At 33.0% G+C, this 144,179-nt stretch overlaps 1 protein-coding gene across 1 annotated transcript; it reads left to right on the forward strand.

Annotated features, from left to right (window-relative positions):
* The first annotated feature begins 3,854 nt into the window (after positions 1-3,854).
* On the forward strand, positions 3,855-120,703 carry LOC136989542 (uncharacterized). Its single transcript, XM_067287754.1, has 4 exons — positions 3,855-4,070; positions 76,009-77,139; positions 112,216-112,358; positions 118,347-120,703. Exons 2-4 carry the CDS (start codon positions 76,021-76,023, stop codon positions 118,516-118,518), a joined length of 1,434 nt encoding a protein of 477 aa, XP_067143855.1. The 5' UTR covers positions 3,855-4,070; positions 76,009-76,020; the 3' UTR covers positions 118,519-120,703.
* Positions 120,704-144,179: the final 23,476 nt, after the last annotated feature.

Genomic DNA, 144,179 nt, shown 5'->3' on the forward strand with positions numbered 1-144,179 from the left:
TACATTTTTAAATGAAACAAAAACCGGTAAACTGACAGAAAAGACGCGCACCTAAGCGTTTTTCTTCCCTTTAGTATTACAGGATAGGGTAGAAGTATGTGTATAATTCGCACGCATCAGTAGAAAAGATATTAAACGAAGGCTATTTTGATTTAAAAAGAAAGTAAAAGAATATAAGATTTGGTATTAATATTGTAAAAGGTATCTTATATCTAAAAAAGGTAGATTTTCTTCCGCCCCAGAAATTCCTTGTTTGATACTAGAATTTTTAATATGACAACACAGGGGAGGAAAAAAAGAGGTTATCTTATACAACAATAGGAAATCTTCAGAATTTAATTAATATATAAATTAAGGAGTAAATATTAATGCCAAAAATGGGGCAAATGATGCATTTATTCGTTTCCAGCAGAGATATAATACGAAGTTAATATTGTATTTTAGCAGCAGGTTAACACGGATTGCACAGCAGATGGTAAACGTCACGCTTGTCACTTGGAAATAACCAATTATGTGTCTTCTGAGACAAGTTTTGTCGTGGATAAAGCATAAATAAGATTAGATAAAGTCACTTCCTCGTAAAATAAATTAATCTAAAGTACGTTTTAATAATATATTGATATATTGGAACTAGCATCAGATTTTTTTTCAAATAAGAGCTTGCAAAAATTTTTAAAGTAGAAAATAAATCTAATAAATTATCCAGGAGTAAATTTAACGAAAAAGTTTGTTCTGTATATAAATTCGAATTTTTGTGTTTTATTTTTAAAATTGTTTACTTTCCAAATTTTAAGCTTGTAACGCGCTGATTGCGGCATTGGATTGTCGAGCATGCTTCTGCCATATTTTTAATTAATTTAAATAAATAAATATGTATTAGGCATATATATTATTAGGCATATATATATATAAGAGATTTATCTAATCCAATTGGTATAATATGATTTCAAAGCAGCCAATTGGCAGAATGAGCCTATCTGTCATTTTCATTTTTCACCAATCCTCTCTAACGTTTGTTTCTGTTTATATCTTACTTGAATGGCAGAGAACCACCCATCTCTTCATTAAAAAAAATAAATTTACACTTAAATCTTTTACTACTTTTCAAAATTTTTTACTATTAAGCAGTACTTTATTCTACCTAAATCGTTAATTCTATTTTAAAAAATCAATTAATTTCAACTCTAAAGAGCATAAAAATTATTTTTGTGTGTATGCGTATAGCAACACCGTATAGCAGATATATGAATTAGATTATATCAGAAATGTTGAAGTCTTGCATATCCCAAATGTATAATAGTAGTAACAAATTCATCTATACATTTTGGGATATACCAGACGGGTTATATCTTCAAACACTTCTGATAAAATCTAATTCGTATATCTCCTACATAGTGTTCCTGTATAGGATGCACCATACATATATGTGTGTGTGTGTGTTGTACTGTATTGTGTTGTGGGGAGTGGCCAAAAGACAGTTAACCATGTTTTCGTGTATGCCAACTACGCTTGCGAATATAAATCGTAAACTGAGTTTAGAACAACGTATATTTTTTTACAAAATTAGCGAAAACATTTAAAAAGATATGATTAAGATGGAAATTTATTTTTCCAATAAATAATTGACTCTGGGGCTGCTCTTTATATATAATATAATAAAATATCAGGGCCCATATGTAATTCAACTCTTAAAACTATGCTTAGGAGATACAAGATGTGATTTTTTTTTTTTTTTTTACGTTTCCAGATGAGACTTAGAGCTTTTATTAAATTTCATTAAAAAAAACGTTGTAGTGTCATTACTTGCACATTTTTTAAAATAATAATGTAACAAATAAAATAAGAAAATGCGGCGTGTGTCGTTAATGTGTTAAATCAAGATTAAATAAGAAAATCTTTATAATTATTGGTTGCTTATGAAAGCACTCCATTAATTTTCCATGCAGCTCCTAACTCTTATTTAACACGAGCCTATTTAACAGCAATAATAAAATGCAAAAATAAAAAAAATGCACTATGTTAAATTTTAAAGTTTTTAATTGAATTTAAATTTTTTAATTGAATTTAAAGTTTTTAATCACTTGTTAAATTAATAATAAAAAATTTTTAGTCCTAAAAGTATAACGGACCCTTTTTTTTTGAAACTAATATGAATCGATATCAGTAATTTATAAGCCGCATAAACAAACAATCCTGTCATAAGGTTAGGTAATTGTTTCATATAATCAGTGACAAGGTGACATTGTTTTAGCTTCTACACCTCGTTACAACAGATTTATTGAAATTCTTGGCCCACTGCAACTCTCCTTCCTCAATCTCTAGATAATCACAGGCGGAGACTCTTACAGGTCGACAGAGACCTGGCAACGTAGCTTTGAGGCCACCAGCGACAAATAATACACAAGAAATACAATGGAATCAATAGTTTATATGGACAATAAACGTGAGGCCTGGTCCTATTTTGATTTTTCTATAGATTCGACCGCGAAGAAGAGAAAATGTCATTAGTCTGAACAGATTTTTTAGCGTTTGTTACGAGAGTTAATTGACGTCACCAAATAAGTTACTGACGTCAAGAAAGTTAATTTTATAGAAATTCAGATGTCCTCATCAACATCCGATCGAGTTGGATACAAATGTAAAATTATTAAACTTACTTTTTACGAATTAATAAGAAGAAACTGTAAAAATATATGTAAACCCGAATGGATAGCAAGAAAGAATTGACATTTGCGTGACATTTTCCATACAGGTATAAATATAAACACGGCTCAAACGTTGGTAACTTATTTCCATCAATCTATAATTGATCGATACTGAAAATGTCACGTCTACGACGGGAAAATATGGGGATTTTTTCAGTTTTCTACCCACAAAACTCGTGTACCACCGTCGGAGCCAGTGTAAAAAAACCCGGCATTACACAGTTTAAATCGGGCAGTTTAATATCATAGCTGCATGTGGAAATCAGGAAATTCCAATTCACATTTATTACCACTTAAAGCTTTACCAACTTCCTTGCGGGTGGAAAGATTTCCGGACTATTTTCCATCAAACCGGAAAATCACACCTCTCTTCTCATTCTACCGGAAGGGCTCACCCTCCTAAAGGGGTGGACATTGTTGCTGCAGGAATGTTCCAAACTCGAATCGACATCTACGAATGGAAGCCAAAGTTTCCCAAATCGATGACGTAATGGATGAAGATAAACCTTTTTTTTCCGACGTCATCAATATTATAGGCCTATACACTACATGGGGAAAAAATCGCATTATAAATCTCAGAATATAATTAAATTTCTATTAGAAATTAGTCACAAGATTGAGCGATAAACACGTGAGAAATGGTTAGTCACATGACTAATTCAAAAAAATCGTCATTTAAATCCAATTCGATAAATTTATCGTGACGTAAAAGCGTATTATACAGCTTATTGGTGGATTAAATTTTTATCCGTCTCCATTGGTCAAATTGCAATTTTTTAAATCCGATTTCAACGTTTCTCGTCGACGTAAGAAATTTATTGCGACTCTATTGGCCGGATTAAATTTTACTCGCCTTTTATTGGTTATTTATCAATTTTTAAAATAAGAGAGTTGAGCTTATCAAATTCGCGCACGTAAATAAACGTCACGTTGTTAGTTAAATATTAAAAAATGATTTAAAAACACAAAAAATAGAGAACAATCGAAATAATTTCACATTATAAACAAGATAATGTTTAATTAATAGACGAATGGGATAATTTCGTTTAATTAATTTACTATTTTTGTACACGAAAAACATACGAAAAGGTAATTGAAGATATGTGTCGTCACGTTTTGCCATTGGACGGGAACGGTTGACGTCACACACCCAGCAACAAGCAAAACGTGTGCTGTTCAGTCAGCAATTCTCAGTCTGTCGAATCGCTTGGTGACATTGTACATGATATCGCGTGTACTTCGTACTTTACTTCATCTTTCGCTGCGAGTGGTACTCATTGACGTTTACAGATAACGTAAAGGATGATAATGTAAATTATTAAGGGATAAACTAGTCACACGAATGTTATCTTGAAGGTTTATAAGGTAAGTGATCGTTTAAATAGCTTGTTGGCTCCATTGATCAATCTTGTGTTTAATCCACACACAAACACGTATAAGCTTATATCGTAGGTACGTATGTTTAGTAGTGTAAGACGTAAACATGCAACACTTCGCTTGACACCCGTAGAAATTACAAGAGCCATCCTCCCCCTTTCTAGATGCTAAACAAGAAAAACTTTTGTCTAGAAATATAGGAAAATAAATTTTAAAAGCATCTAAAAATCGATATAATCTCCAGTTTTTTTAAATATTAAATCATCTTGGAAGATTAAGAGCAATCTTTTCCTCGTTTGTGAACACACCCATTCAACAGAACCAGAATTTTTGCTTCGCTTTAAATATATTTTTCTTTGTTTTTTTAATTATTATATAATGAAAAATAAGGAGGAGAGATAATTAAAAATATCGGTGAGTTAATGGATGGATTCTTTAATAAATTTCTGTAATTAATAATTAAATATTCATAATATCGATTGTGTTTCTGGCAAAACGAATGCTTCGAATGTTTATTGCTCAACCTGTATTTGTTGATAGTGAATTGGAGAAGGTAAAAGTAATGAAATTTCGGTAAGAAAAACGTAAAATTTGTTTTCTGGACTTTATTAAATGCTCTAATTCTATGTGCTATAATGTTTAACACATAGAATTTCCCTTTAGTTAAAAGCACGTGTAAAGTTATTGACCACTGGCAAAATTAACTTGTTATAATGCTTCCCGGTATCCTTGGATATAAATTATCATTTAGAAAAATATTAATTTCCTGTTTAATGCTTCCAAAGCGAATTTCTTAGTAATTTTTATATGGAAAATCCTAATTAATTCCTTTAGAAATGGGGGCGAACAAAAGAGGTAAATGTATGGATATTGTTAAGTTTTTCTCAATTTTTCATAATAAAATATGGTGATTCGGTAAGAAGATTACATAAATAAGTTATTATCAATATAAACTTTAGAAAAAAAGAGAGGAAAAGAGGAATTTTATTAGGTCATAAAAACGTTCTGATATCCACCTTTCTGCACGACACACAGCAGAATTATGAGGGAGGTTGTAAATGGCTCGGTAACGAAGAATCATTTCGATTCAGCTCTTTCCAACCTCTCTAACACACACACACACACACACACACACACACACACACACCAAAAAAAATCATACGTTGTAGAAAATGTAAGGACCTTTTAAGGAATTTTATAAACGTAAACAGAAAGAGCCCAAAAGTCACTTAACAGGGATGCATAATCTTAAAATTTATCGCGGTTAATTCAATTTTGGGTCATTCTAGGAGCGAAGGATCTTTTCTAGGAAACGACAAGAAACTAAGCGGATTTAACCAAAAAGAAATTGATTCTTCCCCCGTTTTAACGTAAGATATTCTTAAATTGTAAAAGATTCTTTAATATCCGGAGCTTATCGGGTATTAAAACTCATCATAAAGTGAAAGTGAGCGAGTGTAGGAAGTGGAAGAATAAAAGATTCGTTGTGTGGACTGAAACAAAACGTTGGGAAGGGTCTTTATAATTCTGAAATTTATTAATAGATGGCGGCAAGGAGTTGTAGGCACTTCTAAATTAAAAACCGATACTTCCATTAACATATAGATAGCCTTTAAAATGCTCTTTATATTAAGATAGATAAGAATAAATTAAAGTTGCTTGGTGTTCTTTGTCGATTGTGTACTATCGAATATACAATTGTCTTTGCTTTGTTTAAATTCCTTACGTATTATTTTTATAAATTAAGGTCAATTAGTGGACCAACTAATGGAAAATGTCTATAAACTACGTATGTCTATGGCGATATTGATTAAGATGTCTTCCATTCCCTGCATATTATTCAAATAAATAAATAAAAATTCTAACTACCCCCGTATATTTTATTCCAAATTTTCTTAATTCCTATGAGGACGTACTGTACACTGTAAATATATTAAAGGAATATTTTGTCGATATAACTTAAATTAATACTAGAAATTCGGTACCTATTGTCTTCGATTTCACCGTAAAAGTTATATTCATACTAATTATATTTAAGTGTAATTGTAATTACAGTATCAGATAATGTAATTATGATTATAGCTTTTTTCAGATATATAATTTACTTGTCCGTGATACAAATTAATTTAATAATGGGGAAATTTTTGCTGTTTTTATAACTTAAAGTACATAATTAATTCGATTTACTTATAATAAAAATTATATTAATACAGAAACACCCTCAAGTTACATACACTTCTAAAGAGGATAGTCCAGTATAAAAGGATGTCTTCTTACAGGAATATCCTTTTATAGGGATATCTGGAACACCAGATAAAGGGAAATATCTAAGACAACACTGGATAAAAGAGATGAAGGGATATCTGGGATACCAAGTAGAAGGGATTATCTGAGATACCCCCTAGACAGAAGAATGGAGGGATATATGGGATCCAGGTAGAAGGGACTATCTGAGAGAGGAATATATGGAGCATCAGGTAGAAAGGACTATCAAAGATATTGCAAATGGGATTAGATCGATATCCAGGAGGTCAGATGAAGGGGGGTCTACATTGGACACAATTTTTATGAAAACGCTAATGTCAAACGTAGACAGGTTATATCAAAATCAAATTGAGAACAATAAAAGAATTATGAACGTATATATAATTGGTAGAGAATTTTATGCTGGTGTAAAATTAAAATAAATATTTAAAAAATTCAAACTTAAATTTTATAAAGGTCTAATTTTATGCTTTATATTAAAAAATAGCGTAAAACATATTTCATGGATATTATTTAAGAAAGATGGATTAAGTGAGAGGATTTAATATATGTAGAGACGAAATATGAAGGATGTAAGATAAAGTATTTCTACCATATTAAATATTTAATATGAATAGTGACAGTAAGATGCGCTAAGTAGATTAATATATATATAGATATTGCATAACAGTTGAGCAACAAGGGGGTTGCATAATATTGTATAGAATATTGTGCAACACTTAAAATTTAATAACTCAATTAAATATTTAATCTTTAATTTATATATAAATTAAATTTTTTCCAGTGATCTTAAAAATTTAATAATTGTCTCGAAGCGTGCAATGGACTGACCATAGGATTAAAATTGATTATAATTTAACTACCTTTCTCGTCTTACCATCCTTATCGGAAATTATGAATAATATATATTTTAATTTATAAGAATCTAGATAATAATATATTATAAAATAATTTATAAATGACTAGTTTAATATTAAAAAAATGTCAGCTTATTGAGTAGACATGTGACGTTGACGTAGAGAAATTATCGATTTTTTCTTTTTATGATACAAAAATTATATAAACCTTTGCTAAGTTAAATGAAGGAATATTTGTTAATTAAAGGATATTTTTATTTTAGAATATAAATTAAAATTTATTACTAAATCTCCGTTGTTTGCACGTTCTTTTTTTATCTTAAACATTAAAATACCCATTAAAATAAAGTAGAAAAATACTTTAGTATCGTTTGTAAATGTATACTTGTACGAGCCAAACTTATATATTATATAATATATATATAAATTAAATTGAAATAATATAGATTAATTTATATATAATTTATTTAAAAGAATAGTAAAAATATAAATTTATAAATAAATTATAGTTATAATAAAGCAATTTAATTGAAAAAATTTATATATTCATTACGTTATCATGCATCAGATTTGAAAGATTATAAAGTGTGAATTAAGTTATCGAATTAATTAACTTTTATGTTACATTAATTAATTACACGTCTATTTTATTTCGTTTATTATCTTTTATTATAATAAGAATAAATTAAGCAATAAATTTAGATATTAAATTATTTATTTATTTATAAAAAATAAGTTATCAAACACATAAATTAAATTATGCTTCATAAAAATGATTAATATAATTTTTATATTGATTTTAAAATGATAGTGTGATTTTTACAAGTGTTTGCGCAAAACTTTGTCCGGTTTAGAGAGTGTCCTGGACAGACAGTGTTAGATTTATATATATATATAAGCTAGATAAAAATTGACTTACAGGTCAAAAGTTTTCACCTTAAACGAGTTTTTTCTATACCCATAATAGTTTTTGAGGGTCCAGAATCTACACTGTGTCCACATTGGCGTAGCCAGGGTTTTGTTATAGGGGCCTAGTAGAAGCTGTAATTTATGGGGAGGGGCACCAGGTTAACTGGGGTGGGGGTCGTGCCCACTCATGCCCCTTCCTGGCTATGCCTATGTGTGTCCATCTATTCCACTTAAAAGGTCCAATTTCGTGGGTGCCCAGCTTGTGAGTACTTCACTGCATACATATCACTCAAATTCTTTCCTATTTTCGTAATAGTAAACCACTGGAATATGGATACTACTAGTAACTACAGACGTGGGGCGTTATCCTGTGGATAAAAAGCACAATTTCCTGGGGCATCCACCTGCAGGGGGCCCCAAATCGATTTTTTATAACTACTGTACAATACATGGGGCCCCCTAAATCAAATTCGTCTGGGCCCCATGAAGACATAACGCGACACAACGTGTCCCGTTAGAGAGGTGTCCTAAAGGCAGGCGACTGTACTACGTATTAGAGATGTTCGTCAGTATCAATTACAATTGTACTGTACAACTTAAAGGTGTGTGTGTGTTCAGTAGGAATGATGTTCAACTCGAGAGGCTTTCATAATCATAAAATCCATATTTATTTACAAAATACAGCGAAACCTTACTAAGGTGAGCACTAATGGTTCCACAACTTAGTGTAGTCCCCGTAACTGGAACACCTATGCCCTAGAGATGTTTTCAGGTTCCAATTAACAGGAGCATCCAACTTCAGAAGTTTTATTGTATATTATAAAGTAATAAAAATTCTTTCATACTTTACCAATTTATCTTCGTTTTTGAAAATTCCAATAAATTTCCACATTCTTTACTGTTTCTACATTAATTCAAATTCTTTAATATTAAAATAATATCCTTTTAAAAGATAATATCCAGAAGTTTTTCCTAATTTAAAAAATAACAAACTTAATTAATTTTTAAAACTAGAAATTAAGTTTACGAATATCGAACTTTAATTAAATTTGGTTTAAAATGTAGTGTTTTTTCTTTTTTTCCCCAATAAAATTAAAATTAATTTTTATCTCTTTGAAAGAAGAAGACAAATTAAATTTTAAATATATTTTTTTAATTTTGAAAACCAAACAAAATGGTTAATTTTAAATTGTGTTTTGTAAACTGATAAGCAGGATACAAGCAATGAAAATTAATACAGCTATTGTATATCCTTGATATTTATTACCTGTTGTTATTCTCTTAAAATAATCAAAAAAGCTCACATAAATTATGGAAAAAATCCTAAATTTCTGAAGATATTTCATTTAAAATTTCAGGTTTTTTAACGCAGGGTGGCCCGAAAGCTAGTTAAGCAAGATATAAAAACGTCGGTTGTTTTGATTAACTAAATTTTGGGCTACTCTTGTTTAATTGTTGAATATTTCTGTGTTTTAGTTCGAATAATCAAATACGTACGCGTGAACATAATATACGTTTAAACTTATTTTTAAAAATTAACTTGGGTTTCAGTAAAAATTGTTTTACTGTATAAAACGATTTAACAGTTCTACAAATCTTGTTGGAAAATACTTCAAAATTTGTATTTTGATTGGAATCTTGCTATTGACATAATCACAAGTATAATTTTTTCTTAAAATTACGTGAAATGCATTGCATTTACGTATAGTGTATGTAATGTAATGCTTTCCGTATAATATACATTATAAAAGAATAGAATATAAATTACAAACAGACATTCGGGTATTTGACTCGTTTAGCTAATCGATAAATGAGTTAAAATTTGAAAAAATGTTTTTAATAAGTTGTGCTGTACATGCATCTTAGCATTCCATACACACATAAGTGAGTGTCACAAACCACTTATGTGTCCCATCTATACAAGGGCGTCGCCAGGGGGAGGGGCAGAGGGACACTTGCCCTCCCCTAGAAATTCGAAAAAGTTATTTAAATGCTAAGTTTTAATTAAAATAATCTTCTTAGGCTTCTTGTAAGTTAAAGAAAATGTTTTATTTGAGATATTTCTTTTCCGGTACATAGTAAATGATTAAAACTTTATGAATCGTTTCTATTTTACCTACATACAATTCATATCTTCTATCAATTTACATCATCTTGCCCCCCTTACCCATTGGCTGGCGTCGTCCTTGCATCTATACACACACAAACACATACATACACCTACATACACGAGAACACAAAGGTGTAGGTAAACCCACCCATACCTTACACCCGTCTAAACAAACACCTACTCATACAGAGACTGGTCCATTATTAATATTAAATTTTTGTCTTATTCAAAACATAAACACATAAACATACTTTCTCTCTCGTTTTTAGCAATTCTGTTAAAGGGGGAAAAATAATACATTGATTCGTGTCACAAATGCATCTGGAACACGCAAAATATTCTTTAACTGGCTTCTGGGACATCCTGTATACGTGTAAGCCAATGAGACTTTTTGAACATAATTAAAATACCATAAATAATATTAAAAAATTAATTTCGTTTTATTTTTAATGTGATACATTAAAAAAATTCTTCCATAATTGATAAAGTAGGTATTGAAGGTAGGCAAGGTAAACGCATGGAATCGATTTTTTAATTCTTTCTTGAGTTATCAACAAATCGATACATATCAATATCACGTCTTGAGAGAGAAACGTGTTGAATTTTTGTTTTATACTAGGGAGAATATACCTAATTACCCTCCATTGATAACGAGATATAAAGGTATACAAACTGCAAGCAAGCATTAAGCCAACTCGAATTTATCATGTGTAGTAATATATAGAGAATAAGAAAAATATTGCAAACAGTAACGTGATTTTCTTTGCTTTTGATATGTTAAATAAATATTATAATTAGGAGCTTTCACGTAAAAATCCTTTCAATATTTAAATTTTTCTAATGGAAAAACATCTTGTTGTTTCGTGTAAATATGAGAGATGGAATATTGAATTTTATATAAGTAACTTTGTATCTTTATATTATGTATAATTTATATAGAAAAAATTATATACGAAATAATTGTCTACACATGTATTTTGTGTATTTACATAATTACATATACAAATAACTTGTTCAAAACGGAAACCTGTCAAACCGGAAAAATATAAGGTACCGCGCGAGTCCGGTTTACGCAGGTTTTACTGTATATTATATATATATATATATATATATGTATATTATATATATAAATATATATATAAATATATACAATAGAAACAATGTAATTTGTACTGAACATAATACAAATTAATAAAATTCTAAGTATGTATATAGTAAAACATCTCAACTTGAACACCACTGTAAATTACACTCGTGATTGAAACTAGAAAACATCTACACCTCTCTAAATAGGACAAATTTCAGAGGAACCACTAGTGTCCATCTTAGAGAGGTTTCACAGTCTACGAAAATACGTATACAATATTTTTATTTGTATGTTACAGCACACAAAATAAATTGTAGTGTCTTAAAGTATGCTAGCAACTTATACCTGAATACTGTAAAATAATATAAATAAGTTGTTTTTAATATTTTATATTTAATAAATTTATGATTTTATTGTATAAACAATTATTAAATAAATAAGTATATGTTTTTTCCGTAGTGTGACGTAAAAGAGATATTTCTTGAAAGTATTTCTTTTATAAATTCTTTTTCTAACGATCAATTTTATCTGAAAAAAGATGATAGATAACCCAGATGGGATCCCATTAGATAAGAGTGAATGATCCAATTTTATCAAGAATTTATTGTCTGCTGTCAGATTATCCACTAAATATCGAATTATCCAAAATTGAATATTATAGATCAAAAGGTAATTTCAAATCAAATCCCTCCAAATATCTTAACAGAATTTTTTAAAAATACCTTCTTTAATAGAAAATATAATTTTAATATAAAATGTTATTATTTTTGAAATACTTTATGATAAAATATACAAAATAATTTATGTATATTTATGACTCTCCACAAGAAATGATTGTTATTGCATTTGATATATTTGCTTTATTAGAAATTCTTCTCCTTTGAATATTTATTATAAATAATTTCGATGGAATATTTCTATTATTTATTATTTTTTCTTTGTAATCTTTACATTTTATTTATTTTATATTATATTTGCTTTGATTTAAAATGATAACTGAAAAATTTATTTTATATTCTTTCAGTAAAATTTCAGATTAAATTCCGTTCTAAATAAATATTCTCTGTTTAACCTTTTAAATTTAATAATTATATTATTATATTCTACTTAATATTTTATGCACGAAAGTAAAGAAAATATAAATTTAAAATACACGGTTTCCTCAAGATAGAACAACTTTAACATGTTAAAATTCATTTTAAAAAATCCTATCTTCGACTTTCTATTATTATAATTATAAATTACTGATATTAAACAGTTAGTTTTTTTAAATTTGTAAAAAAATATCCTTAACTGGATGCAATTTTGATAATTGGAGATTTAATTTTATATTATTCAAGTAAAATTTTCCTTTTTAAATCCTTACTTTACATAACTACTGCTTCTCCCCCTTTCAAGATTTATAATTATGTTAATAGAAAACATTATTTTATTTTCTTCAATTTTTTCCCCCCAAGTAAAATAAATGAAAAATACATTAAAATTTGTCTTATTTAAGTGCTTTTAAGCAAACACTACTTAAAGTTAATTGATTTTAATCTTACGTTCGACCTTATATAACTGCAAGTATAAATTATGAATACTAAATATAGTTATTTTGATAAGAATTTATAATAAAATTCATCATAAATCCCCTGCTGGATGCAAGTCTGATAGGACAGGATCTGTAGATCGATTCTGATCTCTCTTGCAATCATATTTTCTGGATTCCTTTGACAAAGTAAAAGTTGTACGATCAGAATCTGATATATATATATATAGAAACACAACTTACAGTCAAAATAACTTTACTTATCATGTATACAGAGTAGAGTTTCCAATACATGAAATTCAATTTCCCTCTTAAAGCTAAACTAATATATTTAAAACTTTAGTCTTATGTAACCGTACGATTCTATTTTTTTTATATTAAAAATATAATACATAATAAATTTTTATAAATTATTAATTTATTTCTATTATTTTTATTGAGTATGGCCGATGTTCTCGAGCAATTCGTTAAGGTTGGGATATAAACAAGTCTTGGTAACTAAACTGTGTATCTATTGACCCAATTATTTACCATAATTAAACTGAAAAACAGAAAAAATTGCTCGAGATTAAGTTAAGAATGGGCGAGCTTTAAAGGTGGTTGGGGGTGGATCTTCAAAGTACTTTTTTAGGATGTCGAAGAATATCTTGCCTACTTTGTCAGGGATAATTTAAACAGAATATAACTAATTTAACTAATAAAACAGAACATTTAACTAATAAACATACGTAAGTTAAAAGGGGTGTGGACCCCACAGTATTTTTTATACGATGTGGAAGAATATTCGTGCCAAATTTGATGCTGATACTTTGAATGAATGATATAGAACCCTTTACCTAACATACATACAAACATACATAAATATTTTGACTTATATATATATATAGATAGATAGATAAATTTATATTATTTATATTATATTATATTATATTTACTATTTTGATTAAGAAATGATATAAATTTTAGCGCATTTTATTTATTAATGTACTATAAATAGATTTCTATTATATTATCGATTATATAATTATAGTAAATTGTATAATTTGGTTATTAAATTACGTAAAATAATTCCCGTTTAATTTTTTTAAAGACTTATTCATTAAATTATGTAAAGATAATAATTTGATTTCATTCTCAATGAAATCTGATGAATGAATAACATATTGCGTCGCGCGCAGTTGCTATAGTGACACGCGCTATTTCCCGTTGTTTTCGTACGTATGAATAGTTAAAATTCATTCATTATTAAATTTGATATCGTAAAAATGTAGTAAAATAAAATATCAAAGAACGTGAAGTGTGTGACGTTCAAATTCGATTTGTGTGTGAATAGAGACGATACGGGCCTGTCGAATATTAATAATTAGCAATTAAAACAAAGGATTTTGTCGTTAACAGGAGGATAAAGTTGTAAAAATTTTACTAAAATATTACGTATTTTTGGTGGTAAAAAATAGAATATCGAGACTTTTCGACTAGATTTTAGCGCTTTACACCATCATATGTAAAGAATTTTTTGCCTGTTACACCCCCAACATGTAAGCAATTTTTAGCTTCCTATACTCCAACATGTAAACAGTTTGTAGCACCAATAAACAATTTTTTAATGCTTTAACTCCTTCCTTTGTGGATCTTAGTAAAAATTTGTAGTTTTTTTGCTTAATAATCTAGTCCCCGATGGTATGTCAACGAACTCAAAAGGTTATTAAATGCTGTAAATTCTCAGACGATCTGTAAATGCACAGACACGAGTAATGGAAAGATATTTCTCAAATCGAACATAACTTCAAAAATAAACAAATATATTATAATTTAATTTAAAAATATGAAAATAACGGGATCATCTATCTTTCTACGTCCACGTAATTAAATTTTGATTATAATTTGATAGTGGTTGATGTAATTAAGTTAAAATTCGAGTGAGATCGCTTAATATTAAACTATAATAAGGAAAAATCTGATATCCCTGTCATAACACATTGTGCGGTGATGCAAAATTTCTCTAGTTAAAGGAATATTGAATTATGTTTTAAACATTCAAACTTAAATATACATCGGGTAGCCCATAACCGTTGTAAAGCGTAAATTTTTTATATAATTTTTACTTTCCCGGATGTTATATATCAGGGGTGGCCAAAAAGTCGATCGCGATCGACCGGTCGATCGCCAAGCCAATTTTGGTCGATCGCTAGCGATGTCTTGACTTAATGTATTATATTTGTAACCGAACTCAACTATATGCATGCAGTTATGACTCGACTCATAAGCACTGAGTGCACTTCGTACTGAAACACAGTGTATAAACATAGTATGTATTTCACACTCCCCCTCCCACTTAGACTATGCCTATGACAACAAGTCGATCGCGACACATTTTTACGATAAAATGTAGATCTTATGTGCACAAAAGTTGGCCACCCCTGTTATATATAACAGAGGGAAGGTATGGCGATCAAAAAATGATCCCCGAAGAATTTTACATTTTTTGGAACCTTTAAACCTCGAGAAATGCAAAAAATTTCGGAAGTTTATTCTGTATGAATGGATGCTTTCGTGTGGGGGGATCAGGATTTTGATCTTCCTGTGTGAAGCTTAATAACTCCTGTGACTTTTGTCCAAAGTTTCTGAAACGTTTCAGGGAGGCTTGTGTATTAGGGGTGTTCATGCGATCAAATTTTCATGGTTAAAGGTCGAGGGAGTGGAGAGATAGAGGGGGTCACGAATCATATTTCGAGTTAATGAAGATATTACTCGTTATTAATATTTACAATTTTTTTCTATATAAAACGCGTCTCTATCCTTAAAATTAAGTTCTTTCTCCATTTTATAATAATAATAATAATAATAATAATAATATGAAAAGTTTTTTGATAAAATCTCGTAACAGATGGCGTCACACACAACGAGTTGCGTAACTTTCTCGGACAAACTTAAAAGTCTAGCGGGGGAAAGTTATGCAACTCGTTGCTGGATTTCTGAACAATGTTCTTCCAGTTTCGTAAAGGAAAGCGCACTGTTCTCAACTCAGTACGATTTAGTGTAAAATAGAATTCAAGACGGTTAACTGACTTTTAGACCACTCTAAATACATGAATGTTAAAATTTTAGCCAATTAATTTTTCATCCAAATTTAAAATTTAATTCAACACGAATGTCTACAATTTTTTCCAATTTTTTTAAAGATTAAATAAGAAGAAACTAGAATAAAAACTATATATTTGTTCAAAATCTGTTGATGATAATGCATTTTTCCATGTAGAGGATGGCCCAAAATTCAATTGGCCACTTTAAACACTAAATTTCAATTAATTTAACTGTATTTTAATCACGTTTTCATCAGTTTCGTAGAAGAAAATGAGTTGTTTTATAGTCAGTTTACGGTTCGTATTTACAAGACACGAATCGAAATACAGTTGAGTTTTGGGCCAGCCCTTAGTTCAACAGTAATGTATTAATTATTATTATCTAAACATTAAAATCAATATATAATAAGCCAATTTACTAAACTTTTAATTCTCAAAATCGATAATTCATTTGTTTAAAGAGAACTTATAAATTATAGCATGAATGTGGCCATGAAATGTAACGGCCGAGATGCATTAAGAGCGTAATTTTCAATTTGCAAAAGACATTTTCCCCTTTTCTAAATTATACAAATTTATACGTAATTCGAAAGCATAAACTGAAAATAATTCGAGCGAAATGATAAGTTAGCAAGGAGATCGCTGGACGGAATCCAGAAAATTTCATAAAACGTAAAGGTAAGTATAAAAATATTCTAAGGAAGCGTAAACATCTATGAACCATAAATTCTAAGTTTTAAAGACGAAATTCAAGTTTCAACATTGCAGTATTATAAAATGATTAATGGCAGCATAAAACTCGATTAAGTGCATTAAGTGCGGGTAAAATAGTACAGTACAGCATTGAGTGTATACAGTACAGAATTAAGTTTATACAGTGATACTTGGGAACTCGACTTTAATTCATTCCTAGAGGACGTTCGAGTTCCAAAGCAAATTTTATCGGAAAGAATAATGTAAAGTGAATTAATCCGTTTCCAAACCCCAAAAATGCCTGTTTAATTCTGAAAAACATCATAATTCAAGCTAAAATAACACAAATTAATGCATAAAACAATAATAATAATAATAGATTAAGAACAATGAAAAAAGTAAATATGGCAAAACTGTGCTCGGCTGAACTCTCTCAAAATTTGTCCCAAACTCGTGTTTAGAAAAGTAACCGATTTCCATTTCTTGGGGAAAAAAATGGAAATCGGTTTTTGCCCAAAAATTATGTTTAGGATCCCAAAATAAAAATCATCCCAATCTGGCAACACGCTGCATCACAGCCGTACAGTATGGCCGTCTTTGTTTGTGTTCGAGTTCCAAGGAAAGTTCGACTTTCGGGGCAAAATTTCCTAGAAGAAATTGTTCGTATTCCAAGTTGTTCGACTTCTGGGACGTTCGAGTTCAAAGGTACCACTGTACTGTACGAGTACAGTGTTAAGTGTACACATTAAAGCGTTAATTGTATACGTCTGCGTATTGTATTCAAATGTATAGTTTTTTAGCCTTAGACTTCGTTCGACTGTTAGTTATAAAAAAAAATGGAAAATTTTTATATAAATAACACCCGGGTCAATTATTTAAAATTGTTAAAATGGCAACATTCATTTGTCGTTTGCATTGTCTTAACCAATTTCAAACGAACAATGCAAAGTGATCGTTTTAAATTTCATTTATTCTAAAGAAACAAAGCGAAAATTCAATTTAAAAATTTCAGGAAATCGTCATTTTGCATCATCCAGATCATCATCACTTCTAGAATAAACCAATTTGTAAACGCAAACGAACCGTTTTCATCTACTGTTAAATCGATAACAATCGACTCGAATATACAAATTAAACGCTATCATCGTCATCATCATCGTATGACGTGAAAAATAATCGTAATTAAATATTGAAATCGTCATTAAAATTAATTAACGAATCTAGAATTTTAATGTAACGATTAAACCAACGATTATTCGTGCAATTGTAAAATATATTTACGCTCTTCCTGTTACGTAGATGATGCTTGACAGTCTCGATAGAGCGATAAAATTAACGTTTAATTCAATTTTATGATTAATTCGGGCGTAGATTTGTTGTTGAAGACGACGTTCCGGATCATATACATAGATATACATAAAGGTACCGTACATAGTCTATGTATATACTGTATTATAATGTAAAACAATACGTCTCTTCTATTTTTTTACGTAAAAAATAACAAATGAAAATGAAGATTTGCCCAAAAGTCTGTTATCCGAGATATTTCGGAAGGGCGTGTTTGGCACGAAGATACAGGATTAAGGTTAACCGAGCCTCCTATAACTTTATACAACTATTTTATAGAATAAATATAAAAATATGCCGTTTATCAATCAATAATCGAGCATGTCTATACATTGAATTATCTTTTAGGGGATGAATTTTATTAAATTTCAAACGGTTAGATGCAATTGATCCAATTACATACACCTCATAAAATTCCTATATGATATTTAAATCGAGATATGTAAATACAAAATAAATGTTGTAAATTTTCGTGAAGAAACCCACGTATCGAGAGTTGATTTATTTCCTTAAAGTAAACTCTCCCGTCCATACGAGGTTGCTTGCAAATTTACCTGTTAAACAATTGTTAAAAAATAATTTATACATTAATATTCTGTAAAAAATTGTTATTATTGGGTAGAAGCGTGTTATTTTTTATATCAGGTTGTAGGCCAACACCTCCTTTGATCAGATAATACGGACTTTAATGCAATAAAACTAGACTTTTTTCATATTTAAATACGCTAAAAATAGAATAATTTATAGAATATTTAAGTAAATAAGTTAATTAAAGTTGTTCCCGAAGAAAATTAGCGACTGTATGGTCAGCAGACATCCAAAACATGCTTAGTTATTGATCGTTTTCGATTGTTTTTCTCCTAAGTAGCGTGACTATAGAGATAGACATGTCGTCATTATATTAGTTTATTATCCTGTCATGTTTTCTGCAATTTATTATTGTATACTGCATCTAATGTTAAATATATTCGTAATTTCTTCAACAAATACAGGAATATTAAGTAGCTTCGACAGCGAAATATTGTTTCCAAGAATATACGAGACAGCAGACAATAGCATTCGAGTGATATATTTCAAACATTCTTTGCATTTTTCAATTAATTAGAAAATGTAAGTACTTAATGTATTCAATAAACAAATAAAAATTTAAAACAAACTGGTTAAATACGTCAGGAAATAAGTTTAAAAAATGAAATTCTTTGGCTTAAAACTGAGAAAAACGGCGAAATTGTGCTGGTAAAAATGCTAAAATTATATACTAAAAGTGAAAATTTGCTGGAAAAAAGTTCAAAAAATATAACTAAAGGTAAAAATGAACTGGTAAAATTTCCAAAAAATGAGCTAAATTTTTTTCAGCATACTTTTAATTTTTAGTACATTTTTTGAATTTCTATCATTTTTGCCAATTTTTTCATTTTTTACAACATATTTAAAAAAGAATTATATCAAAGAATGAATTTCCAGTGGAAAATCTTACGATAATAAAATGAAGAGTGTGTTTCCTAGCTTAAAAAAGTCGCAGAACATTTCATTTTTAACAGTTTATTTTTACAGATTTTACCAGTCTGCTCCTAACGAAGGAGCGTAAAACAAAGAACAATCGTAATTTATCAACAATTTGCTCTTTAACCTTTTAACTAAGTTATGTGGTTACGAGAAGTTTTTTGATTTCGGTTGGTAAGTAGTACGAAAAAATGAGGGGGAGACCTTATTTACTGAGGCATATCAAAATGGAAACGATTGCTGACGAGTACTCGAAATAAAATAGAAAACCAGATGTGCTCTATAAATTATTTTTTGGTCTTTTTGAAGTGGTTGAAGAAGAAGACAAGCACGTACTCACGTCACTAGACAGTTTTCAAACGTTCAGAGGATCGTGTTCTTTGACAACAGAATCAAAACAATCGATGAGAATAAGAAGGTCGACTTGTATATCACCGTACATACATATATACTGATACATACAGTACATATATATATATCCTTTAATTTAGATTTCAAACAAACATTCGAACAAAGTGAATGAGAAGAGAAAAACTAAGATTCTGGCAGAAAAAATCGAAATAAAAAGGAAATTTTCTAACATTGAAAACAAGTTTTACGCAGAAGGGCTATCAAAGAGTGGGTACATGGATGGAAAAACGAAATAGTATTTCTAGTCTTTTGTTTGGTGCAACACTGATAAAAAATCTGCTAAAGGGTAAGTTCGTCGACATAAAAGAATTCGTATAAGAGGTAGAAAAATATATCTTTTATAGAAATATCGCGCATATTTTGCAGATAAGCAAAGCGGATTTTAATATGAGTTTCTCTGACGATAAAATTATTACAGTAAAACCTCTCCAAGTGTCCTAGACAGAGAGGTCTACACTAGATTCTTGTGTTCTAATTTAAAAAAAAAGAATCAAATTTGCAGTGACGTTTAGGGTATAAAGAAGTCCAAGCTGAGTTTACAGTACATTTCCTCTTCAAAAGAAATCGTCGCATATAAAATAACAAAACCACGAAAGCAAAAACAAGAAAAAACTAAGCCAATTGCGCCATTGAAAAACCAAAAGCCTACTATCGTAGCTTGAAAAATATCAGGAATTTTATTCCAAAAGTGTCCTTCCAGATACATAACAGCTCATGCGTAAAGAAGGTTTAAATCATTGTAAAAAAATGTGAACTCTGTAACACGTTTGGCATTTCACACTTATGAAAAAATGACTTGGGGATAGAATGGAACAGGGATTTTAAGCAAGAAAATGTCAGGGAAATTTGACAAAGGAGGCGAAGAAAATCATTAATATCCATACAAGACAGATTCTACGACATGTCCGTAAGAGGTGGTAAAGAAAATCGTCATACAGCACGAGAATCCTTCCGTATCTCGTGCATGATCCACGTTATTTTCAAGTCTTCCGGTCCGTTTAGAAAAGGCTATCGATGACGTCGTTTGGATACTCCAAACCGTCTTCAAACAAGAATAATCCGAGTGGATCCGTCACATTCTCCTACAAAAGTAAAAGAAATCTCGTAAGAAATAAATAAAGACACAGAAAAAGGAATTTATTGGAAAAAATCCTTTGACTTTACCAGAATATTGTCTGTATTTATCATTATTCAACTTTATAGAGTAACAATGGTTTTTTTTTCAGAAGCGCCGATATTTTAATAGATTTAACACGCATATATTACGACACGTGAACAACTAGATGTTCGATAAACGGAATAAATCCTGGGAACTTGTCTAAGCCGGACACTAGCGATTCTATCCAGTTTATAGAAGTGCCTCAGATAGAGGAAGAGAGTAAAACAGCAAAACCTCTAATCACCCGTATAAATTGATCTCTTCATTAGAACTGGCCAACATCTGTTCACGATAAACCTGTCTAAGTCGGACACTAGTGATTCTAAAAGATGTTTTGAGTTTAGAAATGTTTTACAAATAACGGGAAGGGAAATATTACGTTAAAGCCCTTTAAGTCGAACACCTGTATATTACGGACGGTCCTCTGTATTGAACACTTAACATGTGTATAAATTAATTTTTTTCCTTTCTAGCTGAAACGCCTGTACATATTTTAGTGTTCAACGTATAGAGGTTTCGTTACATAACGTCCACCGGTTCCAATTGTCTCCTATATAAAGTCCAACTTCGAGGGATTTTATAATAGGAATAATGAATAGAATTGTTATAAGATCGAAAACTAATTAAATAATGTTGTGTATAGTTTGACGTATCGATCGCTTCCTATCACGTAATAAACTATGTAGTAATTAGTTATATATTGGGCTCTCATCTATATGGAATGTGTTATTATATATGCAATTTATTATTGAATTTACTACGTTTCTGAAATTTCTCGTTGATTAAGATTTATTATAAAGTTACAATGGTTTGATCAACTTGTAAATAAATTCCAGATAATAAAATGAATAAAAACTTCATCCGACACACAACTGCCTTTAAAAACACGAACGGCATCCATTTGTTTATCGAATTTAAACCGAAATTCGTATTTAATTAGTTGGACACCCCTTTAAATTTGAATTAATTGGAACCGGCAAACATTATAAAATGAAACCTCTACAAATTGGAAACCCCTCTTGATTGGACTCGATTGAAACTGGCAGACATTACACAATGAAACCTCTACGTGTTGGACACTAAAATGTGTACGGTTTAGACAGGTATTTCAGTTAGAGAGGAAGGAAAGTGCTAATTTATATGTATGTTCTTTATAGTGTTCAATATAGTGGGATAACCATAATATACAGGTGTCTAACTTAAGGGATTTTAACGAAATCTTTTTCTTCCCGCTGTTTAGAACACATTTCAAAATTCGAAACATTTCTGTAGAACCACTACTGTTCAGTTTAAAGAGGTTTATTGTGTATAGATGTTGGCCTGTTCCAATAAAGAGATCAATTTAGAGGGGTGTCCAGAACACGGTGATAACCAACTTAGTGGTTTTTACTGTTTTACTGTCACTCGAAATTTGTATTTTAACTTTAAAATTATTTAATTTAAAGGTTTTTATATAATTTTAAGCATTTATTTATAAGTAGAAGTACGTAATTCTCAATAGGAAATTCGCCTTCAATTCCTCTTAGAAGTAATCCTTTAGTGGTTCTCTTGCACAATCTCGATAGCGTGCTACCATCAATCTCTGCAGTCTGTTCGAATCTAGAAAAGTGTTAGAAGGACGGAGAGTGGCCAACCAATGTCGATAGTAGTGTCTTTATCAAATACTATCTTTAGATAAGTTCTACGTCACTTACCGTATTGAAACAGCTTCCAAATTCTCTCTTCTATATAGGAAAACCCATGTGTCATTTCTCGAATCTTTATAGACTTTTCTTATTTAACGCTCCGAACTTTCGTGTCAGCTGAGGCACGTGATATTTTTCGAATTTTGCATATTTCATTTTTAAAAAAATTCAATTTAGTTACTCAATTTGGTTTGGTTTCGTTCAGTTTGGTGTAATTTTATAATGTGTATCGATAGGAATTGCCACAGACACTTTTGAAAACAATTGACAATTGTTAGAATTATGGATTCCGGAACGGAGCTCGAACTCGGACGCCAATGTGTTTTTAATTACAGAACCTGTTATTGATCGATTTTTTTCAAAATATTAAATATGTAAAGCGACCCAAAAGTTAATAACCCGCCTTTTAATAACTTGCTTTTGCATAGGCCAGTTTCTTATGGGCATAGCCAGGAAGAGGCATGGGTGGGCACGGCTCCCCCCAGTTAACCTGGTGCCCCTCCCAGAAAATTACAGCCTCTACTAGGCCCCTCCCATAACAAAATTCTGGCTACGCCAATGCCATAGCTTAAGTAATTTAAATTTCAGGCTTTACAATGTTTAACTGTCTTTTAGACCATGTATGCTTATACTTCGTGTACGTACAGTACCTACGTACTTAAAAATAAATCATCGCTTAATAATTTGATAAAAATTGTTCGAAATGAATTCAAACTTGTTCAAAACACAAATTTAATGCTTCGACAATATAATTTTTATAACATATTTAGAAAAATGTTTAATGATTTATTGGAGAGATTCATGAAGTTAATTGAGTTTTGGGCCACCCTGTATTTAACGATTGAAATTTTTCAGTTCTGTCTTTATTATTTTTCCTGCTGTAATGTATAACACAGGGAAATTATGACCCCCTCTCCAAGATTTTTACATTTTTTTGGACTCAGGAGGACCTTAGAACGTCGATAAATGCAAAAATTTGGGTTCTTTTTCTATGTACGGATATGTACGGATGTTAGGGTTTGTGCACGTATGCACGCGCGGGTGTGTACACGCACACGTGTGTTTAGCATGGTTTTGTTCATACATTTTAAAGCTTAATAACTGCTGTACCTTTTGTCGAAAATTTCTGAAATTATATAGGTAGGTTTGTGTATTAGGGGCATCGATGCTATTAAACTTTGCTGGCTAAAGGTCAAGGGGGTGGGGAGATGGAGGAGGTGATGCGTCAAATCTCCAGTGAAATGGGACTTAAATTAAATACAGTAGAGCGTCGATAAGTGGAACCAATTGGGGACTGGGGTCCTTCCAGTTAATGATTTGTTCCAGTTTCCGACTTTGTACGAAAAAATACATTAACCTGTCCGATGTTCAAATTTTTCTCCGTTGCGTATCGCTTCCTGTTGAATTTTTCTCCGTTGCGTGTCGCTTCGTGTTGAATTTTCGTCGATTTTAAGCCTAACGAAAATTTTTATAATAATCATCGAGGCTATCGTATCGTTAAAAATTATTTCTGCATTTTGTACAAACAAAATAAATATATTAAAGAATATAAAAAACATGAAAATTATACTTTAGAAGTAAATTTAGTATCAAAAACATTCGATTCAGCACGACACAGTCCGACTGAAAATCGTTCCACTTTCCGGCCATTCCACTTACCGACGCTCTACTGTAAATTTAAAATATAAACATGAAAATTAAACTTTTTTTATTTATAATAATTAACAGTATAAAACAAGATTTTATATTAAAAAACTTAATAGACGGCGCCACCCACAATTTTAACTTTTTGTCGAAAAGTTACGCAACTCTTCGGTGGGTTTTTTTTTATATATGTAGTGTTTTCTGTTTTAAGAATGGGCATGTAATTTATTTTTGGTTTCTGATACCATTTCTGAGGTTAAATAACAATAAATCATAAGAAGTTTATTAGTTTTATGAACACTTCTAAATAATTTCGTTTGTGAAATTCAATATTTCAATGAAATCGCCATTAAAGTAATCCTGGAAAAATTTCATTTTCAGAAGAATATGCCAAACAAAACTTAATTTATATGTATCGAACGAAGTACATATTATATATTTTCGTACGAATACAAAGCAAAACCTGTCTACAACGGAACCCGAATGAAGCGGAGAAAAGTTCGATATCGTGCGATTCCGGTTTATACAGGTTTTACTGTATTTTAAATACGCGGTGAAAGCATTAGCTATTTTAATTCCAACAAAACTCGAAAGCTTCAGCAAACTAATATGAATTAAGTAAATAAAAATACAAAATAGAAAATTAATGATATATTCTGATTTTATTTAAAAATTAAAATAATTATGTAAACTTATGAAAGGGCTTTAAAAAATTTACCATTCAAATGAAAATGTGAATGTCGTTGGAAACTTGTTAACCTCGAGTAGAGAGCAAGGATGCAACTAGTAATTGTTAGGAAGGAAGTGCAAGAGTAGAATTGCAATTGAAAATTTCATCCTTGCAACAATAAAGTTTCGTTGGGCATTCATAATTTAATTTACGTATTAAATTATGAAAGCCCACGGAAACTCCATTGCTGCAGGAATGGAATTTGCAATGGAAATTCTACTCTTGCAGCGCCTTCCTTGAAACATTTATATTGCAACGCCATCCTTTGCAATTTTATTTTGCAGTTCCTTTCTAGTAATACATGCTTCGTATTTTACATGTTTCTGGTGTTTTTATAATATAGTATATGCCGAATATTGTTAAATTTACTTAACTTGAATACTGTTTGATTAACTTGTTGCAAGGAAGAAATTTGTAATCGCAGTTCCTTCCTAGCAATTATTGTTTACTTCAGCAAGAATTGTTCCTTATTGTTATGGGAAAAGCATTTATTTTCGAAGAGAAATCGCCATGTGTACTATACTATAAAACTGTGAAATATATAATAACAATAACGTTTAAAAGTATTAATTAAATAAGTTAAAAGAATAATTACTACTTTAAAAAAAGTTCGGGATGTTGTAATTGCTTTAATTAATAAAGAAAAGAGAAGAAAACACAAATATTTATTTTAAAAAAGTCAATAAAACTAATTTTTCCAAATTACGAATTGTTTCTCTTATAGGAAATCTATAAAACTCCCGAATGAAATATATTTTGTTTTATTCTAGAAAATAAACATGGTGTCTTAATCCTTAATCGTGGTATCTATAAATCACAACTTTATACAGTATTTCTTTTATTTTAGAAATACCAACTTTAGTTTTATTTTTATTTTTAATCAGGGTCAATATTATTGTTATTTTTTTCTATAATCCTCTTGGAATTCCAAGAAAACTTCCAGGAAATTTCATATAAACATCTGCGACGTATAAAGTACATTAAACAGTTTCAATCTATCTTAACTTCTAGACTTTACGAGACTCTTCCAAATAACAATTTTCATTCTCAAGTACCAAAACCATTTATAAAGATTAGACATTTTCTCTTCCTTACTTCTGTACTTTATATATTTTCCCCCTCCTATTTTATGGTGTATGAGTTATATATGTGGCCCTGCGTTTGCAGTAAACTCTAAATCTTCTAATTAAAATCTGATTGACTCAAAACTCGGTTGATCACTAAACTGATATCTGATGGGAGTGTGTACACGTTCTTGTCGGTTTGTATTTTAAATTTACACTTACCATCGAGCTTACTACGGTTAAATGATTTTCGGGTTTCTTGTATGACTTGTATGAGAGGAACGTGTTTACTTTTCCTTACTTCCTTCTTACTAAATATGCATTATTGTAAACATGTGTTTGTATTCTTGTATAACGGATCCCGAAAATCAATTAACCATTGTAAAGAGTGAATTTATTTGCGAAACGTGTACCAAAATTGGTACAAGTGTAAACCAAGAAAAATTACATGATAATATAAAGAAAATAATATAAATACAGAAATAAAAAATGGTACAGAATTGTAATAATTTTCGTACATTTTGTTTTATACTTTTATTTATATTTACAAGAAAAACAACATAAAACACGGTTAAACTTTTGGGCCACTTTTTCATTACTTTATTTTTAAATTAAGAATTTAGGCATTTTAAAAATAATTTTAGCCCGTTAAGTAGTATAAATACTAGTTAAAAATACAAAAATACCACGTTTAATACCAAGTGCTTGTTGTTTTCTTTCATTAATGATAAATAGTCTTTTATTGATTTAATCTGTCTTGCTTAACAAGTAATCTATACTACTGAATATTCATTTAATACTGTTCCTCCTCTAATCCAATAAACTCGAAAATTGATCGTTGCACTATCGCAACTTTAATCATACTTTCATAATTATCTGTCTTTAAACAAAGGTTATATTCGGTCCAGAAAAAATTCCTACTCTAATTTAATTCTTTTCTTATTTTTATTAAATTTTAAAACATTTTTTCATTGTTTCCGTAGATCTATTTACAACGTTCCCTTATTGCCAACTTTGGGAAGTGAAAATTGGTAGGGATGTTCCTAATCTTTTCTTATTTTCAAATGTTTTCGTCTCGTCTTCTAATCGCATTTCTAACCGATCTCGTTACTAAACTCGAATCTCTTTGAAATTTTCATCTTTTTTACTTATTTAATTTCGTATTTCTGCAAGTTTAATGGAGACTTAAAAACTGTTCGATTACTTTTTACTAAAGATTATCCAATTAAACAAATTTTATAAGTGGTATTAAACCTTCCTGACGCACTTATTTCTTTACAATTGAAGTAATGCAATTGGGGGCCTCTCGAAATTTAAGAGAGTGGGGAGAGAAATGAGAGAGAGGGCCTCTCGGATTTAAAGAGGACCCCAACCATTTATCGGTTTGGGGTCCCGGTATACTAGACACGTCTATATAATAAAGAGACTTAAAAATTAAACAGTCGTTAAGTTGTGTGTGAACTGCCATTTCTAAATTGTGAGAGTTAGAGAGGAGGGAGAGAGAGGGAGGGGGACCAGAGAGAAGAGAGAGAAGGCGGAGGAGTGATGTAGGAGAGAGGGGAGGGATAGAGAGGAGGAGGAGGAGGAGGAGGACAGAAAGAGGGGGGGGAGGAAAAGTGGGAGAAAAATGAAGAGACGGAGGAGATTTAAAAGAGACAAGGAAGAAAAAGAGATGTGAGAGAGTGGGAGAGAAATCAGAAAGAGGGGTTCTTACTGTATAAGTTTACAAAACATGAAAATTAAAAACTGATTCTTCGCGAAAAGGAAAAAAAATACATTTTTTTACAATTGCAAATAACAGTAAGTACTAATATTAAGCTTAGATATATTAAATTCGGACAAGTTTTTATAAAGCTAGAGTTATAAATTTTATTTTATATTTTTCTATAGGGCTACATACATATTACAAAGATCCGGTGCCATATTGCGCTTTCAAAAAATATCTTCTAGGAAAAACATATATAATATATCATTTGAGTTTATTTTACATGTACGAAGTCGGATAAAAATAAATATAAAGCTCTCCTTCGTAACTAATATATTAAATATTCTTATGAAAAATATTTTATTGGTTTATGTAAACAGCATATTTTTTTATTTTTGTTCCATTCTACGGACGTTGCGTGCAAATATCTATGGAAACATTATATTTATAACGCAGTTGCCTTGGATATTGCAAGGATTTAGATCCATAAAACACGTATTAAATCATAAACATATCAATTTGTTTGATAAATATGCGAATAATATCGTATTTTTAAGCAAAAATCAATATATAAACAGTTCACTCGTGTGAATTTTTACAAAGGATTATAGGAGAAAGAAAACAAAAACTGAGAAATTTCCGTTAATAAATTATAATTAAATATTAACGTTTTACAATATTTATATATAATTTATTAACGTAGTAAAACATCTGTACGCTGGACACTGGTAGCTACACCACAAAATGTGTCCGTTTTAGACAGGTAGCGTATGCATGTATCATCGTAAGAGCACAAATGTTTTTATTTTTTAATATTTTATTTATTAATGTTTAGTTAAGGGCAGGACCTACCGAACGGTATTGGCGCCAGGGACAAAACTCATACCAGGCTCTTCTAATTTAACGTTAATTACAAAAAAAAAAAAAAAAAAAAAATTACGACCTTTTAATTCTACGGCACGTGACCACCCCTTCTTCCCCACAGTTACGCCTCTGATTAGGAGGTCATCTATCCTGGCTTTCCTAAACACGCCTAAGTTATGTACAGTACTATAAGCGTTGACCTGTTCCAGTTAATTCAAATGGATGTCCTAGAAATAAAATGCCCCATTTAGACAGGTGTCCGCGATATACAGGTACCAAATTTGAAACGATTTAACAGTATATAACAATAACTACACGTTACTTAATACTATTCTCGACCGGAAGATATTTTAAAAAAGAAAAAAATTCTTATCAATATTAAAATGAGTTTCGACGTTAAAAAATAAATAAAAGTAGCATTTGAAGTGTCCTACCTACAATAAAAAATACTAGTTTTATTCCAGTTCAAGTATAAAGAAGCTGCATTTAATATTTTTTATATCAAGAAGATCAGGATCGAATTACAAATGGAAAATTCTAATGAAAATATACGACAATATAATAAATATACGTAATACATAAATATATATAGACAATAAGTAGAAGAAAACGATAAGATGTACAGTACTTCATTCAACTATCGAACACGAGGAAAATCCATTTAGGTAATATCGTTACCATTTATGAAAACATCAATTTTCAGATCGAAAAGCTCGGAATAATATAAAAATATTGGCTTGTAACTGAATGAAAATAGAGCAAACACGCGTGTGTGTGTCTGTGTGTAATAGTTTCTTAGATATCAAAGTAGAATGTCCAAAAAAAACCTCACCCTTTGCTCGCTTCATTTCCGTTCCATTACAGTAAATATAGAAAGAAGTCATTGTTAGGAAAAAAATAATATTTTTTTTAGAAATAAAAATCTTTTATCATAATAACAACGCTACCACTGAATACAAATAAGCTTTGTGCAACTGTTAAAACAAATTTCTTTCTTGTAATTCTTCCAAGTTAAAAGAAATTTTAATCAGTGTTTCCTCTGCTTAATAAAATGCAGTAATTTTACATTCACCGTAGGCCGAGCGTAAGAATTTTATAATTTCATCTTTTCGCAGAAAATTCAATGAATATTACAAAAGAAATTCTAATTTTACATTTAAAGTTTCTCTCTCTTTCGAAAAAACACGAATAGGTCCTATTAAATATCTGAAATTATATTTGTGTTAAGAAACGGAAGTGTAAGAAAGTTTAATAAACTTTTACAATAAAAAATCCCTGTGCCTTTTCATATAAAAAATTTAATTAAAAAATGTAAAATTTTAATTTATAGAACTTAAAGAAAATACAGTGCAAGATCGAAAAAAAGCGAAGAAATACAATTTAAAATAATAGAAACATAAGAGGTACTCTGAGATATACGTAAGATGTAAATATCTAAATGATTAACGTTGATTGGTTAGAAATAGAACCGACTTACCTGTAATACGTTAAAAAAGGGGGGGGCGGAGTTATGTCAGCCTATTTGTCAGCTGAACATTGTTACGTATTTTAAATTTTCAAATTGCATTTTTAATTTAAAAATTTGAATTTTAAATACGAGATGAATTAAATAACTGATACAAAAGTCAATTTTACGACCAAAAAAAAAAAATCGATAAGATTATAAATAAATGAAAAGTTTTACGCCTTTAACTTTCTTCTGTAAAATACTGATGAGTAAATAGTGAACCTGTAATACGCGAAGAGGACCATACGAAGAAGTGCGCAAGAATCGAAGATTTATTTTGATAATTTTTCATATTAAAGTAATTTAATCGCGATTATAATAAAATAAAATATACTAAAGATGTACTGTACAGCGCTGTATTATAGACACACGTTTATTAATGTGTGTAAATAGCTTAGAGTATAAAATATTCGAATAATAGTTCGTGGATTCCAGTTTGTAAGGCTCTCTGTTCCTTCCATCTTGGGGTCTGACAATCTTTTCAAGTTTGGAAGATTGGAAATTGTTGCTTCACAAAAATAATAAATTAAATTTAAACTTCCATTCCTGAATTTTTCATAAAGATTAATTATAAAGTCTGGGGAAAAAAATCGAAATTTCCATAATTTATCATTCGGCAAAGTTTCTAAACATAACCCAAAACTAAATTGTTATTTCAAAGGAAACTCTTGCAATTTCAATCTTTGCGTAAATTTTTGCGAAGGAAACTCCTGCAATCTCAATGTTTACGAAGGAAACTCTTGCAATTTCAATTTTTGGGAAGGAAACTTACGATTTTACTTTTTATTTTTTCGAAGGAAACTGTTGTAGCTTCAATATTCATGAAAAATATTCAAAACTTATTGCTGATTCCGACATTCAAGACATGCATAAGTCAAAGACTTTTGAAGTTATTCCCCGTCCTTAATTTGCATCTACACAAAGAAACAACATTGTGTTAATGCAAATAAAGTTACGTTCCAAGACTCCGGCCATCTTTTTCACACTTGGCAGCAGATTTTTGGAGTGGAAGAGCGCTTCATAAAGTTACAACGCATATTAAAATCGACTGTACCTTATCCATATTCTGTTCACGTAAGAGAAATATATTCAAAGTGTCTAGCCAAGGCGAATATGGCATCTATTTAGGTGAGTGACAAATCATCTTACAAGAGCAATTGCCACTTGACACTAGAGGAATAGAACTTGTTTGCACTCGTAAATTACGTCTTTGACTGTGTACTATATTACAATAAAATGTGACAAGTAGAGAAGGAAATTCACTAGAAAAGAGAATTTTCTGTGTTATCTTAGAAGAAGTTTCTTGAATTTTTCTACTTTATTTTTAATGCCAATATTTTCTTCCTCTCGTGACTATATTTTTATTTCTACGTACTTCTTTTTATATCTTTCTAGAGTTTTCATATACAAATATTCATTAAATTCTAATAAATTTTGTATAGTCTTTATAAAAAGTCTATACTCGTAACAGTTATGAAGACTATAAAAGTAGCTAGAAGACATAAATTGAAGTCTTGACAGTCACAGAATGGAGTCCATATTTTCATTATATTATAATTTTTTTATTAATTAACAGATGCTAGAGGAATTTTCTAGTAGATTTACGTGTTTAGGGAGTAAGAATCTAAATAGGAGGGGGAAAATCCAATAGGAGGATCCAATTCGTTTTACCTTTTCGTGACGTACGGAGAAGACTTCAACTTGCTTTTTTTCTTCTAATTACAAAAATATTTTAATGAATTTACCCGGTCAAACCTCAATAAAGCTCCTTTCTAAGTAGTGCCGCCCTAGTGAATACTTGTGGATGAATCTTCCCCATAAATTTATTAATTTTTAATACTTGATCCTGAATCACGAATTAAAAATGCTGTTTTTTGAGATACACTTCGGTTTAGCGCCACACTCGATTTAGTGTCAGTTTCAGAGGGAAACAAATAGTAAGTCTAAGCTAAATCAAAGTTCGATATACATTTAGCATATATATTATAATATTACTGTAGTTTTAGGTATCGAATTTAAAAAATATTTTTAATCGATCATGAACACGTTAACATGTTAATATCATATTTACACAGAAGTTACGCTCTTGAACACGCGAGATTCACGTTTAACTGTGAGACGGGAAGTGGTGTGGCACGTCAGACTTTAGAATGCTTATTGAGCAAGGAAATAGAGACAATTAGCGAATTAGGGAATCATACTTTTAGGGGCCTCAGACATTCGTAAATGAATACTCTATACAATAGTTACCCCGTACAATATCCGGTATGAAGCAAAACACGTTCAACACGCGATTTATATAAAAGAGCCTCACCAACAGCCTCGTGGGGCCTAAAACTGCCAATACGATTCTATAAATCTCTGCTTTCTCTACGTTAAGCTAATGATAGACTCGAGTACTGTTGGTCTGCGCATTAGTATATTAACGAGAAGTAGATTTATATAAGTGAATAGGACATAAATGGTTCAATGAACCTCCTGCTGTGTTGACGAGTGCACGACACGAACAGAATATTGTCACCAGTGACGTACAGGTGAAGGCTGGCCACTACTGAATTTCGCTACGAAATTAATGAAGTGAACTACCGAACGACTAGAAAAATAAAAAATTGGTGAAATTTCTGACAATTTTTCGAAATGTGGCGTTTACGTAATGCATATTTAATAAGAAGAGCTGCTTTAATTTTTTCCTGGGTGACACTGTGTCTACAAATATACAATATACGTCGGAATCAATTAGGTTAAGTTAGCCGCAAGTCAAGGGAGAAGTGACAGGAGTACCTGACACATTTTCAATTTGTCACGAGGACCCGAAGGATTTACACATAATCGATTATTATGCTACGTATCTCACTTGATATTCTGATTAAATTCGAAATACCACATTGTTTCTAAATCACGCATGATGAGAGAAGGGGAAAAATGCATTAAACTTTAACGTAGTTAACCCTCGTTCTTTTGACAGACATCTGTTTGATTTTCTGGCAGTTTTTATAATTAATCAGGTGTATTGGTGATAACAAACTGACAAAAACGTTCTACGCTCCGATAACCAGGATGAGAGGAGGAAGATGCTGCGAGATGTGGATTAGGGATCTTCACATGGCAATTTTTACTGTAAAAAAAGTCATTATAAAGGTTATTTGTCCATGAAATTCCGAAAAATTTTAAATATATAGTAAATTTTAAGATGGGTGTAATCAGTGGTGATATTCAGCGGGTTCGCACAGGTTCGGCCGAACCCGTTGTTAAAGTTTTCCGAACGGGTTCGCCCGAACTCGTTAAAATTTTCAGTTTCCCGAACCTTGTTAAACACACGGAACATTTCTGTTGGTTTTTTTTTTTTTTTAATATATTAAAATATACGTATTATACTCTGTAATACTAGTAAACTAGGGCCTTATACCCCGTTTGCACCGAGCATTTCAATCTAGATTGTGAGCAAGGTCGGGCACTATGTCTTGGTGCGATCTCTCTCAACCGTTTCAATCTCGATCGAAACGAGGTTTAATCGCGATCGATTCAAGAGAGTTCTTGAAAGTAGATCCAGTCATAAGAGAGATCCCAGAATGCCACGCGCGTGAGATAATACAAGATGGCTGTGCAACACGTGTTGGGCTATGGACAGCGAAAGAAAAAGGATAATGTATCTCGAGAGATGATAACATCTGTCTATAACGAGGAGTGCCATTCCGCGGCGAAGAATTTCTCTGTCTAAAAGAAAAAAAAAAAAGGTCGACAGCATTAAAATACCATTGTCACCTGGTCTTCACCCAGGGCTCGTTACGTTCCAAATACGCCACTGATTGTTAGATATATCGCAAGAAAAAGTATTGTATTTATTTCTAGCTAAAACTTCCATTTCGTTTGTCGGTGATTGTTAGGGAAAAATTTTCTGTCAGCGAACCCCTTGTTAAATATTTCGAATATCACCACTGGGTGTAATAAGAGCGTGGTCAGAACAAGTCCATAGTAAATTTTAGTATGTGCGCTATTCGGAAGTAAGATGAGGAGTAAATCCATTAATTTCAAAGTTTAACGGCTATTAGAATGTAAGTTTTCGAATAAAACTCGAAGGCAAATTTATGTTAAAATGCACAGATTCCATTTAATAGTTGTCATAAAGAGATTTATAACACTCAGATGCCTGTAGTTATATTTATGGTAAGAATCTTACTGATACGTCAACATAAGAATAGAGATCCTACCATTTAGAATTTATGCCATAATCGAGTGAAAAAAGCTGGCAACGTTGTTGCTGGACTTTCCCGGAATTCTTCGTTTGTTTTCATCCCTAATAATACTCATTACTTTTTATAATTCCTCAGACTGGTTCGAGAGATATTGAGGGGGTTGGGTCGTATTTCTCGAACCGATAGTCCTATTTTCCTGAAAATTTCTAGAAACATTTTCCCCTAATACACAACCCTCCGTGGATAATTTTAAAAATTTTCGACAAAAGCAAGGCAGTTATCAAGTTTCAAATTGGCCCTCACACACTAAAACGTCGAGAAATGCAAAACAATTTTTCTGTATACACAGATGTCAAAGTCCCCGAGTCCAAAAATGTAAAACTGTCTGGAGTGGGTAATTTTTTGACCAATGGCCATACTTTCCCTGTGTTACGCCGGAAAAGTAAAAATGCTTTTAAAAAACATCGGAGGACGTCCATTTTGACGTGTTTGAGAAAGGCCAACGTCATAACGCCCCACAACTTTTCCGAGCCCTCACAAATGTATATTTTTTATACAGAACAGGCTTATGTAGAAGCTTGTTTTCCTACACAGGATTCTATAAAGAAGCCAAGAAAAGGAAATATGCCTGCGATTTTCAGACGTACTGTACAGTACCTCATTCGTACATGGATGATATAATAGACGTCGTATAATAATCAAGAAACGTCTTTAATTTCCATTAAATTAAACGAGGTAACACAGGATAAGTATGAGAAAAAACTAGTTCCATAGAAAGGGATTAATCCTGTGGTTAGAGTATATCGTTTTCCATTACATGTTACTTCCAATCGCGTAATCGGATTATGCGATTACTAAAGTAATAATGCATTAGTGGGATTTCGTCTACCAACTTCGTTCCTTCCACTTTTACATCCATTGATTACCATTCCGTTCGTAATTACTTCCGTAACTTGAATTATAACGCAATTACCTTTGCACCTTTCTCCGTTTCAATGTAAGAACCCAAACCTCCAAAGCCATGCAGGGAAATTCTACAGTAAAACTTTGAATTAATCCTACCGTGACGCTAAGGTACAGTACATTGATTAATAAATTAGAAGGGCTCTGCTCTAACGTGAAAGACTTCAATGTACAGAAATTTGGTGTATTTACTTCTTAAATTTTACTTGCGGAGCAAATTTACCCGTCTTAAACTGTTGAGTTTCAATGAATTAACCGATTATTTTCTATGGCCGATGAAAATTTTGTGCTCTGTAATAGAATTTACATTGTATTACAAACAGTGTGATGATTCGGGTGCGCGTACTGCACGAGCTGCTCGAGAAACTGTAGTCAGAGAAATTCGAACTTACGTTTGAATCGAATGTCTCCGATGTGGTTCGAATGAATCGATTTGACACAATTAATGTCGACTATTCAACGGTTTAAAACACTTTAAAACCTTGTCTTACTTGTTTTGTCGAAACCGTGTCTTCTTATTCTTGTTTTGTCTGGTTCAATGTCATGACTTGATGAATTAATAGACACTTGGCAAATAATTCATCATCAACTTTTTAATACATATAGAGATGCGTTTCGGACTTTCGCCCCTCTTCAGTCTTCTAATCTTCGTGTGTACTTCGCATCGTCCATTTGCTTGCTTGCTAGTTTCCGCTCCGTCATGGTACAGTACGTCCTTTAGGTCTTTGTGATGTATTTGCCGTTTCCTTTTTTGCCACACGAAGATTAGAAGACTGAACAGGGGTGAAAGCCCGAAACGCGTCTCTATATGGATTAAAAAGTTGATGAATTATTTTCCAAGTGTCTATTAATTCACCAAGTCGTGTCGTTGAACCAGACAAAACTTTAAAACCTGTTAAAACTCTCCAAGAAACACTACGCTCACTTTTTCAAACTGGAAAAGCATGGATTCTACTTAAAAAATTTAAACTTGACTTTATATTCGGGAATGTAATACCAGGAACAGAACAATAGATTTCCTATTTAATACATTATTGAATATCAGAGTCTATGGTTCGGTCTTTCCATTGATTACTGTTTCGAGTTTATTCGATTTTTTTATTGTTTTGTTTACTGAATTTATATAAATTTATATACCCTAAAGGGTTATACAATAAAACCTGTGTAAACTGGAATCCGAAAGATTTTCTTGTTTAGACACTTTTCTGTAGTAATCAGGTTCCGTTTTGGTCAGGTTTTACTATATTTATAGACAGCGAAACCTGTGTAAACCGGAATCGCACGGTAAGGATTATTTTCATGGTTTGGCAGGTTTCCGTTTTGGATAGGTTTTACTTTATTGTATATAATAAATTTATAAATAAAACAAACGAAGAGAGAACGGTAGCATTGGCTTTTTGTTCTTAGTAAAACACGAGACTTCTGTAAAGATTTAACTGAGCATTGCCATATTGATTTAAGAGGAATTAGAGGGGTGCTTAAACGAATTACACGGCATTCGAGTGGAAAAATAAGAAAAAAAATCTTATTCAAATATAAACACAAATAAAATTTTCTTTATTTGCGCAACAGAGAAAAATAAAAGCGATTTTTTAAATGCAGCCTGATCTAAAAGTCAGTTAACTGCGTGTTCTTTTGTTCCATTTTACGTATATTTATAAGTGCCAATTGAAAATAGTTAGGAGCGTGCATTTATTTTTAAAACTTCCCACCAAACTGTACCAGTTTTTATACACCAAACCGTCGCAGTTGTGGTACTGGTACGTACTGTACATTCGGTACAACTGTATCGATTGCTGTCGCCTCCAGTTTTACACAAAGCTTAATTACTTATCAAAGCAATTAAAGAAAACAATTTATTCTTTACGGTGGTTAACCGACTTTTGGTCCAGCTCGCGTATTATGTTAATTAACCTAAATTCGAAAGTTTTCATTTCCAACCGATATTTAATAACTAGACAAGAAAATAAGTGGAACGAAAAGTGGAAAGTTAAACTTTGGTAGAGTAATTTCCTCGATATAACGCCCTCCTTAATAACGCCGCCCTCTTAAAATGCCAACGAGTACTTGTAAACTATACACTATTTCAGAATTTATTACGATTTTGCGTAACTCTCAAACTGAAATTTGTACGTAGACTACACCTCTTTACCGTACAGTATATAATTATTATTGTTTGACGCACTTCGGTTTAGCGCCACACTCGATTCAGCGCAAATTTCAGAAACGAGCTATAATATAAATGTTAAAATCCTGACACCAGAATTTGGTGGTGGAGCATCGATCCGCTTCAACACGAGCTGTATTTTGAGTGTGAGGGTGCTTGTTTTACGTTATAATATGATCGAATCACTCACTTAGCAGACTGAATGTACATAAAAAATATTATGAAACTTCGATTTAGTGCCATTCTTTGTTAGCCTCTGAAATTGGCACTAAATCAGAATGGTGTTAAACAACATTCCCTCTAATTTTTTTTGTAGCTGAGCGGAATATGTACAGTACTTCTCTGAGTAAAAAATTTTTCTGAGCAAATACATAGACAATCTTATTTTTTTCCCTTTAAAAATTAAAATACGGTAATTAATTATAAAGATTAAAATTCATTTTTAAATATACTTCCAGTAATGTTCAAAATAAACACTCAGTCGGTTTGACGAAAAACACAAATTTTATATTTACAGTAAATGTACAAAATAATCCAAATTAGAGTTACAATTAAATATGCACAAACACTAGTCTCAACAACAACCGACTATTCCCGTACAAATTCGTCGAAAGAACTCCTTACGAACAAACAGACTTGTAATTAACAAAACCTCCGAGTCAGGAACAAGTTCATACACAAACACGTAACTTCCAACGAGAGAGTTAGTTAGCACCTCGATAACGACGATCTCCCTTGATCCGATCCGATCCGATCACCCCCGATACGATCACACCGATCCGAACTTCCGATACGAGCTCGATCCGAGCTTAAATAGTCGACGGCGTTCGAACCCTGCTCCAATCAAATTTGAATGTTCCCGCAACGGCCGCCAACGGTCACTTCCCGCCGGCCAATCGTCCGATGGTTGACGATTCGAAACTTAACGGTTCTTCCCACGGAAGTTCCTAACGGTCGTTTCCAACGGCCGATCCTAACGACTTTTCCGTTATGACAGTTCGTTATAACAAACAGGTGGGAATCGCGCGTCTTGGCGATTCCATACCTTACACCTCCGCGGCCAAGGATCAAACTGAGCTTAGCCCAAGCCTGTTTGATCCAACAACACTCAGCAATTTTACACATGTCCGTTGGTGCGGACTGACCCTTACCTCCGGTACAACCGGGCAAACTCGCTATAACCCGCGCACAGAGATGCCTCGCGATAGTGTAGGACCCCTTGGATCCCCGAGACCTATCCGCGCGGGTCCCCCTACGAGGAGGTCGTCCCCGTCGCCTTCGGCGCGTCATCCGGTTTTGTTGGTCACCAGATGTCGCTCGGCCCTTCTCACGGAATTTGGGTTTCTTACCGCGAGCTCGGTTGTGACCGTTGTCCGTCGTTTTCCGGACCGGCGATATGCCTCCCTCCGGACTTAGCACGTGTGTGGGTGGTTCCGATTGGCCACTGGCCGCGCCCGCCGTGGCCCGAGACCTCCGGGTCTCTTTACCGCTGTGTTTTCTTTGAACCCGGTTGACGGTCGCCAAGATCAGGTTCGCCTGTTGCCCAATCAATTCGGCCAAGTCGTCCACGGAATGACACTCCTTCGTAGCATCCAGGGGCTTATCCCGTGTCGCATTCGGTAACCCTAGCAGCGGTTCGCTAGTTTCCCCGATCGCTCGTCTTTGGTCATCGGCGTGTTGCGCCAACTGCGTCGCGGGTTCCCGGCCGATATCTCCCAAGTCGATTATTTCCCCGACGCCACAATTTTGACCCTGAGGCGTCCCAGCTACCCCATTCTTTACTGCTCTGACTCCCGGCCTCCCTTCATCAGCGTCCTCGCCCTCCAGTTTCCTGTTCGCGGCGGGTCGTTCGCTTCGGCTATCCGATTCGCTACCGGAATATCTCCTCGCAATAGGAATCGCGTCCCCTGCTTTATTTTGCTCAGACTGCGCCCTCCGCTCACACTGGGCCGTGCGCTGCCGCTCTTGTGTCTGGTCAAGCGGTCCTATGACCATCCCCCGGTTTTTGTCGTCGGGCGGCTCTCGTTTAACCGCCTCGCTCGCTTCCACGAACATCCCCGCTACCGCACTTAATATACTCTGCTCCTCAGCTAATTCCCTTTTTCTTGCCTCGGAATCCGCTTTCTCTCTCGCTTCTACCAGCGCTCGGAAGTCCCTTTCCGTTAAGAGGGCGTCTGTCGCTTTCCCTAACCTATTGGTGATCGCACACGTCACCCGTGCCGATCCTGGCGTTTCTTCGCGTCCTTCCTCCCACAATCCAAGCGGCACTGACGCTAAGCCTGCCTCTACCTGGTGACCGAAGGCTCCCACTAACCGTGTCTTCCCCCTCGTTTCTGTCACCGCTGGTACCCTTGACTTCCTCAAAACTGAAATTTCGGCTCCCGAGTCGACTATAGCTGACAAACAACTTCCGCCACAGGCCAACTTAACTCTGCGTAGCGAATCGTCGGCTTCCGGTTGGTCGTACGTTGTCACTCTTGCCACTAAACGTTCGTTCGGTCGGGATGGCTCGTTTGCAGGTGCTAACCTCGCCCGGTCCGGCTCGCTGGACCGCTTCCGCTTGGGGCAGTCCCTCCTCCAGTGCCCCATTTTACCGCAAACGTGACAACTATTCCTCGTGTGTTGCTCGGGCGCGCCCCGTGTCACGGGCTTCGATTCCCTTGACGGTTTCCCCTGTTGTTCCCGCTGCCGTCCAGATTCCCTGTCTAACGTTAGTTCGCCGCCCGTCGCTTCCGCAAATTTCTCTATATGCTTAGCTAGAACCGCGGGTTTGCTCCACCCGTTCCCTTCTTGCAGTATGACGTATTTCCTCGCCTCGGGGGGCAATAGCGTCTTTAGGTGGTCCGCCACAGTCAATTCTACCAGGTCCTCTACCGTCCGCACCTCCCTACTGTCTACGTAGTAACCGTATAAATCCTTCAGGCGCGACGCAAACTGCGGCCACGTTTCTTCTGGGAAGCGCGCTGCCCGCCTAAACCCCTTTAAGTATTCCGCGGGGGAGAGCCTCAGCTCCTCAAGGACAAATTCCTTCAGGGAAGGGTAATGTTTAATTTTCTCCGCTGGCAATCTAGCCAGCGACGCTCTACACTTTTCGGACAATGCGCCCATCACTATCTGCCCCTGTACTTCTGCCGGAACCTCGTAGGTCTCTAAGATTACCTCTACCAAGCGGAACCACGAAGGCACTGCCTCTTCTTCCTCCGGCATCTTCGGTAGAGCCCCCCTTACTCTACGGGCGTAATCGTCAAAACTCGCTTTGCCGAGACCGTCCTCACTATTCCGGGACCCGTGTGCTAACCTATCCCGTTCTAACTGTATTTCTGCGATTCTCTCTTTGCTTGCCGCCTCGATTTCCGCTCTTCTTATCTCTGCTTCCTCTGCTTTTGCTTTGCTCGCCGCCTCGATTTTCGCGAGCTCGATCCGCAACTTCAGAGCTTCGAGGTCGTCTCCTGACCCGCTTGTCCTACGCGACGTTCCTGCTCGTCATCCTCCCAGTCCCTAGCCTCTAGCTGCCGCGATTTCGCGCGTCTAGGCATCTCTGTGTGCTAGCGAGAAACAAATAATTTACCTGGGTCTAATTGCTGGTGATGCTCTGTACGTCGTCTGCTTCTCTGTCGTAGCTCAGTTCTTCCGATTCTTTGGAGTATAATCCAGGATAGTCCAACGTAATCCAAAGTATCCAAAATATCCTGTCGACTGCGCCAGTAATGTTCAAAATAAACACTCAGTCGGTTTGACGAAAAACACAAATTTTATATTTACAGTAAATGTACAAAATAATCCAAATTAGAGTTACAATTAAATATGCACAGACTCTAGTCTGAACAACAACCGACTATTCCCGTACAAATTCGTCGAAAGAACTCCTTACGAACAAACAGACTTGTAATTAACAAAACCTCCGAGTCAGGAACAAGTTCATACACAAACACGTAACTTCCAACGAGAGTTAGTTAGCACCTCGATAACGACGATCTCCCTTGATCCGATCCGATCCGATCACCCCCGATACGATCACACCATCCGAACTTCCGATACGAGCTCGATCCGAGCTTAAATAGTCGACGGCGTTCGAACCCTGCCCCAATCAAATTTGAATGTTCCCGCAACGGCCGCCAACGGTCACTTCCCGCCGGCCAATCGTCCGATGGTTGACGATTCGAAACTTAACGGTTCTTCCCACGGAAGTTCCTAACGGTCGTTTCCAACGGCCGATCCTAACGACTTTTCCGTTATGACAGTTCGTTATAACAAACAGGTGGGAATCGCGCGTCTTGGCGATTCCATACCTTACACTTCCATACAAAATATAATCTTTCGTCAATGGTTTAATATATTTAATCATGTCACAGACAGAGTGAGAAATCAGTAAACAACCATTCAAATCAGTGTGCGTGCTCACCTGCGCGGCACATAAATTCTCGTGGCGGCAACAATTTAAGAAGTGCGCGGCCGAGCACCACTTACAAGGCGCTATATCGAGTGTTCTTCATTTTTGTCTCTCTTCGTCCTGTGGTCACTGAGAGGGCTTTTTTCAGGCCCGTCATAGGTTCGGCCAGACTCACAATGGGGCGATTGGGACTGATTGGGATTAGTACAGTCAGGCAACGCAACGCATGAGTGATCAACCAAGGGTGGATGGTTTCCGGGAGGACTTCCTGTGTGAAACTGGCCCCTATTTAGGTGTTAGGCAAGTGAAAAAAAACCCAGAATGAGGCGCGAACCCGTGACCAGCCGCTAGTGTTTGATGATTAAATTCCTCGTTTTCTTTGAAGTTTATTCGTCACATTCGAGTGTTTAAGCGTGAAAATAACTGCATTTTTTTGGTATCGACATTGGATATCGCCGGAGCAGCCAATAAGTTAACGAATAACACATAAAATTACAATGACGAATGCGAAAAAATCACGAAATAGAGAGAGGTAGGATTCGTCAAATTCCCGAATGGCGTGTGCTTGTAAACCATTGCGTAGATTATAAAACTTACAGTGCTCGACATTAATACAAAACATTCGAAAAATTGCATGTTATGTAAGAGATAGGTGTCCAACGATGGCCAAATGTATAAAACTACCGAACACCGGTAGTGGTGACAGGGGTTCGACTTTCACCAGAGACTGGCCGTGTAAAGTTTTTCGGATTTTCTTCGTCTGCGTTTAAATAAGAGCTATTTCCCATAAATGCCTTCCGATAGGCAAAAGGGGGCCACATTCTCATAAAATCCCTCTCCGAGGAGGCAAATACATGGACCAGTTTCCCATCAGTCTTCTCCCGGAAGACACTCCTTTTGATAGATCTTCCATGTGTTGCGTAGCGTTATTACATCATTCCAATCCAATTTATGAGATTTACGTCTTAGCATATTGTACGCGTGACGAAACGTGTTTATTTCTTATATGAATTTGGCTCCTCATATTTATTCTGTAGATGTGCAAGTTTTCTTCTGTTTGAAATGCAAATTCAGTTCCAATACACTTCCATTTTGTAGGAAGTTTGGAAGTTTACTCCATTCGAGATGCCAGTTCTACTCTTAAGTACTTGTCCAATTGGGCAAGAACTATTCTATATAAATTTCGAGTGTTTGTTCCGTATGTTTTCGAATGTTATTTGATATTACAATGCGAAACGCAATCATTATTGAATTTACCTACAGGTAAATTTTGCGGGAACAATATCGAATGAGCCAGCATCTGTATGGATTAGAGTACCCTGCACCAAGTAAAGTGGACAGTATGCGGCGCTTAGTTACAGCTTGGGCAATCGAAATGGAAAAGAAGGACGGCCTAGAAGTTAGTTAACAGCGTCTTCTAAGTACACTTAGTGAACGTAAATCGCAAACCGGGTTTAGAACGTGTCGAACATAATGTTAATTGAATACTCAACTACTGGCTTTACAAATAAGCATCGTACGCCCAAAGAATTACAATCAGCCAGGGAATAAAAACTGTAATTTTATTTTTCTAAAAAGAGAATAAAAATTTAAATAAAATGCGATTTTTATTCTTTGAGCACCAAGTTTCTTTGTGAAATAAGTAATTGGGTATTCACTTAACAATACCTTAACAATGCACTTACTATACATATGTATGTAGTATGTCTTTCACATATACGAAGGCGTTAAACAGCTTTTTGTATCGTTTGTAGATAAAGAACAAAAACATTATTTAGTTTTTACAATTGATACGTGACTTTTGGGCCATCCTGTATTATGCAAATTGCAAATAATTTAAGCTCCTGCAATTTCTGAATAATAAGTGTTTACACAAAAGGAAACTGGGTTTGTGGCGCACAAAATTTCTATCGAAAGATAAAAAAATTGAACGTAAACCTCGATAACAAGGTCAAACACGTGTTTTCTTTGGCACGAATCTCTCCGAACCGAAATAAACAATGTAAAAAATTGAAATAAACAATGAGACGAAGAGAAAGAAGAGACACGAAACGAAGAAGAGATCAATTTTTTATTTAATTTCAATACGGCGAGGAATGACTCGTAACAAGACTTCAATTTCTCCGGTGCAATCTATAAAATGGTCTCTCGACCCCGACGGTAAACACAGAGACAAAAACGAGAGTCAACACGTAACTTACAAAGAACGAATCTATTCAATCGTCAGATTCAAATGACGAAGATTCGAAAGATATCGATTGCAATTCTTTGAATTCCGTGGAGACGGAACACGGTAAAAACTCTTTTGTATGGTGGTGGATAAATGGATATAATTTCGAATTTGCCAAAATTGGATCCAACGTAAAAAAACAATAAAGTTAATTCGATTTTCGTCCAGCAATTTCTTAAGCGAATTTATTGAAAACGTAAACAATTTCCACTTTCGTCCTTCGCTTCTGTTCCTCTAACAATAATAATATTGTTCTTCTATTGTATTGTGTGTGTGTGTGTGTGTGTGTATGTGTTTTAAAATCTACTGTTTTTAATTTCTTTGTCATGTATAGATTTTTATATAAGCTAAGAAATTTGAATTTTCATATTTTTCACGACGTTTCGTATTTACTTTCGTTTCTACATATTGTTCTGATTCAAAAAGGAGATTTTATATCACAATAAGCACAATAAATTTAAAATTTTCGTCTTCAATACAAGTAAGTAGGGAAAATTTCGTGTTACAAATAAGAATAATTTGTTTAATACCGAATCTTCTCGTAGAGCTAATAATTAGCGTTGTGTTGCAGTTACAAATCGAATTGATGGGATAAGGCAGAGACACGAGAGTACTTTTCCAAGGGGATAACTTCCGGGAGGATTTTCTATAAAAACTTGGTTCCCGTTTAGGTGTTAGATGTGTGAGGGTCCGAACCCGCTACCAATTACCAGTGATCAGTGGTTTCGTCCACGCGGCAACTGATAGGCGCTTCAGTTATGATTCTAAATTTATTTGCAATTCAATATCAAGCAGAAGTACGGTACATTTAAAATCGAAGTAACAAAAAGAAAAAATATCTTATTTTCACTTATAAAACAGCAAACAACTGTTATAATTTCATTTTATTTGACAGTTTTCGAGAATATAAAATTGTTTACCCTGCAAACTCTCGACTACTATGCAAAATTCGAGGTAATCATCTTTAAAAAATACAAAAGAATACAATTATAAATCTGGCTCCTTAGTTCAAGTTTCTTTTCATTATAAAATATTTCTATTATTTTTAAAACTAAATTTTTATTACAAGTTCTTCAATGGGCAATTTAAGAAACGTTCTAAAGATTCAATATTTAACTAAAGCCCAATAAAAGCTTTGAAAAGTAAAAAAATTTCACAAGATACTTCCACATTTTAATGTTAAAATTGTCTTTACGTGCTAATACTATTGTTACATGTATCTGAATATTCTCACACAGAGAATATCCTTCAAAACTATGAATTGTTGTAAAAGGATTGCGCTCTTCTTTCATAAATCTGATAAATTAGAGTTTTTCAACTATTGTAAACTTAAAAAAACAACCTAATGAGATTTACTACAGCAAACTCAACTACGGGAGCTAACTCTAAGAGGCCAAACCCGTTCGGCCTCCGAATTCAAAGGTTAAAATTATTTTTATCCTTCAATTTTAAGGAATACTACTTAAAATATAATTGGGGGAGAACTTCAGCAGAAAATTTTTAGGGGGGAAGCTTGGAGACAAATAATCACACCAATAAATTTTTATTTAATTATTTAACTTTTTAGGTCTTTCACAAGTAAATTATTGAATAAAGTATTGTATCGAAGCATCCCATGAACGAAGGTGTAAGATGACCACTTTTACCACTATAAATTTAGAAACTTTTTACTCAATTTCGTTGGACAAGTGCCCCGTTTGACCCCCTCTGCATTGGAAACACGAATGTATATTCTTTGTTAAACCAAACAGGCTGGAAATTTACCCATAAAAATCTTTCTTAATTGTATAACATCTAAACACCTTTAACAATTGTTAAATCTTTTTAAGGGTGACGATTAAAAGGCCAGTTAATTAACTCGTAACTAAGAATTAAACTCCTGTCGACAATGCAAACCGACAAGAGTTTGCAACAGATAAGCCATTTAAATACACGGAGAGGTATTTTGATATACAGAAGTATATAAAATTCAATTAAAGAGCTTATCAAAATTCAAGTAGGGAGACTAACGAGCTTCGTTCACTCGATTACTTCGCTCTATATTCAAATCATTTATTTGTAATTGTAATTATGTCGTTTGAATCACGCGATTAGTTGCAGGGATTCCATTTATCAAAGCTCGCAAACAATCCAGGAAATGATCAAGAAAACTGTAAATTAAGCCACAAAACTTTTCTTCCGAGTTTGTGAATGAGTTGAAAGTTATATTTATATAAAGATAATCCACATAAATTAAATGTAAATTTGCGGGAAATGCATTAAATGAATTGCGGGATAATTACTTAACGTTTATCAAAACGGGAATAAACCATAAATCTTGTTGTTAGTTACAATTGTTTAATTGTAATGGGCTCGTTTAAGTCACTCCGATAACACCTAATTATTCCAATTTTCTATAAAGTTTGAATCGTTTTGATTGGCTAAATCAAATATTAGATTCTAGGAGCTGCTAGATTTCTTTATACGCTATAATTGCTTTTGCGCTACTTCTCACATTCTAAATAACTAGGATTCATATTACTTTTTAAAGAATTACGTCGATATTTCACTGTTTCGAAGAAAACGGTGTCAACTGTACAGTACATTGCATTTGAAGACAATATAAAAAGTATTGTGAATAACAATCACTTAATAGTGTTTCTTTACACGAATATTATTCTACATTTTGTCGCAGACTTTTCATTAGAAGTAGTCTAAATTGGATTATTTTAATCGAACACTCCTATCCGAGATACCTTCCTAAGTTGGATACGCTTTTACGAAACTATTACTGTCCAATTTAAAACCTCTCTTAAGTTGGACACTAACAGTTTTATAAAAAATATATCCAACTTAGAAAGGGGTCTCGAATAGAAAGGAGTTTGCTGGTTCGGTTAAAAAAATCCAATTAAGAGTGACGACCAACTTTAGAGTTCTGGTGTTATAATACAGTAAATTCGAGTTGATCCTCCTAATTGGATTCTTCAATTAGAGGTGGCGAACTTGTATGCACGTTCCTCTTTCCCCCTCTAAATTAGACGCATTTTTGACCGCCTTACACAAGTTTTACTGTGTCGTTAATTTATCTTACTCCATCTAGTTTTGCAACAGATTTACAGGACACGCAACGTCTTTGCTCTGACTACTTCCTGTATTCGGTACCAGTGTATTGTACTGTGCATGCCACTGAGTACTTCGTCATTTCGTGCATTTTATCAAATAAATAATGATTTAAACAAATCATTCATAGAAAAAAGTAACACTTGTGTAAAAAAATGTTATTGATAAACATACAACACAATTATGACGCCTGTATTGATTTTTGTGTAGAATTCTCTTTACGCCATTAATTGGCATCTCGCGTTGTACAATTGTTAATTAACAGATATAATGAATCAGACAAAGTAATTACTCTTTCACGCGGCAGATACGTTATTAGCTCTCTCTTATTTCTAATCTCTCAGGTGTGTAACTCGTATACCTGAAGGATTACAATTAAAACTTAACGAATTTCCAACAGATTTAAGCATAATAAATCCACCCGATCGTAGCAGACGTGAAGAGCACTTATAGATTTATTTTACAAATTATTCTTAACTATTTTATTTTTGGAAATTAAAAAGTTTGCTACGAGTGCAACCCCAACGCAAGCGTTGCTAAGGTATGAGGTGTGGAGGCGAAATGATGATGTAGCTCGGTCATTAAATAAGTTTTTAAATTTCTTATCTGTCTATTTCAGTGGGTTAATACTTCTTCTTGTATTATATAAACATTTCCATTATTATTTTATTCCATATTTTTGAAAAAACTTCGAGTTGCTTAATAAGTTAAACATTTTCTACTTAAAGGAGAGTCTCGTCGAGTGTTTATAAATACAGTAAACTCTATTCTTACCGGGTGTAGTGTTAAACTATTTACGAGAAGGAGATTGGGGAGAAAATACAATAAGTTTGGAACGATTTTTGTAGGAAAATATTAAATATAAACATAGGTAGTTCTCTGCTAAACATGCGCGATGTCGAACACGTGGAAGGTTTAATGAGATTGGTCGGTGTAATGGACATCTTAACGATAATTGAGCATTGATATTCAAATATGTTTCTGCTCGTTTAATAATCATTTTTAACGAATTTTCGGAACGTCGGTGCTTAATTTTTGGAATATTTTTGATAATATTTTTAACTTAATTTTATTATCTTTATCATATTGCACATTTATTAATTTGTAATCCTCATCTACAAACATACGTGTTATGGTATTTATTATACGTAAACTAGTGTAATCAATCAAAATATAAAGATATAATAATTGCTAAAAGTTAATTATATTAAGTTTTAATTAAAATGAAAAATAAGAATATAGAATATAGGCGTGCCCAAAATAAAATATAGAATAGAATACAGGAGTACCCAACTTATACGGCTTTATACGGTAAATCACTATGAGTAGACATCTCCATATTCTAGTCATCCTTTTAAATTGGACACTTAAGGGTCCAATTTAGTAGGGCTGGCACCCATCATAATTACAGCCTTGGCTCGCCTAATGATAAACAGGCCCTGTCCATTCTTCTGCGACATCTATCCGAATTTGAAACACTTGAACCACTAGTGTCCAACTTACAGATGTTTGACTGTATAGTGTAATATCGAAGAAGTCACAAGAAAACATTTTATTAAATAAAATGTAAGTAGTTAATAAAACTCGCATAAAATATTTCTCCTTTGTAATAACTTTTAATAAATTATAGAAAAATTCTTATTTATTATTCAAGCATTACTTTTGATTTATTATTTTCGTAAATTTTATGTACGCGACTTCGTGTCTGTTCGAATATTCTCTTCAATGAAAATCCTTACACTTGCACCTCTATTTACACTCCATTAATTTCACAAAACAGAAACTTAATTAACTGATATACTGCAACCTCTCTGTGTGTCCTACTTAGGGAGGTCGCGATGCATCCCGGATGCAGGAAGATACTTGTCTAAGTTAGTTTACTGTAAAAATACAGTCAAAATTCGATTTAACACCGCCATTTGTCCGTCTCTGAATTGGCATTAAATCGAATGCGGCGCTAAATTAAAGTACTTGAAACAATAAGAATTGTGTGTATAAGTTTGAGTTTGAGTGATTTGGTGGCAACACTCGTTTGCAATGCAAAATCATAAATGAAATAATTTACAGGTATTAAAAGTTCTGTAATGTTTACAACGACGTTCACAAGTATTCGGCGCTTTAGGAGGGTGCTGCTGCATCGAGGTTAGACTGCCCTACGTTTTCTCTTGACGATCATGGAAACATCGATTAAGAATTTTAATAAATGCTTGTTATTTTCGTAACAAAAATTAGTTTATGCCGAAAAATCTCGTTTGTCTGTCCGAGAAGATTCTTTCCGTAAATTACGATTTTGAAAATCGTGCATAGTAAAATATAACTTTAGGCCTACTTGGCGCAACTAACCCCCGTGAAAATTTCGCGTATCGAATTTGATGTATCATTTTTTTCTGATGTTCAAGGTAGATTTTTCTTTAGTTTGTTTATACGGGAGAAGTCATTCGTCAAAGCTACTGTAAGGCAGACACAAGAACGTGAAGAAACTTTCGGTTTTTCTCCATTATGTCAACAATGGCGATAAATAAAATGTCGATTTTTCTATTTAAAAACTTGATGAATATGGATTGATAAACTATTGCCTGGCTTGGCTGCAATTTACTTGCAATTCACAATCGATATTGGGCTGCAGAATAATATAAATAAAGTGAAAATAAATAATTGAACACTAGTGGTTCCAGAAAAATGTTCCCAATTCAGTAAATCTCTCTAAGACGGACACTAGTAGTTACACATAAATGTGTCCAATTTAGAAAATATTATATTACTCATAATTGATATTCTCCAGTTCCAATTTAGGGGGTGTGGCGGATAGAGAGAGGAGGAAAGTAACAATTAAAAATAACCGAATTCAGAAAGCAAATTTGATGAATGTCATTAAAATTCTATTGTATTTTTAATTAAAAAAAATTGAGCGAAAATTAGGAATATGTGTCGGGATTTTTAATTATTTACGCAACTTAAAAGGCGCTTTTTGAGTTGTTTGACAATTCAGCACGTCTGCAATGTCTTTCTAATTAACAGCGTAGCACTCGGCGGTCATCCTTTGTATTTACCTAATACAGTAAAACCTCTCTAAGACCAGTAGTAAACCTCTCTGGACACCAGTAGTTAGCCTACATAAAAATGTGTCTACTTTAGAGGTATTCGAAATACAGGTGACTATGAGCATTACCGATGTTCACTAGTTTCAATTTAGAGGGTTGTCCAGATAGAGAGGTGGAGGAAGGCTACAATTAAGAATAATCTAATTAGGGAAGCAAATTCGATGTGGATTTGATTAAAATTCTTTCATATTTACACAATACAGCAAAACTTCCTAAGACGGACACCGGTAGTTACACAAAAAGGAGTGTCAAATTCAGAGAGATATTGGAGGTAGAGGACGGATTACCGATATTTTCCAGCTTCAATTTAGGGGGGGGAAATGTCTGGATATGGGAGTGTCCTAAATTACTGTAAATAATTTCCAGCAGCGAACAACGAACAGAATTGATTTTAGTTAAGAGAACTGAATTATTCTATATTAAAAACAAATAAGATTTTATATTTTTACAAAGGTTCTTGTAGAAAATAAAACTGTAAAGAGAAAGAAAGATTGAAGATGCAGGAAAAACAATAGAAATTCTTTAAGTATAATCTGTGAAAAGAATAAGATTTCTGTTTGTCTTGCTCACTTAACTTTTCTGGAATCAAACAAAAGGAGACAAAAGCCAAAATTAGATGAAGAATGAAGTTTCATTGTAATTGTACTTTATTAGATACTTCCATTTTGTACTTGACTTCTTCAAAAACACAAAATAACAACAAAAAAATTATTTTCTTTTCTTATTACTGCGTTATAAAACTTTAAAATTATTACAATATTAATATATAAGTACATATAAATTTATCAACATTTCCAGACAATTGAGCTTAATAAAATTTATTTTTACTTTTCTGGTTATTATATATAACAGAGGGAAAGTACTGACCATCGATTAAAAAATGACTCCTCCAAGATTTTTACATTTTTGGACACATTGAAATGTCGAGAAATGCCAAAAAGGAGGTTTCTGTATGTATGGAAGTTAGTGTGTATGGGGGGAGCACAATTTTGTTTACCTTCTTTGAAGCTTAATAACTCCCGTGACTTTGTCGATATTTTCTGAAAGTTTGCAGGGCGGTGTGTGTATTAGGGAGATCGATGCTGTTAAATTTTGGCGGTTAAAGGTCGAGGAGGTGGGAGATAAAGGTGGTCGTGTGTCGTATCTCCAGTAGGATCAGACTTAATGACGATTTTACTCGTTATTAGCATTTACAATTTTTTTTTTATTTATAAAACCCATCCCGGCCCTCAAAATTAAGCTTCTTGCCATTTTATAATAATTAAAAATATAAAAATTTTTTAATAATAAAATATGATAACATATGGCACCACCAAATGTTGCCGGGAAAGCTAAGCAACTAGTTGCTGGATTTTTATAAAAAGAAATTACTCGAAGGTTAATTATAATATTATACAAAGACTATTATTACACTTGATCAAATGATAAACTGTACACTGCTACGTTATTTTTTAACTAATCGTGTTAATTTTTTAAATGAGCGGCATTGTTTTGCAGTTGTACTAGAAACACTACTGACTACTCTGATGTAGATAACGAATTATCGAAATACCGATAGAGAACGTTCAAACCGGTAAAGAGTGGCCTAAAAGTTAATTAAGCGCGCTTTCTTTCCGTTTGCTCCAGGCACAGCCGCGGATACGAATAGTAAACGCGGTTAGTTAAAGCATCCCGAACAAGAAGGACCTCATTTCGAGCGATTTTGTTATATTTATTGGCATTTGTGAGTACGTAGGGGCCCTAAAGTCATTTAACCGCTATAAAGGCGTTTGCACAGCTTTCATCTCGGTTAAGTGATTTTTGAGTCACGCTGTACACAAATTTTAAACAAAGAGAACTGAAAACACCAAATTTTTAGTTTATTTTATTTGAATTCTCCTGCCGATTAAATTTCTTTGCGTAAAGGAAATTATTCATTTTGTTCTTTAACACACTGCAAAACAAACTACGCCCAGAAAGATGATATTTACTCGCCATTGGCCTTAAAAAGAAAAAAAAAAAATCATAAATGGCCAAGAAAATCGAATGGCTTTGTATTATTTTACTATTGTTCTGCCGAATTGGTAAGCCGGTCGTCCATTTATATACTAATTACAACTTTCTAATTACAAATACTACTTTTTGGCGGGTTAATTTGTTATTTTTGTACAGACTTTTTAATTTGTCTCTCCTCCTTCCACTAGCCAATTCCTTATTTTCATTACTTTTGATTATCCATCCCGGAAAACCGATTAAAAATTGGCCATTTCTCCAGTTACTCCGAAAGGAGGGAGGAGGTTTTTTCTTGGAGAAATAAAGAATTAATTAGCTGTAAGAAGACTGTTTACTTAATGGAAGCTGTTTTCGTCATTCGTTTCACGTCTTCTACTAAGAACTATTTCAAATAAAAACAGATGTCGGACCGAAAACTGTTTCCAATTGGTTGCCTTGTAATGCTACCCTTATATTGTCTCGTGTGTATTATGAGTCGACCATCTGTTGTCCTCGTTTTTCATCCTGTCTCGCGTGCAGACTTATAAACCTGGTTTATTCTAAAATTTTCTACTCTAATATTACTCCTCTTTGTGTTCAGACTGATTAAATTTCAAATTGTTATTTTAGAGCTTTGCACTAAATGTTCAAAGGCTTACACGTCGTAAATTCTCTTTCTGTCCACACCTTCGATGGACCCTTCAGTATAGAAAAAAGTTGTTTATGCTGTATATAGATGTATTTTTAGGGGTTATTTCGAACTTTGTAACGCCTGGCAGAGACGGATTTAGATTTGTTATTGCCCTACGCTAAAACATAGTGAGACATACGTAAATTGTCTTTGAGAATAGAACAAGAGGTCCTTCCTCCTCTACCAAACAGGGAGACATATATAAATTGTCTTTAAGAATAGAAGCCTTTATAACACTAGGCTCTAAGCTATATCTTATTTAGCCTACACGTAAAACTGGCTCTACTTGTGGGTTAAATTTTCGAACTTATATATTCGAAATTTGTTCAAACCTTTCCATTGCTGCTCCCACTTCGTAGCGACAGACCGCCATCCCCGGTTGAGATGCGACGACGTAGCAATGCCGAATTATTTTCCCCGACACCAGTACCACGAAACGAATGACGTAATCCACGGACTGAGATAAGAGTCCAAATGGATTTGCGGTTTTCGTTAATCTGATTAAGTACAGCGAATGTCATCAATTCGGCTTTACTAATCTGAATTAATAAGGAAGTAGCCAATCAGATTAACTACAGGAAATCACAAATCATATTTATGCTTATATCTTTGCTTCCCATACTTCGAACCAATCGCTGATAGCTTTTTTTTTCTCCTTTTCCTTTTAACTATTGCTGGCTTTACACAATAAAACCTCAGAAATTGGCTACCCCCAGTTAAATTAGATTCCTTCAACTGAAATGCCAACACGTATAGTGTATTATAATCTCTATCTGAGTATCTCTCTAAACCGGACATTTGTGTGACCGCCGTCCGCCTTAGACAGGTCTCGCTGTCGTAATTAAATATATTATATAATTGGAATAAGTTGTAAACTGTGCTTTAAACACTTTTCGAAACCTAAAAAAATACAGTAGAACCTCTCTAAAGTTGTCCACTTTAGAGAGGTTCAACTGTACTCAATATTGAGAAGCATCCTACCTATAAGAATTAAACGGTGTCCGTGATACAGGGGTTTCCGCCATAAACCATTTAATATATAAATGACAATGCAAAAACTTTAATACTTTATCAATTGTAAATATGATAAAAGAAATTTATACATTTACCCCACTAGTAGACCTCATAAATAAGCATATTTATAACACCTCCATTACCTTTAAACAATTTTCCAAGCCTATAGAAACTCATAATGATTAAACACAGTAAAACCTCTTTAAAGTGGACACCGGCGGCTTCCAAAAAAAAGTGCCCATTATCGAGCTGCAGAAATTCACCGGTTCTAATTCAACGCGTGTCCGTAATAGGGAGGTCGTAAGTTTATTGTATTAATTAATAATAGCAAACCTTATAAATCCAAGAATGAGTGCGTATATATTGATTTTAAACAACAGAACAACACAGAGCAATATAATCGATCAAATATCAGGGAAGGAAAGAAAAGAAAATTTATATTATTGCTTACCGAAGTCTTTATTTTTTATATTGTTCAAAGCCCGGAGGTTCCTCGAAAAACCTTTATTACGAATCGACTAAAATCTTCATGGATGGAAACAATCCATACACAAGTTTACCTCCGGAATATTAATGAAAGGACACGGCGCCGCATTATTGATAGAGATAAATGAGCTGAATGTAAATAAATTTTAATTTCACATAGCACGTAACAGGCAATCGATAGTGTTTCTTTCCTAATCTTCCGTTTATTAGTGCGACTTTATTCGTTTTTTTTCCCACTAGAAACCACTAAAGAAGAGGAAGAAACGGAGGAAAAGCTGGCTTCGAACGTCAAAAAGAAAGACACAAACGTAATTGGTGTAAATATTTAAAAGGGGTGTTTTGTGACGTCAGCGGGGTTAGAGGGAAAGTCGATAGTAAATTATTTACTCGTCCAATTGCATAAATAAGTGCGGGGTGTCGGGCGCAGGCTGTTGGCTGCCGGCCAAACATCTTTTGATGCAACAAGTGAGGAAGGGATGAGAATCTTTAATGATGTTTGCTTTGACCGACTGAAATTAATCTTATTTGTTTTCCTACTTTCATTAGAATTTATAATATTTTTATCTTTGTTATTTTTATTCTTTATGCTACAACCGAATAAACAATTTAAACGTTAGTTTCGAAAATTTCTAACAATCCCATGCTCGATTTTAAAGATAAATTTCCCATTTTTCTATTATTTTCCAGAAGCCTTTACCTTTTTTTGCCTTATCTCGTCTTTCTTACCTTATCTTTAATTTTTTTACACCTACATTTAACCATATCTTTATCTTACCTTTTCTTATTTCCTTCAGCTTTTCCTTTTACCTTTACTCTTCAACGTCTTAACCTTATTTTTTTACTTTACATTACCTTACTGGGTTGCAATTTTCAATTGCAGACCTGTACTTTTCTACTGTCTGTCTGTCTGTCTGTCTTTCGTTAATCTCGAGAACGGGGTTAGGTAGATGAAAATCGAAACCAGGCTGGGAAAGATTAGAAGAGAAAGACCGATTAATTATACACGAACTTCCGGTCTGAACTGGATATCACGTGAGTTTTTATAATAAAAAATGATTAAAAATTGCAGGCATTGTGACGACGTTACAATAAATAATTTGCTCGTTTGCTTTATCTTTACCTTTTTATCTTTATTCTTAACAGCATAAACCTTATATAAGCCTTAATTTGCCTTAAGTTAAATCCAATTTTCTTACCTTTAAAACAGCATACCTATGTTACTTTAAAAAGCAAAAAATTTACAGGATGATCCCAAAACTAAAGCTTCCGAGCAATTGCATGCAATTTCTCTATTTTCTAATAAATAAATTAGTGCAGTTGCACGGTTAACCGAACTTATTTTGCTCTATAAAAATGGTGAACGGACGTCTTGTGAAATGGAATTTATCTCAAGTGAAATGCTACCTTAATCGATTCTAGTCGTAATAGAGAATTTCTACAAAAGTCAGCTTTTCTCAAGCTGGGGGTCCTTCCGAAGCTTTATTTAGGAAGATGAGCATCAAAAAATGGGAGTCCATTTTAAAAAGTATCGCCCGAACTGAGTGCCTAATAAATTGCCAATGTATAATGCGCGTTTAAAGTGTAAAATTTAACAAATAAACGTTTAATGTACAAGTATATGTACAGGATGGCCAAAAATTCAGTTAATCGTCTTTCGTTTTAATGTGTTTCGAACACATTTACACCTAGGACACAATGGATTCGAGTCGTGTTTAAAACACAATTAACGAAGATTGTAAGTAATAAATTATCCGTATAAGACGACATTATATATAGTGTTTACGATATAGTGTTTACGATTGTTAACGGTCTTTTGGGCCCCTCTGTGTTATACACATTTACAACTGTTGCATTAATTAATTGAAATGAAGAACGTAATCCATTAAAACTGTGAGAAAATATTCACGAAATTGGATTGTGATTTCTGAAAACAATCCTTTAAATGGATTTAAGTTATATGATGATAATTTTCTTAAAACATTGTTTTAAAAGTAAAAACAATAATAGTTATTATTCATTAAGCTTCATATTTCAAACACTCCAAAATGAAGGGAAAGAAACGGAATTTTCATTGAAAATAGTAATAAAAAATTCAACAACGAGTTGCTTAACTTTCCCGGCAATATTTGGTGGAGTAATCTGTAACAGATAGTTTATTCGAAATTTTTAAAAATATTTTTAACTATTATAAAATGGCAAAAGAGCTTAATTTTAAGGGTAGGGATGGGTTTTATAAAAATTTGTAAATGATAACGACATCAAAACCGTCATTAAATCTCACCATACTGGAAATACACACGACCACCTGTATCTCCCCACCACCTTGACCTTTAATCACAAAAAATTTAATAGCATCAATCGACCTAATACATAAATCTCCCTGCAAAATTTCAGAAAATTTCCACGAAAGGCACGTGAGTTTTTAAACTTTAAAGAGGATGAACGAAATCGTCGCATTCACCCATCACCACACACACATCCACATACAAAAAAAAAAAACCTCAACTTTTTTTTCATTTGTCGACATTTCGAGGTTCCCTCGAGTCGAAAAATGTAAAATATCGGGGGGGGGGGGGTCATTTTTGACCGATTACCAAGTCAATTGGTAATTAAACCAACTTAAAGAGTTAATTAACGTGTTGGAGTGTTATTTAATTCTTGTTCATAACCGATTTCACTTCATTTTTTTACAATTTTAAGTTGTTAAATCCACCAATGAATCTTCAATTAAATAATTTGATTAGATTAGTAGAAAAATTTGATGAAATACACGCGTATAACACGCAAATCCCGAGCGTAATCTGCCACGTAACAGTAATTAAAACGGTTAGTTAATTAACACTAAGCGAATAATCAACAATAGAGAAGGGCGATAGAAGTCGACTACGTCACAACCCCGTCACCTCGGAGCGTGGCCGTTCTAAGAGCAGACATACGGACGAACCCATCAAAATCGATACGAAGGACGAAGGAATAACCTAATTTGCGTCGGTAATAAATAAATCACGCGTTATACGAATGAAAAGGAAATTTAAACAAATTAATAATTAAATACGCGGAGGAGTCACGAGTGAAACGGGGGGGAACGAATGGCTTTCCTACCCTACAATGAAAGAAAAATGAAGTAGTGATGAAGAAACGAATTTATTAGGAAGATCCTGAGAGAGTTTAAGGGCTGCAAAGTGGACGTCGTCAAAGTGAAGGGCTGCAAAGTGGAGGGTCATAAACAAGGCAATAAAATGTGTTTACCTTCAGTGACTAGTCGAATTCTTAACATCGATCGCCAGAGCTTTGGGGGTTGTTCCACTTCCGTTTCTATCCGCTCCTACTCATTTCCGAATTCTTAGCCCCGGGCAGGTCTTTGATTCGTCCGTGTCTCCGGTTGTCATCCTCCTCCCCGCATAATCCTCGTGTCTTTATATGCAAAAATGGCGGCCATTTCTAAACTCCAACGAAAACAAGATAAATTACTTTGTGGTGTTGAGTTGGATTCGTCGTTTTAATAGATTAGTGTCTGCCATTTGTAGAATAATCGGGCTGATGAGAGGTAATTAGCAGCTCTTCTATCTAATTATAACCTGTGTAAGTAGCCTATTATAATATGATAATTCATTTTTCTTGATTTACGTGACTGTGACGCGTGACAGTAGTTCAACTCTTATTTTCTATTGTTTAGAGATATAATATACAAAAAATAACCCCCAAAATAAATAAATCAGTACGAATTTACTCGTTTTAGTATTTTAAACACACACGGGGAGGTCCAAAAGACAGTTCACCGCTGTCAGAAATAAACTTAACAGTGCGGCTGAAACATACAAGACACGTCTAACCGAGTGTGGGCCATCCTGTATATAAAAAAATTCGATTTAGCGCCATCGCTTGTTAGCCTCCGAAGCCGGCACTATATCGAGTGTGGCGCTAAACCGAAGCACGTCTAACAATAAAAATTATGTGTGGTAATGAAATATACGTGCAAATATAGTTTTGAGAAGTTGAAATTCACAGAAACTGAAGGGTTATGTATTTAATATACACGATGACGATCCCTCCACGACCAGGTGGGGCTATTTAGAGGGGTGATACATCGAGGTTTGTAACTATAAACTCATTTTTTAAAAATGTTTAGCTATTTTACAATTAGGAAATTTAATATTTTTATATAACTTTCTTCGGAAATTCGCCTGTTCCCAATCCTGGGGAATAGGCTACAGGTAAAAAAAAACTTTATAAATAAATATTTTTCCTGTCGTCCAACAAAAATATTGCATTATTATTTAACTTTATTTATTTATTATTAAATATATAATCGTATATTATATAAGGGGAATAAAAATGTATGTATATGAATATGTATCTTGACACGAAAGATTTATGAAACTGTAAAGCATATATATTTTTAGAAGAAAATATAAAATTTCTATTGTATGGTAGGTTATATCAATATATAAATACATATAATTTATTTTTCTTTTGGCATTAAAATATCTCCCATAAAAATTTAGATGGGGGAGTGCAATAAAATAAAATAAAATAAATTTTTCCACGCGAATTTACAGCCGAAGGGAAAGATTTATACGCTGGAAGGTGGAAAATCAATGTCGTAACTGTAATAATGCGCACTAAACCGGGCTCGTGGACCCACACACAATACGCGAAATGCGTAAATAATACGTTAAACACGCAACTCTTACGTATTTAATGAATTGTTTACGCTATATCCGCGTGTTGAGGACGTTTGTCTTAATTCGATATTTGAGTTATGTTCGTGTGGGCTAAATTCATGCCTCTTCTTTCTGATTTATTTAATGCGTACGTTATTATTACTTTTATTGTTGGGACGTGTGCCATTAATTTTAATCAATACGAGGAAAGTATAGTTAAATTTGCATGATACATTTCTTAATTACGTTGTACAATGATTTCTCTAACAATAACGACTCATTTGGATGAGAGAATATCTGGCATGACATGTAAGAACGTGGGTTCGGACCCTAAACAGATCCACTCACGTATTTATTTCCCTTCGCATATGCTAAAATTTACATTTTTGATAGGAATATAAGTTTAAAAATGTACAATAATATCTTCTATTATGCTATACAAGTTTATAATTTACATCGGGGTTCCTTTTTCATGTATGGACCCCTTTTAAGAAATTTTTTTATCGATTCACTCGAATATGTGCAATAACCCTCGTACATAATTTTTAAAAAGATTGATTTGGAAGCAAAAAAAAATTACTTAACGTTTCTAATACATTTTTTATATTTGCAAAATCTTATTGGCCTCTACTCAAACTTTCATCGACCCGTAACGGTCAATACCGATCCCGTTGGGAAGTCCTGATTTACGTTATGAAGAGGAGAGAAAGAAAGCTATACAAGCATTTCGTGCTACACAACTCAAAATACTTGTATAAGTTTCTCTCTCCCTCTCTCGCTTTCCTCTCCTTCTCGCTCTCGCTTCTCTTTATCTTATTAATTACCTCTATATTACACACGTCTATTTATTTTTACACACGGATTTTAAGTCACCCAAGGAATTAACGTTCACACCTCGAGCGTTCGAGCGTAAACGAATTGTACACTCGACAAACAAAATCTGGACATTACATAAGTGTAAATTAAACATAAAAATTTGCATAAAATTTAATTATTTTTACAGCTTCGATCAGTTTTATGTTAAGCAGCAGAAATTCGTGATAATAAAAGAGACGAAAACGAAGAAAAAATGATAATAAAATGTTATGTTATTTTTTCATTTCTTTCTTAGGAAACGTAAAAAAAGATTTACTTTTCGTATAATTTCCTAGCAGATAATTTTATTAAGTTGGAAATTTGAATAGAAAATTCCTCGTTTATGATCGACTTAATTCATTTAATAAACATTCGACTGCTAAACTAATAAATGATACACACGAGATAAAAAACAAAATAAAATGCTCAGAATATTAATTCTGATACATTAAATTCCAATTTTTTTAGTAAATAACAGAGAAAAATGTCTCGGAATATTTTTATTCAATAAAATATTCTTTAATTTATTAATATTTATAATAAACAGCGAATATTTTAATTCAAGTTTACGGAATTTTCTTGACTTTTTTTTATTTATTACGTCGCATGCCAGGTTAAATAATAATAATATAACTAGCAACGAGTTGCATAACTTTCCCGGCTTAAAGTTAAAGTTGTGTGTGGCGCCATCTGTTACGAGATTTAATTTAAAAAATGCTTCATCATTATAACGAGCTTTATAAAATATTGTAAATGATAATAACGAATAAAATCTATATTAAGTTTGACCCCCTTTATTTCCCCACCCCTCGACCTGTAACCACCAAAAATTTAATAGCATTGATCCACCTAATACACAACAAACCTTCCTTTAAAATTTCAGAAATTTTTCCACCAAAGGCACGGGAGTTATTATGCCTCGAATTGGATGAACAAAATCCTGCCCTCCACACACTAGCATCCACATAAATAAAAAATTCCCAAAATACAGAAATATTCTCCAAAACTTTTTGCATTTCCCCACGTTACGAGATGTTTTTTTCCATAGAGGTCGGCCCAAAAATCGGTTAAACGTGCTTTGTTTTATACGGTCGTGTATGACTGCATTTGAATAAGGCAGCAATTTAGTCTTTACAACGATAAATTGAATTTTGAGCCACCCTGTATACAGGCAGTTCATTTGTGAAAGGATAGATTGTAATTAACTAGGGGGAAACATCCTCGATCATCATTAAGCAGGGTGTCCTACTCTAAATGTTAAAATGAAGGAAAATTTTCATTAAGGGAGACAAAATTCCTAACATTCCTCTCGAGGGAAGTCGTCTTTCAAAGGAAAGTCTGCTGTAAATTCAGTAATACGAGTACAAAATTCGTTAACACGTCTCCGTGTGTCTATGCATCGTTTCTGACAAAATATTTTTGACAGTCTCTCACAAACGTACGAAACGAATTTGTAATAGGTTTCAATCGATCGATGACGCGACTCGACGTCGCCATCTGCCGCGTACGCGTCTAAAACGGGCGCCATCTTTGCTTCGATTTAATCTAGGATGACGGGTTGCTTTATTTTGTTAGGAAAGAGGTCATAATCGTTGACCTTTGCTCCGTTCGTAAAAATGTTACGGCCATTTTTATGGTTTTTATGGCTTTTGGAGACACAGTTTGTATCATTCGGATAACCGGAACCTCATCAAAATCAGTTTTCTAACTGTGTTATATCAATGATATAAGCACTTATATGAAAGAATATTGTTTTTCAGCTACTAAGAGATTACTAAACGGTTACTACCATACTTTTTTCTTTAACTCTTTCCGCCCCGTGGAGACTAAGAGGGCCTCTCTTTTGCAAGTCCGTCATGGGTTCGGCCAGGCTCACAATGGGGCGGCCGGGTGGTGAGAGACGGGACCCGACATAGCTACTGACAGACTTTTGAATGGCTAAAAACAGACTACTAACACTACATTTATAATTGAAGTAAACAAGTGAAAATTCAAACTTATCCAACAAATTTTAAAATTAAAATTTCAGATTTTATCATTACATTCAAGGATATTCTGCATCAGTAAATTTAAAAATATACAGAAGGTGACGTTCCGAAACAGGCAACTTTCTAGTTTTTTTTCTTTTTCAGAATTAAAAAAAGAGTGTATTTATATTAAAAATTTTTGGGAATAAAACTAATACTTCGAGTGTAAAATGCGGACTTCGTTCCATAAATAAAACAGCGAATTCTTAAGTAATATTGACAGAGTAAGACGTGTTTATCTCTACATGTAAGCAGGGATGAAATACTCGAATCGAAGTCGTTGGTTTCTCTCTCGACTTTGCCACTGACCTATTGTATGTTAACATCCCGACGTGGGATGCGAAACGTGAAAGCTATTTATGTACCAAATTACAAAAACTGTTTACCAGACGTCCCGTGTACTCTCGTAACGGTTACGTCACACGGGTTTCCGTTATAAGTCGACTTTATGGCGGAGAAAACTTCTCCCGAATTTTAATACCCGTATTTAAATTTATGTAAAACTATCGAATGAGATATCTTTCAAATTTTTCGCATTTATTTTATGTGATTTTAGCGAGGTTGAAACCGAAGTTTTAAACGCGAAAACGTGTACGTCGGACGTTCAGCGCCGCTTTCCTGTAAGCCTAGAAGTTTGACATTGGCGTTTGGAATGTCGAGCACGATTCTACTGACTTTCCAAACACCATTGTCAAATTTCTAGGCTTACAGATAAGCGGCGCTGAACGTCCGACGTACACGTTTTCGCATTTAAAACTTCGGCCTCAACCTCTCTGTTTATGACGTTACCTGTACGGGAATATAAAAAAAGTGATTACGCTTCTATCGTCTATAGAGCTTAACTGCGTTACGTGCTGACAATTCTCATATCCCGGTATTTATAAAAAAAAAAAAAACATTTCGGGAAAGAATATGTTTATTTGAAAAATAAGATCGTTGCAGTTAATTCTCGCAAAGATTTCGCAAACGGCATGCGAATTTTTCGCGATTTAGTCAAAACCTTTGGCGAAATACGCGTCATTTTGCAGAGTAGAGCCGACAGACTTCACAAATGAAAGAAAATTATTTATTTTTCTGAAGTAAATGAATATTCTCGTTGGCAACGGGTTACAGCAGAGGTTAGCCATTGTATGATTTTTATAGTATTTTCTTCATAGAAAGTGAAACAATGGAACTAAACTTGCATATAATGTTGTTGAAACCGTGATAAGTGATTTATTGAAAAATTTTCTTAAATTGGTGTAACCTTTCGTCTCTGTTTCGCGAAAACTTGTTTTCGTTATTGCGCGTCGTTCGCGAATTCGCCAACTTTTAATCGTCAATCGCGAAATCTTTGTGAGAATTAACTGCATATTTTCTTTCGTGAAATTTTTTCCGAAATGTCATAACGGAGTGAAATAATAATCGTACAAATATTACAATCTGTCTTTTGCGTGTATCTATAAATAAGATGCGTATGACGTTATTGATCATCATTATCGCGATACGGTCTGTTAACTATCATATATTCATCATGTACAGTTACGTTACACGTGTATGGTGATACACGTGTTACTGTGCATGACGAATATTCTACACTGCAATGTATTGTACAAGAACGGACTTAGGTATACAGAAATTAGGCAATTATCTGGGGCCCATATACGTTATATCATGTGTGCGATATGATATTAACAGTCACCATACACATGATATAGTGTGCTACAGACTATCGAACTATTACGATTTAAAAGTTATGATGATAACTTTTAAAATAAGTTTATCGTAGTACAAATTGAACACCAACTATATAGTGTATTCACTCGGACACATGACAAATTTCATCATTAATTTTTATTCAGTTGATTTTTATTCAACTGTGAATACACTAAATACACCGAGTGAATACACTATATAGTTGGTGTTCAAGTTGCAAAATAAGTTTATCGATTTGTTACAAATTTTTCTCCCTTATTAAAACCGAAATAATGCACAAGGCTTAATTAATCTATAACCCAATATTTGAAGATCTTTTCGAGATTGTTTGACTTAAAGATTACGTAGAAATGTGCATTTTAATGATAATAACCCATTAAGAGAAGCAAAGTCGGACATTATCCGAAAACTTAATAGGCTACGTAATTATCGTTCTTCTCGAATTTAATTAAAAGTAATATAAAACGTCACCCATTATCTACCAATGGGAAATGCTTAACTCGTATTTGAAACTTATGAATAAAGCGTGTCAAATGTTTTGCCAAGGAGACGACGAGAGTGAAAGTGCCTCAATTTATTCATAGACTCCAGTCATTTTATTAAAATTACTTTGCCTTCATTAGAGGATTAAAAGGCAATTTCCACTAGAATGATCAATCTAGGATCGTATACCGGGAAAATTTACCTTTAAATCATCTGAATAATTACTAAAATCTCCAACGTATTTTAAGCTTTATGCATAAACAATAGGGAAGGTCGAGATCCTTTCTTTTCCGTGCACTTTCGTGCTGAGTTATAAGAGAAAGTGAGAACAGGGCACGTTAATCTAAATAAAAGAACCTTTCTATATCAGGTGTCGATTTTAGTAGTACCTCATACTTCTCTCGATAACAATAGAGTCTTGCCAATCAACCAACTCTCGAGAAAATTTTCGATTGGAATAGTATGACTTCCGGTCCCTAAGCTTTGCATACCTGGTCTCGATTTTTACCTATCGATCCCCACTATTTCAGTCTGTCTGTCCATCCTCTCTTAATCTCGAGAACGTAGTTAGATAAATGAAAACCGAGACCATATATGGAAAGCTTAGGGGGGCGGAGGCCCGGTTAACTATATACGAACAACCGGTTCGGACGAAAAGTCACGTGAGTTTTAAAATAAAAGCTGATTGAAAATTGCAGGTTTATTATTCGTCGTGTTATGAAAGAAAACGAGTGACTAGTCTCGAATTTCACCAGTAGTATCGACGAATTTATATTTACCACGCGACACTGGATACACTCGACCGTGTTACTATAGTATACTACACTCGTAGTAACTCGAAACTATATACAATTGTCTTTTATCGAAGTATTTGTTTTATTTGAAAGACAAGTTCTAGTTGTAGAAAAATGTGTCCAATTTAGAGGGGTGTTTCAGCTTAACAGAAAGTGTTATTTTCGATATGTTAATTAAGAATCCAATTAAAAGGAATGCCTAGCTCTAGGCGTTTTATCGTATTTGCTCCTCTTTATAAGATTGCAATCATAAGTATTGTTTACTCTATAATTGTAGGGGACGATCAAAGTATTATGTTACGAAAGAAATAATACAGATGCAGTGTGACGTTTTAAATGTTCTGTCTCATCCCGCAAGAAAACGAAAGTGTTATACAATCATCTCTACAGAAAGACACCATAAACCATAAAAAACAATAAAATTTATATTCTTAAATACTCAAATATGTAACGGTTATGGTAAGTTTTTAGTGTGTATTCTAGAAATACAGACCCTTGATAGCGCATCCAAGATGCTCCGCAACTTACTTGTTGTTGGCTTAGCGACCGTTATAACCAGGTTAGACTAATAAAATGAGTTGTGTAGAAATACAGTCGAAGGCATTTGTCGTAACAGATTGCAAATATTCGGAATATTCGGGTGAATAGTTAGGATGAAAGCAGGAATCCATCTTGGAGTAGGTTGGAAGAATGATGCGATGAGGATATTGGATGTGGAAATGGTTATCCTTACTTTTAATCAAGCTGATGTATTTGATCCCCGGAGATTACTTCTTCTATCTCACTGTCGACACGACAATGCGTTAACATAAGATAGAAACTGAATAAAAGATCGTTTTTGGTTGGCTCCTATGCATTACCCAACTCAAATTATCATACGACTTACAGTAGAAAATATATATCACGCATCTCCACTTCAATATAAGGGAATCTCGTATATAACGAGTAACATTTTGTTACGCAATTTTCTGTAATTACGAATACGTCGAAAGTAGACGTTCGTGTTGTAGAACATCGTAACCCGTATCGTGATTTTAAAGTCATACAGAGCTGTAGCGCAAAAGTCAGTTAATACAATTAACTGATTCTTACTCCGCATTGTATATAAGTTCCAATTAAGATTACGAGCGAATTCTTTGTTAAAATTAGGTGAAATAATCGGAAATATTGACACAAATTATTTTTAATCTTTATTATTAATTACAGGTAATAATGATTTATACATTAAGTTAGACTTATATAGGCCTAGATATAATTATACAGTACTATTAAGGTATTGAAGATATACCCAACTTTCTCAATTATTAATCTTCGTATTAACTAAGTAGGATATTCCAATCGAGTGAATTTTTAGTCTTTAAAACAATTTATCTTCTGCTTTGAACGTTCGGTCGTCTGTACGTGTTCGATGAATGTTACGAAAATTTGAATTCGAAAGAATTTTAACGATCCGACACACATACGTACACACCTACACATATACACAAACTTTTAAATCTGTGTGATCCACTGTTCCTTCGAAACTAAATTCGAGCTTTAAAAAGTTACATTTTACCAAAGAAAATGTCCAAATTCTTTATCCGGCACTTAAATTTCCCATTTTGAATTCGCAAATTTGTAAAATACGACGGAAAAACCAACCCCCTTAAAATAAAGGTCATTAAGTAATAAATTACACGGGGCATTACGTTCACAATTTAAATTAAAATCGATAAAACTTTAATATTTTTTTACACATAAAACATAATTAATTATGGAGTATTATCCCAGAAATAATAATATAAATTTTTAAATACACGAGGAACAAGTATAATCACGCTGGAGGGAGGAAACAGGAGAATTATCACATAAGAATGAGTGTTAAAAAGGTAAATATTTAATATTGGATACGAATGTATTTACATAGAATTTTTCTTGTTGTAAACAAATATCCCCCCATTTTAAATTTTTAATTTGGAAACGAAGAAAGAAGTTAAAAAAAAACAAAAAATATATACAATCGAAGGACATGAAATTATTTATTTATTAAAGTAATAAAGTAAATCTTTGGAAATTCTGAATTATTAAAATGTTTTTATTATATCGAGTATTTTCAAAGACGATGCGTCCGTGTGTGTGTCTGTACGTGTACCGTCGCGTAATTTCCTTTTTACACAATAGAGAAGTTGTTTATTTTAATAAGAATCATCGAAGGCACTCGATTGCTTATCGCACAGAAACACACCAAAGTTTCTTACTGTAGAATTTTTGTAAAAAGGGGATGAGGATGACGATCGTAAAGTAACATGAACGTCTTCGATAAACAATATAAGCTAGAGATTTCTGCTGTAAAACTGTTTGCCATTGTCATCCCTCTCTTCTTTCTCTTTCGGTGTTCCTCTGTATTCCGTTGTGTTAGAAAGATAAATAGACGTCATTTTAGTCGATCGAGTACGAAATAATACACACGTCCCGTGTTTGGACGTGTGATCGAATGAATAAACAACACGACAGTACGTTCGTTCCTTACATTTTCTGGATAAAATTTTATCGGGACACTCCTCTGCGAATGACGATTGCTTATTAATACGCGACTGTTAAGTAATAAATACCAGCGAAAATGGTTTAGCAATGTATTTTTCCGTCACCTGTCTGTTCGTCTTATCTGTAGCTTGCGATTTATTACGCAATTTTTAGCCAATTCTTTAAATATTCACGTCTTTATCGTAAATTTTAATATCTAAACAGTTATTTTGATACTTGTTTTTATATTTTCAATATATTTGAGTGAAATTTTGTTGATACGAGATGAATATCGGTCGATATTAGATGTTACTTTCAATGAAATTTGACTTTGTATATAATTTTATAAATGAAATTATCCAGGCGGATCAACATATTTATTCGAAAGAACTTTAATATTTTATCTTTAAAAGAAAACCATTTTTCTTGTGTAATGAATTACACTTATTTCTTTCTAAAAGTATCGGCATAATTATCAATAATGATTTTAATAAGTCTTAAAGGTTCTTAAGGGGCTGGGAAACTACAGGTAAGTAATATATAAAGCTATTATTACGTAGTGAATTAGGTAACAATAGCTTTATATGTAATTAATCTGGAAATCGATCACAGATTGTAGATAATTACAGGAAGTTGATCACTATAAGGAGTCGATCACAGATTGTTGGTGCGTCTAAAACCTAACGAATATCAACCAGTCATTCAACAACATTCGATTGTCTTGCGTGTCCGATAAATTAAACTATAAAGCTTTCTATCAATATAAAAACACCGAAGAAAAGCATTTGCGTGATTCAGATTTTGTAGTCTTTAAAATCATTGCGAATCGTGTGTTACTAGGTGATAAAGTTACTCGAATTTCAATTACAGAATGTTTACTAAAAGAGGAAAAGCCGAGAAACTGAAGATTTAATTTCATAAAAATAATACAAAATCGTGAATACGAGATGGCCCAAAATTCACTGAACCGAAATTCGTTTCGTGGATTCCGGAAATATTAATCGAGAAGCCAGTTGGAAACAACGCGTTTTTATCTCATGAAGCTACCAGAAACACGACCGAAAATTACAACTGAATCGATTATATTTTTTAAATTTACTTAATTCCTTAATCAATCTTAACACCGGTTAACCGAGTTTTTAGGCTACTGCATAACGTGTAACCATTTCGTATTATTGTTCTTACGGATCGAATTTTCGTTACGAAAATATCCGGAATCAATTTTGCTCGGAACACAAGAATTTTTAAATTTTTCTCCTTTTTTTAAAAAAATATGAAAATTATCTTAAACGAGTGATTGAATTTCTTACGTTGACGACGCGATAACGATTATTAATGATGCTCATTAACGACTTCTTTCTGCTAACATAATAACATTAATTTGTCACTTTCCTTTCAAAGCTGACCCCTAGAAGCTATGTCAAGCCTGCTCTACTTGTTTACGTTTTTCAAAATTCTTATTATTATCACAAAGAAAATGAAACCACACACTCTTACACACTACCACTTACTCCACTCTATTGCACACTACAACTACTTCAACTGTTACACACTACCACTACTCCGCACTATTGAACATACATGCACACTACGAACTTAGTAATTTGCATGTAACATTAGAAATAACTGATATAATTTCTTGGATTATTATACGTAAAACTAGTTAACATATATCTTAAAACGTGTGATGTGATATGACGACGCAACACTTGGGCGATTTATCAAGGAATTGCCTCCTGGGAGGTATTCTATAGGAAACTGGTCCCTATTTAAGTGTTAAATAAGCAAAGAAAATCCGGTAAACTTCACATGGCCAGCCCAAATGCGAAGCGCAAATCCACCACCATCATTCGTATTCAGTAGTTTTAACTTAAAGAAAATTTTAATTCCATGTTCTTGATCTAAAATACGATATTATATCCTAATAATCCAGCAGCAAGTTGCGTAACTTTACCTGTTGTTATGATAGTTTATTTAAAAAGTAATTTTTATATTATTGATCATAATAAATAAAATTACGCGTGGTGCCATCTGTTACGATATTTTGTTATAAAATTTTTTATTATTATTAATTATTATAAAACGGCACAAATAGTTTACTTTTGAAGGAAGTGACGAGTTTTACAGAAAATTGTCAATGTTATTAACTTGTGAAATCTTAATTATGTCCGAGCGCTCTCGAAATATGAAACATTACATCCTTCTATCTCCCTACCCCCTCGACCTTTAACCCTCAAAATTTAATAGCATCAATGCCCCTTATACCGTGTCAAATTTCGTTAGTTAATCATTACCCCATTCCGAAATATTAAACAAAATAAACACCAACTTCACATAAACATACCCATACGTACTGTACATATCCACATGGAATTTTCAGTATTTTTACCTTTTTGGGTTCAGGGGTCTCAAAAGGTGAATATTTACGGAAAACTGGAAGGGTCAAATTTGACGGGATTCCAATATTTTCCCTTGTTATGTAAACATAACAGCCGGGAATGTAAAATGTCAAAAGTAATCATAATTCTTCTCGGAAAACCCTCTCGAAACCTTCTCAAAACCTTTCAACAACTTTCAAACTTCCTAAAGATCAGTTGTTGTTGTATCGGAATACGGCATTCCAATTCTTCTATTCTTTAGACAATATTTTTCTCTTGTCCAATATCCTTGGCCTATGTTGTGCCAAAGATATTGGCACTGCTGATGTTTTTCAACATATAGAAAACTGTTTTGATATTCTGCTCGTGCATTATTTGTGATGTTTTCGGCATCACCACTTCAAAGAGAGTAGTAGCTAATGAACCTTCATAATTAATAAGGAAAACAGAGGTGACATATTTCGAGCATTCCTCGACACAGAAAAAGGACAGAGAAATAGAATTAGTCTTCACGAAATTAATTGGACAAATCAAGAAAAAAATATGTCCAAAGTAAAGATTTCGGAGATAAAATCCAAAGGTAAACCAACGAAACGTATGGATGTGGCTCGTGAGCCATTAATAACTTTGTCACGTATTGTTTACGTTCGGAATCGAACTCGTAAAAACTAAATTTTCGATAGGTGCCAGCCGTAAAGTAAGTGGACTGGTTATTTTTAAACGCGTTACTTAACGCATTTAAAAATCGAAAGTAACGGTTCTTCTAAAAATAAAATATTGGCCAGGGTAGTGGTCGTCTCTATAAAAATTCTTCATACGAAAAGTAACGGACATTACGTCATAAATATGGCACCCATTTCGTAGTTTCTCCGTTCACGTTTCGGCATTCTTTATCGGCTTTTTCTTCCTCCGGATCGAAAGTGGCACTTTCTTGGCATTCCGCCCGACATTGTTTGTCCATTTTCGAATGTCATGCGATATGCCACGACGTCATTTTTGGCCAAATACCATAAAACACACCAAAATCGACTGCGCTAAATTAATCCCAGCATCCGGAAACTAATAATGTAATAAAGAAGAATAATTACTCATTATTCTAGTACACCAAGAAAAAACGTATATTAAGTTTAAACTTTAATACAATTACACTGACTTTGTTTGTCACTTAATGAGTTTACTTGTTGTGGTTCGACTGATTACGCTGCTCTCGCCACAACCGAAGTTATATTAACTTCCATATGACACACAATACATTTAACATTGCAGTAAATTGTCTAAATTTACCATACTTGTAGTCATTTATGCTATATCTAAGTGTGTTAAGACCGATGCATATGGGCGACAAACGGCACCAACGGCAGATTCTAGCAATCGTCTTTTTCGACCTTAAAATCCTCAAAGACGATGATTGGTCGATCCTGCGCCGACTCGCATTTAAAATGTGTATCTGGCTTTGCAGTGTTAGTAACTCCGCAATTGTTCGTCAATCAAACATTTCTAGCGTTAGCGACTGATATTATATTCTCATTAGTTCTTCACTCTGTAACTAGATGCAGCAGGTCACTCTCGATGCCTTTCCAGTTGAAACGATCGAAATGTCTGCGCTATGTCACACCGTTTAAATTAAATTTTATCGGGTATATAAAGGGCCGAGATGTTTATCGGGCGAGTTGCCATTAATACGACGTCACTTAGTCATTCACGGCCAGATGACGTCAATTTTAAAATTGAGAAAACGTAATTGGACTCGACTCGGAAAGATGAAATCATTACTTTGATGTAAAATAACCCAAAATTTCAAGTGAGAATTAGTATAAACTGATAAAAAAAATGAAAGAAAAAGTAATTTTAGATACATGTACAAAGTTTATAACTTAAAAAAAGCGGAAGTTAATAGAAATGTTTTCTCCTTCCGCCTCTTCCTCTTCTTATCGTTGTAAGGTTCGAAATATAAATGTATAAAGATTACTTCCGAAAAAACGAAGTTGTGATGAGAAAACGTGAATATTCCGTTAAATTTTTCATTATTTGGCTTATATATAAATGCCCGATAAACCAGATAAGCGATTAACATTTGGAAATTATATTTTAGGAGTTTATTTAGATTTACATATAAAAAAAATCTCGTTTAAAAGTTCTATCACGGAGCATTCTACAACAGAACTTATTATAAGTTGGCATTTAATAAAAAGCAATCTCTCCGGAATCGCATCTGGAGAACCCAAGTAAATTATACTTCCATCAGAGAGAATATCCCTTCAATCAATTCGTTTTCCATTTGAAAAGAGAGAGAATTGGCCCCTCTCTAGCTCTGTATTTTCAGCTGCGGATGTTCTTGATCCTTATTACCTAAACTAAACGAAACGGCAGGTGGGAGAGCCAAAATCGTTTACTCTTTCCAGTACTTTTGGGCTTTGTTTTCTTCCTCTCAACCTTCTTTAACTTAAAATAATTCATAAACTGGAAGAGGATATGTTTCTTGGAATCTTGTAATAACAGCACTCTACTGATGTTACTGAGGTGTCATAGGATGAAGCGAGACTTTCTGTGAGAAACCATCGAGAATATAAAAATTCCGAAGAAAAATCCAGCGCGTAAACTATTCACGAGGAAATTAATGCCACGGGGCAACTAATGGCACAATTTAGTTATTCTCTAGAAAGCAATTGGATTGATGGAGGGGGAAATTCGGCCGTTTCATACATATTAATGTGTCACCCCGCAATTAAACGTCCGAGAATTTGACTCAACGACAATATTTTGTTGTCGTTCAGCTATTATTCCAGTTGCAAGTAACGGAAATGGCAACATCGTTATTAAAACCGATGCTTTCGTCGAAATAAACATAAATTACTACGAAATTTGGATAGTTTAACGGCAAGAATACTGGAAAAATTTCCATCTTCGTGACTTCTTTTTCTATTATTTTGTTTGGATCTCCCAGAATTTCTTTAAAGTTAATGGCATATTTTAATGTACAAATGAATTAATCGAGTGGATAATAATAATTATCTTCTTTAATCAGCTCTTAAGAATCATTTAATTTTATTCAATTATATTTATAGTAAAGATAATTAAGATAGAATGGACCGTCCTGTCTTCGTTGATGTCGACAAAGAGATCCTGAATGTGATAAAGGGAAAATCGGATATGTGACCACGTAATTGATAAATTTATAAGGAAATTTAAACTATTATATATTATTAAATTATGCCATATACCATACAATAATTATGGAATATTTTGTTATCTCACGATACAGAAACAGAATCTTTGATGTTTGTACTGGAAGAATCCATTATACTAAATAAAAGTTAACAGAAGATTGTCTTGTAATTTCGTTATATCTTGCCAAATTTTGCAGTAACCGTTTAAAAAAAAAGATAAAACACTTGAAAAATCCAAAATTTTTTTAAAATCTGACAAATCCTCATCAGGTCATCAGAACTGACAAATTAAGAAATGTGTTACAAAATGTTCTTATTTAGACAAAAGAATAATTATATCCTACGGGATGCTTCGAAAGTCAGTTAACCATTGCAAATAATACAATGCACACCTTATTCATACTTAATCATAATTTTTTAAATCAGGTTTCCACTAAAGTCATATCACAGACGGAAACTCGGGAAAGAAACACAACCCATTGTTCTAAACCGGTACTTAGATATTGCCTCCAAAAGACTTTTTCATTGTTTTCAAATCACTCTCTAATCAAAAACAAAAGCATACTTTATATTTATTATTATATATTCTCCACATTTATACAGGTGCCCATCTTTCGCCTAGTAATAGGTTAAATTATTTTAATAAATTATTTACATTCCGGTCTAGTGTTATCCTCACTATCCGGAACGCACAAAGCGAAGCAGAGATAACTGAATTTTGAGACACCCTGCATGTATCTAGGTAATTTTTGAAACTGAAATTTCCTGATAATTCTGTCTATCGAAATAATCAATTGAGTATTAACTAATGAGCATCAGCGATTGATCGCTTAGTCGCGGTAACATACTTCCGGTTTCTTCCTCATTCGTTAAACACGTCATCGCCATTATAAACAGTATTAGAGGTGGAAAACATATATTTTTTAAATCAGATTTTTGCTTACTCAACCGTTGTATATAAGTTAACACAGAAAAGTATTGACATACATAACAAATACTGTCATACATCTTGGGGATCATATATTAAAAAATGTAAAAATCACTCCAAGATTTTTACATTTTTGAACACGGAACATTGAATCATCTGGAGAAATAAAAAAATAAAAACGTTAGGGAGTTTTTCTTGTATGTGTGGATATGCATGGAGGGTACCATTCTGTTTATCCATTTCAAAACTTAACTCCTGTGCATTTTGTCGAAAATTCCTAAAGTTTTGCCGGAAGGTTTGGGTATCAGGGGAATCGATGATACTAAATTTTGGTAGTTAAAGGTCGAGGGGATAGAGAGATACAGCGTTTCATGTATTCATATCTACAGTGAGATCGGACTTAAAGGTTTTACTCGTTATTGGGTTGCAATTTGAAAAAAATTGTAGACCTATAAATTCCCACTGTTTTCTGTTGTGTTCCTGTCCTCCCTTAATCTCGAAAAAGGTGTTAGATAAATAAATGTGAAGATCAGATGTCGAAAGCTTGCTCCCGAACCTCCGGTATATACCAGAAGTTACATGAATTCAATTCAAAAATTTTCTCCTAAATAGAGTTACATAGATGACCGATGACCGGTACGACTCTGTTATCACGAAAAGTATGATGTACGGGAAAAGACACTACAAATTTGAAATGAAAAACATACAATTTAAATTGAACAAATCAAGGATATGATTAAAAATTGCAGCTCGGCATTGTGACAATATCACAATAAATAATTGCTGATTAGAATTTAATAATATTGTATAAAATTCGTCTCTACCCTCGAAATTAAGCTTATAATAATTAATAATATAAAAATGTTTTAGATAAAATTCGTAACCGATGGCGTCACACACAATCTTAACTTTTTTTGCCGGGAAAGTTACGCAACTCGTTTTGATAACGGTAGTTATCAAAATAAAAATAGTCTTTTTAAGAATCAAAAGTTTATTTTGTCGTAAAATTATTTTGCTTATTCGGTTGGTTCGTTTGGATGGAAGAAATACTAAAGAAAAATTTCAATCATGATGGTTAGTTTCGTTAAAAAATTTTCCAATAATCCACTCCAAAACAAACTTTTTATAGTAAATAACGACTCCACATTTCAATTCAACGACAACAACCAAATCGTCTTCAACACAGAATATAAAGAAAAACAAAATTATTATTCTTACTCTGTGCTTAAAGAGATTTGGAAGTTGAAGAGTCGAACAACAACAAAGGTTTCCTGTTTTACTTCGTAAAACTTCAACTCGTGTGAAATGAAAAGCTTCTAACTGAAACATTCCGTCATCAGTAACATAAACAATATTCTCCCAAGATACGACAGTTTAGTCACCGTAAAAACCAAATATTTTAAACTAACTTACAAAAACATCCTATTAAGTACCGTATAGTACATTTAGTTTAATATTCAACATTAATTATACTCCATTTATACTGTAATTGAATCTCAATAAAATTGGGACTTAATTACAATTGTTCTTACTGTCTGTACCCACAACGCAACTCGCGGGTCATCTGCCGATTTTCTATTGGAAAATGACTCCTGGTTTGGTGTTAAAAACGTGAAAAAAGTCAGTTAAAGTATACGTGGTCACCCTGCTAGCCAGGTACGAACCCACCACCATCAGTGTTCAGCGGCAATTTTCCCACTCGGGCACTAGTGGGTAATTACAGTTGTATCTTTCACCGATAATTTCAGAATTAAACTTTGCATCGTGGGTATCATCTATATATATATTATGATCTAAACAGAGAATTGCTCCACTGTCCTTAAATTTGATACAAATTCTTTTTTACATAAAGTGAAATCCTACACAAACACACCTACTTACAGACACGGTAAATTATATAAAAAGTAAGCTTCAACAATTTACTGTAATTTAATAATTGAAAAGTCGCTAAAACGTAAATTAAATTCTTTACAGGATCAAGAAGCCATGGCACTTCTGTACCGCTTCACTCGTCTGAACGATCGTGCCAACACGGGAGTGTTCACCTTCATCGTGACGCGTTCGATCACGCGCGACATACATCGCGACCCCACCACCAAAGATTTCGTCTACGGTTACCACAGATGGGCGGTATCTTTCACGAGGACGGACAAGGTCTTGGGAGTATTTCTAATACTAAGAAACCCGTCGACCGGTACCAAATGCTACGTGGACTTTTCATTCACGTTACTCAATCGCGAGCATTTCAGCAAGAACGAGACTTTCGTAGAACGTCAATGCAAATTCAGCACGGACCACGCGGCGCACGGGACCGGAAAATGGTTACCCATGGGAGATCTGAGAAGTCGTAAGTTCACGGACGAAAATATGGAGTTTCTCATGGAGTTAACCATAGGAAACGTTATGACTGTGTTCGAAACCGAGATCAAAATACCGCATTCGGCCCTATCGCCCCATTCCAAGACGTCGAAATTTGAAACGGCCTTCTTCGTCTTCGGGAATTTCGAATGGAATGTTGCGATACATCCGCGCGGATGCCACGACGATGGTGATACCTCCGGAAGGGCAAGAATACTGTTGAATCGATTAACCGGCTTCGAACATCCGTGCCGAGTCAGGTACAGGATAGTACTGGGAGAAACGGAGAAGAAAGTCGACTCCGGTTTGTTGGATCAGATATCCGATCTGAGTGGAAGAATTCGCGGCTTCTGGTTACGATGCCAAGTTCAAGATATCGTCCGTCGTAACGCCATAAAGGTATACGTGGAGATGGTTTGTGCCAATACCATCAGCGAAGCCAAACTGTCCACCGTTCGAGACCTGGAGGGTGCGGCAAATTGTTACGATCGCGATAAACAGGGTTGGTGCGTGGAAGCGGATATGGAAGCGGAGTGTTTGAAGTTGAAATTGTTCTACACGGATTTGCACAACGTGCCAAGGAACCACTTAAAGTACGTGTCCTGGAACGCTTACGTCATTAGAAATCATCCTACCACCGGCCATCGAGAAAGTATATTGGTGATAAACGCTCCCCACAACAGTTACTACGTACAAGACGGCATGGATATGGGAGTTACGATGGAAACAGATATACCCGTCAGGCAGGTAAGTTTAATATTGCTTAATAGCTGCAATCGTCTATTATAAATTGTCCTGTCGTTCCGTCCGTGGAACCTAATTTCTAGATTTAGAATTACTAAGTATTATATCCATGTATAGTAGCTATAACCGTTAGAAATTAAACTCGTTCGCTAATAATACTTTACTGAGTTATTAATTATTAATTGCACAATTACGTTTAAGCTAAGCGTCTATGGATTCTAATCATAAAATCACAACATCACGATATGATTTTAACGTCACAATACCGTCGCGTGTTCAACATTGCATATAGTGTCTACGATATCTGCTGTGTTCAATTATTCTACAATATCACGCAACCCGAATATTCTATTGTACAAATTAAAATATACGTTATTCTCTCTTCAAAACATTACTTTCTTGAAGGAAATAGGAAGAATGTTTTGATTGAAAGAGAAATTTGCAGAAGTGAATAATTTACTTACACGTTCAATCGGAACACTTGTTGTTTTGCGCTTTTCGAACAAATAATTATAAATTGTTGCTAAATTTCCATTTTTTTTGTATGGTTGTTCTCACGATATTCATAATCACATTCGTACCTACAAAAAAGTTAATTATTCATTAAAGGAACGAATAAAGTTGGAAAATCTTACTATTACAGAAGGTTAAAACCGGTAATATACTATAAAATTCTCATAATCTTATTAAATACAGCCAACCTCGATATAGCGCTATTGCCTTTGAAACTGGAACAGAATAGTATGTGGCGCTAAACTGAAGCAGCTCGGACAATTAGAATTAAAAACACTATATGAGCTTTTGAATGTCGGGTGATTTGGTGAAGAAGTCGTTTGAGATGCAAAACCGTTTTAACGAGAAATATCCGTTTACAGGTATTCTTTGTCTCTTTACTACGCTGTCATTATTTTGAAGAACGTTATATCGAGATTTGATTGTTTATGTAAATTTAATAAATATATAAATAAACAACTAAAGATAAATTATTATATTTCAAAATAAACAACTCTGTTTCCTTTCTATGGTCAGTTTATATAGTCCCATCCATTGTGCCATTACATCAAGTGATGAAAAAATTATATTTGAAATGAGAATGGAGTGAAAGACAATCCTAACAATAGATATTGCTTACAACGTTACGCCCGTCCGTCCGTTAATGAATAATATATCCTCTTTTGTAAAATAACGTTTACGTGTGCTAAATAATTATTTTTATATGAAATTTTAATTATATTTTAAGTGATATTTGTACTACAGAAACATGGGTGATGAAGAGCCACAGGAAATGATCACTCTGCTGTAATGGATAATGACGAATCTGAAGAGATTCTGTTTGTTTGGTTGGGATAGTGCATGTTTTTATGTCGTGCCCACAAATGGCCGAGTAGGAAAAACCACCAAACACTTGCGCCTGACCAATGAGCACGTGCAATTTTCCGAATTTTCTTCAGGTGTCTAACACCTAAATAGGGACCATTCCCATAGAAAATCCTCTCGGAAAGGTATCCCCCTTCGCACATCACCCAAGTGTTGCGGTTACACATCCTATCAATGATGTCAACATGGCATCCTCTCTAGTTTCACGATAAGAAATTTTAAATGACGGGGGTCAGAATAATCGGAAAATGTGCACTACCTTAACCAATTTCGTCCCGAATTTTTATTGCTTATTGTTTACTTGTTAAATAAATTCCTAATCGACCAAAATTCGTTTCTAGAGACGAAGGATCATCTCGCAGAGTTGAAGCTTTAGGCTACTTTTATTGCAGATTTATGAATCCTGCTAGAACTTACAGTTTCTGTATCCCATCGATAATTCATTGCTAATATGTTAACCCGCTTCGTGCAATAGATAAAAAGTTTAATAAGCAATTTATGAAGCGTAAAAATTCCTACTTTATAGCGTGTGGGAATTATTAACGCTCTTTAAAACTTTAGCTATAAATAATAACCACCATTAATTCCAATCACGTGGTACGGAGCAAAATCGACCCAAGGTAATTTACCTTAAACTTTTTAAATTTAAAACTTCATAATGATGACGTTTAATGCTTTTAAAATTCTTAAAGGCAAATTTATTTGTCAGAATTCATACTCCGACCAGTTAACTGCAATTAAAATTACACAATAAATTCGATATAATTAACAGAGAATCTCGCTGAAGATTATTGAAGATCATAGAAAAAATGGTTTGGCCTTAAATCATAAGCTCGGAGATGCTTTGAAACAAATTTGCATACTCTTAAAGCCTCTTAAATCTTAACTTATATTGGTAACAGACAGTGAAACTTCTCTAAATTGGAAACCTGCTTCCATAAAAACGTGCCACTTAATGTGTGTTGCAGAATTTACGTTCCCACCTAAAAGAATTCAATTTTAAATATTGTCCACAATATACGAGTTTCGTGGGTGGCGTATAAAGTAGGCCTATATTGTATATCACCCAGTATAAAATGTATGTCATACTGTACGTCATATACAGAGTATAATATAAAATTTACTGTATTCAAAATGTGAGATGTAGTAATAAGGTAAATACTACCTTAGTATGAGATATGTACAGTTTATTATATGTATACAATATACAGAACAGTTTTGATGAGGGTGTAGAAATATTCATAAAGCAATTCCTTGATATTATTTAAATAACGAATTGTCTGAATTTTGTTAATACGATTGCCTTTAATTCCCTTGTTATGTATATATAACAAGGGAAAGTAAAGGCAATTGTACCAACAGAATTCAGAATCAATCAAATTTGATCCTCCGGATATTTTGCAAATCTCCACGTTTTGAGACTCCTGAAAACAAAAGTAAAAAAAGTGTTTGTGTGTTGGCGCGTCTATTTCGTTTAATATCTCACGATGAGGTAATGACGAAGAAACGAAATTTAGTATAGTAGCTTGTGTATAAGGGGCATTAATGCTATTAAATTTTGGTGGTTATAGGTCGAGGGAGTAAAGAGGGAGTAGTGTATTCGTGTATCGTATCTCGATTGGAGTCGGACTTAATAACGATTTTACTCGTTACAGCATTTACAACTTTTTATAAAACTCATCAATACCTTCAAAATTAAGCTTTTTGCCATTTTATAATAGTTAAAAATATAAAAAGTTTTTAAATAAAATACGAGAACAGATGGCCCCACCAGAATTTTAAATATTTTTTGCCGGAGAAAGTTACGCAACTCGCTGCTGGAATTTTTAAAAACGTTTTTATAATTTAGAAGCGGACTGTTTTGGTAGAGATTAAAAATGGAAGACATTTATATTGCAGTTATTTAATATGAACGGGTACAATGATCCGTTATTACCATGCGATTATTCGGAAAATCAACAGCGAGCATTTGTTTCAAATCGATCCACGCTTGTACTCTTAGTTACTCGATCAAAATGAACACACCATCGATCTTCCATGCCACTTTGAGCGAAAGTTTTCGTTAGAAATACTGCTATAGTATCAAAGTTTTAAGATCCACTAGTGGCCAAATGGATCAAATACTAACAGTCTGATTGTGGGTTCGAGTCTTACCATCGAGCTGGTACGTGGAATTTCCGGGTTTCCTTCACACCTCCAACGTTTGAATTCCCGAAGCAGTTTCCCTTTTAAGAAAGCAAAGGAGGAACTTTTCTCATTCTGCTCTCTCCTCTCAATCCATACTCAAATTCGACATTCTCTCTCTCATCTGTTGGAAGCTGACAGGAAAGGCAATTAAGAATATAATGGATGGAGAAAATCCTGGAGAACACGAATACGAGAGGCTAAGAGATAAAGACGTAACGAATAGAGAAAAATGGCATATAAGATTTAAAGAAATTATGGTTATGATCTAAAGAAGCGAGGAAATTCTCAACCTTTTGATATTTTAAAGATTAGAAATTCGGACATTATTCTATGCGCATTGCATTTGCATACCAGAAGATAGAAGTACTCACTGTAATATTAGATGGCATAAGATCTATAATAGTAGTTAACAAAAGATTTATGTATGGTAATGTACTTAGGAAAATGCTTTGTTACTTATGAAATCCTTATTATTAAAATAAAACATCTTATGCACAATGTAGAGTCAATCTTAAGAGGTAAAATAAAATCATTCGTTGGAATACAAAGCTGACCATTTTCAAAAGAAGTTTTCGTTAAATAGACAATTGCGGGAAGATCTTGTTTATCAACTATTGTTCTTACAAGACCTTCAATAACAATTCGAGTTACTACACTTTCTTCGCCAGTCTATGCTAAAAACTACATGATTTATAACAATTCTTCACGTTGTTTGTAAAAATCAATAAAAATTAAAAACTCGAGAATTTCCATTTAATTCTGTTGTAACAATAAACTATGGAAACCGTATTACTTGAAACGGATCGTAAAGATGATCTACGAAAGTAGACCATGCAAATTTATGGTGTACGAAGTAGACCATGCAAATGAAGCGAAATTAATCCTTGTATTAAATTGCTGCGGTTTTCATAACGGCGGATATCTCTTTCGTCATCTCGGTCACAGCCTTTATTCCTCCCTTCTGTAATTTCGTGGAGTGATACAAACTTAATTTTTATTGCTTATAAATCACGTAGTGCAGTGACGAAGAGTTACTACAAAGTAACTCGAAACGTACTTTTATGGTCTGGCGAGACTCGTAGTCGGTAAATAAAAATCCTTCTACAGTTGTCTCTTTAGAGTGTACTTTAAAATTGCAAAACTGTGAATTAGGAAGATACTTCATATTTAAATACAGTAAAATCACTCGACCCTTAAACGTTGGCAGAAATCCATAGACACGTTTAACACCTATTCTTATTCTTTATTTCAGTTTGGGGATTTCTTTTATCTGTTGTATCGGCCGAACGAGGGGCATAACGAGGATTTCGAGTCCAATAAAAGGATGAGTAAACCTAGATTCGTGGCTTAAAGTTCGATATAACGGATGCGAGAAGAAAGTTTCTTCCATCATTAAACGCATCCGTAGGTTTTTCTACGGAAGAAATAAATTTAATAGTTACAGAATACGGATTACGTAATACGCCCATCAATACAATGAACTTAAAATTAGTGATTTGCAATCAATTTTAGATGAGAAAATCAATTGGCTTTCTCATGAAATATTGCAGACGACTGAAATTTTAATAAGAACGAACGAAATCCGATAAGAATAAATTCGTTTATTGTTATTCGAACAGTGTAGAAGCGAATGAATTTAGATGTTAGAATTATTCGCTCGTCTGTAGATATAACTGTGAAAGTATTGTGCTGTCCGAATAAAGGATTTAACTTTTCAATAGTTATATATGGAGTCCTTTGCGTCGTGTGTTTCGTAGAATATATCTTCTTTATGAACAATCGATTGGGGAATATCTTGAAAAAGGTAAGAATGCCAGAAAAGAAGTTGGGATTAAAACGGCTCGGCGTGTGAGAAGAATGAAAGGAACTTCGAAAGAGAAGGCAATTGAAGAGTTACAATTGAAATGCATCGGAGATGACGTAAAATATCTTCTTTCTACGCATTGATTAAAATTATCTAAGAGTAAATAATTGAAGCAACGATCAATTATTTATCGTCACAATTCCGGGCTGCAATTTTTAATCATATTTTAATTTAAAAATCCACGCGATTTCCGGTACAGACCGGAAGTTTGTATAAAGATCGGGTCTCCGACTCCTAAATTTTCCATATATGGTATCGATTTTCGTCTACCTTATTCCTTTTTCGACATTAACAAAGGACGAACAGACAAACGGACGACAGTGGAAATTTATAGGTCTGCAATTTAAAAACTGTGGCCCAATAATGTCTCTTATTAAAGACAATTGATTAGGAAAATAAACTTGAATTTTCGTTTATTTTTCTTGTATTTTATCAATCAGTCGTAGACTAAATGATGTGGTTTGATAGAAGACGACGAGGCAGACATGGACGATCTGCCGAAGGGGGAAGTGCCTCTGGGAAGAGTTTTTTAGGAAAGTGGTCGCTATTTAGATGTTGGGAACGTGAAGGAAACCCGGTAAACTCCGCATGACCAGCCTGAGCCTGAGCAGACGCAAATCCACGATCAGTGTTAGGTATTTTTATCCACCCGCCTAATCAGAAGTAGAAAGACGGCGATCTGTTGAAATACTTCTTTGGAAGCTCGTTTCGTCGAACTGATTAAGCAACATGATTGTTTACATAATGTCAGTTTTTTTAAACTCTTTCCGTTCTGTGGGCACTAAGAGGGCCTCTTTTAGAAGGCCCATTATGGGTGGTCCGTTCGGATATGTCGCGCCCCGTCCCTCACCACCCGGTGGGGGTGAGGAACGGGGCCCGACATATCCGAACGGACCACCCCCCGAAAAATTCCTGGGGATTATTCGACCTGATCGGATTCGATCCCGGGTTCCCCAGAGCGGTAGGCTGCCACCTTGACCGCTCGGCCATCCGACCTCCATAATGTCAGTTTTATAGAATCTCGTCGGAAAGGCAAGAATCGGAGAAAAATTATTGAAAGTTAAGAGTAATTTATGTGTTTAAAAAGTTCTGCAACAGCCGACAGCAACAATTGCTGTCGCGGCTAGAAAGTGCAACCGTGTAAACTTACCTTCTTCAGAAATTTCGGTTATCTTTATCGCAGTTAATCCCATCTTGCACATAACGGCGAACCAATCGGATGAATCGCTTTGTTACGTCACAAAAAAGGCATAAAACGTGAAATTAAGAAAGTAGAAAGTATATCGAGATCTAAAACCCGTCTTTGCATGTCTTGTCACCACTCGCAGCACACCCCTGAAAATTGTAAAATAGTCATAGTGAATGATAATAATATTATTATTTCTATATTAAATCGCTATGTTATTTCTATAAAATCTATACTTCGTGTTATAACAATTCCTTCAACATGCTTTCGCTTAACCTGTAAGGCCCTAGAAAACAAATGGACACATTCATTCTATCATTGCATAAAATGTAATGCACCTAATTACACTTGGAAAACTGTATGAGATACTGTAGTGTAACTATATTTACTAAACACCCGAAATACAGTAAACGTACAGTATTAACTAAAATGTGTTATTCCTGCGTAACGCTTATTTTAAATATGGGAAAGTATAAAAACTGTTTGCAACATCATCCAAAAACTAAATTTTTGGACCTTGCAACGCAATGGCTTTAGAGGCAAGAGACGCGAAAGCACTGTTGCCACATCCTTAACACACTTTCCATTATACCCAGATTTTTCCACCAGACAGACAAACGCTAGCCAAGATTTTTACGATAATTTCCAGTTCTGCAATATGAGGTCAGACCTGGCAGTTGCCTGGTCAAATTCCTCAAATTTCTTAACTTAAAACAATTTATATCTACAATAATTGTCTCTTACGATGTGCTCAATTAATGATCGATAAAATGAAAGTTGCGGGAGAAATTTTAAGTTTTAATGGCTTCGTATGTCGGCCTTTGTACAGTACTTGTATGTTTTTAAAAAGGTATACAAAGGCCTGCGTACGAAGCCATTAAAAGTTAAAAAATTTCTTGAAAAATACCAAACTAGTCTCATTGAAAAAAAAAAACTTTACACTTTTCTTCTAGACAAGTTTAGCCAACGTCGAAGAAACTAACGATAAAAAAACAGTTTTTTCGTTAAAAATTCACCTATAAGGACCCACACATCGCAGTGATTTCCCTCACGTGCATTAACTGCGACAAACAAAAATATAAATGGTGAAGAAAACGATTTTCTGTACGTCCCGGAACACAAATAGAAAAAAAAAGAAAGCATATGCGATATAAACGGAAGGACAATCGATATAAGAGAATAAATATAAGTAAATATAAAATTTTGAATTATTTACAACTTAAAAATATTCGATACGGGCGCATTTCTTATGTAAATACAGTATAATCTTTATTAAATATAGGCCCTATTATTTTAAAAGATTATATTGATATAATATTAAAATCAATTAATCAGAGTAGTTTTTACATAAAGTTACAGATAAAATTAAGGAATGAGCTTCGTCGTTACATACAGGGGCGGCCCAAAAGTCATTTAACCAAGCTTTTAAAAAAGGCGCATTATCCCAGTAAGTGACATTTGCACAATTTATTTATATTCGGTAAAACAATAGTTTGGGGGAAGCAGTCTGAAAAACGTAGAAACAAGTACTGTACAGTGAAACTCGTGTAAAAGACCACTTTTGCTCAGAATCATTGGTGGTCTCAAAGTATGGGTTTCACTGTATATTGGTAGTTGGTTATTACGTTATACTGCACACTCCAATAAACAATCTACATTATACTGTACAGTATTTCGTATAATAGTAAATTATGCAATGTATTATTCATTGTATTACATTATACTGTACTGTAGTCATTGGCTATTACATTAAGCTGTATAGTGATCATTGGACATATTGCTGTACATTATACAATATATTGCATTATGATGTGCGTTATACAGTATTTTCGTCTTTACTTTGTACAGTATATTAATCATTACATTATGCTGTAAATTATGCAGTATATTGGTAATTATCTTACGTGGTCTAAAAGTAGGGGTTTCACCATATATTGCGGAGACGAGTTTATGAGAAACAAATTAGAAAATTCGTTACAGTGTTAACGAAATTGTGGAAAGTATAAGTTCATTAGATACGACAAGCAATTATGCTGATTTTCTCACAGAGTTTAACTCGACACGATTAAAAGATAATCAATTATTAAGTGACAAATGGCACGTACAGTACAATACTTTCCCTTTTACTCCGATCGAATTAATTACTTTCAATTGATGCAATCCTTAACCGTAGAAGATGAGATTATTATTTCAATCACTATCCGAGTTATCCTTGTGTTATCGTATCCGCTCCAAATGATAACAAATTATAAATAAATAATACAGATTCGAACATAATTATATTTCGCATCGCTGGTTAATCAGTGATTGATTAAAGTGCAAGAAATGTTAAAATAGAAGAAAGAGGCGTGCTGGGAAAATCAATTCTTTACTTTGTTTTCCAGCTATCGAAACTGCTGTCTCTACACTAAATATTAATAATACGGTTGACTATCCTAGACGACGTCTTAAAGCATTCTCCGTAAATTTTACTTGCTAATAAACACCGTTTAATTCTCCATTCCTCCTTTTATTTGCCAGAATGTAAATCTTTTACGATTTCTGACACCCACTATTGTCGCCTGCAGCTGGATTTCTCAACAATATTCCGGAATGAGCTTCGTCGTTACATACAGGGGCGGCCCAAAAGTCATTTAACCAAGCTTTTAAAAAAGGCGCATTATCCCAGTAAGTGACATTTGCACAATTTATTTATATTCGGTAAAACAATAGTTTGGGGGAAGCAGTCTGAAAAACGTAGAAACAAGTACTGTACAGTGAAACTCGTGTAAAAGACCACTTTTGCTCAGAATCATTGGTGGTCTCAAAGTATGGGTTTCACTGTATATTGGTAGTTGGTTATTACGTTATACTGCACACTCCAATAAACAATCTACATTATACTGTACAGTATTTCGTATAATAGTAAATTATGCAATGTATTATTCATTGTATTACATTATACTGTACTGTAGTCATTGGCTATTACATTAAGCTGTATAGTGATCATTGGACATATTGCTGTACATTATACAATATATTGCATTATGATGTGCGTTATACAGTATTTTCGTCTTTACTTTGTACAGTATATTAATCATTACATTATGCTGTAAATTATGCAGTATATTGGTAATTATCTTACGTGGTCTAAAAGTAGGGGTTTCACCATATATTGCGGAGACGAGTTTATGAGAAACAAATTAGAAAATTCGTTACAGTGTTAACGAAATTGTGGAAAGTATAAGTTCATTAGATACGACAAGCAATTATGCTGATTTTCTCACAGAGTTTAACTCGACACGATTAAAAGATAATCAATTATTAAGTGACAAATGGCACGTACAGTACAATACTTTCCCTTTTACTCCGATCGAATTAATTACTTTCAATTGATGCAATCCTTAACCGTAGAAGATGAGATTATTATTTCAATCACTATCCGAGTTATCCTTGTGTTATCGTATCCGCTCCAAATGATAACAAATTATAAATAAATAATACAGATTCGAACATAATTATATTTCGCATCGCTGGTTAATCAGTGATTGATTAAAGTGCAAGAAATGTTAAAATAGAAGAAAGAGGCGTGCTGGGAAAATCAATTCTTTACTTTGTTTTCCAGCTATCGAAACTGCTGTCTCTACACTAAATATTAATAATACGGTTGACTATCCTAGACGACGTCTTAAAGCATTCTCCGTAAATTTTACTTGCTAATAAACACCGTTTAATTCTCCATTCCTCCTTTTATTTGCCAGAATGTAAATCTTTTACATTTCTGACCACTGTCCTCATTGGCTGGTTTCTCACATATTCCATGTTAATACGTAACTTAAAAACACCATAAAGCTTTTTCGCGAATCTAAACTCAAACAGCACGTGACCAATTTCATCTTTTGCCTACCTCAACGAATTCATTTTTGGTCATGCGCAATACGTTTTTTAAAGTGCTTCCTCTAGAAAATCTTCCCTAAAAACTCCTTTCGAAACACTAAAAATTAAACTATACCCAAATTTTAAATAGTTTTTAATTTCCTTCATTACTTTCTCGGCTGTTATAGGTCTATATAACAGAGGAAATTACGGCGATCGGGCAAAAAATACCCCCCCCCAGATTTTTACATTTTTAGACTCAGGACACCTTGAAACGTCAAGAAATGCAAAAAATTCGGGATTTCTTTTTTCTGTATGTATGTTAGTGAGTGAGTGTGTGTGTGTGTGGTACGATTTTGTTTACCCTGTTTGAAGCTTAACTCCTTTGCTTTCTGTCGAAAATTTCTGTTTTTTACAGGGAGGTTTGTGTATTAGGGATCGATGCTATTAAATTTTGGTGGTCGAGGGGTGAGGAGATAAAGGGGGTCGTGTGTCATATTTCCAATAGGGTCAAACTAAATGACGATTTTACTCGTTATTACTATAAAATCCACCCTTATTCTCAAAATTAAGCTTTTTTGCCATTTTATAAAATTAAAAATATAAAAGTTTTTAAAATAAAATATAACAGATGGCGCCACCAGATTTTGCAGGAAAAGTTAAGCAACTCGTTCTTAACCTTCCAATGCTAAAACTATTGAAATTGAATAAAAATTATTCACTATACTATACTAAATAATAATATTTTATCGAAATTTTACATAAAAATGTTATTTTAAATAAAATTTTAAGGTTATTTTTCGAGCATTTCGAACGACCAAAAAAATGGAAAGCTTAAATTCCATTCGATTTGCATACATTATTATTTCCCTGTGCATCTATTTAATTTATTTTCTTATCTGTTTACGTAGCCACAGATGGATAGATAATAAATTCAAATCGTATGTAAATAATATTTGACAAGTATCTTGCCAGCATTCAAATTTGATCATTTTTATGAGTATATTTATTGGAGAAGCGAAGAATTTATGCAGCGTGTATAATTAAAATTCCTTTTTTTCTCCCCCTCTTCTGTAGCTTATCTTTATCGAATTCTATTAATTAAAGCCGTTTTGTTCTTTAAATGCCATTCTCTAATCTTGTAAATAACGAGTGGAGACGAAGAATGGATTTTTGTTTCCGACATCTTTTAATTCTAGTTTTTGCCTCGTCTTGTGTTGGCCAGACCGAAGATTCATTCTGGTGTACAATTGGTGTTATTATTTAAAATTAATAAGCAGTTTCCTCTACACTTAATTAATAATAAGTACTGTACAACTACTTCAGTTACATTCTGGAATAAAATCCTCCAATCTTTATCTTTTCTTTTTTGGTTTATAATTACAAAATCTTCGCTAATTAATAACTGTTAAGCATTTTTTAATTGATGTTTTTCTTCCCTTTTAACGTCTCAAATCTAATAAATTTGTTTAGAAGTTGGTAATCTTCAAATCTTGCCAAAATTGAAGATCTTTCCCTGTATAAATTCGCTAAGACGGGAGCATTCTTACAGCTTGTAAATGGTGGTTTCAGACTGTTTGAATGCATATTTTCCATGAATTTATATAGATGAAGCTCACTAAATTCGGTATGAAACTATATATTATTTGAGGGTCCTCGTTTCTAAATTTCTGATGTTCACTAGGCTGAAAAGTGGTATTTTAATTTTTGTGCAAGTACAGATTTAGAAATTTGCCATCCTTCTTGATGAGTATGATTTCTATGTCGGTTTGTATACAGGATGATCATAATTGAAGTTTCCGTATTTGGACCACTCTGTAGGAGTTACCAATAAACGGATTCACATCAAAATTTGTATACACGATAAGCGAAGGATCCGGTAAAGAATTTTGCCAAAAATCCTTTACCGGATCGGCTTGAGACTGTTTACAGAAAAGTACAAGAAACATACCTTCTGCAGACGCTGTTTACTGATGAAAGGATTGTGCCCCCCATTGTTCGGGTGTTAATTATTTCTAATGCTTAAAATAACAGATTAAAACGTCACTTTAAAGATTGTTTTTTGTCATTTACTGTGTTTTGCTTTGTGTATTTGAACTAAATTTTTTTGGCAAAATCTTTTTCCGCATTCTTTCGGTAGTCTTTGTACAAACTTTGGTGGCAAATCAGCTTACTGGTTACAGCTACAGAGTACTGTGGATAAGGAAACTTTAATTATTGCCACCCTGTAAAAACTATCGTATAATGTTTCTTAATTATGATGAGATTAGGCTCATATCCTAGGAATTATGCCCCATAATTCGGGTAACAATTCAAAATGTAAAGAGAATAACAATTTAAAATAAATTAAGAAAATTAATACTGTAATTCAAAGATGCTTTTGTTGAAATCGTATCTCAATTCTTCGTTTTTATTGTTACTTACCGACTTAACCGTTGTTAAGATAAAACATATCTCCGTCCAATAATTAAAATATTTCGCACTAGTCATATAAAAGAATCTACAAAATTTAGTAATAACATTCACAGATTTATTACTAAATTTTATTGAATTTGTCGCTTTACTAAATGCATATTTGTTTGGAATTCAATCTACAAAATGAAAGTCCATTTACGGATTGTCCGTATGAATTCTATTAACAACTTGTCACCCAATATAATATTCGAATAGAGTGAAAGTTTATACATTAAATTTAATTAAAATATTTAAAAATTATTAAATTAAAATATTTTGTAATATTCGTACTTTTAATTCCTTAATCTGATGTAAATTTACTGTTTAAGGAATTTAATATAATATAATATATATAAGAATAATTTAGTTTATATATTTCATTATATAAACAACAGTTAAATTGTTTCGTTTTGTAGCCATTTTCTACGTAGAAACGATTGACAAATTAATAGAAGTAAACAAATATATACAATTTTTTATCAGAAAAATCAACTTTTAACCTTTCTCCTCTGGTATCAGAACATGGGATAATCACTCGCACCCCTGTCGAATCTTATTATTCGACTTTACCTCTTAATTTTAAGAAGCATTCTCGTTGCACACAACTCATTTTATTGTCGGAATTTAAATATAATTTACGATCCCATTGCATACTTTGGATTTTCCGAAACCCGGTTTACGCCGATTGGATATAATTTTAATCCCATTGTAAACTCAAACGATGGAATTTTACAGCATCCGTAATCATCAAACTATAAAATTATCTTCCTTCTACCGAATAACAAAACAAAATTCCACCCTTATACCAAATGCCATAATCGTAATCCACTTATCCGTTTATACGTATAGGCCTAATGAAGAGCGGCTATTTTACGATCGGGCCAACTAATTATCGAAGGATGCTTTATATTATCTGAATTTTGCTTATAATTAAAACGATGGTATCCCGGAATAAGTTTAAGCTTCATTGAAAATCTAAGTGCCAATTAGGATGCTATTTAAAAGAGAAATGAAGCGCGAAGAATGTTTTGCCAGAGACTAATTACCCCTTTTCGCATTATTCGAGTGTTTGGTGTGACTGATTAGAACACGCACCGTCAAACCGTAATAAACAAGACGTTTGAAAAATTCTTCTATGTTGAATTGAACACTTAACAGGTGTGACGAAAGCATAAACGTCGGCTTCTTTACAGGATTTTGACTCGAATAAAAATTGAGAAAACCTGTTTCTCAACTTATGTATTCGCGTTTTCCCCCTACAAAACTTCTTTCGGCATTTAAAAAAGTACGTCTGAGAGCTGTTCAAACCCCTCTGGGTTTTAATCACGTGCAGAAAAATTGAAAATTCGTGTAGAGCAAACTCAAATTTTCTTGTCATTTCTTGCCTTAAACATAAGATACTGCGCGTTATACGCCGGCAAATACGGTAGTTGAATAAGACAACAGTTTAATCTTTTAATTGGTTAACTACCATCCTGTATTATTATAATAAAAACACTTTATCCTCAAAGATAGTGTATAAAATGGGGGTGCAGGTGCATCTTATACGCAAATATGTTACATTATAATTCGCATTATACGTGAATTGTAACGTTTCTTAAATATTTAGAAAGAAAACAAAACGCAGCTAACTGAATTTTGAATCACCCTGTATTAAAGAATGAAACCATTTTTTATTTGATGAGTATTCTCGAGCATAACTTTACCCGAAATCATCTAGCCACTTATTGATATAATCATCTGAAGAAACTCTTTGTCAAAATAAAAAAAAGTAATCTGAAGGTGGAACAATAGATAAGCTCCTATTGTATTTGAGTTTAGACGATGCTTTCTACATTTCTTGTAGTGTAGTTGACTTCCATTGTGCAGTAAAAGCCTGAGGTTCGTACAGGTCGCGTGCCAGAGAGGTCACGAAGATAATGTAAGGAAGTCTGATGTTCTTCGAGAATTTCTAGTATAAAAATTATTGAGAAATATCTTATATTCCTCCTCTTTTCGTGAAAATTTTAGCCAAAAAAATGTAAATTATTAAAATTAAATATATATTATTACAAGATACGCAGGAATCTCGACTAATTTGACCATAGATCCATCTTATTTAATGTTTTATATTCTTGTAAAATCTCGTAAAGATGATAAAAATAGCAAAAAATAATTGAAAAATTAGAAAATTTTGCTCTATCTATTTACAGGAATCACATAAAAGTTTTTATACTAACATTTTATATTAAAAAAAAATTTAATTTTCTCTGAAATTTTAGCAAATTTTATTATTTTTTCCAGCAATTATTACATTTGTTAATTCTCTTAACAAATTAATAGCGATAAATCAAGAATTTTGGTACAAGTAATTGATTGAAACGAATTAAAAATGTACTTTTCAATTTATATTTTTATATTACTGGACAAAAAAAAATATATTTTTCTTCCTTATACATTTCTAAAAGCATATAAATTGTTTACGTCACGAAACCTCAGACACGAAGGATTGGGATTGGGGAAGGAAGGATAAAAAAATAAAATAAAAACACGAATAGAAACAGCAGACCACAATATCCTATGGTAAATGTATAGAAAATGGTTCTCGATCCTCTCGAGATAGAATCCATCACTTTAACCATAAAATACAAAATATTTTTACAAAAAAGTATACCTTACACTAACATTTCATTGCATACTTCTCGTAAATGTTTGGTATTTATAAAGCTTATATAATAACAGCTTATTATTATAGAGGTTATATTACAAAAGTAATTTCTTTTAAAATTCTTCTGATTTTAGAAGAATTTTAAGAGATATTTTCAAAGAAATTTTCAAAATTCACATATTAATTGTAATAAAGTAAATTTTTGAAGTATAAAAATCTATTTCATTTAGTTTTCTTTTATTAACCAACCAGATCTCCCACGAAGTTTCATTTAATTAAAGAAGAAATTCTCCCACTCCCTTCCAAGGCATTGATTTCTGGATATGGTTTCATAAAAATGAATTAAATGATAATTATCAAATGAATTTATCAGTAAAAAACACACAAAAATTTAAATTTTCATGTATAATTTAATAAAAACATTTTTAGAAATATTATACAAATGACTCAGAAGCAATAGCAAAGCATTATATTGTTGTTATTTTAATGTATAATTTTTATTAAAAATTTGTGAATTGAACATTAAATAACTACAAAAATATATTAATACATATATTTAAATAGTATATTCTGCTTCTATCAGTAATTAAAATGAAATTGTAATAGATCGGAAGCTTACTCATCACTACACAAAAATGTATTTAAGTACTGCGTCTATACAAATTTATGCAATATTTTTTAATTTTAATCTGATTTTACTGTAGTTTCATATGGATAAAAAAGAACTAAAATAAGACTTCTCTGTGTTTTCAAGACAGCCTCCAGCTTTGTACTTACAAAATATACAAAAACAAGGTATTATAATAAAAAAGAAAATGCATAAAATAAAGAAACAAATAATAACATAAAAAATGCAGAATCTCATTTGAAAAATTCTCTTTTGAATTAATATTTAAACATTAGAATTCAACTGTAATGCTTTTGTTTACTAAAAAATACAGTTATATATTTAACAGGTTAAAATGCTTTTATGTTACACTATAATTAATTCATGAGGAATAATTTTTCAGGTCTAAACACAGGGAAATCTTTGAAAATTTTTTACCAACTCATCTATTCAAATAATAATCGAAACATTAAAAAAAATCCAGCAACCAGTTGAGTAACTTTCTTGGCAATAAAATTGTGTGTGACGCCATCTGTTACAAGATTTTATTTAAAGAATCGTTTTATATAATTATTATAGAGTGGGGGAAAAACCTTAATTTTCAGGGTAGAGGTAAGTTTTATATTAAAAAAAAATGTAAATACTAATAACGAATAGAGTCTTCATTAAGTCCTATTTCACTCGAAATGTGACACGCGACCCCACCCCTCGACCTTTAATCACTAAAATTTAACAGCATCAATGCTCCTAAAACCCAAACCTTCCTGCAAAATTTCAGGAACTTTCGACAAAAGGCACGGAAGTTAGTAAGCTTCAAAGTCGGTGGACAGATTCTTCCCTTCTACACACGCTAACGTCCAATCCATACATATAGAAACAACCCCCAAATTTTTTTGCACTTCTGGACAGACGTTTCATTGTCCCGAGTCCAAAAATGTAAAAATCTTGGGGACATTTTTTAATCGATCGCCATAATTTCCCTCTATCATACGTAATACGAGAAAGTAAGAATTAGTTATAAAAACACGTGCATAGTTATATAAAATAATATGAAAATAATCTGTGATTTAAGATCAAATGTTTTATGATATTCCTTATACTCCGTTTGGAGTCATCCTGACCCGTCGATGATATAATTTATTAATAAGTGAAATGCCTTATTGATATGTTCTTTGGGCCTTTTATGTCTCATAAATGATTAAATATACATTTGAAATAATGACATATATCTAATAATTACAGCATTTACGGTGTGAGATCGTTAAATTTATGACACGAGGGGGCCCGTACATTGGGCACTTGGAGCACTTGGGGTACATGCCCCTTTTCGTCTCGGTTGCATTTTCTTAACCCCAAGGGAGCCCCAAATTCAATCATCAACAAACAAGAGAAGATTCATGACTTCAAGCCTATTCTGCAAATAAAAGAAACTAATGAACGATATGTCTGTTGTTTCATGTATGTTTACCAAAACCTGGCTTTGAAAAAAAGGAATGTTTTTTGTTTACAAGGCCAAGTAAATCCCGATTGCAATCAGCCGTCCTTGTGGGAGCGCTGATCTCATATTGAATCACTTTAAAGATTCTTGCGTAATGTATGTTGCCCTTTTGATATCTTGTGGTAGGTTTTGTCGATTTTTAAAAACCGGTTTTTTAAAGAAATTTATATAATTTGAAAACCAGGTTTTTTTAGTTGAAAAAACGAGGTTTCTGAGCATAGACTTAAAACAAAAATTAATTAATTATTTGATTAAAAGCATCAATATTTTGACACAAAATCGTCTCTGGCATAAAACGGGAATATCGTTAAATAATAAGTTTCATAAAACTAACTACAAAACCAAATAAAATCCCCTACGGTTCAAAAGCGTCCAATTCTCCCTACAATGGAGAGACCCTCCCTTCAATCTTGCAACAACGGAAAACGTCTGGCAACACTGGTGACGAGTGCGACGTTCGTGTACGTCCCCTTCCAAGATCAACTTAGTCCAGTTTTTCAGTTAGTGGAAGTTTAGCAACTTTGTGTGCAAAATAAGGACACGGTTGAGCAACAGATCTATAGACGTTCTTTGCTTTCTACAATCATATTCTCTTAGGAAAAATAAGAAATAAAATAATATTTTGTAGGCATTCATTGTTGTTCGTTTTTCTATATGGTTTTCTATAGAGAAAATTTTATAGTTTTATGTGATAATCTAGCACTTTCTTTTCTTTTGTTTTGTGTAGACAATGGTCGATTTTATTTTATTTTTGAAATTTTATAAATATTAAATAAGTTGTAAATATCTCTTAGGATAGTGGAAATTCTAAAACCAGTTAAAACCTACTTCGTAGAAAAGTTGAAATTCGAAAACCAGTTTTTCAGAAAGTCGGTTTTCGTATACACTCTAGAGCTTGTGCCCTCTCTCTTTTTATAGTCTGTGGGCGCCGCTGTACGACACTATATATTTCTGAGTTCAGATCTTAATTTTGCCCTGTTTATATTTTCCAATTTCTTTGTAGCTGTGTCTGTTGATTAGTGCTCTTATAATTTTACAATACTAGTTCGGAATTCAACAACAAATAGCGAATTCTTGAATGCAATCGAGTTGTAGCATTTTCACGTTGATCTTTTACGCTAAATCTCGTTACTTTGACATTTGATACAGAAAGAGATGACGTCTTGTTGTATTTTATGACGTTATAGACATGACAGCTATCAATGCCTGTGTAATATACAGGAACGTAGCCCCTTCACACGAGAAAAGAACAGAGCATGAAGACAGTGTCTAATACACCAAGGAAATGCAGAACCTGAAATAAGATTACGTAATCTACAGAAAAGAACAATCGAGGCCATAAGACATGTCATAAATCAAATGGATTCTAGCATATGACATTTAATGCAAGAATTCTAAAAGATAAGTGTCTCGTGCCTGAGAAATAGGCAAGAAAACAAATCAAACTTTTTAATAATTACCTGAACGTAACCATTTTTAATAAGTAACCGAGAAATTTTCACTAATATCAATACAAAACCGTGCTTAATTCGAAGTAACTTGTTGATATACTGTACAGTACACCGTTAAGTGAAGACACTATTCCTGGTTTCACAAAAAGTTTAACGTCACAGTATATTTTTGAGCTAGATAATTTAGTGTGGAATCAGAAATTGTACTTTCACTTAAATTACTTATTGTATAAATGGATAAATGTGTGTGATAATAGGAAGTTTTACATCAATGTGCATAAAAATACTCAAACATAAAATGCTTTAACGAGCATTTAACTATATAAATACAAATAAAATTATTAAAAAGTGAACTCTGTGACAATAAATATGAATAAATTATTAATTTTAATTGAAAGGGAAAAGGATTTAAATAAGAACTTATAAATATATGTGTTACTGTGCGATATACGTTAAGTTATCGCACGATTGGTTGGAAAATCGAAAGAGAGACACGCCCGTTTCCTCCTCCTTTTACTTCTGAACCAATCGCTAACATTCTAATCAGTTTGCTTTGATATACGTATAAAGCGGAGGACGACATATTTTTCCAGGTATATTTTAAATTAATCTTCTTTATAACTATTCTATATTTTCTCTAATTTTCTTTATAAATTTTCAGATAAATAAATAAAAAGGTAAGCAATAAATTATATTCCAACACAGCATAGAAAAATAAAAACGTCAACAATATATAAAAAAGAACAATGAGAAAAATAGTTTAATTTTTTCTTGTATGATAAAACTTCAAATTAGTATTTTAGTTGATTTTTTCTTCATCCTTTTCGGGTATGAGTTCATCAAGTAACTCTCGCGCTTTGCAAACTAATAAAGAAACTCAAATTTCATCTTTGTGTCGAGGATTTTAACGAATTCCAGACTCGTTTGGTATTGTTAATACGATATTCAATAATAAACTCGATTCTTTCTACTAAAAAGTAAGTTATAAAATTTCTTAGAGACTTCATCAATTAAATTTCCGATATTTTCATTTCGATTCTTGAGAGAGAGAAAGACGAAAAAAATAAAAGAAAATAAAATTGAAATATTGGAAGAACCTCGAGGCTAACTTAATCAGTTCTATAAAAATTCAAATGTTCTCCCTTTGACAAGCGAATTGAAGTCGTTCATAAATTTTAAACACGCAATAATTTTGACTTTTTTATTGCGTTTAATCATTTATCGGTTTCCTAATGCATCTTAATCAATTGTCAAGTGGAATTTTTATTATTTATTTTTTAGTAATAATTAGAAATTAAATTATTTTACTTTCGTGACTCGATAACTAGCTATGGTATAACCTGTCTAATCGGGCAGTGTTTCCGTATAAACGTCTCCAGTTTATAGAGGTGTCCAGGATACGGGGGTTCAATTTAGACGTGCGTGTGTGGCTCTTCGGGGTTTTGTAGTGTTTACTGTATAACATTAAAATTGTTTTATATATAAAGTTGACGGTATTGGTTCTATATTAATGTGTCCAATTTGCAAAAATGTTCCAGACAGAAGGAACTACAATATGTAAATTATTATAGTTGTTCATCGGTTTCGATTGAAAGAGTCCTATTTAAAGAGCTGTCCATGAAATAGAGATGTTCAAATGAAGGGTATTTCTGTACTTATATCATTAAAATTGTTTTACGTGTATATAATATAGTAAAATCCTCTAAGTTGAATGTAAAAATTTACAAAAGAATAAGTCCCCTCTATCTGAACTTGAGGGAATTTATTGTATTTACTTACGAGAAATTACATTCTTCATCATCTTCAGCCGAGATAATTCTTTAAATTTGGAAACTGTAAAAGAATATCATTAAAAATTACAAAAAAAAACGCATTTAAATTTTTAAACTTTGCATTTTTATCCTTTCGTACTCGATACTTTTAACGAAGAGGAGCGAGCAACTCGCCGTTCTTTCACTCGAAACGGAACTTTTATTTTATTTTTTCTTATTGAAGAGTTCATCATTCAACTTGTCAGTATAAATTTCATCATTCAAGTATGATAAATTCAACTGGGTAATGGATGGTGGGCAGCGAGATGCGATCGTTACCTGCGACAAGTATCAGAAAATATTCAAATCTTTTGAAGTGTTTTTTTTATTATTTATTTATTTTTCGATATTAAATATATAGCCTAATTATTGTTATTAGCTTTTATGTTGTCGGTAAGTAAAGTATTGACATTTCCCCACTTCTAAAGTGAACACGTGACTGAATTACCTCGTGACTCACGCTTTATCACGTAATCCGTTTTGGTTTTGGAGAAATATTCGTTCGTGACTCGAGTTATTGATGTTGCGGTGAGCTAAACTTGTTAACGTCGACTTGTCGTTGTTTGTGTTAGAAGCTGGATATCTTGATAGAAAATTTTCTTGCAATTCTTTCTTTTTCTCCTTATAAAACATATTATCTTATAAAACTCTCTTATGCTGACCTGTATCCGTATATAACGGATTTTAAATAGTGCAGAGTGGTCAAAGGACAATTAGCAATTGTGACGATAGTTATTTTGTACCCAATCGCATCCAATTTTATTTTGTACCCAATTGTATCAATATTATAAAAGAAAAACATCTAACCAGTTAGTAAAATTACCCACCGATTAAATAGAAGAAAAGCGAGATTTTACAAATTTTACTTTACGTTTTGTATTCACAAACACACCCGTCAACCGACAGGCTGTTAACCGACTTTTAAACACTCCGTTTTAGATTCGTTGAGATATCGTTAAAATAAATCAAAATAAAGGAAAATTTCTCACAGAAAACCTCGTATTAGTAAGTTTCTTTTTCATTATTGAAAAAAAAACAAAAAACAAATTAGAAAAGGCAAGAAATTTCGCCACACGCCATCACGTTTTAATGATGTCGATGATTATTATGGACGAAGAACCTACTTTACAATACGCCAAGGAGACTATGACCCGAGGTATATTCCTCCCTTATATTATTTAACTATCGCAGAAGGAAGCGGATTGGAAACAAAAGATGAATCATTGAGCGTGACGAAATTGGTGCAGCATTTAAAAGTTTTTTTTGTCTTCCATTTTTTAGAGAATTTCCTTTTTATTTTTGGCGTCACCATCTACAAGATTCTGACGTAATACTCTGTGGATAATTCGGGTATTTTACTGATCTTTTACTTCGATACCATAAAGCCAATAAATCCGGAAATTTTCGCAATTGTCTTAGCGACTTGTGTTGGGAATTGCAATATCCAGCCAGCAGATTGTTTTGTCTGCCCTTTCGTAAATGATGATATATACATTTGAGGAGATCCACCCAACGCTGTTTACTTATATCACATTTCATAAATGTGTCAGGAATTTTTTCGTAATTTGATTTGGTAGGATTTAACACTGGCAAAAGTACGCAATCCAGTTTAACACAGCATAAATCGTGAGTTATAAGTTACACACGTTAGCTCTTTGTTGCCAGTGTAGCTGCCATAAAGTGGTACAGTACAGCCTCACCAATAAACGATCGTACATTAATCGATAAATATCATTAGTTTGCTAATTACTTTCTGGACCAATTAGTAATTTGAATAAACGTCGAGTGCGGAAAATGGCCGGTATTTAGATTGTTACAGCAAAACGTCACTAGTAATCAGTCTCCATACGTGAAACTAATATTCTTAATCACCGTTTTCAATTTCTATTTTAATATAAATCGCCAATCAAGTAAAAAAAAAAGTCGAAATATATTAATTTCTCAAAAGTTTCCAGAAATAAAACAGGCCCAACCTGTGTTAACCGTGTAAAAGTTACCTTTATATGGTGTAACCACCAATTTCGTAAGTAAAAAACACATTGTTCCAGGCTCAGATTCGCACGAAATAAAACACGGACTTTTGAGCCTTTCTATATATTAGGAAACATATTTATTACAATAGCGTAATTAACAGATAAATTCTTACAAAAAGGCATAGTTAATTTCGAAATAAAACTTCCAGAAATTCAAACGAGAATTGCATAAAGAATGACAGAAAATTATAAAAATTCTATGGCATTGTGTTCGCAAGTGAGGAATTTAGATTGTACGAAAATCACTAGAAGAAGACATTCTTTCGATAAGAATTAACAGTATTGTACTGTAACAAAATAGAAAATATCTTAGAGGGAGGTACAATATTTTGCAAAACTGGATATCTTCGCTTCAGGTAATGTTGTATTACTCGAATTCCAGACAACCGAACAGGCTGTCATTAAGCCATTGTGTGTTCGATAATGTCACTTCCATCCAAAAGTGTTGTTTTGGACTCCCCCCGCTGTGTTTTTCTCTCTCTTTTTTCTTTCTTTTTTTTCCTACTTTATCGTGGAAAGAACCGCTTTCCATTTTGTCATTCAAAAGCATCGCTCCATTTTATTTTCTAGATAACGATCTCCACTGGAGAAAACTTTTTAAAACTATTCCTGGATATATATTTTTTTATAAATGTATTTTAAAATAGAATAGTCGCTTTACAATCTTTAGATTAATGTTGTTTGTGTTATTTCGCATCGATATTAATGACGATTAGGGATACAGGCGGATAAAAAGCCACTACGATTAAACCCCGATGTAGCACCCTCCTAAATACTGCCGCGCTCGTAAACGGACTCTTTCTCTTTAAATACTAAATAGAGATTCCTTCGGCAGATATAAATTACTAAGTGTACTGTACGTCTTGTGTTTATTCATTCTATTGTATTGTGTGTATTTAGGTATCGATTACAATACGTTAAGACTTTATTACTATGTCCTCGCCAGAGGGTGGCCACGTGGAGTTTTCCGGGTTTTCTTCACGTGTCTAATACCTAAATAGGGGCCAGTTTCCACGAGTCTAGACCGCATTCTATTAAGTTCCAATATCAGAGGCGAATGGCAGAGCGATTATGTACTGTCATACCTGGATTTAGCGCCATAATTGGCGTTAAATCGAGGTGTGACTGTACGTAGCTTAATATAGATGCATCTAATGAGGTGTTTTGAGGTGTGTAGCTTAATATAGATGCATCTAATGAAGTTGAGTGTACTGTTTAGTTTTAATGTTTTTTGTTTATTATTTTGCTTCTATATCGAACTTTGCTTCAAGAAAAATATTTGCTTATTTCGTAAAATATTCCACGAGAAAAAGATGATTAAATTTCAACATTTTAAAGTGTGTTTCGTAAAGAAAATCTTCAAAAACAGCTCACGAGTTAAAGGTTATTTTAATTTGCTTAAAGCTAAACACTGGCATATACTTCTGGCATATATCTTTAAAGACAAATTTGAAACAGATGCTGCTAATGGCTTTCGCGAGTTGAACTCGCACGTCACACACTACACTTCCTCGTGCAATATATTTACTTCCAAATTTTAAATTCTTGTAGATATGTGCATAATAAACTGTAATGAGACTTCACAAACTCTATTTCAACTCGGAATTATAAGCGATTCGCAACTTTTGCACTTCTTATATTTCATAATTCGTTATTTCACGCAAGTTATCACTAATTAATATTACAGACGAATTTTTCCGGATGGTTAATTACAATTGCTGAACAGATTAATGTCTTTCTGAGAAGATTTACGCACGCTAAATTTAAAAATAATCCCGTCCACCACGTCTACCTTTAACCACCAAACTTTAACAGCAACGATGCCCCTAATACCCAAACCTTTCCGTAAAATTTCAGAAATTTTCGACAAAGGACACAAGAATTATTAAGCTTGAAACTGAATGAAAAAATTGTGCCTTCCAAACACACTAACAGAAAAAAGCCCTGCAAATTTTTTGCATCGAGCTTCCAAAATTTAAAAATATTGGTCACTTTTCATCCATCCCTTGCTTTCCCTCTGTTATGTATAACAACCGGGAAAGTAAAAATAAGCTGAAATTTTCACGATAGAGATGAAGAGAGAATCACACAATTGTATCGAGTTTCCCCTTCGAAAAAATTACAGTTGCTTTTTATAGATAAGCAGTAGACCAGAAAGTGTGTTTTGCTTACTTCACACTTCGTGCATTCGGGAAAACAGCCAAAAAACTTTTACTTGTCTTTTTCTCCTCTATCCTTTCTTTCCTCCGATTCTTGCAAGTTCAAGAATTGTTCTTATTATTTCCCTTTATCGCTCTGTTTAGTATCATTTTCTCTTCACAACCAAAAGGAACATGACATTTTACTCCATTAAATCAACTTGCACAAATTTCAAAAATATATACATAATTCTGGCTTTTTCAAAACGTTTTTATCTATTTTATGTCAAATCAGATGTCTCTATTCATTTTCTGTAACAAATACGGGATTTATACCTCTCGAAACTCCGCACAGATCAGAATTCCATCTTAAACATTAGATTTGATAAAGATTATCTCCCTTTAAAGTTTCACCTTCTGTCGTCTGTTGTCTGTCCTTCCTTAATCTCTAGAACAGACTAGAACAGTTACATGAGTCTCGAAAATTCCGCGAACAAAAGCCCTCCAAAGTCACCTGTTTTGGACAAAATCTCGTAACTCCGCTAAGACATGGCCCCAAATGCTCTCGATTCCATTCAGCCATATTCTTTTCGTCTATGCCGGCAGTTTACTCAAACATAATCACTTTTTGCACTCCATTATCTGTGACCGAAATATGACATCTGTTGTCTACAGATCAGTGTCTGCAGAGAACGGCTGGACTTGATTTGTTCCATTACTGAACGCTTAGTACTTTTGGCAGTCCTAAACAATTGTATGACGGACCACAGTTCAATGGAGGCGATCTTCTTTCCCTCACTCCTCCTCAAAGTCCAACTTTCATGTATTTATATCGCTTAAAGTCAGAATTTAATTGTTAGATTAAATTAAATTAAAATCAGTTGCATAAATTATAAAAAATACTGTTTATTATGCATGAATTATTAATTTATTTTTGTGACAAATGAATACTTTTCTGCCATTTTGACTTAATTCGTGCATCTTTGTAACGAGTGTGTCAATTTGACTTCATTTTTAAGTACTCATTACAATTCAATCGTGTACTATACTGACAAAATTACAACGTACTATAAAATATTTCGGAGACGTAAAAACCGTTTAGGAACTGTACATTTGGATCGGACTGTTCTTACTTATAATACAGGAAATAATCAATAGTTACACCGCTTAACATTCGGTTCGATGATATACTTTATAAAATATCATCCTTTGCTCCTTTTTTTTCCAAACAGAACGGATAATAAAACTTCATACAACTCCCATTTCACCATTTATTTCATTTCTAGTATAAGTTTATATAATAATAAATAGATCATAAAAAGGGAGCGATTTTTTATATCGTACAAATACAGATACTCTGTGAATTATTTCGTCCACGTTGAAGAAGAATACGATATTTAGTTTTGATAATGTAAATAATCGGTTCTAAATATAATAAAAAATAATGATTTATTATTTTAAATTAATTAAATTTAAGTAAAGATTCTTCACATACCATCTAGGAGAATTGTAAAGAAATGCAAAGTTCTTGATTGTTAATAAATTTGATAATATAATTAGAAGCTTATATTTCTGTAAAGATGCTACTGATAAGGTTTGGTATGAAGTTAGACGGATTCCTGCTATCAATTAATAATAAATAAGGTGTTTAAATACTGTGCAAGTGCGTTAGAAAACAGTAGTATCTTCTTCATTTCGTAATAATGGAAGGAAATAACTTATCATCTATGATACTTTCTGATAAAATGCGATTTACGAGGTAAATATTTTCGGATCCATCTAAATTTATGCAAATTTAAAGGATCAGAAAAACGCTTTATCACAATAAATCACAAGTCTTATATAAACAGATGAGATTACCGGTATATGAAAATAAAATTTTATACCGTTCAAACGTGCTTAAAACTTTCAAGCTTTGTAGATGTGGGAAGTTCTGTTCAGACAAACGGACGGATTGATGGATAAAGCAAAAAATTAAACAGATTTATTTATTTATAATACATAAAGGCCAAAATATGTATGCATGTATGTTCGCTTGTAAGCAAGAGGTTCTATATCGTTCAACGTAACTGCACCAAATTTAGTATGAATATTCTTCGATATTGTAGGAAAAATACATCGGAGTCCCCACCCCCAACCATCCCTAAAGTCCATTCCCTGTTACTTTATGTATGTTTGTTATGTAAAGTGATCTATACTCTTCGACGTGTCCTCACCAAACTAGACATGAGTATTTTTCAATACCCAAGAAAATTACCGTCAGGTCACCACTCGCAACCCCTTTCTAAACTTAAGCCCGAGCAATTTTCTATTGGTTATTTCGCAGTTTCATTATTGTAAATACTCAAGTCAATAACTGTACAGTAGATTTTAGTTACTAAACGTAAGACCATTGTTTATATCACCTTCTCCCAAGTCGACCTCACCACTCACCAACCTCGTCAAAATCCCGAGTTGATTAAACTATATTGATATAGCATAAACTTTTAAATTATAAACTGAAAAGCTATCAGTTACTGACACGACTAGGCACGTTAAAAACAATAGTAGTTCTGAAGTCTTATTCGATTACACCTGCGAATCATCATGTCACGAACAAATTCATGATCGATCAAAGTTCATTCATAATACCTTTGTAATCCACGACAATGAAACGACACGAATAGGGAGGGGAGTCGATGTACGGAGCTGGTCAATCCATTAAGTTCGATAAGACAATGGGACGGACTTCCACGTGTCCTCTCGAGCTTTATGGATGTTATCTTTTCATTGTTCTCCAACAATAGGATAGCAGTGCCCATAAAAACAACCGACACCTCCATCTACGTGGGATTTTAAAGAAAATACTGAATAAAGCTACGGTGTATATATGTAAATTTACGTCAGACAAGTGTCGAAAATAATTAAACAAGGGGTTTTATTTTATAAACCTATCTTCTAAAGAGATGCCATTTGATACTGTAACTATCTCTAGGCTGGGATATTAAATGGAGATTATCATTTTTCTGTAAGAGCTGTAAGAGCTTTCGATTGATACCTTACTAGAGATTCGTAAACAATTTCCATAAAGCAACGGCAATCCGAGCGTAACACTCGATATTACCGAGAATAGAACGATAAATAGCGAGTCTCTCCCCGTCTACTCATGTGACGTGATTATTTATCATTAAATTTTTAAATGAATTCTTTTAAGGCAACAATTACTTTTAATTTTCCGCCAGTTACGTATATAATACGGAAAAGTATTGTAATTGTGTCGGAATTATTTGCAATCTCCACGTTTTGACACTCCTGAACCCAAAAAAGGATGAGGGAAGAATTCCCTCATCCTTTTTTGGGTTAGGAGAATAGGAGAAAATTCCCGCTATGTGTATGTGTGTATGCTTATATGTGTGTAGTATGTAGATATCTATTTCGTTTAACACCTCAGGATTTGGTAGAGACGAAGAAACGAACTCAATGGGGTGGAGAGATAGAAGGAGGTCACGTGTCACACTTCGAAGTGGATCGGACTTAATGACAATGACTCCTTTAACGCTTTTGTTATTACTTAAATTTTCTATCTTAGTACATTTGAAAATGATCTTGCTAATGGTCCTGGTAACCTCCCGTTCGAGTGCCGGCAACGTCAAGCAGGACTGCCAGAATTTTTTCCCCCTAAAAGGCACGAAAACAATTAGAAAAGATTTCTTTAACGTATAGTTCGAAAAACCAATTTTTCGTGCCAGAAATTCGTTGGTAGATGTTCGATATAATGGACTTTTAGTCATAAATCTTAGACCTACTCCGGTATCGATCTTTATCGAATCAATCTCGATCTGTGCTTTTCCACAGTTTTGTTGGGATAAGTGAACATTCGGGTAAACAAAACGTAAAGATTTACTACAGACATTAAAAATAAACTAAATTATCACGTAAATAACAGGAGAAAGTGTTTAATAAAAGGGCTGCAATTACATTCGTCTTTTTAAAAATTCAAGTGTCTTCCGGTCCAGACTGAAAGTTCGTATATAATTAATTAATCGGGCGTTAATCTTTCCACATCTGGTCTCGATTTTCATCTATCCACAACCATTCTAGATATTAACAAAGGACAGACGGGCAGACAGCCGAAAGCAGGAATGTATAGATCAGCAATTTCAAAATTAAAGCCCAAAAATCAAGAAAATTCGAACAATTTCTTCCAGAACATACAGTAAAAGATTGACGTGTGTCACTTATAATGGTGGAATGGAACAAAGGCTTACGTAGTATTTGATTAAACAGAATGGATCCATACTCTTCCAATTATATCCATTCAAAATCAGAAAAAGTAACTAACAAACCTACTTTATCAAATTCCTATCCTTGTCATTCTCAAAACACGTACTCAGTCCTCTCCTTTTTTTATTAGAAGTTATTTCTGATTGTATCGAAGGATCGTATCAATTATTAACCACTGCTATCGAGAACAAACAATCTCTTCACCCTTATCTAACTTGGTCGTAACAATCTTCAATTCTTATCGTCATTAGGCAAAGTTTATTTATAGCCATTACGTAACATCTATCATTCTCTATCTAAAATATTTAGCTGATATTTTCTATTAATGAAATTCTCTCGACTAAAATCCAAGATAAGAACCAGTCCTTTTGTTAATGTTCGAGTCCATTTATTTTATTTTATTTTTTTTTAATAATCGGCAACGAGTTGCATAACTTTTCCGGCAAAAAATTAATATTTAGAAACACGAAGACGCATTAGCGCAAATTTAAAATTGCGTGTGGTGCCATCTTTTACGCGATTTTATTAAAAAAATAACTTTTATATTATTATTATTATGTTGGGTTAAGTTAGATATACTCGGTTAACACCGGTGGCTAAGTACTATGCCGGACCAAAGTCAAGGCATAGTAACCAAAACAGAAATTAAAGAAGTGTATCAGTGTGTGTGTCTGTATTCAGGAATTTTCTCACAATATGACATGTATTCAATATAGTGGCCTTCTGTAGTGTGATGTATGTGTTTCTATTCAATTCTAATGTGCCCAGGCTTTTGTGTAGTGTGTGTGGTATGACACCTGTAGAGGAGAGAACAACAGGTACAATAAGCACCCTATCCATCCTCCACAGATGCCTTATTTCCTGGGCGAGTTCTGTGTACTTGCTAATTTTTTCAGTGCATGCGTTTTGTATATTGTGAGTGTTTGGAATGGATATGTCTATAATGTATGTGATTTTATTGTGTTTGTCAATGAGTGTGATGTCTGGTCTGTTGTGGTAAATTGTTTTATCTGTGATTATGGCTCTGTCGTAGTACATTTTGTGCGTGTTGTTTTCCAATACTGTCTGTGGAATGTATTTGTAGTATGGTTCGTGGATGTCTACTAATTTGTGTTTCTTTGCAAGCTCTTGGTGTATTATATTTGCTACTTGGTTATGTCTGTGTAAATAATCTGTCTGTGCCAAGAGCTTGCAACCAGAGGTGATGTGTTGTATAGTTTCTGGCATGACGTGACATTTTCTGCATGTGTCATTTGTGAGTGTTGCATCTTTGAGTATGTGTTTTCTGTAGTTTTTAGTATTTATGACCTGATCCTGTATGGCAATCATGAATCCTTCCGTCTCCCCAAAGAGGCATCCCTGAGCTAACCAGCTGTTTGACGCAGTTTTGTCAACAAAATCCTGGGCCAGATCGTAAGGATGCCTGCCATGGAGTGCCTTTCGAGCCCACGATTGCTTAATGGTGTCTATGCTTTTTATATGTTGTGTTGTGTCCATATGATGTGAGTGTAAGTTTAATGGTGTGTTATTTGAGTCTGCTAGAGTTACTGCTTTATGTAATTGTGATGTTTCTTGTTTTTTGTAGAAAAACTCTCGCAGTGACTGTATTTGTTTGTAGTGAAGGTTAACTATGTCAATCAGGCCACGTCCGCCATCTTTACGTGGAAGGGTTAATCTTTGTGTGGCAGATTTAGGATGATGTTGTTTATGCTTAGTAAGTGTTGTTCTTGTTTTCCTTTGGAGTTGCTCAAGATCAGTGTGAGTCCAATGTATAACTCCAAAAGAATATGTGAGTACTGGGATGACATATGTGTTTATTGCTTTAACTGTGTGTTTTTCATTTAATTGTGTTCTGAGAATAGCATTTAACCTACTTTGGTATTCTTTAATTAATCTTTGCTTTATTTGTGTATGTTCTGTTAGTTTGGCCTGTTGGAATCCTAAATACTTGTAGAACTCGCCCTCTTCCATGGATTCAATAATGTCTCCATTTCCAAGTGCAAAATCTTCTTTCTTCAGGATTCCTTTTTCTATGTGAACTGTTTTGCATTTATCTAGGCCAAATTCCATTTGTATGTCCTTGGTGTATGAATGTGTGATTTGTAGGAGTTGATGAAGTTGTTTTTGTGTAGATGCATAAAGTTTTATGTCATCCATGTACATGAGATGTGACAGTGTAAACTGTGTTGTTTTTTTGTGTCTGATATTGTAACCATATTGCGTGTTGTTTAACATGTTGGATAATGGGTTCAGGGCTAAGCAGAACCAGAGAGGACTCAAGGAATCTCCTTGAAAAATTCCTCGCCTAATAAAAATTTGGTTTGTTTGTATGGAAGTGTTATGGGCCCTGAGATGTAGTGTTGTTCTCCAGTGCTGCATAGTGTTTTGAAAGAATGCAATGAGTGATGAATGTATTTTGTACATGTGTAAAATATGTAGCAGCCAACTGTGTGGAACACTGTCGAATGCTTTTCTGTAGTCTATATATGCCATGTGTATGTTTCTGTGTTGTCTGTGTGCTTGCCGTAGAATGACTGAATCTATGAGTAACTGTTCTTTGCATCCCCTGTGGTTTCTACGACAACCTTTTTGTTGTTCTGTTAGAATGTCGTGTTCTTCAACGTGTTTGTATATTTTGTTTGCAATACAGGATGTCAATAATTTGTAGAGTGTTGGAAGACATGTAATTGGTCTGTATTGTGTGGGGTCTGTGGTATTGTTGTTTTTAGGTTTCATGTAGGTGATGCCCTGAGTAAGAAAATTTGGCATGTCTTGTGGATTGATGATGATGTGTGTTAGATGTTTAGCTAGTTCCTGGTGCAGTGATGTAAACTTTTTGTACCAGAAATTGTGAATGTTGTCTACACCAGGTGTCTTCCAGTTGTGTGTTCTGTTAACAGTGTATTGGAAATCATGTATGTTTATTTCAACACAGGGCATAGTTGGTATGTTGTGCAAGTTTCTGTTCTCCTCCTCGATCCAGCCTGCATCAGCATTGTGCGTGACAGCACTGGACCAAAGAGAAGACCAATATGTTGTGAGTTCTTCTTCTGTTGGTGTGCCACTGTGCTGTGTATCAGTGTTTGCTTTGTTATTAATTTGTCTGTAAAAGAGTTTTTCATTGTTTGTAAATAATTTATTTTGTTGTTTTCGTAGTGTACATGTTTTGTATCGTTTGAGTCTACGTGCTTTGGCAGCAAGTTTTTGTTTTAGTGTATCAATGTATTCTGTAATGCGTGTGTTGTGATGTTCATGTTTTGTGTGTGTTTTTATTTTCTTGAAAATGTTTTTGAGCTGTTTCCTTAATTTGGGTGTTATGTTGTTTTTAGTGTATTGTGTTAGCCTGCCTAATTGCTGTCTAATGTCATTTATTTGTGTTTCTATTCTTCTCTGCCAGGCAGGCTTGTGATAGAATTGTGTTTTCTGTGTATTTGTCTGTGATTGTACTTTCAGTCCATGGTGTGTCACTACTGTGACTGCCCCAGCATAAACTAATGTATGAATGTCTGCGAGTGTAGAAATTGAATGAATGTAGTGTGGTAGTAAGTGAGTGTTTACATAATTTAGTGTTTTTCCTACTTCCTTTGACGTGTTGATTTTTGGTATTCGTGGTCGTTGTGTGGGATCTGTACCTGTATATTTAGTGAGTGTTTCCTGAAATATAAGTGAGAGCGTATTAACTAAATCCAAGTCTATGTTATCAGTGATGGATGAGGAAGTGTCTATAGTATCATTAGTGGTAATTGTTGTATGTGTGTTATTATCAATGCTTGTTGCTGGATTATCCTGACAGGTTACATGATCTTCATTAATGTTAGATGTTTCTGTCTGTTGATGTATTTGATCAGCAACCTGTTGTTTGATAAGTTCAAGTGTTGTTTGTGAGATAAGGTTGTTGTGTATAATTGTTCTTTTTTGATCAACAACCCTTTGTTCGGTAACAGTGAGGTGAGGATATTGTTGTGTGAATTTATGGTGTAGTTGTTGTCTGTATGCTGTCATGTTTGTTTCGAGTTTTGTGATAATGTAATAATTACGGATGATAAACTCGTTCATTTCTACTGTCCATTTCATCCGTTGGCGTGGTTTTCCAGCCTTTGTGGTCTGTGGATGCATTGCCACAGAAACACCAAGGCTGGGTTGATTCCTCACATCTGTTGAGGGCATTGCAGTAGCCATGCTTGGGCCGGTGCTGCTTTCGCCACCGGTAACGAAGGGAGACTGTGGCCTATTTTTCGAACGTGAGCCTCTGCCTAACCCACGAACGCGGACCTTGTTAACCCGGGCGACGTCCGAGCCGGTATCACATTTAGATCTGGTTACTACCATGATATATATCTCCACAGAATGTGGGTGTGTGGTCACTCTTAGCTTCATTTCTCCCCATAGACCTTACTGGCATGGGTGTCCCTACCAGGAGCTTGTGCTCCAGCGTGCATTGCCCTATGGATCAGTAAAATTACTGGGCTCTCCCACCACGACCAGGTGGTGACCACAGGAGAGTTATTATTATTATTATTATTATTATTATTATAAAAAGGCAAAATGATTAATTTTGAGGGTAGAGATAAGATTTCTTTTTTGTTTTATAAAACTGTAAATGTGATTAACGAGTAAAAGTACAGTACATTAATTAATTCCCACCCAATTCTAGATATTCGACACTTGCCCCCCCTCAACGTTTAATCATCAAAATTTAATACCATCAATGACCCTTGTGTATAAGTTACCGTGCTAAATTTCGTTTCTTAATCGTTACACCAACCTGGAGCCCCAGTCGCAAGTTACATGAGTATCAGATATGTGGCACGTGACACTCCCAAAACGAATGTGTTGGGAGTGTCAGGTGTCACAATTCGTTCACTAAATGGTCTCGATGAACGAGTTTATACCACGTGATATTCTTAGCACGTTCGTGTTGCTGCTCTCATAACTCGAGACTAGGTATCCCGAGTTATTTAAACGAAATAACGCCAAAACACACAAGCGAACACAAACAGAATACATACATATATATTCCCGTTTTATGACTTTTTTGGGGTTCAGAGGGTTTCAAAACGTGATTTGCAAAAAACATGGCGGGTAAAATTTTACACGACTTTCCCGTGACAAACTAACATCCATACGTGCAGGACGGAACGAACTCGAAACTAGGTTACACAGTACTTTCCCTTCTTATATACACAACACAGTACTCTCCCGTATTTTATTTAATACGCGGTACTTTCCCATGTTTTATATACAACGGCAGAGAAAGTAGAAAGGAAGTAAAGGAAAGGAGTTCATAGATGTTAAAAGTGAAACGATATATTCTGTGATGTATTCCACCCCATCGACATCTGTCAGAAATGCCCGTACGAAACCAAAATTCCATATCTGACGATATATTTTTTCTTTCGCTTCTCTCGAACGAAAAAATCATTTGCAAGACTTCATTTCCTGCTTTGGTATGGAACAAAAAGATATTGTGCGGAATTGAATCCATTAGTTACGTATGGTCGACTTGAAGAATTCGATATTAAAGAACTACGGAAACAATACGAGAAATTTATCCAAGCGTTTCGACACAAAAGTACTTTTCCTAAATAAAATTATTCTTGTATTTTTTCCCTTCTTCTTTATATCTTTTTTTTACATTTTCTTCGGAGATTTAGAAAAATATAGGCCTATATATGTTAATTTAAAGAGTGATTTCTTTTAAATTCTAGATACGAGAGATGCCAAATACATATATAGAAGGCACGAGTAATCGCCTGATAGTTCATATCGAGTGGTTGGAATCGTTATTGCTATTCAGCGCTATTTATCACAAGTATGACGACATTTGCCGTGTTCACGGACACCAGATGAAGTAAGTATTGTTCGGATATCTTTTATAAGTATACCGATTAATGAATAACAATGGAACCGATGCTCGTTAGTCTACCTAGTATCGTGTTAGTTACCAGGTAGAAATTTAAGATTATAAGAAAGGGTCACGCGACGTCACGCATTGTTTTTTTTTTTTTTTTTAAATTTTTCCGACTGTTATACGTAACGGGAGGAGAGTATAGCGATTGGTCATAAAATGGCCACCGAGATTTTTACATTTTTGGCCTCGGAGGAACTAGAAATGTCGAGAAATGCAAAAAAGTCCCCGCCCCGATTGATGTTAGTGTGTGTGTGTGTGGGGAGCACGATTTTGTTCACACTCTTTGAAACTCATGTGCCGTCTGTGAAAAGTTTCTGAGATTTTGCAGGGAAGTTTAGTTATTAGGGGTATTCGCGATGTTAAACTTTGGTGGTTAAAAATTCAGAGAGTAGGAAGATAAAAGAGGTCGCACTTAATGATTTTACTCGTTATTAGCAATTTGCGATTTATTTTTCTTTTATAAAACTCATCTCTATCTTCAAAATGAAGCTTTTCGCCGTTTTCTAATAAGTAATAAAATAAAAGGTTTTTAAATACAATCTCCTAACAGATGACGCCACACACAATGTTAAAGTTTGGCCGGAAAAGTTACGCATCTTGTTGCAGGATTTTTTCATTGCAAAAATGTCGGAAATTTCAAGTAGATTACAATAATAAACATAATTTTTAATATATGTTCTATTTAGTAATGTACAGTACAGTGGCACTTCAAATTTAATTCGTTTCAGGAGGACGTTCGAACTGTAAATGGTTCGAAGTACCAATCAATTTTCCCGGTTAGAAATAATGAAAAGTGAATTAATCCGTTCTAAGACCCTAAATAATACTTATTTCGATAAAGTTAAACAGCGAATACACATAATTTAAGGTAAAAATAACGTAATTAAATGCCCTAAATAGCCGACATTTGAACTCTTGAACGTTCAAAGTACGAGACATCGCCGTACACGGAAGTATTTTCCTTGCGTATGTAGATTAATGATCATCGGCTCCATTTTCATTCTACAAAAGTCTACAGTATTTTTTTTATTGTTCCTTTCACGTAATTTTTTAAAATAATATAAAGTTTATTGAGATTATATTTTTGAAGCCTTTAAAACGTTTCGGATTATGTATAGTGCTTTTAAATTTTATTTTAATTACAAGTTCTATGCAACACACGACATTATTCACAATAATATGTTTACAGTGTTCATTTACACAGCATAAGAGCAGCTATCATTCCTTACACTCTAGAAATCCTTTGTATTCTCTCTTGTACATCTCTTTGGTCGTTTAACTTAAATAATCCTTTTACGCATTGCTCAAGCACATTGTCTTTTCGTATATACACTATTAAAATATGTGGATGTATATGTACTGTCAGAGTTTGTCACAAAAAGTACAATAGTACGTACCGTACCTATTGTACACTTTTTGTTTATTGTCAAGGTACTACTCGTCTATTTTTAGTAAATTAACTGCCACAACAGCATTTTTTTTTTTTTTTTTTTTGAGGAAAATCAACTTACAACTTTATTTGTTGGTAAACAACATATAAGACATAAAACTAAAGACTCCTTTTACTAAAACCGAGCGTAAAAACAGGTAGACCGAAGAAATTACCAGGAAAGATAATTTGTAAAAATAATTTTCTCGGATCGAATTTTAATTTCTCAGAGAAGAAGTATTAACATCTCTCGGGATGTTTTGTATCGTGTTTAAAATAATCCATTCCAAATTAAACTTCGATGCTCAGACAAGTAGAAAAAGGGAAGAAAACTCGACCCCTGTGAAATTTGAATCGAAAAGCATTTTAGTAAAACGTAATTCCGTATATTTATCTTGGAATTTTTTCCTGCCCTGGAAATTGCTTTATTCCACGGTTAATCGACATTTCTTTCCAGTGTAGATTCGTATCTTGTTCCTAAAATATTTCCACGTATTGCCTCTCGTTTAATTGAACGAGTAACACAATATTCCATTGAAAAACATTTCCTTTTCCTCCTTAATCCCGCTTATATTGAAAATCCGGAATTTTAAGCGCTTACAAAGCAAACAATAGCAAACTTTAAGCAAATACGAGTTACGCACATACCTATAAGTCCTATTGTTTTCGTTTATTTCAATTGTATTAGAGTAACTTACGTTGAATATTTTGTTGCGATAATTAAAAATTTCGTCTATAAAAACTTATTTAATTACTTAACAGCAAAAATCATTAATAAATGTAGAAAAGTCAATAAATTCGCCATTTTTCTATCTAAATAAATATCATTTTGGAATTAAAATCTGCAGAGAAGCAATTCTAAGAATTTAAGACGAAGATGAATATCTTTAAAGAATCTTGTTTCGAAATTTTCAGCTTTCGCTGATTGGAAAAATATTACATGCATTAAGCCGTAGCTTTTGTAGTAGTTTTACACACGATAATTCCTTAAGACAAGAAACAAAACCCTATCCAGGGTAACGCTGTTTTGACAGAGAAACCCTACGGGGAGTGGTGCCATTATGATAACAAATCCCTGTCTAGGTTTATGCTATTACGATAATGAAACCCTATTCAGAGGAGTTACGCTGTTATGATGATAAAACTCTATGGAAAATCATTCTACTACGGAAGCATAATTTTACTAGTTATGTTATACAGTACACTTATATAAGAATATTTTGATCTTATCGATCAGTGTACAAATATGATCGATTTTCTATTATAAACTAATTAATTTGCCATCTCAGTCATGATTTAATCGATTCTACGAAATCGTTAAATTTTACATAACATTTAGCTTCGGGAAGTTATATTTATTTCCTTAAACGGAGGAAAACAGTTTTCAGACAACTTTTGTAAAAAAAAAAACTAGTAAAAACTAATATTAATAAATTCTTAAATTATTTTACCACATATTCTTAATCTTTTTAATTGTAGATTCTAAATAATTTTGTAAGGACGGTCTGTTGTTAATCTTTTAAGATTTACTCGTATTAAAACTCGGTAAACAGAAATACCTATACATTCCCACCGTCGTCCGTTTGTACGTCAGTCTATCCTTTGTTAATCTCGAGAACGGTGTTAGTTAGATGAAAATTGAGACCAGATACAAAAAGCTTACTTCTAAATTAAAATGTAATTAAAAATTACATCCCGGCATTGTGACGATGACACAATAAGTAATTTTTCCTCTAAGCTTAATCATCACAAAAATATACTGTATCTATGAATGCCCTAAAAGTCGGTTAGCCGTCGGAAAAATTAGCTGGAGGTAAAGTTTGTAAATAATCTATATATATATATATGAGAATGTTTGTTTGTTTGTTCGCTATACACTACTACACCATTCGACCAATTGCTACGAAACTCGGCAATTACGTTCCGATACTTGTAACTTAGATCGTGTCGTAACTTAGATCGTGTCCCACCCCGAAATAATCGAATGGATTTCTATATATCGATTAATTTCTGTCTATATTCGATTGCTGGTATTACATGTAGCGCCATCTACCGAAAAAAATGTAACAAAATAGTTAAATATAATTTTTACAAAAAAGGATATTATTTTAAAAACTGTATATTATATTCATTGACAATGATATAGCGCGAAATAGATGCGTCATTACGCCATTACCGGTAATCACATGGCACTTGTCTGCGTGTAGTAGTGTTTTGTACCTGTACAGTACATCATACTTTTTCTGTTAGCAATAGCGCCGTGCCGGTTATGTATCCAACACAGTTCGAAAGTTCATATATAGTTAATCTGGTCATCTTTTTCTTACGATTTCCACTTCTGGTCTCGACTCTCATCTACCTAACTCCTTTCTCGAGATTAAAGACGAACAGATAGAATATGTAGGTCTACAGTTTTTCCAAAATGCAGCCCAATAATTTTTCTGTAAAAACAATATTTAGGAGGGCATACTTCCCACGTAGTTTATACAACCTGTTGCCAAAATATAAACACTATTATCATATATAAGCAATTATTCTCGCATTTTTACAAGATTTTTTTATTTAAACAAGTTTTATACGAAGTCTTTCGGGACGTTAAGGTTAGCAACTTCGACCACGTGCGAAGTCATCACAACCCGTCTAACACGGACCACTCTTCAAATATTAGTAGTAGACCGGTATTAATAATTATTCGTTGACTTCCTCCCGGAAGAGGATGGTCAACGACTACTTTTGATCGAATTTATATAACTATAAAGGTTATAAGAATTTTTTAAATGTGTTAGATTGGGCACTTGGTGTCATAAACTCTTACGTAAGATAACCTTTGTAAAAATATAAATCCAAAACTATAATATAATATAATATAATAGAAGGGTTAGAAGTACGATCTTTGCTGTTTTTATTTTTTGCTCGAGCAACGTCGGGCTCATCTAGTCAATAATTCGAATAAGACATCGATTAAATCTTTACGGTAGTTAACTGATTTCTGTACCACCCTACCTGACTATCTATTTGTTCAATACGGAAATGACAAAGTTGTAACATATCCAAAAACACGATTAAGTGACTTTCGGACCGGTCTTTATAATTCCGTACTCATCACGAGCACAAAAGTAATTATAATATAATAGAGTACAGCGACTTGCACGTAGCAAGAAACAAGTAAATAATACTGAAAAACCTGGCTAAGTATAATATTAGAAGTAATTAAAACAGTTTTTCTCCCTGTTCTCTTAATTTTATATAATTTTTTTTTAAGAAGGAGAAAAAGAAGGAAAGAAGATAAGAGAAAGTTACACAAAACCGTTTTAATTTTATATATTTTACCATTTTTATTTGCATTCCTGTTTCGTTTAATTACGTCATTTGCATAAGGTTCTCTTCTACAAGACTACCTTTTTTTAATTGCATTCGATTACATTTGCATTATACAAAAAGATAAGAATTTTATTTTTTCTCCTCCTTTTGAATTTGAATATATTTAAAATTTGTACAGACCGCATACACAATTGGTTGTTGTTTACATAAATATTTTACTACAGTTTGATGTACTGTACCTAACTTATGGATTATGAGCACTGACGTAGCCAAGAAATTACAGAATTTTGGTTTAAAACCATCGTCACAATGCCGTGCTACAACTTTTAATCATATTTTTTAATTTATTTCATTTAAAATAGCTCAAATTAACAGTGTCTTGCCCCGTACATCATACTTTTCCTGATAACAACAGAGTCGTGCAGGTCATCTACGTAACTCCTTTCTGGGGAAGTTTTTAAAAATGAAATCACGTGATTTCAATTCAAAAATTTCTCCATTTAAATAGCCGCCATTACTCTGTTGTTATCAGGGAAAGTATGATGTATAGGGGAAGAAATCGAGAGCGTATATTTTAAATGAATGATTATAAGTTGCAGCACGGTATTGTGACGATGTCACAATATTTTTTTTATTAATTATACGTAACTGTGCTCCACCCACCCTCCTACGTCTTCAGTAGTGTGGCGCGTGCTAAGACGTGTTCTGCAATACTGCTAACACTTCAGGTGGATTATCATAAAAATGATCGATAATATTTTTGCGATTTATATTATATAATGATTAGAATATAAATAATTTACACACATTTTATAATTTTATTAATTATGTACGCATAATTCTTACCTAAATGTATACTGTACAGTGTTATATTTTCTAATATAACGCTGACAACAATACAACAATACAGCTCCGTACATTTATACTTAATTACGCATTCCGTATACACGAGAATATATTAAATAATTTCTAGCATTTCTTTATTTTTATCGATTATTTATATGATAATCCACCGGAAATGATGGCAGTACACAGGACACGTCTAAGCACTGGCGACATCACTGCAGACGTAAGAGGCTCGAGCTGAATTACGTATTCGATGACGTAAGACGTCTATCGATACGAATGTAAAATACCTGCATATTTCTTTCTTTTTTTGTTTTTCTGGTGTTTTCCAGGAGGGAGATATCGGCGCTGCAAACGGAAAACTACAGCCTGGAAAGACAACTGTTCAGTTACCAGAAATCAATATCGAGAGCGGGACAGACATCCGAAGATATATCAGACGAATATTATTTTGACAGAAGTTTATCAGAAGGACAGAGTTTATCAGAAACGGAATATGCCTGACGTTTTAGTAAACTCCGCATTAAACCACACAGGAAAATGTGAAAACAAAATGGTGTTATTCTAGTATATTTTCTTCTTGTTCCCGACCCAAGTGCCTATGTTTTTTGTCTACTACTTCTCTATCTTTCTATTAATCTGTCTATCCCTATAAACGACTGTGTGGATATATGCGGAAGGCTTTTTATTTTGTCCACTGTCGGAGGAAGTACACTCGATATCGATCGTTCTGTATAATTTTATACGGTTTCTATACTGAAATAACCATTGTGCATGCGTGCACCGCATACGGTACGAACCTATGTAATGAGTATGCGGTACCGTATACTTCAAAATTGTTTTATCTTAACCGTGCCGAAAATATTATTTTATATAATTAATTATTTTTACAGCTTTTAGTTAGAAAAACATGCGTAACTTTACGTATTTAACGTGCAGTCACGTTGTTACGATTTATACTTTAGCGTGCTTTTTAACACTTTCGGTCGCATGTATAATTTTTTTCATTATGACTACTTTATTAATGGATATTACGGGACATTCCATTCGTAAAGAAAACGGCATTAAAACTGTTAAAATAAGACACTAATGGAACAATTTAACCGTTTATAAACACGCAAACTGTAATAACACAAGCGGCAAAGTAATAGGTTGTTCTATGAACTCGACTTATTAATTTTTTTATATGATTTACAGCTGTTTATAAATTAATACAGGGCCAAAATTTGTCACGTCTGTAAAAAATTCCTCAAAGAGACACACGAAAAAGGAAATATATAGGCCTACATCAGCAAAATGATTCTTTAACCGTTTATATCCGAGAACGTGTAACCGGAGACCGAAGAAAATTGAAAAAGCTCTAAAAATAACTCGAAAATTATTAAAGAAAAGTTAAAAAGAAAAAAAAATTCATCAAAATTAAAGCACGGTGATTAAGTTACGTATTTTTCTCACTAAACACAATTAACAGTTTTTTTGTTCAATTTAAAAATAAAACGATTTTTAAGTAAGTCCTCAAGCAATTTGATAGCTTAAAAACACGGCAGGAAAAGAAGAAAAGAGATGGGTGTAAGAAAATTCGCGGAATTTTTAAACAAAATGTGGGTTCGAATTGTCCAATTCACCGAATAGCATTGCATATTTGCTCGAAAGTTGATTCATTAATTGAATTTGTCAACGTTATTCCTGTGGAGAATGTCACTTTGATTACTACAATTCCCCGGAGTGAGTAAAACTGCATTCTGTAAAAAAAATGTATGAGTAAACAGCACTTATAATAAGCTAAACTATAATATTTACAAAGCTTTTTAAGGTAGAATTTTAATCGAGAAACGAATTTAAACTATAAAAAATAAATTTTTTTATACAGGAACAACACGTACACATTGTTTTACTGCCGTGTGTGCAAGTAGAATTGCGTAAGGACTAGGCCTAATGCAACAAAAATTGATTCATAAGTTACGTCATAATAACTAAATTCGATTCGTTTCACCGGATATTTCTTTTTTAAACACCTTACAAAAAGACGTATTCGGTGTATCGTCGTATAATGCGCAACCCGGAAAAAATAATTGCTTGCGAATAAAATAAGTTTAAAAAGAAATCAAAAACCAATTCACTCTCCGTCTAAAAATCAAGTTTAAAATAAAAAAGACACTTTTTAATTTAATTTTTAATATTTTATTAATGTACGTTTAACCTGTGCCTGCCGATTTAAACGGGACCAATTATAAAGGAGAAAATTATTTGATAAAAAAATATTATTCAAAGTAAGAATGGCAAAAAGTATATATATAAATTATTTTTCTTACTTTTAAATTATTTATAATAATTATTATTATTATAGCGAATAAACACTAAATGTTACTTTATTCGTATTGTTAAATCTTCATCTTGTGTGACTGTGCTCAGTTTGCAAACGAAATCTTTAAATTGTTTTATTATCGTATTTTTTAAAATTAATTTACGATCCAACTGTTGTAATTCGTTAAGGATCAGTAATTTTCAGCGGTTATCGTATCACTTCTCAAACTTGGCCGTAGAGTTTCGCACGTTCGGCTGTCTGTCTGTAATTCCTCTGCTTGTTAGGTTTCTTACAGCAGAATTGCATGTAACGATAGTTTACTGTATAAAATAGAACGATACTTTTTTTTTTATTTGTGACAAAGCTTTAAAGTCGTTGGGAATTTATGCTACACCTTTCAATTCTTACATATTTCTGTATTTTTCAGTTATTTTTTTCTTTATTTGTGTGTGTGTAAATGAAGTAATAAATGCAAAAGTTTTGGATTTCTCTAAAGTGTTCTAATGTTTTCAGATAACTATTTTATTAAATTTATTATTTTTTTAACCATTTTTGTTTGTTTTTTAGTGTTCAGTAGTATGGGAGTGGTGAAAATGAACGGGATGGAATGTACTGTATTGTACATGAGTTACAGGTTAGGATACATCTTATGATCTCACCATCTTTAATTTAAATTTATTGTAATTTGCTGAAGTGGCATTACACTATGCTGTGAGCATAGTGTGTCAACTACACTCCTGTAGTTATACTTGTGTAGTTGGTATATCCTCATTACATACCTACTACAGTAGTGACGCATTACGCATACAGCATAGTGTGTCACTTGCGTAGTGAGTACCATTATCTGACACACTTGCGTAGTAGATATCATTAGTTACACACCTGTGTGGTGGATGTGCATTGAGTTTCGCGCTACGAAGCTACAACTTAAGGCCTCCTTATTATTAATTGGTTAACGAAAGAAGGCTTCCTTGTACCGTTCAACAAATAAGAAGCCCTTCTGTCTGCGCCAACTAATAATCTAAATGATGAAGACAGAAGGATGAACACTTTAAGGTAAGATGAACATCTGGATTGGGTGCTTCGTCAAAAATAATTTCATAAAACATCCTACACTTTAAACACAGGCCAAAAATAAAATAAGCGAAAGGACCGCCATTGCAAACTGAGTACAGAACTGAATATTTTGTTATTCTTTAATTAGTAAGAAGAGAATAAGCGGAGTAATTCTTCACTTATCTCTTTATTTATTGCTTATATCCTCCGTAATCTAATTAAAATCTTTTTAAAACAAACAGGCCAACAATATTCCATCCTTTCACGATAATGGATTAAAAATAAACCAAGCAACCATCCAATAAGTACAGTACAGTTGACAACATATTTAAGTCCACTTACGTAAGGATACACGTCGAGGAAACAAAACATGAAAAAAAAGCATACGTATGCTCTATTTATCTTTAAAACAACAATCAGGATTCTAAAAAATGGAAAAATAAAATAATAAATAAATAAATAAAAACAATTCTCGTTGGGATATAAGATTTTCTTCACTATGCACATTGCACTTAATATTGTTGTAACTGTAGCTCCGTCAATTAATTACAGAAAACTTTGCACAAAATTGTCGAAAATTCTTTGTAATTAAAGCTTTGTCTTCCCTAAGTATACTCCTAGACAATCTATATTAAGGAGTAGAATATTTGCAAGAAGGAAGGGAAATTTTTCGAGGAAAATTATTGTAAAATCATCCTTCCAAATTAAATTCATTGTTTGATGTTCGTAATAAAACAATGGTTCTCGACGCTTTAATAATTCTGTAAAGCTGGGTACACACGTTCAGGTATACCTGACAATCATACCTGAACGTGTGGACGAAGAAAAAAATTGATTGCTCTGTCATCACGCGTTCAGGTATGCCGGACAGACTTACCTGTTCAGGTATGCTGTCAGGTATAACTGTACGTGTGTACCCGGCTTAAGCGCACGTTTCGATTATTTAATACTTTGTCAACTCGAGAAAACTTCACCAACCTGTCAAGAACCATTGTAAAAAACCACACACAAGCAGGGTGCGAAATATACGTACCGAAATTAATTATTTACCTTCGGAAAAACGGAAAATAATCTTCAATTTTTAAGGAGAAAAATTAATAATTTCGACTCTATTTTCTTAAAAAATGCTGTATTTTCTACGTTTTATAAAAAAAGAAATTCGTAAAATCCCTACATTTTTCCACAGACAAGTAGGAAAGGGTGGAAGCTGGATCGAAAGATATGAGATATTATATGCAATGCATATATTAAAAAAACCTATTCCAGCCCACCCCCGATAGAAAACACATTGTTAGAACATTAGGAGTAATTTTAAATAAGGGTAATGATACATTTAAAGTAAAACAATTCAGTATATTATAGTAAAAACAGTAATTTTTCGAGTATAGACTAAATAAAATAGCTATGAATTTATTTAGTGAATTGCGGAATATTTGAGCTTATTTACGTTTTATGTTAACCGTCTGAAATTTAAGGCAAACATTTCGATTATTGATTAAAGTTTCGGCTTATAAATTATCCAGATTTATTAAATTCTTTAGAAGAAACAGTACGAAACAATAGCAACACGTGAATGCCACAGGTGGAGTAGGAGTACTAAAGTGTTTCCAGGACTGTATAAAATCGCGTTTATATATATTACGTAATATACTAATAAAAAAAGCTTTACATATTGTCAAATTTATATTTGAACAGTTTTCAGGGTATAAAATAGGTTTCAGCTTCAGTTTAAAGGTAGAAAGCAGATTTCAGTTTCAGCTTAGAAGATATAAAACAGACACTTAGTAGATTTTTGCTTTGGGAAAAACTGAGAGCTGAGTTAAAATCTGTTAGTTAAGCAGGATTTCAGCAGGTTTAAGTAAACAAACTAGCGAATGATGTAGTGAAAACATTAGTTTAGCTATAACGATCGTAAAATATTATAAATAACACGTAGAAAGCTTAAATAACGTAAACACAGTGAATGGAGTGTCGAAAAATCCCAATTGTGTACGCGTGCACGTATCAAAAAACTGTTGAAGGACACCATTCTCGGGCACGTATTTTATTTACAAGTCGATGCATAAATTAAAAACCGTAACTTGAAGTAAAGAAACGTTCTTTCTTTCCAATATTTTAAGTAATAACAATGCAATTTGCCCAGTAACAAGGTACAAACCGGCGCGGTTAAAGGGGGACACAATCCAATTTTACAATTAAATGGCGTGAAGAAACAAGTTGAATTCGTTAAAAGTCCAGGCTAATAAAGGATTAAAAAGAAAGTTAGGAAAATTTAATTCTTTTTACATAAAGTCAACATCCTCCAACACTTTATTTTCGTTTCCAATTTCAGACGAAGTAGGAATTTCTTTTTAAATAATTAAATAACCAATCACGTAACGACTATCAAAGTAATTATTTAAAAAAATAAAACAATTTTTTATATATATACACGAAGAAAATAGTAAAGAGAAAAACGGGTTTTCCGATGTAAAAAAACGTAAAATTTCGCACCCTGTTGGATATTTGATAAAGCAAAATGTATGAAGAACTTCATACAATTTTCGTGTTAAATGTATCGTATGATGTTTCGTGTTCTTTCACATTTTTCTCACGCACACGAAAGATCTGTATTAAAGCCATTATTATAATATTAATTACTATTATTATTATTATTACTATTATTAAAGAGAACATTTTTCCCATTTGTTGTTGCCTTGTTTTAATTAATTCCTCTTCACTCGTTGATATCAATTAACTTACGGCGTGTGTAACCCTTTGATAATAATCACAGTAATGCGCTTTTCCGAGGAATTCTTCCCGTTGATTTTAATTTAGTAAACTAATATGACGTACAGGTACTGTACGTACGCCATTATACGCGTAATTAAACTGCCCTTTGTAACGTTCGACCTTTCAGTAGTGAGATATTTCACTTGATGAAGACATTTTAAAATGGTATTAACTCGCTAGAAAGTGCAATTTTTATCAAAGATTTTATGGGAGAAACTTCATTTCTAATGTCTTAATATAATTTACAATAAAAACCCCGATATAGAACCCTCCCAAATAGCAACAAGAATACTTGTAAACGGATCTTCCCTATAACAGAACTCTCGTGTTCACTAAATCGCGACTTTCGAACACAAAACCTCGTTACTATTATACATAATTATTGTTTGGGATTCTTCGGTATAACGCCACACTCGATTTAGTGAGAAAATAGTTATACCGAATCGAAGTTTCCACGTGAAAAAAAAAAAAAACAAAAAATCTTTTAAAATCAACGAATCCCGATATAACGACATCGTAAATAGCGTATAGATCGCGAGAGGTGCCTTTCGAATAGTCAAAACTCTCGTGTAGACTTCATTACTATTGTTTGCGGTACTTCGGTTTAGCCACGCTATATCGAATTTGGCGCTATCCTCTAAAATTCGAGCACTTAATTTGATCGAATTTTTACTTTCCGGTTATAAATTAATAAAGTTTAAAAATAAAATAAAATCCGGTAACAGATGGCGCCACACGCAATTTTAACTCTGGCCAGGAAAGTTAAGCAACTCGTTGCTGAATTAAAAAAAAAATCTGTGGCCATATTAATTATTTTTTTTCTAATTATCATTAAATTTAAATTAAGATTTATTCGCCAAATATCCTTAGATGTTTACTATATAGTTCATTGAGTAGTGACGTATCAGACGGGTTTTTTTCGCATCCATTATCGTTAATTTTCATGAATGTATGGAAATATGTAGCTACACGAACAAATTCGATGTGATTTTTTTTTTCGCCAGGCTGCAATATTAATTTAAAATCAATGATTCTGTAGGAAAAAACTTGCTCATAAGTTCTTTAACTTTGATCCGAGTTAAGTTACAAGATATTAAATTTCCAATTCGCGCTAGGGAAGTCAGTCACTATCTCGAAATTCGATGAATAAATATGTGTTTTTTAAGGACTTTTTTCCACTTAAATCTGCTGTAATTTAGCGAAGGAATATAAATTCTTGCTTATAAAATGAAACTCTGCAGCATATTTTCTGTTATAGACCTTTGCAGCATGCATTACGTTGTAAAATATCCCGCCTTTGCCACGATGTATGAGATACTGTACGGTGTGATAGAGCGGGGCACGACTGTTACAGAGGTAGTTCGACTTATATAAAGCTCATTTTATTCCGGTAAAAGAGAATATTTTTGCGGTTTACGTGAAGGAAAATCCAGTTTCTCTACTTTATACTTATTTCTTAAGCATTAATTTATGTTTAGAATCGGTTTACAGCCTGCAGGAAGTGTTTACGCTAAACTTTATGTCGAAACAAAACAAATTCTGTATGTCTAGAGTTCTAAAAATAGAAGAAAAAAATGATTTTATGTAGATAAGAAGCAGGTATTTTTATGGTTTATATTAAAAAAATGTACGACAACCGGTCGTCTAACTTTCCCGGCAAAAAGGTTATAATTGCGTGTGGCACCATCTATTACGAGATTTTATTTAAAAACTTTTTATGTTATTATTTATTATAAAATGACTAAAAGGTTAATTTCGAGGGTAGGGACGAGTTTTATTTTAAAAATTGTAAATGCTAATAACGAAATGACACATGAACACTCTTTAGCTCCCCATCTTCTCGACCTTTAACAGTCAAAATTTATCAGCATCAATCCCCGTAATACACGAACCTCTCTGCAAAATTTCAGAAAATTTCGACAAAAGGCACAGGAGTTAGAGCTTAAAATTGGGTGAAAAAATTGTCTCCCCACACTAACGTCCATAAATACATACAAATCCTCGCAATTTTTTTTTATATTTCTCGACGTTCCCCGAGTCCAAAAATGTAAAAATCTCGAAGTGACAATTTTTTTTGACCGATGGCCATATCTTTCCTGTGTTATATATATATATATGTATCAGCCAGGAAAGTAAAACCACTAGGTTTTTACTTTGTAACTTATTTATTAAGTGTTAAAGCTTGTGTAGAGTCGGATTTAACACTGGTTTACGTGGAAACAATAAGCCCAAATTGTAATTTCGCAGTCGTAACAACACAATTTTGAGAGTAATAAGTAATAAAATAGTTCTTACACAGGCCAAATAACTATAATAAAGCAATAAAGCGGAATTTGAGGAACGTTTGCAAGTAATGGAACGAGGTCATCTAAAGAGGAAGAAAAATTAGTTTTAAACCAGGAAGAGGGGGAGAAGAAACGTTTTTTTTCCCGAGAAATATTTTAATCGTTTCGACTATAAATAAATGCCAGAATAGAGAAAAGTAATTTATTATGTCAGTTAAAAAATGTTTGAAATATGTTTTGAATGTTTCGCCAACGTCCAACAACAACTTGAAGAGAAATTAGCCGAAGTTACCTACAAAAAAAAAAAAAGAAAAAAAAAAGTTGAGAAAGTTAAACGATGGGGAGGGAAAAAAGCACGTGAAAGAATGAGTGGAATGAGAATCCCGTAGGAAAATAAAAATATCTCAATAACTAAATAAAAAAAATTAATTAACTTCCAGGGTGATGCGCGGCGATAAAACTTAAAAATACAAAATTTATCGAGGTGTTTAGGTTCAGATTTAGAAATTAAATATTTGCCATTACCTGATTTTATTCGATAATGTGCACAATAAGAAACTTTTTTTTTTTGATTTCGAAAAAATTTAACTTATAATTAAAATTATAAGGTTAAATTTTCTGTAAATATAAACGGGTTTTAGTAATAAGTTCTTTGTAAAAAAGATGCTATAAAGGTAATTCCCGAAATTTTTTCCACGTGTTCCTTACTCCAATCTTCTAAAATTTTCGCAACAACTCTTAAACACCTGTTAAACGCTTTGTATGACAAAATTTATATTTTATTTATCTACAGCAATTATTTAAAGTTGTTCTTACTAGCCTATATATAGCAATATCTTCGGGATTTTCTCCTTAAAAACTGAAAGATGTCTTCTCTAAGGAATTTCCCTGAAAACTAAAAAAAAACTTTCTCCTAAAACTAAAAGATTTATTCCCTAAAGATTATTATTCTACTAAAGAATAATTTTAAAGACTTTTTTCTACAAAAATCCTTAAGGATTTTCTCTTTATTATATTTAATAAAATAAGAATTTCGTCCCTTAAATATACCCCTATTCCCATACAATTAACTTAAGGATTAGTTACGACTTTCAATTGATTCGTATCACCAAGTAAGTATATTTTTGAATTGTTTGTTTATTTTTATTGAAAAATTTTCCACACATCTTTTGAAAATTTGAAAATATTTTTAAAATATCTTATTTTCTGTGGAAGAAAAGTAATCTGACGTTTAAAAAGAATCAATTAATGTATAGAATCTCAATCTCTTTACAGTAACAGAGAGGGAAGAAAGGGGAAATCTCAATTTGTTGAAAGGAAAATGTTTGAAAAGTTTCAAAACTATTCTATTACAAAATTAATGGTATTGAAGGGATGAAATATGATTTTCTCGTTGTAGATCACGTAGAGGAATTCCCGATAGCGTTAATACTAGATAAACTGAATGGCAGTGACAGATCTTTGAGTTTTACTCAGATCTCGTGACACCTAAGTGGCTTTGACGCTTATTGCTTTTTCTGTGAGACAAACGTGTTCTTACATTCTCACCTTACTTCAACGTTTCCCTTAATTTTTTATATTTTAAAGGATTATTCTTCACCTATCGATTTCTCTCCTTAATAAATTTATAAATTTTTCCATCTTTGTAGGAGCGCAGACGGGAAATTATTAACGAAATTCGTGGGCGAGTCTACGTGTTTTCTTAACTTGCAAGCTGTTAAATTTGCTGAAAATTCACTAATCTAGAAAAAACATTTAAAAATTTCAACACTTTAAAAATCAGTTTCAATGCTAAACACGCTTCGAAGTCCGTGCTAATTCTAGAAATGGTATTCTTGACAATTTCCTTTTTTCTACAACTTCGCTTAAGAGGATTGATGACACCGTAAAATACCAGTCAAAGTACCGAAATTCATTTTATTTCGGACCTCTTCTCACCTTTTGTTTAGAAATGATTCGGTTGACTGAAGCACGTGACGTTTAGTATAAGATGGTAGGTGTATAAAGTATAGTTTAGAACGTGTGGCCTGTAGTAACTTATAGAAGTAGAGGAAGTAATTTCTGACAGTAAGTTCACAGTAGAAGTAGAGTATTGTAAGTACAGAAAACGTACAGTAAGTATTGTTACTTACTAGCTATACTTATCATAATTTAATAAAAAAAAGTAGTATAATAAGTGTAGTAAGCAAGCTTATAGTATAGAAAGTAAGTGACATGTACGAACTATAATAAAGTATGTATAAAAGTATAGAAAGTAATTATAGTTTGGTGCAGAAGTCGGTACAGTAAGTACACAATAGAAGTACAGTACAGTATTGTTACTTACAAGCTATACTTATCATACTACAAAGAAATAAACCTGAATATAGGCCTATTATAGATTTAATGCAAATTTTCTTGATAATAATTATGCGTGGAGCTTAAAAGTAAGAACTTAAACGAAATTTAAGACCGTTTTAATTCTAAAATTACATTTAATAATCTAAAATACGGGTTAATTTAATACTTAGTTAACAATTTGAAAGTAAAAAAAGCTATAAAACGGTTAACCGAATTTTTCGACACTTCCATAAAAGGTAATCGATTCCCCGAACGGTTTTAAAGTACATTTTACTGTAGATTTAAGAAAAAGCAAATTTGTCGACTTAAATTCATTTTGTGACTTTAAATTATTGTAGACAAATTGCTTAATTCTAGTTTCGATGCAGGAATAAGAGAACGTTTCGAGAATGCTTCGAAGATCTTATTAGAGAAGACAAAGAATACCGTGTATTGATTACTGTTAAAAATAAATTAAATGTATGATTGTACATAAAATAAAAGAGGAAACAAAGAAAACATATACGAAAGAAATGACAGAGATCAGGAAATGGATAGATCATACGAAAGAAGACACCAGAGAGCTAGGAAAAGGGAATTGGAGAAAGCAATTTGGTGACAGAAAGTGGTGGAGAAAATTGTGCTTGCCGCTAAGAACCTTAAAGGCTTATAGTTCAGAGAAGAGGAGAATATATATATATATTCTTTATTATATATATATAAATATAATAAAGAACAATTTACAGATTGACATATCATTCTTATCAATTTTCTACCCAGATCTAACAAAAAAAAAAAAAATCCAGCAATAAGTTGCGTAACTTTCCCGGCGAAAAAGTTAAAATTGTGCACAGTACCCTCTGTTACGAGATTTTATTTAAAATTCGTTTTATATTATTAATTATTATAAAATGAAACAACGCTTAATTTTGAGTTGAGGAGCGACGAGTTTTATAAAAAGTTGTAAGTGCTAATAACGAGTAAAATCTTCGTGAAGTCCGACCCTACTCGAGATGTGACACACGACCCCCTTATCTCAGCACCTCTCAATCTTTAATCACCAAAATTTAATAGCATCGACGCCCATAATACCCAAACCTTTCTACAAAATTTCAGAAATTTTCCACAAAAGGAACGAGAGTTATTAATATTCAAATTGGATGAACAAAATCGTGTCCCCACACACACTAACATCCATACATACAGAAAAAACACAACATCTTTGGTCTTTCTCGTCGTTTCAAGGTCCCGAGTCCAAAAATGTAAAAATCTTGCGGAGATCATGGCAATACATTCCCTCCGTTACAGGTGATGGCAGGGAAAGTAATATTAATTTCTTCACATTCTTATTAAAATATACACGGAAAATTAAATAAAATACGTCGAAAACACATTAGAAATGGCAAATTTTGTTTGGCAACATGATTTTTGAAATAATTTTGACGTTTTGTTATTTCCCATCACGCAAATAAGATAGGAGCCGATCTTTCTCATTACCCGACAGGTATTCTGCGAAATAAGTATTAATTTTTCCATACGAGTCGACCTTAACAGAAAATTTGAATTCCGCGAAAAATCATGCAATATCCGCTGGAATATTAGATGCACGAGGTCGTGTAACCGACGTCATCGATTTTATCCGCGAATCGATTACGTCAACGAATGCTCAACAATTCGTGGACGTTAGTCGAGCGGCCCGTGTGGCGTGTGTCCACCTGGGTCTTTGCTCCACTTATTACACACGTAACGTGACAGAAATCGATATTTCAAATTTATCAAGGGCCACACACAACTTGTCGACTGTCTGTCAATTATTCTTACACTACTTCCCTATCGGATGTCAAGATTATCAAAGTAACTTCTAAAGATTCGACTTTTTTAAAATGTATTTTTGACTTTCCACTTCGATCCGTCTACGCGTTCGATATCTTAAATTAATGAAATGACGTCGGAAAATACTTCTTAGAGGCCTAGAAATGAGTTAAGCGAAAGGCTATTTAATTAAATAAATTAAGTTCCCGCTAAACGCGCTGTTCTAAATTCGGTTTATGGTTCGTACTGTACTTGCAAAAAACGCAGAAAGAAACGCGGTTAACTCTGTACTGTAAATATCTAACCGTAAGTTTAATAAATTCGTAAGTATACTGTAAAAAATACGTCTGAATTATTATGAAATTTATATCTTAAGCTTGGCGGGTGTAGTAACAGTTTAAAAGTCGAAACAATAGTAATTTCAATTATTACGCTTAAAATTAGCGACTAATTATTACACTTTGCGACCACCCGAAATCTATTACGCACGAGTCACCGTTTGTAGGCTAAAAGAGTGCAAAATATATTACGAGAAAGGAACACGGCGGTAGAAAATAACGCTGGAATTTAAAAATATATATACGTAATATGGACTTTACTACAAGAATAATGTAAAATGCATATAATTATCTTCTGTTACGTTGGAGTATAGAATTATTACTAACGGTATAATGGCAAAAATCACGGGATAATGAACGTAGTTTTCGAGTTATAAATGACGCGAGGACAAGAAGAAAATTGAATTTTGTCATCGTTACATCGAATTAAATGTTTTTTATAAATGACATTACAGATAAAGCGAATGTACTGTACTTATAGATGTCATTGTTAAAACTGCAGAAACGAATGGTGCTTAACGTGCTAATTTCCTTTCGAAATCGAACTCCACGCAAAAATTGTATTTATAATGATTAATATGGCTATGTGTATATAATCTTATACGTCTAAATACGAAAATAAAAAGTGTCTTCGTACGAAGCAATAGTGGAGATTAAATGGGAACAGATTCATATATAAAGAGAAGCAGTTAGAAATGTTTACCAATGTTAAATATTATCAACATTTTGCTGAATTTTTCACATTAATTCAAGTGAGTGCCTTCCTCTTTACTTTCCTCTACGTCACCTTAATTTAGTATTGTACTTATGGGAATGATGTTGTTGGATGCTCACCATAGTTTTTATGAATAAAATTTAAACTAAAAGAAATTATAAAAATAAATAAATAATTTGTTTATAAAATGGTACTCTTATGTTTTCATTCTGATTGTAGTTGTTTCTTAGCCTCGCAGATCACCCCAGAGCAAAATTTTAGTTACACCACTGCCTTAATCTGAGCTGTTGTGTATATATACACTACCCTATACACACACACAGTAAAAGCAGTGTGTGTGTGTGTGTGTATATTTATACGTGTGTGTGTGTGTGTGTATATATATACACACACAGACACACACGTATAAATATATGTCCCAACTTCCATTTATCCCAGCTGTTCTCAATCTTTATAAAAAAAAGGCACTGTTTTCTGTGTAAAAAAGATTTGTTACACTTCTAGTAAAGGCATACCAACCTATATTTTTCTTTTCTAAAATGTAGTTTATTCTAATAAAACTGAAATATTCTTACATCTTTTTTGATAATACACTATTGTGTTTCGAACACGAGAAAATTAAAATAGACCTGCTACTAACCGCTAAATGATTAAATCGAAAGTAACGAACAATATAAATTATTGCATTTAAGAAAGTTTAAGCTTCAAAGAATAATACATACATATAAAGAAAAAAAAAAAAAAAAAAAAAAAAAACAAATTTAACAAACTAGAAAGTATAATTCAACCGATAGAATAAACAATAGAAGGAACCTTCTATACTATATCTAAGATTCTAATAGATACCTTCTACCGTAGATTTCATTGAAGAAACATAAAATATGCTGGAAGATTATGTACTGTACAACCATACATTCTATAATATTTTGGGTATTTTTATATGTAAAATAAAGGCCCTTCTTCCATACAAAAATTAAATAAACAAAGAGAGAGATTTAACTCCTTACGTCCATCCCACCAAAAAAAAGAAAAAAAAAAAAGACATTTCCCACCATTTGCTCATTTTTTCACATCTAATTTTGACGCCTTAACCAAATAAAACAGCCCACATAAAAACTGTCTCCGGTATAAAAATTTAGTTTGCAAACTTCCTACTTTAAACTTTGCAAACTCGCTTAGTCATCACCGTTATTTTTTCCAGCAATTTTCAAATTTTCAGAAAAAAACGAACTATTTTATATAAAAGCAAATAATAAAATTGCTCGAACAATTTTATTTTGTATCAAACCGAATTTTACGTGACTAATTAAAGACAGTTAACGTAATTTAAAAGTAAACTAAAGGTTAATTGGATAAATAAAAGAAAAATGATTGTATATTTTTATTGGCGCAAGCGCGTTACACAGATTAAGGACCAAAACTTAGTTAACCGTGTTGCTTTGATACGTTCCGGATATACTGGCAAACTCGGTTTACAACCCGAGCTCTGCAATTTCTGCTAAATTTACGATTGAAAAATGCATTTGAGTAAGGCGGCAATTTAAGTTTAACAACGGTTAACTGACCCTTGGCTCACCATGTATCTAGAATATATGCATTATACACTAAATATATATTAAACCATTTACAACGTCTTAAAAATCATTTAAACATTCCTTGATGGGGCAATGAGATCCTTAAATATGCGTATTATCTATCGTAACAAAACGATCATCCAAGGTCACTTAGCAAAACAAATGATTAAAATGCTGAAAAAAAAACAAAAAAGTTAATTTTGTTGCCAACAAACATTACAAGTTGCCAAAATCTACCAATTCAACTTTCCTTCAAACATTCCATACAGTTATCAATTCCTATACAGTCTTCCGATCATCCAGGAGATCTTATACAGCCTTCTAATCATCCAGAAAATTCTATAAAGTTCCTATGTATTTTACTTACCTCGAGTCGATTATTCTTACTTATATAGTTGAAAAGTAGAAATTCACAAGAAATTCTTTTTCGAATGACATGCATTATTAAAAAAATAAAAGGAAAATTTCGAAATTTGCACGATGACTACTTTCCGGATCTGTAACGATTTGAGGCAATGATTAGCCCACAATTATCACACGAGAAATAATACGTCGGATACAACATTATGTGGCTGTGCAATGGTGCACGAGACAGATTTCTCGGCATGAATTCTTTGTATTTGCCCCACGTCGACCGTTAAGAAGTACGTGATGACTTCCAGAATGGTTCCCAAGTCGCCATCCCTTCTGATTTTCTACAGATAAAACTGTATTGAAACGTTCAAGTTAAATCGTCCGCATCATCTTCCATTCTTTAAAAATTTCCACCTTCTTCCTCTTCTCCCGAAGACTTCTTTAAATTGTTATCACTTGTTAAAACTGCATAATACGGCGATTATGCAGTTAGAAAAATCGATATTTCTTCTACAAAATTCCAGAAAAAATTAACCTGTAAATTTAATTCTTCATAAATCAAAGAAGAGAAAGAATAAGTAGACCCGGATTTTTGACGTTTCCAATCGAGAAGAGTGGCAGAAATGACTTATTGGAAATCGTTGCAGTTTCAATTTCCAAAAAATAATATATACATTTACCCCCCTTTTCTCTGCCTTATTGAATTTTTTATTTATAAAATTCCTTGTACGTACATTAATATATTTTGGAGACCATTTCATCAAAATATAAGAAAAAAAATTTTAATTCAGTAAATAAATTGAATTTTACTCGTGGCGCCATCTGCTAACCGTTAAGAAAATTAATTAAATAATAAAACCGACACTCCCGACGAACTCTTCGTCCATACTCTTCCAATAACCAATTGAAAATTCTTAAATATTTTTTGAAATTAAAAATGTAATTTCCGTTTAAAATCAGATATACAATTATAAAAATTCGATTTTGTTTAAAAAGGGCTCTTCTTTACAGGCAGGAAAAACTGTTTGAAATTCTTTGTATTCATAAAGAAAAATTTTAAATGAAATTTTTCTTTCTAAGCAATTCATTTGTAACCGAAGTATGTAAAAGAAAAAAGAATTTCAAACAGCTTCCACATAAGCACATTTTGCAAATCCCTCTCCCTTACCACAATTCGGTCAATAAGATTTCTTTAAATTTGAATGCTTGTTTAAGGCTAGCAACATTCTTCTGCGTACAATGGCATGAAAAGCAGCGAATATTCCTAGTCTTAAAAGACGTTTAAAAGCAACTCCTACCCTTATAACATATTCAAATTTTCTTCCTAGCCTTATAACACATTCAAATGATGCTCCTAACCGTAAAACACATTCCAAGGATGTCCATTGCCTTAAAACGCATTCCAATGATGTTCATACTCTTTAAAAAACATTCGAAGGATGCTCCTAACCTTAAACACATTCAAATGATCTTTCTAGCCTTCAGAAATATTAAAATTCATCGAATGGATTCGATCTGATCGGAGAATCCACTCAATACGTGTCGACAAGCGGAGATACAGGAACTGTAATTTATCGAGTTATATCTGAATTTTAAATATTATTATATCGGATCGAGTGATATCGACCCAGCATTCTTATATCCGGGTATCTAAAAATGCACTTAACGGATTTTCAATTTGTTTTTTATTTTTTTATTTTTATTTTCAAGATGTAATTTCTTTAGCAATTTCAAATTCGGTGTTAAAACCTTAAATATTTAAACTGTACAAACACGTCAATGTATCTAAAAATGTCTACAATAAAAGAATTTTGGCTGTCTTATGCCGTAATTTATAACTAGAATCTTAAAAATCGATAGCGAAAGTGTTAATTTAAGCAATGCCAACATATGTATTAAATTATATAACTTTGCATCGCTTAAATGACACAGTTGACGGTTGGCCTAGCAGTTTATTCTTATAAATTACCTCCATTTTCTATGCATTTCTCCTTCTATTTTCTCCTAAAATAATTTCGATTTCTCTCGATTTTATTTCAAATAAATTATTATCTTGTATGATGCGTATATTTTTAATTTATGCAAAGTTTATTGCCGTTGGCACGCTTCCCCAAATAAATTTCGCTTGATTTCCTGCCCCTATTTAATGTCGCTGAATAATGTTAACCCCGTGTATAATAGTTAAAAAATGCTCCTAAACTTATAACACATTCAAATTACCTTCCTAGCCTTTAAAGATATTCAAAGAATAAAAATTAAACAATAATATTACAAATACTGTTAATACTTAGTCAATTATAAATTCGTTATTTTATATGATTTCTACAGTATAAATCTAGCTCAGTTAACTATTCCGTAAATTATAACTCACTCGTGGTGAGAATTTATTTTACCGGTAACCTGGAGATTCGTAACGCGCCACTGGTTATTCCAGCAGTTAACAATATTGTAACCACCCTTATATAACTCTGGTTATGTGGGAGGTATGTCGAAAAAGTATATATCAATACCTCAATCGTTGGTGTAATGTTTATTCTAACGATTGCTCACTAGTCGGTAACATATTTGCCCAACGTGAAATTTTTCAAACTTCTATCTTTACGATATTGTATACTGGAGCTGTGTCGTCACACGTGAAAACGTTAAGCTATTTATGATTACATAATGGGAATTCGGTTGGATCGAAGCCAATTTAATCGCCACGTGAATATATTCGCAGACGTCGTATATCACTCAACTTATCTGTCAACACCAGAATTTACCGAAACATTTAACAATTCCGTAATATATACACAACGAAAAATGTTTCTTTAGAATTTAATAAATGCATACAAAAATTTAAATACAATTTTTACATCCTTTAAGAAAGAATTTTTGTATTACAATGAAAAAATATAATATAATATAATCAACAACAATAAAAAATTAAATACGGGTTGTTCAAAAGTCGACTAAATCTAAAAACTGAATTTCTGTCTTATTTTGTATGTATTTGTATTAAAATTAGTATAATACTGTACGAATTAAAAAAGGCGTTGTTTTGAACTTAGTTTATGTTTTTTATATGCAAGTGAAACTACATTCAGCACAACTCTTCGTGAATATTGTATGGCGCAGTACAATATTTATTGAACAGAAATTTGAAATAAACCAGCAACGAGTTGCTCAACTTTCCAGGCAGCATTTAAAATTTTAGTGGCGCCGTCTGTTATCATATTTTATAAAATATGATAACAGACGGCGCCACCAAATTTCGCCAGAAAAGTCAAGCAACTCGTTGCTGGATTTTTCCCTGTATCACATTAGAACGAAGTATTTCAAAATGACACTGATTCTTTGTCTACAAATTAGATCCGAAATTACCTTATACTTCAGTAAAAAAAAAGTAATCTAACTCCCATCTTGACTGAAAAATTCTATGTTCTTCTATAGTGCATTGACAGTAGTGTCGAACTCGTATAAAATCACAGTCACTTAATGATTTTAGAATACTGCATGGATTCAATGTTTTATTTCCGACAACTGTCCTACAAATGTAAAATAAAACATACCATATATGTATTTATCGTCAGATTATATCTTTAATTGCCATTACATCTCCATTGCATACGGAATAATTTCTACATAATTTATTTATTTAAATATGTAACAGCCTATTAATGTAATTTTACGTGCAATTTGCTTCTTTAATTTTAAATATAATTAAAAATATTCTCACAAATAATATTGAAAAAGATCGTAGACTTATTCATTATATGGAAAATAAGGGGGGAGAAGAAGCGGATAGACGAAGCAAATTATATCGTATATAAATGGCTTACGCATGGTAGTTAATGACGTCATTTACGTAGTACCTTAGATGCTAATGCGATAATTACCTAGCAAGTTGGCACGGCTTTTAGTAGGCCTTTAGACGTCAGAGTGGATTAGTGAAATTAATGCAATAAATTTTATTTCGTCTCAAAACCGATCGATAAGGACTCACATTAATCTGTATACTCGAAACTCTCGCTGGGTCGCCTTAAATTAAACCGAATTAAATTTTAAATCACAATTTTAAATCTACTGCGCGTAAAAACACGCTAATTAGTTCTATAAAGGGGCGCCAACCAAGTCATTTACAGGGGCCTCGAAAACATCTCTTATACTCTTAACTAAATTTCTTAAGAGGTAAAAATAAATCCAGCAACCAGTCGCAAAACTTTCCCGGCAAAAAAATTTAAAATTCTATGTGGCGCCATCTGTTATCATGTTTATTTTAAAAGTTTTTACATTTTTAATTCTCTCGAGAGATCCTTAATTTTGAGATATTTAACAGCGATTTTCGTGTAAATACTATCAGAATGTTGTTTTGTCACGTCTTAACTTATTTGTGCCTTGATCATCTTCCTCACAATTCAATTTAGTTCTGTATTTCATTCAAGTGGAAAGAAGCAGAGTTTCTGTGAACAGAAATCTATAGAGTGGCTCTGAATAGGTTTTAATGACATTGTAATGAAAGAAGCTGCAGCCATTAATATTTGTTTCACCTACAATCAATAAAAAGAAATTTAAAAAAATCTAACTTGATTCAGAATAATGCCCCTTTCAAGAACACTATTCTCTATTACCGTCAAGTTATTGAATAAAAGAGAAATTTTAGTCTACAACTGACTTTTAGGCCAACCTGTATATCTCTAATACTTCGTAAGTATATGGATATAACCACCTTGAAGCTTAATCTCTCTCCTCTGTCTTTGGTCAAAAATTTATGAAATTTTGCGAGGAAGTTTGTGTATTGGGAGTTTGCTACTGTTAAATTTTGGTGGTTAAAAAACGAGGGAGTGGGTAGATGCTGGAGACCACGTCTCGTATCTCGAGTGGGGTCGGACTTAATAGAGATTTTACTCGTTATCATTTATATATATATACATAACTCATTTCTACCCTGAAAAAATATCAGCAATTTCTATGCTGGTGTTTTTCCAAATCTTTAATTAATTTAAACGTTTTCTCCTGTACTGGGCATTGTGAAACCAGTACCATATTGCTTGCTATTTTCCCTTGTGCTGTTCATATTATTTACTGTTAAATATGTAAGTAAAGTGTGCATTTTGTATCGAAAATGCCCTGAATTTTGAAAAAATGGAGGTGATAAAATAATTACGAACAGTATTAGAAGTGCGTTTTGTCTTAAAGTGAAAACCAGATGTGTGAAGACGTATAAAAGGGAGAAAACATGACATACGGTATGTTTAACATTGGGTTCGAAATCTATTCAACGAAATTTATTAATATTTTAAAATTAAACATTAAAATCACTTATAGTTTATTAATGCCATTCTGTAAGAGGAAAAAGTTACTGTACGGTCGACTGAACTAAGCAATCAAAACGTTAATAATTAATCAGTTATGTGTATTTACATTTTATAATAAAATATATATAGTATTTTATGGATTAATTATTTATCACAAACTAACTAGTTAAGGTGTTAAATGTGCTGACGTCTTTATATATTAACGTAACCCATAGTTATTTCATGAAATATTGGATTTATATTACATACTTTAACAGTAAAATACAATATTCATTAACAACTTGAGTAACTAATTTTCTCAGAAGACCACAGATATTATAGCAACATTTTATATATATATATATAACACATTACATATATACACATACATATACACACACACACACATTATATATATATATATATATATATAATGTGTGTGTGTGTGTGCGCGCGCGCATTATAAATACATGTAAGCCTATAATATACTTCTTTCACACTTATACACTACAAACACATGCACACATATATAATATAGAATCCTGTAATCTCTTTACAAACTTTCTAATCTGTCAGCTGACTAGAAATATCAAAAAGATTTTAAAGATTTTTTTTTGTATTGCTTAATTCGTCCTGGCCATATATTTTTACCAAATGTAGATTTTTAATTTTATATAAAGTGCCACCGCCACAGAGATATATTAACTGTTTTACATTTACAGGCGGACGAGCAGCCTATAAAGAAAGGTCGACTCCGCCGTGAAATTCTTAATTCCTCAAATGTGCGTTTGAAAAGACTGGTTTGGAATAAAGACACATTTGTATGTATCGTTTTAGATAAATCTTTTTAAAGATTTTTTTGTATTGAAGTTTCCAGTCAGTTGACAAATTAAAGAGAAATTAGAGGATTCTATACTATATAAGTTATATGTGTAAGTGTGTTTGATATATGTAAAATATAAAAACAATATGTGTAAGTCCACATATATTTATAATGCATAAGTTAATTAATACACGAGATTGATTTAATAAATATTTCAAAGCAAACAAAATATTTTTTAAGTTTCTCATTAATTTTTAATGCTAGACTTTAAAATATAAAGTAATTACCATGTGAAATATCTTCATTTGAGAAGAGATATAACAAGTAAAACGGCAAGGCCGTATTTGGGACAAGACTATGTCTCGGAGACTCACTACTAAACGGAATCACTTCGACGCTCACGGCGGGTCTCGTTCTCATTCTCCAATCATCTATGGTATCGGTGGTTTTGAGCGCGATCATTCAAACTTCCATGGCCACAGCCACAACCACGAGGTCATCCACGATGCATTTTCAGTGAAATTAACCTATCCAATGTTGAAATTTATCTCCGTTGCATGACGACCCAGGTTGAATTTTTGTCAATGCGAAAATTTCCCGTTTTGAAAAAAAATAATGGTGGCTATTGTATCGTTCCGAAATTATTTTTTGTTTTGCACAAACGAAATATATATATTAATAAATGTAAAAAGAAAATATAATTATATTTCGGAAATTAGTTTTAATATTAAAAAATTATAAAATTATAACGACGCGCCATCTAGTTTCAAAAAGTTCCGATGATGAAACGAGATATCTGCTGTCAATCAGTCAAGGTTAGCACGTGGCGACCAGAAATATGTGGGTAATAACACGGGACATATAAATGGGTGTTTTTCAAAGATTCATTCGTCAAAATTCGATTTCACAATATTCGTATTTCCAGCTTACCAACCAGCAACGCATGCGCAAATCTCGCACTACTGCCTGTTTGTAGAGTGTCGTCATTGTGTATTTTATTTTGTCTCGGTTCTCGGTCCCCTGACTACCTACAAGTCTGGTTTTTTTATGCGCGCATGATTTTGGCACCTTATTCTCTATGCCAAATTTCAACTCCTGACATGTACTCTTTCACTTTCATACCTCTAAGCTGGTAACACATCAGGCAGTACGATTTTATAAACAAGACATAGTCTTGTCAAAAACTGAATTGTACTGTATAAAAGTTAATAATCTATAACGTAATTATCTTATTTTATTTATAAGTTGATAAGAATTACCGTAATTTCCAGCTGCCCCTCTCAACGACCCGGGGTATACGGACGATTCGAGATTAAATACTTGGAATGGAAACACAGTATGAGTGAATACGCGCAGTGCCCTGTAGGCAACCAGTCAACACGTATGATGTTTTAAGTGTCAAGTAATTTTAAGGCCCCCTCGAATGTTCTATTCAATATTTTTAAATGGAATTTAATATACTTAAGGACCGCGATTTTATTGACAATCATGATTGATTTATGACAATGTATACACGGGACACGCTTTGTCAAAGGTCAGTGTGGAGTGGGTTTGGGATGAAGAGTAACAATGCTATGTTAAAAACTTAATCAATTTTCCAGTATTATTAAAAACATTGTAAATATTTAAAGAGAATATATCTAAATAATTATATTTACAGATATTCTCTTTAAATATTTTAAGAAACGCTTAATAATTTTTCTTTTATTTTCATTAAAGTTTATATTTATTATAGGCCTAAATACAATCAGAAAAAAAATCTGTTATGAAGTAGTGTGGTTAATAATATATATCCTCTGATTACTATTTAAATGTGTACAGTACGTTTACTCTCATTGTTATGTGTTAAGCACGTTGTTTAACGAACAATAAAAATAATAAAGTTAAATATTCAATATATAATAAGTATTAATATTTTATAAGTGTTATTTTCTGTCAATTTTAACAAAGTAAACAATTCAATTTCATGTATATATGATATTATTACCTTCCTTGGGTAAAATAAAATCTATTTTCTTTTGTTATTAGTAAAGATTTCTCAGTTCTTATCATGGTTCGATATAAGTAACCATTTTACTTTCCAGGCTGTTAAGTATACAACATGGGAAATTACTGCAACCGTAAAAAATTTGGCTCTCCGAGTTTTTGGCAAATCTCGACGTTTTCAGACTCTCTGAATCCAATAGTCAAAAAGAGGGTATTCCTGGAATGTGTGTCTGTGTAGGGATGTTCGTGTGTTTGTTGGCGTGTGTTAATATCTTAAGATGGATGAAGATTAAGAAACGAAATTTGGCACGGTAATTAGTGTATAAGGGGCATTCATGCTATTAAATTTTGGAATAGGAAACTCGAAAGGGTGGAGAGATTGACGTGTCATATCTCAAGTGAGATCGGACTTAATGAAAATTTTAGGTATTTACAATATTTTTAAATATGCCTCTCTACTCTCACAATCATGCGTTTTGCCATTTTACAATAATTAATAATATAAAAGTTATTTTTAAATAAAATCTCGTAACAGATGGCACCACACACAATTTTTTAACTTTTAGTGTCATAGCTTTTTATCCGCCAGGAAAGTTATGCAACTCGATGCAACTTGTTTTTTATATCATGTAATAAACTTCGAAAAGATACATTAATTTTGGAATGTCTTTCATAAATTTTGTATTTTAAACGAAACTTTGTTATTTCGAATTAATATAAAAGCAACTTTTTCTTGTAGATGAAACTTGTAATCAAAATATATTTCAGTAAACAACTAAGGAACATGTCGGCGTTATTTACATTTAATAAATAAAAAATTTAAATACGACTTTAACGGTAAACACCTTGCTTTAGTCCTTCTTTTCCGCGCGGCTTTTACTTAAATCTAATATTATGATAGTGGCAAAGAACACCAGAGGACGCTCTACCTGTTTTTATATTTTTACATTTTTTTTTGCGGAGGCAGTGGCCTAAAAAGAAAGGTAGTCTTCGTAACTTTGTGAATTTTAAGGATTGCTGATGGTGTAATGGCGAAAAAAGGACTAAAGCAAGTTGTTTACCTGTGTGGAAAAGTCGTATATTTTTTTATTTATTAAAAATATATATATTTCACAAAGCAAAAATTCTTTTAATTTATATCTAACTTATATAACAGAGTTATAGACTTTTCGCTCCTGAAGCAGTGGCGTAGCGTGGGTGTCAGCAGCCCGGGGCGGAGGAAAATTTCGCTGCTCCCTTATTTAGGTATAAGTAATGAAAAATTCCGTACTCATTTCAATCGGTCCGAATCGTAGGTGCGACAAAAATATGAAATGAAAGGGTTCAAATTTTTACAAGATATTATTATTCATTGTGAAATTTTGCCGCCCCCTAAAAGTGCCGCCCGGGGCGGACCGCCCCTGCCGCCCCCACTACGCTACGCCACTGTCCTGAAGTCCAACAAATTCTGATTTTAAGCATCTTTATTGTTGGATATGAAATAAATTTAACTATTTCTTTGCGTATTTCAAACATCAACACGATGGTAACGATGTGTATATACTTATTTAATTATGTTCACGAATGGAAAAACAGGCAAATTATGACTAATTCTTGGTTTTATAAACCATCACAGCAGACAGCAAATTATTTCCTGCATCTAAATTCTTAAAAAAATTAATTGCTACTTTTATTAGAAAATCGAAGTAATTTAATAAATAAATTTGTGTAAATTTAAAGAGAGGGTCAATGTAGCAAATAATTCCAGTGATACAAACAGTCATCCGTATCATGTTTGTAATTAATTAATTAAACATCATTAGGTTATTTGATCTGATATAATTTGAATGGAGGAAGAATTTTCTCAGTTAGTTATGCCCCTATGTCGTTAAATCTATTTTTAAATTATTATTCTCTACTAGGATTTTCTTATAGTATAGAAAGGTTAAGACAAAGTTTTATTATTTTCACTTGTTTTACCTGGTAGATAAGTTATATTAGTATAACTTATTAAGTAGTATAAGTTCTATTACTATAAGGAAGTCCTAGTAAACAATAATAAGTCAAAAACAATTTCGTTAGATCATTAATTGATATCACAAAATGTGTTTATTTATAAATCGTTTTGTAAATATAAATTTTCATACAAGCACTCATATATTACGACTAGATTTTTCGGCTGGAAATTAAACCTTAACGAGTGGTCCTACACGAAATTTTATCCGTACAATTATTTAAACCAAAGACCTTATTGTGTGGCCAATCGACTCGATAAAAATGGATGCAAATTGACATTTTCGTTGCAATTTTCAAATTACAGACTTATAAATTCCCACTGGCATTTATATATCTATCTATCCTTCCTTAATCTCGAGAACAGAGAGATAGATAAATGCCGATGTCAGATATGGAAAGGTTAGAAGCAGGAAGCCGGATTAACTATATACAAACTTCCAGTCACGTGATTTTAATTCAAAAATTTTCTAGAATGAAGTTAAGTAGGGCTGCGTTGTTTTAAGGAAAAGTATGATGTACAATGACAAGACACTGCTAAAATCGAGAGCATATTTT

This window comes from Centruroides vittatus, unplaced genomic scaffold, assembly GCF_030686945.1.
Source record: "Centruroides vittatus isolate TY-2023 unplaced genomic scaffold, ASM3068694v2 scaffold_654, whole genome shotgun sequence".
NCBI lineage: Eukaryota > Metazoa > Arthropoda > Arachnida > Scorpiones > Buthidae > Centruroides > Centruroides vittatus.

Excerpts from the sequence above, each read along its gene's own strand:
- LOC136989542 (XM_067287754.1), top strand. The coding sequence starts at position 76,021 with ATGGCACTTCTGTACCGCTTCACTCGTCTGAACGATCGTGCCAACACG. Across the intron at positions 77,140-112,215 it reads CAGATATACCCGTCAGGCAG|ATACGAGAGATGCCAAATAC; the intron begins GTAAGTTTAATA and ends TTTAAATTCTAG. Across the intron at positions 112,359-118,346 it reads GTTCACGGACACCAGATGAA|GAGGGAGATATCGGCGCTGC; the intron begins GTAAGTATTGTT and ends GGTGTTTTCCAG.